Genomic DNA, 121,896 nt, shown 5'->3' with positions numbered 1-121,896 from the left:
AAGTTCCTCCATGGCTAATGATAGAGTCAGAGAGACATGTCAATCATGGATGCATTAAGAGAGGAGGAAGCAGGGGATCCTGCTTGGGTAGTGGGGGAGCATTTGCAGAGAGTTTGGGGTGGATATCTACAGGTGTTTACTGATGGGTCGAGGCCGGAGCCTGAGAGTGGGAGGTCAGGGTTTGGGATGAATATTCTCCAGCTTGGGATCAGTCAGAGCAGACGGCTGACAAACAGGGAGTGTAAATGTCTGTGCCCTACAGCCACTTTGAGTATGGGAGTTTAATCCGGGAGTATTTGAATGGTAAATGGCAGAGGGAATGGGGGGAGAAGAATATGAGTATTAGGTAGTATTTTGGAATTCAGCCTAGTATTAAAAGGAAGTGGAAAGTGAACCTGAGCAGGAGGGATGAGGTTAAAATGACTAGGTTGGGCTGGGTCATTGTGAATTGGGGAGTAGTATGGCACTCATTAAAAAACACAAGGATGTTAAATGTATGTATGAAGAGGAGAGAAGGACCTTATTTAAGAAGCCTGCTGATGTGGGTGTACATAAATTCAGTTTAAGGACCATACTGGGAGAAAGAGATCAACAGAGTGTCGTGGAAAGAAAAGTTATCCAGTTCCTGACGACAACGGCTTTAAATCCCAGGGTATAGTACTGGATAGCGCTAAGGAGGAGGGCTCCTCCAAACCGGTTGGAGGCAGCAATGCGCTGACCGCGCTTAATATACTCAACTAAAAGAAGAACAAGATGTTCTAAACACATCGTTGCAGTTGGTGGTGGCTAGCTACCTACCAGCAGCAGGTCAGGATGCGTGCAGCATGGGAGCTCAGTTTTTGGAATCGGGGGGAATTAAGCTCTTCCGAATACTAATAATATGAAATCTACAATTTACAAGGCAGGGACAGTCTCCTCTTGGATTAAATAAAGAAAGGTAAGTTAGTTAGCTATTTACTTGTTATTTACGTTAACATTAGCCGTTGCGTTTGAGAGATGCTTGGGCCATGATAGATAGCTACTTAGCTAATTCTGTAGCAATCAGCACGTTTGTAATGGTAATTTATCTAGATATTGCCAGTTAATTGCTGGCTGTGGGACTTGATGAACACCCCGCCCCTATATATATATATATATATGCACAAAATAATATTATTTTGAATTTGATTTACCTGGCGTTAGCTACCGATGTCGTTAGCTGATGCTGGATACACTGCGGTTTTCTGATCAAGTTGATTGCATAATCGGCATTCATTTTTTTTTTTTTTTCATTTTTATAGTTAACTGCCTCAGTTATTAATATCGCGTAGAACGTCTCTTTACAGGCAAAATAGCTTCCCATTTCAGCTAAGTTCGGCGGCTAACGTTAGCTATAATCGCTTGAATAACTTAGCTAGCTGTTGTGGCCGTTAACCCTAACATTATAAATATCTCATGTTTAAACTTTATGGCTGGTTGTAAGTTACAGTCCGTAAGTTGCGCCACGTAGGATACAAATAAATATTAGAAAAATGTTAATTACGTTATTTATTTTTAGCTAAGCACGTTGGTAAATTATGTAACGATTCTTCAACACACATGCTATAACGAACATATTATTTTGACTAATTAGTGATGTCAATTTCTAGGTGTAAATTAGCGCGTGGATGCAGACTGATAAACTGGTAACACAATAACACAAGAGAATTAGGTACACCGCGTTTGTGGTAAAGGGACAAACACCAATCGGGTCAAGCAAAAGCAGATATTGTGCAAAAAGTTATTACACTGGCAGATTATTCGTATTTATCCCGTTAGTTGATGTTCATGCATTAAGATAAATTATTAAATTCCAAGCAACTGCAAGTTGTTTTCCGTCCGGGAACTATCGCGATGTGTGTTGATAAATTAGTATGTCACGATGTGTACAGACATGGCCTCTATAAGCCTTTTCTGTATTATTTGCTTCAGCTATGGCCGTTTTGTTGTTGTAGCCAGTAGTTCTTGGGGGATGGGAAGGGGTAGAGGGCGGAAATCTCTGGGAAGAGTTTACGGGCGAGAAACCACGGGAGAAGAATATTGCAAGGTCATGCGGAGGGGAACGTGACACGCTGAAACATTGACAAGTCTATGGAAACTACAAATTGCAAATCGGCAATTACCATTTATGTACCATTATTTCGTTTTCATTCCATGTGCGTTTAAACCATGTCATAATTAATACGAAAATGCAAAAGCCTACTTCAAGTTAATTACGCACTTGCAAATGCAAGTGCAAAGTAATTTCATATTCAGTTTTTTATTTTTATTTATCGACATCTACAAAAAACTCTGAAAATGAAGACCCACATTTTAAACAACAGTTTCTAATAGTAACCGTATTATCCATGACCAAAATCTAATAATTCAATTGGCCCTTTATCATTTAATTTTCGTATGTTTACAGCACAGGAGTAACATACATAAAATTATGTTGTTTCCCTTTACATTATCATTTTTATCCAGTCACGCAAAACCCCTGCCATAAGTCGAATTGATAACGCAAACCCTGTTTACATTTTCATTTTCAAAGTCAAGAGACCTGTCAATCAAACTGTGTCGGCAGGGGCTCTCTGGCGTTACTTTAACTCGCCGTGTTCCGAACGCCAAGTCACCTCACTATGTTCCTTCCAGTGCAACTTTCATGAAGAATAAATAATGCTAATGAGAGACTGCGAACCTGGCAGGCTTATGCTGCTCAGGCAAAAGCGTTCCTTGTAAAGACACACGTACACACACGTTTTATGTAGACTATATCAGTTTTTAATTAATGTTAAGATTAGCCAGATATTATAGAGATGTGCCTGTATAACAGAGTGCAAAACTGTAGTAGTTGTGCTTCAGGTGCTGTTCGGAACATGAGAACATGAGCTAAAACGGTCTTCCAAACACAAGGAAGTTGTGTAGTTATTTGTCATTGTCTATAATTATTGGTTCAATTCACATGAATCCAAGTGTTTTGCTATCTGGGATAGGCAATAAGCAACAGAGCGGCCGCTTTCCTGTGTTCTGTTCGGAACAGTGAGTCTACATTAGCTTTCCACTATGCTTAAGGCTCATCATTTTCGTTTATTTTTTTTATGAGAAAATCCAGCATTCTTCAACCTACTGGGCCTTGAAACGCCAAAGTCAAATATGACTGGGCCCCAGCACAAAAAAGTTTGAGAGAGGCTGATCTAGTGCGCAATGACTGAGTCACATTCGAAATCTAAATAACTAAATAAATATGTTTACTCAACAAATTTGAATTTCAATGTTTCCATGTCCAAGTCCAACATTTACTATCACCCTAATAATCACGTAGCCTAATGAACAAGTAGCCATGTGCGCACTGCGTAGCGCACAGACGAACACAAATACAAGCTTCTGCAAATAATAATTGTGCAGCCCCTCCATCGGATAATCTCGTTAATATTTTTCAGCATGTAGCGACAGTCAAAGATAAATTGTATGTGGTGAAAAACAATGTTATAGTAACTTGTGGGTGTTATGTTATTTAAGAGAATAAAGTAGCTATAATAAGTCAATACATTAAAGGCAGTAAGACATCGTACTTTAAAAACATGTCAATACCCATGTTAATACATGTAAATCACCCAGCTTAACGATTTAGGAGTCCTTTGGCATGTGCTTCCTTTATTGCAGCGAAGAAAATTACATTAACTCCCTTGTACTACCGTCTTTTTCCCACCATGCTCTCTTTCAAAACGCACACACAACAGGCGCAAAACTCCACTCACTCTCTCACCATTCCCAGCAGCCTCACATACACACACGGACCAATCACCAGATTCCCACTGCATACCCTCATTTACCAACAACAGCGATGGTTCATAATAAATGATAATTCCAAGAACATTTAAAAGGTGGAGAAACATCAATAAGAAAATTTTAAATCTTATTTAATCAAACAATTCATACGTGGTCAAACTGCGGACTCAGAGCTTTCATTAAAGGGTATTTTTATACATTTTAATGCAGTAATGTAGCATGTAGTAATGACAGCACTCATAAATGAATCATGTTTTGTGTTTGGTTGCATATCCTTTGCATACCATGACTTCCTGGTGTCTGTGATCAATCTACATCATCAGAGTCTATATCTTATTTTCAGGTTGTCCTGTGATACTATGGAATGAGAACCATTTTGTTTTTCTTTGGTAGGCTGCTGTGTGAACATTCCATTTAGCTGTGTGTATATCATGGATATTGGCAAGGCTGGAACGCAAACTGACCAATAGAGACAATGGACCGGACCTATCTGTTGTATAATCAGCTGTAAATGATGCTGATACAATATGGAACACATTTGTTTGCTAAGGGGTGTTAAGTTGTCAATGAGACTTTGCAGTGGATATGAAAATAATTGTTTCTCCTAAATATTTTTTTCACTTCAACAGGGAAATTCGTCAGGAGATTTGTTGTAGTTTCTACTGCATATATCTGGCAGCAGCATTATGGTCTGATGCTTATTTGATACCTTGGACCCTTGATGACTTAACGCCATTAGGCCAACAAAAAATGTTGTCATTGAAATGTTAATTTAGTTTGAAAATGCAATAAGTATTGTCAGTAGGCTACATTTTCCCCATAAATAAGATGTGGCCCCTAACGGTCATGAGCAGTTTCGTTAACAGACGGTTAACCCTTACCAAATTGGGTGGTAAATGTTTACAAACACTGATGATTTGTCACATTCCTATTATCAATGATATTGGACATCTTTCAGTCCAAACCCGGACTTATTCTGCCACCAAGTCCAACATGGATCTAGGTGAACTGGTTTTCATCATAGAATTAAGTTAGAATTTAAAAAATGTTTCCCATCCACCAGTCCAGCCTGTCTGAAATAGTGTTGAGTCATGGTTTCAAATGGTATGATGGGTGTCCGCATGTCACGATTCCCCTTTCCCCTGGAATGCTCCCTGCTGATAAGTTATCAGTGTCTTGTCCACTAGTGCAGTGCTACACCCTTCTACAAGGCAATGCTATTTTTCAGTTATGCCATTTTGTCGGTGATAGTTCAGTTGATGTTGATTCTTAAACAGACTTAACATGTGAATTGACGTCTTAAAATGATTAAAGTAGACTATCGCACTCAAATGTATTTTTTTTGCACCATTCTCTGCAAACTCTAGAGACTGTTGTGCAGGGGATCAGCAGTTTCTGAGATGCTCAAAATGCCCTGTCTGACACCAACAAAGTCCTTTTGATCACATTTGTTCCCCATTCTGACGTTTTGTCTGAAAAACAGCTGAACCTCTTGACCATGCCTGCAAGCTTGTATGTATTTAGTTGCTGATTAAATATTATCATTAACAAGCTGGTGTGCAGGTCTACCTAATGAAGTGCTCACTGAATGTATATCTCCCCCCACCCCCAGCTTCCCTGCATGTACAGTTAGGGTTAATGGATGTGTGTGTGTATATGACTAAATAAATGTGCAAATATATTGATGTTACTGTACAATATGTCTACAAGTGCATGTTTGCCCGCCTAGATATAATTCCTTTTTCCTTGAAGGGTTTCGGGATGAGGGAACGGGCCCCTGTCACCCCCTCCGGGGGCATCACTCCAATGCAGCAAATGCTTGCCTCTGGGACTGGAGCCCTCCTCACATCCCTGTTTGGTGAGAAATTATGTCTGTTCATTGTAGTCTGAGAAAGCATGAATGCACTGTACCTGTATTGGTAATAGAATATTCATATATAACAAGGATTTCAATAGTTCCTAAGCAGGGGTGTCCAGTCATAACCAAAAAGGGCTGTTGTGGGTGCAGGTTTTTATTTTGGCCCCAAAATACTAAACAAACCTGCTCCAAAAATGGCCTTTTCAGGTAGGATTGGACACACTTGGTCTACAATATCAACAAAATGTAACTCCCAATTTACAATACAGACAAGACATTGGCAATATTACAAATTACTGTTACTGTTTGATATTATTAAATCTTTACATACTATGTGAACGCAAAGCCCCATTTTCAGCAGCCATTACTAACGTTACACTAGTGCATGAGATGAGTATTCCTGTGGAGAAATGTCAAGGAGGATATCAAACTGAGCTGAGCAGAATGGGAGAAAACGGGAATTGGAGGAATAAAATGGCAAATAAAAATGAAACAATTTTTAATCAATTCTTTGTCTTCTTTAGTCACACCACTGGACGTAGTGAAGATAAGACTGCAAGCCCAAGGATCACCATTCTATCAAGGTATTGATAAATATCCATCTTCTGAGAAGAAACTGCTGCACTCTGCCAACTTCTTAAATTGCTTGTCTGAGCATGAATCTGATACTCTGCGCTGTGCTGGACCCTGTAAATTTCATACCTCAGGATGGAATATTTAAAATGGAAGTCATCTTGCTGCACTGGATTTCACAGGATTTCACAGGATTTCTGATTTCACCATTTCCGCTAATTTCTTATGTTTGAGCCACTGTTTCATATGTATATTTCTTCCCCTGTGTTTGACTTCCTGAAACCCAGTTGCAATTAAGTGATATTACCACAGGTTGTGAAATACTTCCCCTATGTGCTACATACAGTATATTTTATATTTTTTATGCCTGTTTTTGCTTATTTTTTATTGCTAACATTTTGAGTGTTTTTGGAACCATTTCTAACTGCAGTAATGGAACAAGCAATATTTTTTATTCTTTTTATAATTGTTTTACATACGATGGTCTCCAAAATTGATAATTATGCACAAAGAATACTGTAAACTAAAAGATAATACCATTATGCGCATCATTTTCCAACATGTGTAAAGTTTAGTGGCTACAATGTAATCTGGCAAGCGTGAGTCCATGTGCATTTATTATCTTGAAAATGGTCCGTTGAATGCTTCAGCTAATGTCAGAGGAAAAATTAAAGCTATTTTTTGTTCATTCTTCTTTGTTCTTTGTTCTTTTTTCTTTTTTTTCTTTTTTCTCAATCTGCCCACTTTGCTTTTTGTCGGTTTTCAGCTTTGGCTGTTGATTCTGTGCCCTGGAGCAATGTTATACGTCCATCTAAGTGTGAGTATATGTTGCTTTGCAAATATTTTTAGGAAAATAACTTTTCTTGCTGTCACTAACATGGCAGGCACATAGTTGCAGTTGGATATGCACGGTTATGCATGGCAGGTGGCTGCCTCAAGCCCACGTTGAGGCATGGTACTTTGCAACAAGGTGTGCATCGGAAAATCTGGTGTGTTTTTTGATCACTCACTCTAACCGAATACTACAAACGGCAAAGCATTAAAAAATGTTTTACTGACGGTTTAGCATGCACAACAGGTGTTCATGTATTTGTGTTTTTTGTGTGAAAAAAACTCTTAGTATTTTTTTTGCGAAAACACTGGGTATTTGTTTTGCCACTTTACTCTGTAAAACATCTTTGTCTTCAGCGCTATACAAAAAGAAATTGAATAGAATAGTAATATATTAAAGATAAAAATGCATTCCAAAATGTGAGATGGGAACTGGAGGGCCTTTACCACCTGACCTATTTTCCCTCCTGTTATTATTATTAGTAGACGTGTGTACTCATTGTTATCCCTCTCTCTCTCAGTACAAAGGACAACACAATCTCCTCAGATTCACCATGAACCTGAACTGTTATATAAGAACTCTGGCACAATAATTATTTGAAAAATAAACCCAAGCACCATTCCTAAACACATGTGCGGTGTAATGAATCTGTGTCCCAACAAAGCTCAGTGGTTGAATATTAACTGAAACTTGGAAGCTGCATTTAAGTTTATCCACTGAAATTGAATATATATAGATGTCATTGAATTCAGCAAAGTGTCATAGTCACAGTCTACTGGCACAACTGGTAAAAATAACACCTTGTCATTTCAGTGTGTTTTGGTTTGAATGGGCTGAATAAAGCTCATGCTTCATTTGAGTCACCGTTTGTGTTTTTATTTATTAACCCTTTTAGTCCCAAGAGGGCCATAGGGCACGCTCGACTTTATACTGTTTCAGCCAATCAAAGTTACTGCTATACTATTGTTTTGAGCCCCTATTAAAACCCTACTAAATTTTCTCAAACAAAGCCAAAACCCCTTGGGATATGGGTGGAGCCACTTCATATTTGGATTGGGGCTGAATTTATTAAAAGGGAACAGACATTCCACCCTGTTCACATGAGTTGGTGTTGTGAGTTACAGATAGAGATCGCAGGGTGGAAAGTGTCATAGCATTGAATCAAGCCTCTGCCTGCCTTCAGAGCTGATATACGTAGATGTGTCTATTTGGCCCAGGCCTAGTCTCAGTGAGCTGCTGTAATGATTCACTGTTTTGTGGTGAGGTATTTACTTGTCTGCCCTATATATCAGTGTACTAAGGTATTCTTTTCGGTGGTGCTTACCTGTACTGTTTTTTCTTTTTTCAGGGAAATGCTTTGTGTACTGTAATGGGCTCATGGACCACCTCTATGTTTGCCAGAATGGCGCAAGCTGCACCAGCTGGTACAAGACTTCCACACATTTCAGCGGAACCCTAGTAAGATCCTGGCCGGCTCCTCCCCACTATGTTCTGCTCTTCTGTTCCATGTTTTATCTGTAGTCCGCCAGTTCCTTTTTGCTATTCCGTGAGCGCTAGGTATTTTGGGGATGTATAATAATTTGGTACATTATCAGTTTGGAGTAAAACAAATCAAAAGTTACATTGGAAAACGTTTTTTTATTTACTATTTTCCAATATTTTCTGAACTGTATATACAGTATAGTCATTGCATATAGGTACGTAAGTCAGGCAAGGGACCCCCCTACAGTACCTAGAAAAAAAAAAGAAATAAAAAAGTCTATTGATCTTATTTCTATTACTTTTTTGCTAAATGAGACAAAAAACAGCCATTAATGTCTATTTGACTTGTCGACCAAAAAATTACTTTCAATTAGCTTTAAAAAAAAGCTTTCTACTTGAGAGGGAAAAAGATCCTAAGTCTTATTACATGACAGTTGTTTATTTTTATTTATTTAATTATTATTTAATTACTTATTTATTTTTTGCAGTACAGGGGTCTGCGGACCCCCTGTTGAAAACCCCGGGGTGTTTTAGGTGTGAGCTAATTGGCAGTAAAAGTGAAATCAGAAAGACCTGATGGATTTGCCTGTTTCTCACCATGTTTCTTCAGGATGCGTTTGTCAAGATCACGCGCAATGAAGGAGTGAGGTCTCTGTGGAGTGGGCTGCCTCCAACGCTGTAAGTGCACCACGGTGACCGTTTGCCTCGCAGTGAAATCCTGCCATTGCACAACGGATGGGATCTTTTAGCAAGTTGGAAATGTGTTCTATTCGGTCCCCAATCTGAAGCCAGGCTGAAGAGTTGGCCATGGTACACTCGATAATCCTATTAAAATACAGGCCTATATACACTCATAACAGACCTACTGGCTTATCTGACATTTTAATGTCAGTTTCTGGTTGAGATTGACAGACCAGTAAAATCCTAACTGTTATGTAAGTGCAGCATATTTACAGTGTGTGCATCCTTGCACTCTAAGACTGTTGGACCTTGAACACTGCATGTGTTCGATTGTCCGTGTTCACGTTGCTGTAAAAACTGGGACTATCAAAAGGCTTTAAAAACAACTGAGATAAAAAGTTATAATTTATTTTACCAACCCAGAAATGAACATCTGCCTTTACCATCTCCTTTTCAAACTGATAGACACTTAAATGGCATAGACGAATAGTTGCGGCTGTGTTCCATTTTAAACACCAACTCCTGGCTCAAATAAATCAATCAACCAATTAAATTCTATTAATTGACCAACTCTGGTGGCTGGTGAAGGGCCATTCCTTCACAATCATAGCCTGAGTAAAAGGGCTATTAGGAAACCGAGTCCATCTCGTTTCCAGAAATGTTCTGGAATAATTTGGCCTGAGGGCCTGACGCTGCGGGTTGAGAGTGCCATGCTGTGAGGACTTATTTGAGGCTCTCAGTGTATGACGTCATTAAAAATGTAACTGCCTATCAGCAATAACTGAAGACTCTTTGCTTTTGCATAATGTCAGTGTTGTGCTTTGTTAGAATTCACAACACTAACAGCAACACATTTTCTTGAGACAAGCTACGGGAACATGTTGTATTACAACAGCAATTTCAAAAGGTAATGACTTCTAGCAGGCTGGGAATGATGCGCCGATTAGTGATGGAGAGAACCTCGGGGTGTTCAAGACCAGGTTTTACACAATGCTAGATGCTCTGTACAGCATAAAGTCTGTCCTATAGATGGCCTGTCCTCAAACGTTCTTGTGTTCTTCTGTGGTGTTGACTGGTCGTGTTTATGCAAATGTCTGCCCTCCTGTTTGCTCAGAGTGATGGCGGTACCAGCCACTGTGATCTACTTCACATGCTACGACCAGCTGAGGGACTTCCTGTGCTTCGGGATGGGCTACCAGGGGATTCAGGTCCCCCTAGTGGCAGGAGGCCTCGCCAGATGTGAGTGCGTTGTCCAGGGCAAGGCGGAAGAGAAAATGCTTACTGCACTCTCCACCGACTACATGTTGTGCTTGAGTTATGAGTCATTATGAAAGCTCCACTCTTGTTAACTCAGTATTGCAGTTCATTCTTTATCATTCACATTCCAGACCCATCCTGTGCTTACACTGTAGGCAGTGGCTAATTATGCAAAGCTCTAAGGTGCTTGGGCACAACAGAAACAAGGCTTAAGAGATTTCCTTTCAATCTTATTAAAAGGGTTGATGATAATTATGGCTGGTCCAAATCTGGGAGCAAGGACTAATGAACGAAAGTGCTGGTTTGTAAGGCCACGTAAAGGTTGTGCATCTTACCTGCCCTTGTACATATTTGCTCCTGCTAGCAGCGTGGATTTCACCATGAAGCCAACCATAATGCATGTGAAAAGGAGTGAGTCGGGTGGCTTAACGTGGAGTCAGCAGGACCACCACAGCTTTGCTGCGGCCATTTTTCCATGAGGAAAAGGCAAATGATGTAGCTACTTGGAAAAAGTGAGCAGTGTCTTTCTGTTTGGCAGTGGGTGCGGTGACTGTCATCAGCCCCCTGGAGCTGGTGCGCACCAAGATGCAGTCTCGGCAGCTGACCTACAGCGAGCTGCGGGTGTGCATCCGGTCCTCCGTGGCCCAGGAAGGCTGGCTGTCCCTGTGGAGGGGCTGGGGACCCACTGTCCTGCGGGATGTGCCCTTCTCAGGTGACTCTCCTTTCCGTTGTGTCCAGGACCGCTTTGTGCAAAAGCATTGCTGTCCCCAAACTAAACTTCTTGTGTAAATTCATTAGAACCACAGTTTGTTAAATCCACATGAAAGGAATGGTGCTAGATAAAGGAATTAGACCAGATAGCTTTACTGTATACTCACAGTACTACATTACTGCTGAAAAAACCCCACAAAAAAACCGCTGAAGCTCGGTTTTGAGATAGCTGGTTGACCAGTTCAGACTAACTCCATACTCAACATGGTTTGGCCAGCTTAAGCTATCATTTGGAACTGATGGTAGCTGGTCATTTCAAAGCTGGAGTTTTATACCGGGGTTCAGTTATAGTTTTACTTATGTAACATTTCCCAGGGCAGTATAATTCTCTGATGTTCTGTCTCAGTGAAAGACAGCACCCTGCTATGTTTGGCTACAGAGATCTGTCAAATGAAGGCTGACATAATGAACACCTCACAATGCTTTTGGCTCTCTGATCCCCAGCCCTGTACTGGTTTAACTACGAGCTGGTGAAGGCCAAACTGTGTGCTGGCTACAGCTTATCGGAGGCCTCCTTCATGATGAGTTTTGTCGCCGGGGCAATCTCCGGGGCGGTGAGTAGTACTGCATCTGTAACGCCTGGTCTTGATAACACAGTACAGGCTTCTCCACAGAAGAGCGGAGTGGTGCTTAGAACCTCCTGTAGGTTAAGCTTTTTCACCTCAAGTAATTTACTACATTCTGGTGCATTAAAACCACCCAAAAATGCCTTCAAACAATAAAGGCTAGTTATCAAATTAATCTTAAATTTAATTTTCTCTGAATAAACAATAAAAAGGGCAACAAAAATACATATGTATGAAGACACTAAAAAAGAAAAAAAATCTGTATTAGAAGTGAAGTTTAAAGATTAATCTCCAAGTTTTATGACTTAAATAGGTGAGATTTCTGTTAAAACATTGTTACAAGACCATTATAAATCCCTTTCTATCTAAAGGCTCACTGACATGTTGACTTACCCTCTGCCTGTGTTTATAGTCCTTAAATTCTGGTTTCAAATATACAGTTGACAGGCTGTTACTCTGTACCAAAACATTACACAGCTGTACAATAATTCAAGCTCATTGGTTGAAAAATGGTTCTAATTGCCACAGCCAATGGCGTGGGGGCTTATTCAGATTGTTCGCATGTTGCTGCCCAAATTGTACTCCAGACAAGCTATCGCTGAAGCTCTGTATACTATTGCTTATTATTCTAGCAAAGACTACATATCTACTTATAAAACAATACCAGTTCGCTATTGGTAGCAACAAGCAAATTAGCCATAGTTATCCTGATGAATTTACAGATATCCACCTGAGGCAATACGAACATAGTAGCGAGCATTGTTGCACATGCGTTAGCCAAATAAGTTGCTTGCTCATAATATAGTTGGTTAGCTAAAGTGAAAACTTAAAAAAGACAAAAACTATAAATAGTGTTGTGCAGCACACTAATCAACATTTCATTAAGTCACTTTTGGCGAACATTTTCTTACTAGAACACTACGGCTTAATGGGTAACCAGTCGGGTTTCAACGGTACACAAACAGTTGTGGTGCAAGTGAGGGCACAGTAGGCAGTGCCTCTGTTACATTCTTTGGGTAGAACCCTGCAGTATCCAAAATGTCACCAAACGCAACAATGAGAAGAAAAGAGAGATCATTCTGCATCATGATAGTGTGTGAGGCAATGGTAGTTTATTTCGTTTATGTAGTGTGAAGCTGTACTGACAGTTTAGGTGCATTTGTTCATGGTGCTTACGACTGGTGAGGAGTGGTTCACAGGTGTGTGTGACCAATGTTTCCTGTGGGAGTTATAAATGGAACATTTTTCTTTGCTGCAGTGTGCTATTCTATTGGATATGGGCTTCATATTTACATTTGCGTAGTTACAGTGGGAGCAATAATTATTTGATCCTTTGCTGATTTTGTAGGTTTGCCCTCTTACAAAGAATGGAACTGTGTAGAATTTTAATCATAGGTACATTTTAACATTGAGAGACAGAATATCACAAAATAATCCACAATAACAACATCATATGTTTTATAAATTTATTATCGTATTTTTGCATGAAATAAGTATTTGATCCCCTACCAATCAGCAATAATTCTGGCTCCCATAGACCAGTTAGTTTTCCATTACGAAGCACTCCTAATCTCAACTCATTACCCAAAACACCTGTGTCAACTCGTTACATCGTTATGTAGCTGTATAAAAGACACCTGTCCACACAATCAATCAGATTCCAACGTTTCCACCATGGGCAAGACAAAGGAGCTGTCTAAGGACATCAGGGACTAAATTGTAGACCTGCACAAGGCTGGGATGGGCTACAAGAAAATAAGCAAGCAGCTTGGTGAGAAGTTAACTGCAATTATTAGAAAATGGAAGAAACACAAAGTCAGTGCCAATCTCCCTCGGTTTGGGGCTCCACGCAAGATCTCGCCTCGTGGGATATCAATGATCATGAGAAAGGTCCGGGATCAGCCCAGTACTACACAGGAGGAGCTTGTTAATGACCTGAATGCAGTTGGGACCACAGTCACGAAGAGAACCATCAGTAACACACTACACCGTGAAGGATTAAAATCCTGCTGCGCATGCAAGGTTTCTCTGCTGAAGAAGGCACATGTACAGGCCCGTCTGAAGTTGGCCAAAAAACACCTGGATGGTCCAGAGGTGGCTTCGGAGAAGGTGATGTGGTCAGATGAGACCAAAATAGAGCTATTTGGCATCAACTCGACTCGTCGTGTTTGGAGGAAGAGAAATGCTGAGTACAACCCCAAGAACACCATCCCCACTGTGAAGCATGGAGGTGGAAACCTTATGCTTTGGGGGTGTTTCTCAGCTAAGGGGACAGGACGACTTCACCGTATCGAGGGGAGGATGAATGGGGCCTTGTACAAGGATATTTTGGGCGACAAACCTCCTTCCCTCAGTGAGAGCACTGAAAATGGGTAGTGGATGGGTCTTCCAACATGACAATGACCCAAAACATACAGCTAAGGCAACAAAGGAGTGGCTCAGAAAGAAGCATATTAAGATCCTGGAGTGGCCTAGCCAGTCTCCAGACCTAAATCCCATCGAAAATCTGTGGAGGGAGCTGAAGCTTCGAGTTGCCAAGCGGCAGCCTCAGAACCTTAATTAAGGATTTGGAGAGGATCTGCAAAGAGGAGTGGACCAAAATCCCTTCCAAGATCTGTGCAAACCTGGTGAAAAACTACAACAAACGTCTGACCTCTGTGCTTGCCAACAAAGGTTTCTCCACAAAGTATTAAGTCCTATTGTTCTATGGATCAAATACTTATTTCATGTGAAAATTTATAAAATTTATATGATGTTGTTATTGTGGATTATTTTGTGATATTCTGTCTCTCAATGTTAAAATGTACCTATGATTAAAATTCTGCACAGTTCCACTCTTTGTAAGTGGGCAAACCTACAAAATCAGCGAGAGATCAAATAATTATTGCTCCCACTGTATGTAATGTAGAACATATATTATTCCCCTTTGTTCATGGTGTAGATTGTTAATTTAAGGATACTAAACTTTAATACTTTTACTGTCCCTAATAAGGAGAGTTGCAGTGACATTTTCAATGTCACATGAACCTGTACGTATATGTTATATTGTTGAACAAATATAGGTTGGGTGAGCTATTGTGAAGAGGTGATGCTGTGGGAAAGTGGCCCTGTATTGTGAAATGACCACTAACCTAACATAGCCACCTAATCTATGCCTGGGATGATATTGGATTTTGACACCCTTACATGGCAGTCGCTGAAAAGATACGCCCATCGACCCAGGATGCCCTGTTTGACAAGGGCTTTTCTCTTATCTAATCTCACCAATGTCAACGTGCGTACCATAGCTGGCAACAGACAAGGCGGGCTGCCATATGGTATATTGTATCCAATGATCAGTTTTGTAATGTAATAATGTATTATTTACCTGATTCTTTCATCCTATGCAACTTGCAGTTGACTAAACTATGTAGGAGACAATCCCCTATGGAGCAATGCAGGGTTAAGGGTTACATTTTCTTGAACAATAATTCCTTGCTACAGAAAATAACTGTAGTACCACTAGCCTTGGCACCAAACAAATCAACTTCAAAACAGTCCTTTTTTTTTTTTTTTGGATCCTAGTATGTAGATCTGTAGCACTAGTATCTTGAGGACCCAGAAGCCAGGCTGTTGAGTGTTGTGCTGGTCTCTGTGTGACAGGTAGCAGCAGTGATGACCCTGCCCTTTGACGTGGTGAAGACGCAGAGGCAGATTCAGTTGGGGGAGATGGAGATGCTGGCAGGTAGGACGGGGAAGGGCCTATGGCCGAGGAGGGGGGTAGCAACGGGCCTGGCTCCCATCTGGGTTGTGGTCACTCCCACTCTCAGTTTGACCGTGTCACTAAAGTTGACCCTCTCCCGGTCTCTCTCCCCTCTCTGACAGGCTATGGTGTCGGTGGCGTGGTGGACTGAGGGGGGCGGGTCTATATTCAGCGTGTTGTTTGCACCCCCTCCTCCCACAGAGACAGGTGATCCACAGGGCCTCGCAGGGAAGATGGCCGCCGGGGTGGGCTCGACTTGGCTTAGAGCGCAGGGCCGTGCCACTCCTTTGTGGCGGAAGCCACTGGAAGACTTGGACACACTTTTTCCCTTGACTTGTTTTTATTTTATTTTTGTCCTTTTTTTAAAAAACATTTCAGAATACATTTGGTGCCCAACATGGCAATGTACACTCAGTGTGCACTTTATTAGGTACTTATTAGAATGATTTTTTAGACTTCTTGTTCTTCTGCTGCTGTAACCCATCCACTTTGAGGTTTAACACATTGTCTGTTCCGAGATGCTCTTCCGCATACCACTGTTGTAATGCGTGTTTATTTGCATTACTGTCACCGTACTGTTAGCTTCGACCAGTCTGGTCCTTCTCCTCTCACCTCTCTCATTAACAACATTAGCAAGTTTTTGCCCGCAGAACTGCTGCTCACTGGATGTTTTTCTTTTTTTTCTTTTTTTTCATCATTCTATGCAAACTCTAGAGACTGCTGTGTGTGGAAAAACCCAGGAGTTCAGCAATTCTGAGATACTCAAACCACCCTGTTTGCCACCACGGTCCACTGACTAAGTCACTTGGATCACATTTCTTCCCCATTCGTGTGAAAAACGGCTGAACCTCTTAACCATGTCTACATGCTTTTATGCATTTAGTTACTGCCTCATGATTGGCTGATTAAATATGTAGCATTAACAAGCTGCTGTGCAGGGCTACCTAATGAAGTGCTCATTGAGTGTATATATGAAATTACTGCTCTAATTATTAATGTCCAATTACCTGCAACAATCACCCCGTTCCTGACCGTACCCCACTTCCGATTTGAGTGTTGACATCCATGGTTCTCCTCTGAGACGCATGTTGCTGCCACCACTCTAAGCTTGTATTGAGTGGAGTTGAAGGAGGACCTTTGATATTTGGATATAACATGCAGTGTATGGGTGCCTGATCCACCAGCGGGGTTTGGTATATAGCGATAAAACTTGGACCTCTAAACAGAACCCTCCCATACCCTGGGCAATGTAATCGCTAATTGCTTGTTGCCCTATGGAGTAGGGTAGTCTATTTTGTGAATCAAAATTTTGGACCATCTTAAATAGTTTTTTTACATTGACTTTACATTGACACTTCTTGTGTTTTTTACCAGCTTGAAAGGTCATTCTAGTTTCCCTAGCTGCGCTGTCGCGGTCTTTCGACAAGGCAGTTGGGTCCTAACCCTACTTCCATGTGGTATCAGACTTTCCCACCATCATCGTCTTCATGCCTTATTATGTTAGATAACATAGCAACGTAATATAAACCCCAGGAAATCGGGATTCTAGATGCTTCATGAATTGGCTGTGATCTGGCCTACTCACTCTAGCCAATGTGGTTGAACAAAATGCTCTGGGAACCTTAAGAAATGTCTTCCAATGAAGCCATAAGTGAACCACAGCTAGAGATTTAAAACAGTCATTTTTTTGTAAACTTTGTTTCGGTTAACCGTGTAACCATTCACACTGTGGAGCAACATTTGGCACTGGCACGGTCTTATTTGATCTGAGACCATGCGGCTCATCCATGCACCTTTGGCGAATGAGCGTAGCAGCCTTCCTTGTTTCGTTCCTTGTTTCAATCTTTTCTTGCTTTTTTTTGGGGGGCTAGAGAATCATGTCTTTCAATCAGGATTGTGGACACATGGGGCAGGGCGAAAGGGGTGGGTTAAGTTAAGCAGGTATGTGCTAACTTTGTCATTCCTGGCCTGTACCCTTACAGAGTCTGCAAAGAGGAACAGTTTTGGAAGAAGAAAGGAGAGAAGATGGCGTCCCTCACGGCTTTCTGGTCACTCGTCTTGGAGATGTCCGTTTAGTGACTAACTCTGCCTCTTCTTCTCCCCGACACAGCTCCAGCTAAGAAGCCCTCATCCACCTGGCAGATCATGAGTAGGATCCTGGCTGATTCGGGCTATAGGGGACTCTTTGCAGGTGAGAATTGGCAGTAGTTTCAATTTATTGGGGCTTTTGTCAAACATAAAGATCAGGTTTTATCTGAGAACTGGGGTTTTGCCATTTGGTTATTTGAGTTCTCATTGATTTTAGAAAGTTTTGCGAGCAGTAGTCATAATGAATCAAGCCCCAATGCAAAATTACCTGAATTGAAATGAATAAAACAATCCATCAATACAAACAAAAGAACATGTACTAAGAGGTTTGTATGTGCTGCTGGGTGCCGCAGGGCAACAGGCCGATGTGTTCAGAAAGAAAGGGGACTGCTGAATCAGGTCAAATGCATATTGTAATTGTTTTGGATTCAAATACTTTTCTATGCTTGACTGAGCTTGTGCAAACCCCACCTTCTGGTCCTCTTGGTTGGCTCATTTGTCAAGATTAATCAAGCACAGGAAAAATATTTGAATCAAATACAATGATGTATTTGACCCAGGTCTGCACTGAATGGCTTTTCTGCCCTGCAGGCTTCCTGCCCAGAGTGGTGAAGGTGGCCCCGGCCTGTGCGGTCATGATCAGCACTTACGAGTTTGGGAAGACCTTCTTCCAGAAGCTGAACCGGGAGCGCGCTTTGCGGGCTCTTTGAGAGCCACTGCCCCAGTCCACTGCAGGGTGACTCCGGAAAACACGTTCCCATCCATCCAAACAGTTTAAAACAAGCACATTCAGCCTCTAAGATATGATGGGGGCTTAATTTATTAGCACTTAACGGCAAAGTCACGTTGTCTGAAATATGTTATTGAGTGTCGCAAAGAAAATGATCAATACATTTTAAGAGAATCCATGAAAAAGGGTATTTTATGGCTGAAGATTTAAGTCATTATGTGTCCAAACTCAGTCTAGCTTCTAGTCCAGGGGTCGGCAACCCTGGTCCTGGAGAGCCGCAGGGTGTGCTGGCTTTCATTGTTACTTGGCATTAATTGATCAATGAAAGCCGTTGATTACACAGTCAACTCACCTTACCTGGTTTCTTGGGTCTGAATTGGTTGCTTATTTTAAGGTGGAGACGAAAGCCAGCACACCCTGCGGCTCTCCAGGACCAGGGTTGCCGACCCCTGTTCTAGTCCCTTGTGCAGTTGTTGGGCTATCTACCCACAAACATTAGTTTGATGTAGACATCAAAGTAATTGCACCATAAGGCTTACATACAAGAGATTACACATAGTATACTACTATGCAATCGTATACAACACCATCTGGCTCACCACCACTCTGTGGCCTTAGCCCCACTCAGTGGCATTTTAAACTGTTTGGATTGTGTATTTCTGACCTGAAGGGGGTAGTAACCCAAACCGCAATGTTGGAAACATTTCGAACTGAGAAACCTGAGATTTCATTTGCTGTAAAAGCGTGCCTTTTCCCCTTGACTCTTGGCACATTGTTACTAAGGATCCAACGTTTCTGCTCAGAGGCACCACCGGCTGACCCAGCCTGGGAACAGTTCTCAGGTGTGGCCGTGCGTGGAGAGGAATGGGCAGTTGGAAGGTATGCTTGGCTGGCTGAGCTGGTCCGTTCTGCTGCCTGGCTGTGCATGATATGGAGACATGGCAACAAGACAAACGGACGAGACCTCTGGCAGCGCCTATTGTGGACTGATACATGCATGAGAAACACACCCGTCAGCTGCATCTCCAACTTCATAAGCTTTTGTTCCGTTAGTTATGTCCGTCTTATTTTGCGTTAGATATTTTTTTTCTTTGTAAGCGAATGTGTGAATATCGGGGCTATGATATTGGCTCAACTGCACTCTGCCCATCACAGTTCCTTCTAGGAGAGCTTGGTGATGGTCCTAAAAGGCATTTGAATTGGTCGGCTTGCAGAATTGAGGAAGGTCTGGCATTTCCTCACCCTCTGAATGTCGACATTTGAACCAGACTCCTATAGCATGTGTGGACATTCAAGAGACTGCCGAGGCCTTGGGATGGAATCCCTGCTAGCTCCTTGGTCGAACTGTGACTTCCAGGTCAACCAATGATCTCCCCACTGGCATTCAATAACCAACCCACTGTGAAACCACCTCCGGGACGCGGACCGCTTGAGTCTTGTCGCAGACAAAGCCAGGATGAACCACTCGATAGTGAGACAAGATCGAGTTGTCAGGCAAGAATATTTCCATAGTTCAATACGTAGCAATATTGACTTATTGATGACAGCAGTTGTGCTTTACCTTTTGTTTGGTAAGTGTCTTACATGTTCATTTCTGCCTACTGCATCCTTCAGCAGGATAATTGCCTCAGACACTTCTGCTGTTATTTTCTGGTTTGATCAACCTCTTTGTTCTAATTTTAGACAGTGATAGGACATTGATGAAGGGATCAATTAAGGCAGACCACTATTCTAAAGTAATCAACCTCAGGAAACTGAAGGGATATTTAATATTCTCTCCCACTGGGTAGATTGGAGACTGACAACCAACTATTGATCAATGGAGATTGGGCCATGTTGATCTGCTGCGATGTATTTCCAGTGATTACTTTTTTTTTTTTTTTTAATGTTCTCATGAACTTTGGTCATACTCAAATGTAAGCTTGAAAGGATAATAAAGCTTGTATTTGATAATCTGCTTTTTTTTCTGCTGTATTGCCACAAGCACACCATGGAATTTAAATTTAAATGCGTATAGTTGAATGTATCAGATCCACCATGCAGGAAAGGACTCAAACATGTTAAATGCTTTAATCTTTGTATATTAACATTATTAATAAGAACAAGCGTAAAGATTGCACTGAAAATGAAAGTAAAAAGACAAGGAGTGACTTTTCACCACTCAGCAAGAGTTTCACACATTCTAACAAAGTTTGAAATAAAAACGCTTAACAGTCATTCACAACTATTTTCAAAATTCCATTCTGCCGTTACATGGAAAAGCCTGTTCAGTTTCTGCTTGATGGTACAACCTAGTAGAGAAATACTGTGCGGACTGTTTTATGAGCTTTTATTTTAAGGTTTGTCATGGCTTAGGAGCAATTTTTAAATGTTTCTTAAATAAATGTAAAAAATGTTCTGGTGCTGTGCAAAGGCCCAAATACTTCCGTGTTGGTTCAGGTTTAATTTGACAGTATTCAAGTATTGTGTGGACTTTATATCGGAGTTATTTACACTACAGCACATTTTTCTGTAGAGTGATTTTTTTTTACCAAGCTGTATAAGGCGATCTTGCTGAAAACCAATCCAGTTTTTGAAGGCTAATTTGGGAGGAGGCAGCGGCATGATCTAAGGCACCGGAAGAGACGCGGATACCAGTGAGGCAGTGTTCAACACTATTATATACACTCAGTGAGCTATTTATCAGACCTGTACACCAGCGTGTTAATGCAAATATTTACCATGGAATAATTGTTAGTGCCAGACAGGGTGGTTTGAGTATCTCAGAAACTGCTGATCTCCTGTGATTTTCATGCACAACATTTTCTACAGAGAATTGTTAATGAGAGAGGTCAGTGGAGAAGGGCCAGACTGGTTGAAGCTGATAGGAAGGTGACAGTAACGCAAATAACCACGCATTACAAGAGTGGTATGCAGAAGAGCATCTCTGAGCATACAGCGTATCACACCTCTGAAGTGGATAGGCTACAGCAGCAGAAGTCAAATATCTAAAAGTGCTCACTGAGTGTACGTCTGCATGTACAACACTTGCTTGGTATGACAAAATTAAGGTAGAAAATCCACCCTAATCCTAAAATAAGTTGCAAAATGGATACTGTCAAAAATTATACCAATATCAATTTCTCATGTTAAACAAAATCACAATTTCTTTACACTGAAAGGGGAAAAGGTCCCCTCGGCCAAGTTCCAATGAGTTTCCCTCACCATTTATGCCCTGGACACAAACATATGACCTAGACAGGATGTTCAACTGTACAGTCAACATACAGAACTGAGTTACATTTTAATATTCTATTCTGAATTAAATTGCCCTTTTCTTGACATGACATTTATACCCCGTTGAAGCATTATCTTGGACAAGGATCACCTACTGTTTAAAATGCAGAGCGCACCACAGACAATGTATTTTATTGGGCATTTTTTAGGACCTTAAGGTACAATTTTCTCACTGTCTTCCAGTAGATACTACTACAGTGTAGATTGATGTCAGAAAGTATTCAGACCCCTTTTGTTTTGCGCACTTTGTGTTGTAGATTTAATTTTAAATGGATAAAAATCTTTGCCCATAAATCTGCACTCAATAACCCATAATGAAGTGAAAATGTATTACAAATTAAAAACTGAAATCTCATTGAGGTAAGTAGTCCGACCCTTTGCTGTCACTCTAAATTCACTCAGTGTGGCAATGACCCAAAGTATACAGCTAAGACAACACTGAAGTGTCCAGGTGTGCAGTGCTTGTAGAGACCCTGTAATTACGGCCAAAGGGGCTTCTATGAAGTACTGAATTAAGGGTCTGAATACTTCCTATATAAATGAAAAATTTCAGTGTTTGATGTAATTAATGAGTTAAATTTCTAGGAATATGTTTTAACTTTTTGGGTTAAATTATGGGTCATTATGGGTTCTTCACTAGATTGATGGGCAAAAATGGCAATCTTATCCATTGAAATTTAAATTTACAACAAGCAAAAAGTGAATGGGTCTGAATACTTTCTGAAGCCACTGTACAAGAGAACCTGGCTATGTTTACATTAGTCTGTGAGGGTGAAAAGTTCAGTTTCAGTTTTTCCACATTTTCAAGATTTAAATGTGGTCATTATGCTAACAACGAATTCCTACTATACTCTAATTTTCAAATAATGGATCTCATCTCATTGGAACACAACAGTTCTAGTTAGTTATACACATAAGAGTAGCATAGTTGGACCAGGTTTAGCAAACCACAGATAAGACAACTTCAGATATTAAGCGACATTGAGAAAAAGGCTCAGTGACAGCATTTTAGAAAAAGGACAAACGTTAGCAGGCAATAAATAAAAAGGGACTTGGGTTTTATCTCAATAAAGAGAATGGCTTGAAGTTTCACCAATAATATTACAAAACAGGAATATTTTACGAAAAATCTGCCCTCAAGCTTTGAATACATGTTTTGTCAGTGTTTGGCTACTTAGTAAACCAGAACATTTTTGCTTTCCTTTGATTAAATTAACAGCATTGTCTTGTATGTTGTAACCTGATTAGGAATCACTCATGAATGCTTAATTGGACTGAGGTATCTTCAATTAGTGGTTTCTGAAGCCTTTGTGCTTGCTAGAGGTCAGATATGGTCCCCTGCAAATCGATTTCCCTTTTTAAATGGAATTCATAATTGGCACAATGTCTCTGGTTGCAGAGATTTTAAAGCTGGAGTAGGCAAAAATTAGGTAATATTCTCTTAACATTCCGACAGGTAGCAATAAACCAACTGCTCTTGGAAAGAAATCTAGATATCTGTGACTGTCCCAGGATTCATTTTCAGGTTTTTCATCGCTCCCTGTAGCTAAAATACAGTGAGGGCAGCTCTCAGCCATCAGCCTACCTGCCTATCAGAATTGTGGCTCGCAGCCCCGAGAGGCTGACTGGCCACAGCAACGTCGAACCCGTGTGGGTGACGAAGAGGAGGGGGTGGGTTTCTCTGTATACGTTCAAAATCTTTCTTCTTCTGCCCAGATTCTGCTCACGGCCACAGATCACCTACCCCAGGTTTAATAACTGTCCTTGAAGACACAAGTCTGTTTCTACCACAAGTTATGCCAGATTAAGTGCCATGTCCAATTGGATTTACTTTCCCAGGTGGATGCAAGGCTGCATAATTTTTTTACAAGCAATGAAAATCCATAGTTCAACATGGACAGGCTAATGTTCTTCAGAAATGAAGTTCACAGTTGTTTTCATAGGCAGTGTTGTTGCTGACTGTGCAATAAGGGTGTTTTGGCTGCTAAGTCTATTGTAAATGCCTGAAAGAGTGACTGGGGAATGCTCAAGGTGTGACAAAAAGCAGTAGTCACCTACCTTTAGATGGACATTTGGCATGTGAATCAAATGACCTTCGGCCATTTTGTAATGCACGTGAACGAATCCTATTGTTTCCACGTTTTGCTTTTTCTTTTTCTCAATTTGTAAATTATCGATCATATTCCTGGTTTCCAGATTAGCAGGCACATCCCATAAAACACTGCTAGCCAGCTGCTGCTCCTTTTCATTTAACAAGTTCACTGTCAGAGTTGCACATTCAATACACCAGAGGACTTATACTATACACTGTTGAAACAGTCAGCAAACATGGATAAGGGTCAGATAGTCGCTCCTGTTCCATGAAGTAGCCAACTGAAGCCTAGACTGTGGGAATATCTGAATCTTCATACAATAATCTACTACACATGCATGTTTCTAAACTATATCTCATACCATTTGCACTCATGAAAAATATATCCCTTCCCCCCCAAAACTTGGCTGAAATGCTGGTAAACTAGAGAATGTTATCGAGTAAGAATATGAAATGATTTGCGGTGCTAGCAGTGAATGGGTCTTTGTAATCATTACGTTGCCACAAACTTACATGCTTGCCATCGTCAAAATGAACTTGTTTTGCTTGCATGTACAACACTCCTTTTGTCAGCAGCTGAAAAGGCCTTCAGTGCTAGCCACAAAAATCTATGCAAGAGAAGGCACTTGACGGAGATAATGCGGTATGGTTCATATGATGGGTAATGAACTATTTGTGTGCATTTCTGACACTAATTTGCACATCAGTAAGTGTGGCGAGTAGACCCTCACCTTCATGCTAAAGGGCGTCTTCCTTCCTCTCTCTCCAGGCCATTTCCACTGAGGCCTTCTTTCCTTGCTGGAAAGGACTTCACATGAACATACACAATACACATTCTCCGTCTCATGGGAGGGTGTGCCAGGACAAGAGGACTAACTACATTGGTTAACTGAACAGTTTTCTGTACTTCAAATAGAAAACTGAGTGATTGTTGCACATTCAAAGTGAACAGAAGATAATATGAATTTGGGTTTGTTATGAGCTGGAACAGGGAGGCTCCAGCGTGACCCAAAGTCACAATATTTATGTTGTCAAGGGCACTATGGGATTGTTGGTCTAGCAGCCTCGTTTTTGGATGGCCGTTTAGCAATGTCTCTCAAATATTTCACAATATACAACAAATTCTTACAAAATTCATGATAAACAAGTGCTTATATTATGTATGTCTAAGTAGTGAATTTGTACTTTAGTGAACTTTTACTTTAGACCTCTGTGTGGTATAGTAAATTCTTCCTCCTGATGTCTTCAGATGTTTTACCTATTTCCAATAGTTTGACCCTATGAAATGCTTCAATGATTGTTTTTGCAGTAAATAAGACCCGATTCCCTCCCAGGCCTACAGAAATATGATTGGGTCCATATAGGATCCCAGTACCACAGCAGGGATCTGCAGGATTCCCCTTGTTAATCCGATCTCTTAACCATCACAAATGGTAACTGCCCTCTGAATAAAACCAAAAATACACAGGAATTGTATCAGTCCACTACACATCTTTCATTAAAGTATGTCTTGTGCTTTAACCTAATAAGAATGCATACAAAATAATTTGGGATGCACATTATTCATTATGTATAACACAGCAGGAAATGTGACGCTATGCAGTTTAGTGATTAGTGATAAGGGCTGGTAACAGTGACCCAATTCCGATTTTCAGCTCACATGTGGCAGATGTACTATGTGAACAGGAAAAAAGCATGTGGAATCAGATATTTCCAGATCTGTTTTGGGCCACATAACTGGAAATATATCTGTAAGGAATACATCACATGTCCTTGAAGATACGTTATTCCTATATTTGTTCCTTGTCTGAACCTGTAACATGTGGAACCACTCTCTGTGGTGTAACTGCAAAGACTGCGACCACTGTGAATTCTGTGACACCTTATTTCTGGTTCCAGTGTCATGGTGATGTAACAACCCTAGACCTGGGTTCAAATAACATTTCTTTACATTCAAATACAGTGAATTGGAACAAATTAAATTATCCCAAAAGTATAAACCCTGCCCATCTGCTCCTCCTTGCTGGTGCAAATGGACCAGGCAATATCAGTAGAGCACAGAAAATTATTTGAATCCAAAACAAATACTATTTGAATGAATTTCAGGCACACGTGTGAAGCATTCTGCCCAGGAAACATGCTTTGTATGTATCAGACTGGCGCACAGGGCTGGGCTGCAGTATATGTGAGATCTAGGCAAGCTGCGCTTCTCTCCCTAATGCAGATGCATTTAAGGGTGGATCATGCAAATAAAGGGCGAAGATATTATAAGTGTGGCTGATTATGTATTCCGTTGAATTTACTAAAGTTCACGTAATTAACAAGGTTTGAATTGTGCATTACATTTCTCTGGCTCAAGAGACACAGGCTCTGAATCTTGAAATAACTTTAAATAATCTTTGCAACAAAAATCACACTAGTTCAACTCTAGTTCAAATCTAAAGATTATTCATATTAGATATTAATGATTCCAGTCAAGCAATAATTAAGGCTGGGTGTTTGTCACAGAAAATATTTAGAAAATAATTTAAGAAATTAACCAATATCTCATGCTAAGCTGTGGGACATGACTGAAATAACGTGCTCAACCATAGCGACAGTAACAAATGTTTGAAGTCACAGACTGCAACCGCACCAACATACCCTTGTCAGGCCGCATCTTGCGTTGCGAGTAAGTACGTGATTCTGGCCCTGTGCTTTTTAATTTTTGGGGATGTACTGTATGCAACATCTACGTGGACGTAGTCTGCACCATTAACAAATAAATGATAAATGTCTGCATTTATATAGCGCCTTTATCCAAATTGATGCTTCTCATTCACCCATTCACACACCAATGGCAATTGGCTGCCATGCAAGGCACCAACCAGCTCATCAGGAGCAATTGAGGGTTAGGTGTCTTGCTCAGGGACACTTCCGACACACCTAGGGCAGGATCAAACCAGCAACCCTCCCCTCTTACCTCCTGAGCCAATGTCACCTAAAATATGCAGCATATGCCACACAACACCTATGTGTTATGTGTATTCTGCAGAAGTAGGCTACGAAACAGCCCTTAGTTCTGCGCTTGCATATGTATGTGTGGCAAGGATGCGGTTTGCGGGAAGGTAGCAGGGAAATCTGAGGACCACACCTACTGGTTAAGTCGGCACACACCTGGACTACGTTACGAATCGGTCCAGGCTTTTCAAATGTGTGCTTCTGTCCACAGAGGAGAGAAGAGATGCAAACTGCACGCAATTTGGGTTATCGTCGTTGCTTTTATTAATTTAGTTAATTGTTCTTTGTCCGAATCCTGCGAGGGTGAACACTGAAGACTTTGATCTATTTTTCCCGTTTGTTGGCATCCTCTCTCTCCTTCTCCCCCCACTCTTATTGTGAATAAAGGCCCGGCAATGTCTCCCTGTGTCCAGCTGGTCTGTCCTCTCAAGGGTGTGTCATGGTGTGACAGTATAGTTGCAATTAGATTGGTCAACTCAATAGTCTTGCTGGCCAACTAGTAGTAGCTAAGATAACTAGCTAGCCAGCATTTATAAATTATAATAAGTAGCTAACTAGGTGGATACACTTACAAACCTAGACAGCAAGCCAGCTCGATGACACCGGAACCAGAAATAGGGTGAACTTGGGCTGAAGAGTCAGTCCAGGTCTAAATACAGGGGATGTTCATTGCAGACCTCTAAAGATGCTTCGGAAAGCAATAACTTTTCATTATTATGTCGGTCTCATTTGCATCCATTGCAGGTCTCCCTTGTGTCTGTGTGGAAGTTTACTTCTAGATTGGTAACCAAACCCTCATGTACACCTGCGGGCTGTAAACTGTTAACACAGGTATCGGATATGGGGTATGACAAACAGGAAGTCAAAATATGTTTTGATATAGGCAGAAAATCTGAACTGGGCATCAAGACCTCCGGTGTAAACATAACCTATATTTTAGCAGCTCTTCTGATCCCAATTGTATTTCTGTCAATAAAATTTTGCCATGTTGATTGGATTAACTTGACACTGAAGGTCCCTGAAAGAGTAACACAGATTCACAGAGGGCAATCATTCAGATTCAATTGAATAAATCCATTCACTTGAATAAAAGCAACAATGGCTAACATTAAACACTACAAAGTCCTTTCATAAATCCACAGGTTAAAGAACCAGATGTCCAAACAAAAATGTAGCATTCTTTTTTTCATAGTAACATCTTCCAGGCTTTCGGGACCTGTGGTTGTCTATAGGTGATTCCCAGGGACAATTATAAGAACGCAAATCGGGATTTGATGGGATATCCAAGGCAGGACACTGAAGTGAATTCTCATATGATCCAAACACAATCAAAAAATGATGATCAAAAAAAAATATGATCAAAAAACAATCCACATCATAGCAGGTTTCCAAGCCATGTCCATTTACAGCACTGTACTTCTCCTCTTGACCACAACAACACATTTAAAAAAAAGGTCTTGTTGACAGTTCCACAGAAAACACTGGCTGTTTCATTCTAATCTGTCTAGCTGTTGAGCTTAAATGAACCAAATACCAATGAAACCAAAACACAAAAACAAAGAGGTATCCAATGTCAACATTGCCAGAACTTTCTTTTCCGCCAGAAGGGACAGTTAAGAAACATTTCCATTGGAACAAAGCAGTTATATTTGGTCTGCTGGCTATTCCCAAAAAATGGCTGAACATCATTGTTTCTGGAAACAGCTCATTCAACAAAAATATGATTAAGATTTACAACATACTCTATGGAAATGATTTTAAAAAAGAAATCAGCTTGGGAAAGAAACTCTGCATTCACTTTACTGTCATTGACCATCAGTGTCCACTCAGTTTCTGCTTTATCCAACACAGGAAGAATTCAACTTCTGATGACAGCTTGATACATGCTGGGATAGTCCCTACGGAGACGACAAACCATGCTCCTCCAAAATAAGTCTGGGATTTAGGGAACGAACAAGATGTTTGACTCAATCACATCAAAACAATGAGGATGATTTTTTTTGTAGCAATGTACTTCCAACACATCTGGGTCTTCAAGTGATCCATGTCATAGTTGTGCTTTCCAGTGGGTTGCATTGGATTAGATGGTCATGTTTTTGTTGGTATTTTTACCCAAAGATCACTTTCAGGGAAGGATCTATAAGCACACCATCAATGGAGCCTGAATCCTGTGCCCCCTCAGAAACAGTATGAGGGGTCCCTGGGCACCCAGACCTACTTTTTGACATTGAAGACCATGAGAGGTCTCTCCTCGTGCTTCTGCCAGGGGCTCTTCTTGTTCTCGCCCTTGTCATCCTTGTCGTCCGGGTCATTGTCATCCTCGGGGCTGGTCATGGAGTCCCGGCGCGTCTCGCTGTTGCTGCTGCGGGAGCTGTTGACCCGGCTGCGGCCCCGCCGGGGGATGGAGGTCCCGCGAGGCTCCGGGGCCTCGTCGAGCAGCGGGGTGAGGGAGTTGTCCTCTGGTGAGCACATGGCCGTACGGCTCTCGCTGCTACTCGGCTCTGTGTCGTCCAGGTAGGTGAGCTTGGAGTAGGCCTTGCCACCCTGGTCTTTGCGGTCGGCGCCTGCGCGCTCTTCCTTACTTTTGCCCTTTCCCTTGCGGTGCATGGCAGGTATCGTCTTGCACTCCTTTACTTCTGGCCCAGAATCCAGGTTTGGGTCGTTGTTAATCCGGCGCTCGTTGCCCAGGTCGATATACGAGTGCCTCACGTGGGAGTTGGCGCGTCCGTCCAGTGATATGAACCAGGCCCGCGGGTGCTGCTTCACCCCCAGCTCCAGCAGCTTCTTCTCCGTTAGAGCCTGCAGCTCCCCGTTCATCTGGGCCATGGTGGAGTCGTTGAAGAGGACGGGTATGCGGACGGGGCCCGAGGACGGGTTGGGGCCCCAGCTGCGACCCTCGGGGTCCTCCCCCGGGGCACCGGCCTGCTGCTGGCCCTGCTGCTGCTGCTGCTGGGGGGTCATGCCCCCCTGGATGGCATCCATGTCGTGTTGCTGCTGTGGCTGCTCTGCCGCCTGGTCCACCCCGGAGAAGTCAGAGGACAGCCGCATGTAGTGGGCCGGGATGACCAGCGTGGGCACCATGCTCCTGTACATGTTCTCCTTCATCTGATCAATGGAGCCGCAGAAGATCAGCTGCCCAGGCTGGGTGTTCAAGGAGGTGGGCCGAGCAAGGTGGTCCGAGGACTGGGTCATGGAGTACTCCGGGGGCTTTCCATCAGGCTTGGGGCCCTGGTAGTGCTCCGAAAAGGGTGGGGGCATTCCGGGAGGGGAAGGAGGGTCGGAAGAGTAACCCTGGTTGTCGTTGGCGTTGTGGCGCCGGCTGTCGGCGCCCTTGTCGTCCATGGAGCTGTAGCTCCTGGCGTAGTCGTCCTGCAGCAGCGGGGGGTCCAGGCTGTTGGTGTCGGTGGAGCGCGTCACCTTCATGGGGAAGCTCTCGCCTCGGCGGGTGCCTCCGTCTCCCTTGGCGTGCCGCAGCTTGTGGGCGGGGACGTGCCTGAAGAACTCCTCCCGTGAGCTCTGGAAGTCGCGCGAGGAAGAGAGGTCCGACTTGACGCCATCCATGTCGCCGTTGGAGGAGGCCGTCTCCATGTGGCCTCCGCTGATGAGATTGAGGCGAGACGTGGAGGTTCCCTGGTCCTTCTTGGAGCTGTCCAGTGTGGTGGAGGCGTGCATTTTCCGGTGCTGCTGCCTTGGCTTCAGACACCGTCTCCTAGGATGCCAAACAGACAGATGAAAATTTACTGAACATGCATTGCTGCAAAACATGGAAAGCATCCAGCTCATTTTCAAGACCTTCATAAACACAGTACTGTAGTGTATCCAGTATAAAGGCTCACATGTCTTCCTTTTGGATAAAAAGCAATCACTCTAAACTTTAGAATGATTACTTTTTAAATGAACCTGGATTCCCACATTCCCCACAATGCATGCTGGGCCCTTCTTCTAGCTCAGCCATACCTGCAGTAGTAGAGCAGCAGACAGAGCAGAATAAGCAGCAGCAGGGCAATGGAGCCAAGGATGGTGAGCAGAAAGATGGTGTGATAGGTGGTGATGTCCCTCAACCCTGTGGGGTTCAAGCTCGTCCCTGCAATAAGAGAGGATTTCCCATGAGTGAGCAAGGCTGGGGTGCTGCCATGCATCTCTGTTCCATCACATCCATGCAGTGGAATCAGGACCATGTCTACCAAATCCATGGGGCAGTTACATGCTAATGAACTTAGCTTGCTTCTCAAAATTGGCTTGCTTTCCAAAATTATTCACACCATTGATGAAGATGACCAGAGAAGGCTATATCAAATAAACAAAACAAAAAAAGAGCTCCATATTTTGTATACTCAAAAATTATACTTTATATACAGTCAGTGAGCACTTTATTCGGTATTTATTAGACTTATTTCTTATTAGACTTCTAGTGCTGTAGCCTATCCACTTACAGTTATGATACGTTGCGTGTTCAGAGATGCTCTTCTGCAATGTTTGTAATGTTTGCTCTTCTACACTCTAGTAATGTGTGGTTATTTGCATTACTGCCACCTTCCTGTCAGCTATGAGCAGTCTGGCCATTCTCCTCTGACATCTCTCATTAACAATGCGTTTCTGTCTGCAGAATTGCTGCTCACTGAATTTTTTAAATTTTTTACACCATCTTTGCAAAATCTAGAAACTAGTGTGCATGAAAATCCTAGGAGATCAGCAGTTTCTGAGATACTCAAACCACCATGTCTGCCACCATCAATCATTCCATGGTCAAAGTCACTTAGATCAAATTTTTCCCCAATCTGATGGTTGATGTGAACATTAACTGAAGCTCCTGTATCTACATGATTGTATGCATTGCACTGCAATGATTAGATAATTGTATGATTATGTAGGTGTAATATTACGTCAAGAAGATATAGAGGATGCAAGTGCATCTTGCCCCAGTGAGGCTGATGGTTTGGGAGGCAAAGAAAATTCAAGGGCAACAGCTGTAGATATATTCAACCCAATAACTATGTTTTAAAGAAGAGATAATGATTGGCAAAAGCACCAAGAACATTATCTTAACCTACGCACTGTCAAGGCTTCCAAACCACTATTCATAAAAACCTACTATGGGTACTGTAACTATGGTGGTCCACTTCAAACAACATGTACCACTGGGCAGGCTGCTGAGGATTCAATCACATATTGTCTTTGAATCAACAATCAAATAGATTATTTTCAGAGGAACGCAGGAGTTGATACATTTCTAGAAATAATTTAGCCAAGTATTTCTTTGCTATATGTACTAAAAATGTACCAATTATGTGTCTTGTTACTTTCTAGTAATTAATGCTCTGTAAAAGAAACTAAAAGAGGTCATTCAGAATGCAATTTATCAGCTTTTGCCAAACATTATCTTTTCATTAAAACATAGTTTTTGGGGTGAATTTCCTGACTTTGTTTTACCGGAATATAATGTAATCATAAAGAGCGGCCCTGACCAATGATATCTTGTGTTTTCAGAAAGTAAACCATTTCAAAATCTGAATTTTACAATATTCCACTTGCATTCTGAATAAACTCAGCTAATTTTGCCATAACAACTTGAACTATTAGCGACTAATACTATTGCAAAACAAAATAAACCTACATATTACATTGATCATCATTAGCTCCTGTTTGATATAATTGGTTAATCACACCCCTGACTATATGCCAACAAAATCCCTGACTTTGTGCAAGTGTACCTAGAAGAATTGATGCTGGTTTGAAGGCAAAGGGTGGTCATACCAAATATTGATTTGATTTAGATTTTTCTTCTGTTCACTCACTTTGCATTTTGTTAATTGGTAAAAATAAACTATTAACTATTAATAGGGCGGCATGGATGGTGCAGTGGGTAGCACTGCCGCCTCACAGCAAGGAGGTCCTGGGTTCGAATCCCAGTCGGAGTTTGCATGTTCTCCCTGTGTTTGTGTGGGTTTCCTCCCACAGTCCAAAGACATGCAGGTTAGGCTGATTGGAAAGTCTAAATTGCCCGTGGGTATGAGTGTGTGTGTGTGTGTGTGTGTGTGTGTGTGTGTGCCCTGCGATGGACTGGCGACCTGTCCAGGGTGTATTCTGCCTTTCGCCCAATGTATGCAGGGATAGGCTCCAGCAACCCTGTACAGGATAAGCGGGTTAAGATAATGGAAGGATGGAAACTATTAACAATTCTATTTTTTGAAAGCATTATTACTTTCCGGCATTTTTTCACACCTGCCTAAAACTTCAGCACAGTACTGTATATTAATTCGAATAGCGTGTTTGCCTTGACCAATTTTTCATGTATATTGGTCCCAGAACGGCAAAAGACGAAGCTGGCGATTTTCGTGTTTTGAATGCAAGTGTGGTTCGGACATTACCTCACAACCGTGCCTCTGTTCATAAACCTTGATTGTATCTTGGAGATACAAAGTCGGCAAACTATCAGATGCCGCCTCCATGCCAAAAGGCTTTTTTGAATGGTTGCCCAAAAAATATCTGTATTGAGGGCAATAGATGAAAAACAAGTACATGGGTATAATTCAAGGGACTTGTATATTACAAAGTAATTTGCTGATTCCACTGAATAAGTAAAATATTTTAATATATGTCAGTATTTGTACTTATCTAAGTCTTTTTCTTAATTGTTATCAGGGGTGTGAATAATTTTGGAATGAACTGTATTTATTTAGATTTTTTTTTAATTCTGCCCACTTCTCATGTGTTCTGTATTCTGTAGTAATTATTATTATTATTTTTGTTCCATCCCTTGGTCAAACACTCATCACACCGTAGTACTGTGACAACTGGTGTTCAGGAAACACCACTTTACCTGCGGAAGAAGGCATGGCTGCAACCCAATATCCCAACTGTGGGGCCACAAAACTCCAGGTCAGCTGCATTCCCTCCTTTTTAATGTACCCTGTCCTGTTCCTCACCCACAGACCTGTAAAGGGAGAAGGCACAGTCAGCCAACAAACAGAGTGGAGAATCAATGTGTAGACCCCAGTCTACAAACAGCGTTAAAGCCCATGACCTAAAAGTACGTTTTTTTGTCTCCCATGTTAAGTGACAAAAAAGCAGCACTTGTTGTCAGCAGATGGCTTCACAAGCCGAGGTAATGATGGAAAAGAGAATGCAGCCTCTGGTTTAATTCAACTGGGGAGTTAAATATAAATATAACCCTTGTAACACCATATACCCATTTACCCCAAAAACTAGACACAGCCGAATTGAGTTCTTATCAAGCCATGATGCACATCCTGTTTTTGCTGAACAACACTGCTCACAGGTAACACAAGTTACTTCAAGATCTTCTGTGACTCCAACAGTTTCTTTCCTGGTGTCTATTCTTCAAATGCAGCTCATGTTTGAACTTCCAGCCAAGCCATTACCAGACATGGACCGCACCATATAATAGTAATACTAATAAAATTGACCTCACATATATAGTTATTTTCTTCTCATGTTCTTCTCACCTCAACCACAATGAGGTGATGACGCCGGGGAGCCATTTTGTAGTTGAATGCACACCACATCATAGCTGAGGTGGAGAGGGAGGGGTTATCCACAGACACGGGTGAGAAATCTACCTGCCCCCCACTTCTAGCAGTACCTTTGTTTTCCCAGTTTTATGACAATGACTTATTTTAATTACACAAAGGGTTTCCAGAAGAATTATATATGTTTGCTCCAAAAGGAATTGCCTTTAGGCAGCTGTATTATCTGGATTATACAGGACCACTGCATTTGCTACTTTCATTTTTCAAATAGCGATCCAGGATCAATGTCAATAAATGTAGACAATTTTCAGATTTTTCTTTAAAATATTTTCTTTGGGTCTAGTTTATATTATTAAATTACAGATAATTACAGAGTCACAGATTATATTTCGAACTCCATGAAATACACCTTTTCTTCTCCTCTCAGTCATTAAGTCATTGTGCTCAAATGTAAACACAATGACATCCTTCTACTCTCACTGTTAAATCTCACCCTGGGGTGAACCACCAGCTCTGCTCCAGTCCTTTTATGGGATTTCATTCACTTGTGTCACTGCAGAGTGTGAGGAGATTTATGGGGTTTATATTACTGCTTCCAGGCATCAGCACATTCAAGGCTATGCAACTACGCCCGAGAGCAGGAGGAGGAGGAGGTGACTGCGTTCATTGGCCGTTCATTTATTAATGAGCACGGCTGAGAATGCCTCTCTGGGGACCCAGTCTGGTCTCTCCCCACCCGGCAGACTGACATTTAATGTCATAACCTGCATTGCATGCTGGGAAAGTGATGCAGTCCCTACCTCCAGAAAAAAGCTCCCTTAGGCTTTAGCCACTGTTATCCACCTCCAAGGCAAAGAATGAATTCTACCCAAACAATCCCACTAGGTGAAGAAGCATCTCCCAAAGAGAATGCCCCAGTCGTCCAGTTTTCCAGACATTTTAAATCACATTTAAAATCAAATCACAACCTTTCTGTGATAGTGAGCCTTCTCTTCTGTTTGACACCAAAACATGGCACCTTCCAGTTCAAACAAAGTGCCGCCCTTCTGGCACTGGCCTTCTTACGGCTCAACATCATTGACATCATTCGGCTAGCAACCAAGAATCACGCAGGGATGTCCATCACTGTTAAAATGCGTGCAGCAGGGCCGCCACTGCTCCAGTTGTGTCCTCCCACTTACACAGAGACGCTGAACTTGTGACAAAAACCAGGACAAGAATGGATCCGGCTGCCTTGCCGAGCAGTACTTAAAATCGTTGTAATTATCCCCGAAGCTGCTGACAAGCAAATAGGTTGGGCTGTAAAAGCCCTGCCAATTATAAGCCTTTAAACTGAAGAGAGCAGGCCACAGATAACTGGTATCTGGCACACGCTATAATTTTCACTTTGGGCTTGGTGACGAGAGAAAAAGAGAGGAATTGCCTGTGTGAAATACAGTGTTTTCCTCTGGCTGTGGAGTCCACGGAGGCTACTGCTCTGCCCACAGAACGAACGACGAAACTGAATCGATGCGGTGGATACGCTAGCTGTGCGATTAAAAGCACGGGGTATGCTGCCTTTGTCACTGCAGCGGCTGCAGAACTTGAAACAACATAGTGGCAGATCCATTAGTCATGCCTGACAGGTTCACCCCCCTTTCGAACACTGCTATTTATGGCCATTCTCAGATCTGCAATTCGCCACCAGAAGCAAAGTCAGGCTTCCATTTCCAGTCCCTGCTATATTTGAAAAAGGCTTTGTAATGCTCCTTGCATTGTGGTTAAGAGGCAACTGTGGAGGGGATCAAAATAGTGCACTCCCATCCACCCTAATCCTTAACGCTACTCTAAAGCATGATGGAAAGTGTGATCATCAAGGCTAATGCCTAAAAACATGTTTGTAGAAAATACATTGTCAGCTAACACCGCAAGGGGGCGCTGTGGGCATGGCTGTACAGTGAGGAGCTATCTACAGCCAAAACAAGGGGCTTTCCCACAGTAAACCCTATCTTCCTCCACCTGGTCTTTCTGTACACACAGTCCTTCACCACAATTAAGGGGTTCAAAAGCCCTCTTGGATTTAGGAAAAACAGCAGGGTTAGCCGCAGACATCCTGGTGTTTTTGGCTCGGGGTACTTCCCTTCCTCTTAGCCTCTTAGGGTGGGTGAGATAAAGGGTCTGCAGTACAAACATATCTCCTGAGGACAGCTCAGGCCTCCTCCAGCAGAGATACTGGGAGGGACTGTTCTCTCTGTTTGTATGGGAGACTAAAATATGGAGTTTACCTTTAAATATTGTACCCCTTTTCTCTTGAACCCCATAAGTATCACCCCTTTTCTTGAAAATTACATACCCAAAGTAAAATGGTTACTACTCTTGAACCCTTTTGACTACAGGCATAATCCTGCTCTCTTTTGAAAGGTAAACCTTTGGAGGTTTTGGAGAATTACTACAAAATATTACTCCAAATATAACAAAAACAAAGTTACAGAATCTGAAACACAGTGAAAGTGGAAGCTCACTGAAAATATTTTCTGTTTTTGAGTGGATACAGATTATTGACTATGAATATTTTATCACAATATCTGCAAAAATAGCATTCTGCATTGTTTTCCAAAAAGGACATTTGGAGACTCCAAAAAGACCCATGGACATTGATATTATGGGTCTTATGACGTGTAAAATACAGTATTTTGCTTACTAAATTATACAACACTTTGTATCCTGAAAAAAGTGTTTGCACTTCCCTCTCTCAGTCTCAACCTCCCTCTCTTTGCACTCTCCTCACAACAACAGGTTGAGAAGATCATAAAACATAAGTACAATAATGACATCTTATATAATAAGATAGTCATTGAGGGCCATTGAGGGGAAGTTTTTGTCAAATACCAAACCCCCATAAACAAGTCAAATACATTCCACAATTTCACATGCTATTTATTATGCAGAAGCAGACTGGCTCCTTATTTATAAGCACACTGAATAATAATACAATATTTTGAGAATGTATTTAGATGCTCACCGACGTGATGCTCACGTCACTGAAAATTCTCTCTATTGTGGAGTCAAATGTGTTTTCAGTTTTCCTCAGAAATATTCACTCAGACAAGAGATTCCTTGGAAGTCCTCCAAAGGAATCCCTCTATTTAGATGTAGGCTCCACAGAATACATTTTTAAACCATTTCAAAATGTCAACCATTTTTGGCATAAAATCTCAAGAACTGTTTTTGTCTGTGTGCGTATTGAAAATGGTACAGTTCTGTTATGCAGGCAAAAAAAATGCAGTTTTGTTTTATTCAAGCCGAACAAACTATTTATCATTGGAAATGTAATGTCATTAACTACAATTATTTTCAGTCATCACTTCAATAATATGCACGTAGTTGGTTCTTTGCTGGATAGCATTTACACTGTACTGTAGTTGATTGCACGCAGATGGGGAGAACGCCTATACTTAACAACTGCATTATGGTTACTGGTCAGAGAAGCTCAGGGTGTTCCAGAGCACCTATACAAAACATAGATAATAACATTCCTATATACAAGTACCTTCTTACCAGTATTCTACTGTGAAATGGACAACAATAATAATTCCTCCAGAGAAAAAGTAAGCAATGGACATGCTATTGACGTTCCTGCAAGTCTTTGGAATTAGAAACTATTTGTAATGTTTCTGTACTTGTTCTGTATGTTTTCATGTTTATTCTTGTTTATGATTCATTTCCCATAGTACCTGGTTTATGTTTTCCCATTACAGTTCTCTTTTTTCCTCCCCTGTTATGTCTACGTCTGAATGTTTATCAGTCCAGTCACTCCCCTGTCTGCGTGCCCCACTATTCGGGTGGTTACGGTAGTTTTTCGGAGTTCAACATTTTTTCTAAAACTCTCGATTCTTACTTCCTGCTTTTTCTTGATAGTTAAATGTTGTAAAGCACGATTCTTACTAACTACTACTAATCTAGGTTTTGTACAGTACTAATCCGATTAATACACTTACTGTCTGTCTAACTAACTAACAATCACTTTTATTGGGTAGTTTAGAAATATTCACGAAACTAACTCACTAACGCTATCTCTTAGTATTTCTCCACTGTTCTATAACTCCGCCTCCCTATGCTATCCCTGATTACTCGTTTAGTTTCAGCGAAGTGTTCGCACCTGTCTCTAACTATCACTACGCCTTCTAACTATGCAAATGTCTACTCCCTAATCCGGAGCCGTATGTTTTACATGTTTTGTTTTGTGCATCCAGTCCGCGTTTTCGTCTCCCTCCTGTTATTATGTTATTACCCTATTGTGTTTCCCCACCTGTTGTCCATTTGTTTAGCCCACCTTTTTCTCTGCCCCGCCTAGATTGTCACCTTCCCTCTTGTATTTAATCCTCAGTCTCAGTATGCTTCGTTGTCAGAACGTTGATCTTGATAAGTGCCGATTGTTTGTAAGCCTTGTTATAGAGATTCTTGAAAGACACCCCTTTGCCTTGACTTCGACTTTGCTTTTGCCCTTCTGTACCTTCGCCCTGTGATTTTCTGGATTTGGACCTCTCGCTTGTTTTTTCGACTATTCTTTTGCTTTTCGTTTTTGGCTGTGTTTTGGATCTCTTGGCTTGTGACTTCTGGACATTAAAACTACTCTTTTGGATTATCCTGTGGTCTGCGTCTGGGTTCTCTGGACCGTACATAACACTATTATACATTTGGTTCGCTAGACCCTTGCTGTGAAAAGGACACTGACATTACCATATTTCTTGTAGTATGTGGATATGTGGAAGTACAGAGAAGGAGATCTCCCCACGCTTCTTTTGCCACCCGCATGTTAAAAAATAAGGTACTGTTGTCGCTAAAGCAATGGTATCTTAAAATAGGTTACACAGATGGAACTGTGAGTTTTAATGCTTTCAAATAGTATATCCTGTTACCATATTGATTCAAAATTGCACTGTGAAAAAAGGAATAAATGAAAAAAAGACGTAAGGGGTTAATTCTCTTTCAGCACATTTCAGTATTTTGGTATGTAGTGAAACATACATTACACCACAGAAAAAACTAAAATGTATATATATATGGATAATAAGAAGCTATTATCTGCTACCAAAGTCTATTGTACTACCTTGTTTTTAGGGATATAAATAGCAGCATATTTTACATATTCATTAATTCATTATCCTAACCCGCTTGTCCTGAACAGGGTCGCAGGGGGGCTGGAGCCTATCCCAGCATACATTGGGCGAAAGGCAGGAATACACCATGGACAGGTCGCCAGTCCATCGCAGGGCACACACACCATTCACTCACACACTCATACCTACGGGCAATTTTAGACTCTCCATTCAGCCTAACCTGCATGTCTTTGGACTGTGGGAGGAAACCGGAGGAAACCCACGCAAACATGGGGAGAACATGCAAACTCCGCACAGAGAGGCCCTAGATTTCCTAGGGATTCAAACCTAGGACCTCCTTGCTGTGAGGTGGCAGTGCTACCCACTGCACCATCCGTGCCGCCTATTTTACATATTGAAAAAACATAATTATAGGCTTTTCTAGTAGACTGGGAAAGCTCACACTGGAGGTTTACAGGGACACACATCCTAGTAACACACACACACACACACCTGGAAACCTTTCTGCTAATTAGATGCCATGTCTGTGGTTTACTCTTATCTCCAGCCAAGCCACCCACTCTGTTCAAATTGGTCACACACATAATTTTAATTTCCATTATAAAAAGTCCTTATGACAGAAGAGGTAGACATTTGATGTAGACACAATCCTGATTGGCAGAGGGTTGCCTGGCAATTAGCGCACAGAAATGTTCTGCTTTGACAAAGGAGCCAAAGTGTGACAAACTGCACCAAAACCAATAGGTCTGAGACATGATGGAATTAATGCATAACCTATGCATTTTAGGGTATTGATGCTCTTCCCAACCCTCGTGTTATAGGTGAGGGCTTGTACTGTGTCCTTCGTCCAAAGATGTCGAAGTTAATTACAGTCAGGGATCAGTATCTGGCCCCTACGAATGTGCAGCACCAACCGGAGGAGTGCAGTTGGACAATCTGCACAAGATAAATAGACATAATGTCAGGTGGAAAGCCAAGAGGCGCACGGCCAGTTATACTGAGGAGGTGATTACGTGTCAAGACTGAAAGATGCAGACAAGCGGGAGTCGGAACAGTTTATTTTCTCAAAGAGAAGAATGGGATTTTTAATGGCTGTAGGGACTTATTACCTTGAGTAAGGATCTTATTAGAAAGGTTTCACTGCCTCCACCGATTTCCCTGTCACTATAAAAATAGGTCCACGGGGGCAGAAGAAAACGGACTCCTACAGTGCGGCCATGTAGTATAATGGGTATGGAACTGGTCTTGTAACCCCCTGGTCGCAAACCCCCTTTGATTCCCAAGATGTCCAGCTGTATAAATAGACTCAATAAATAAAAAGGTTACTCCAATCTAGGTGGTGACCAGCTCATTCCTGGGATTTGGTAGTCTTTGTTTCAGTATGTGGTAGTAGCCATTGTGTGTGTGCTGAGCACAGGGTGTTGTGATGCGTCTAGTGCAGCAGTGCAGTAGTTAGAGGGAAAGGTGCATGTCTACTTCCCACCTGCTTGCAACCTTCTTGCCCCTGTGTTGAACTGGGAAGCAGCCTTGTGCGTAAGTCTTCCCCTGCCAGTACACGGCCTCTACTTCACCAAGACTCCTGCCAGTCGTCCTCGTGGTCACACATGGTAACTGGGTGACTTGCAGCCCTAGGCAAACTTGGCAAGGGATCTCAGAGCTGCGGTGGTCCCCAGAGCTGTGGACACACCCTGGCATCCACCAACCACAGCCCCGCTGCCTTGTGGGTAAGTCTGGGAAGACAAAGGCTAGGGGAGCATCCCAAAAGAAAAGCAATGTGATGGGGGGCGCATGTAAGTGGACCATGACAGAGTGGGGCTTCAGCTGCCTCCTGCAGCTGTGAAGAGGCGTCGGTTGTCCTGGGTGTCTCCTGTCCCACTGGATTACATCTCATCGTGGCGAAGACGCTGGGACCTACCTACCCACCCGCTTTGTCATTTGCAGTGAAAAACAATATGCACAAGTTATATAACGCTGTGAATACCATCCATGGCCACACAAACTACTCTCTCTAACCTGTGAAGTCAGTTGAAGGGACCAAAAGCAAGTTGTGGATAGATGGGCTGAACACTTCCAGACCCTCTTGGACCAACCTGCCACTCCTGATCTGGCAGTCCTGGGGGAGCTGCCCAGCTATTCAACCATAGAAGAGCTATCTCCCACCAATCTTCTCTGAAGTCCTGGCTTCTCTGAAGATGGCATCCCTGCAGAGATCCTAAAACAGGGAAAATATCTGTGCACCAGAGCAATCTTTTACTGCATCGCTGTTGTATGGAAGCATGAAGCAGTCCCCCAACAATGGCAGGACACAAATATCGTTACTATCTACACAAGCAAGGGTGAGAAGTCTGCCTGTGGCGACACCAGCGGAATATCCCTTCTGTCCGTTGCTGGCAAAGTCCTCGCCAAAGTGATGCTAAGCAGACAGCAAATCAGGAAACCTACTGCCCGAGTCTCAATGTGGCTTCAGAAAAAAATGCAGCACTGCCGACATGATCTTCACAACTCGCCAACTACAAGAGAAGTGTGGGGAGCAACATCAAGGCCTATTCATGGCCTTCGAGGACCTGTCAAAAGCCTTTGATACAGTCAATAGCTCTAGGCTGTCCTTCTCTTAGTCCGGGCTGTCCTTCTCTTCTCTTAGAAGTCTGTCAATAAATTTCCGATGAGGGGATTATAGCGCGGGTGACCGCAGGAGGACAGGAGTCAAGGCCTTTCAGAGTATGCACAGGTGTCAGGCAGGGTTGTGGACTACAGGCTGGATGGAAACCTGTTTAATATCAGGAGGATCCAGGGTGCCACTAAGGTCAAATCTGTAAACGTCGTAGAGCTATAGTATGCAGATGACTGTGCCTTTGTGGCACATACACCAGAGGCTCTGCAAGCAACCTTAACAGCTGCTGTGAAGGCCTACAGCAAGCTGGCTTCAGCATTGGCAGAAAGCCTTTAGCAGTAGTGCCAGATTTCAAATTTCTTGGATGCATCCTGTCTGAAGACAACGACATTCAAAACCGGATAAAGTATACCTCAGTCTAGGCTGCTTAAGAGAGTGTTCCTGAACAAAAATCTGAATATCCACACTAAGACAGCAGTCTCTCAGGCCATTTGTGTCTCCACACTACTCAATGGCTGTGAAGCCTGGACCCGGTATCGTCACTACATCTGACAGCTGGAGTCAAAACTCACCAAATGAAATGCAAGTAGAAGTCATCCTCAGACACACTGGGCTACCATAACTTAATGTAACGGTAGCAGCCATTATGTTCCCTGCTGAAAAAAAAGGTTTTGAAACAGCTGGTAGCTGGTCATTTCAAGCTGGTCATAGCTGGATTTTACAGCAAGGTTCATTTCTGTAGGGATACCCCTTCAGAGAAAAGTGATGGTGAGTTGGGTCCATAGCCCCTACAGGCCAGCTCTCTCATCCACAGGCTATATTTTTATATAGGTATATTTGAAGAAAATAATACTGATACAACATTGACACTTCCCTTGGGATTCAATCCAAGAACTCACACGTAAGCAGGTATGTAAGGGAGGTAAACAACCAAGATTCCTTCCTGAAAAATTAACAGATTTCCACTGAAGATAAAAAAAAACCCTCAAGAGAATGTCCTGCCTCAGAGTCTGAATTTAGGAGCACATCTGCGTTGGCAATGTTGTTCAATTTCTGTTTGTGTTTCCATGGCATTCTCTAACCCCCCCCTTCCCTTTGTGTTAATGTATACCCTCACTTCCCCTTCCATCTCCACCTCATATTCCTGTTGGCTGGCATGTCCAGAGGCCACATCCGCTTTCCTCTATTAAATTCCATGGTCGGTGGAATTCACACTCCAAACTGTCGAGACTAACACCAAACAAGGGTTAAGATAAAGGCTGTGTGCAAACCAGGCAGGGAGAACCCACAGCATGCTGTGGGGGCAATAGTGGACATGCCTGAACCAGACCGCTTTATGTGGTTCTACTTGAAGCCTGAAGCCAACAAGATGAATGCAGATCATTGTGGTACAGGTAGAGAGCAAAGATTCATGGGTAATATGGTAAATGGACTGCATTTATTTAGCTCTTTTATCCAAAGTACTTTACAATTAATGCCTCTCATTCACCCATTTACACACACACCAATTAATACAGGCTGCTATGCAAGGTACCAACCAGCAATTGGGGGTAAGATGCCTTGCTCAGGGACACTTCCATGGCAACCTTCCGACTGCAAGAAGACCGCATTTACCTCCGGAGCTAATGTTGCCGATGAATGCCATGGATAATAAGGAAAGAGTTGATGGAGCACAGAGACTTAGAAAGTGGAGACCTGAAGGCGGGTGAAGCAGTGGAAGGGGCCGCCCACCGGGCCCAAATGTATGGGAGTGAACGTCAGGGCCTGGTGCTCTAATGAGAAACCTGGGTACAGTCCCTGTGAGTTTGCCCTATATTAGCACCACTGCTAATTAATGCTTGTGAAATGTGGGTTAGCAGTGGAGGAGCAGACCAGAGGGGAGAGCATATCACACTGCCTCTTCATCTCCCTCAATCCATCTCAGCTCGCCCCTCTCTTTCTCTCTCTCTCTCTCTCTCGCTTTCTCTCTATCGCGGTCTCCCTGCATGTTACCGTGGCAACACAGGCCCGGCTAAAGGAGCCTGGGAGGGAGGAATCACTCCCGTCTGTATTCTGACACCTTTCCTTAACCATGTCACGAGGCAGTCAGATCGAAGAAGCTGGCACCAGCGTGCCGTTTCATGGACGGCTTTGGGTGCCACGTCAACAGAGCTCTCATGTGCTGCCCATATGGAGTGTTACACATTGCAGGTGTGGCCAAATCTACTGCCAGGCACCTGGAAACAACATAAAAGAAGAGATTTTAAAGGTGCTTTCCACATTATTAATGATATCATCTGGCCTTGACGTCTGCCTGTCTCTTTCCATCCATGCCATCTTGTTAAACAGCGGTCACAGGCCTAATTACCAGTGCCTAAAATGTTCAGGGTTTTGCTAATAAAATATGGACCTTCTTCAAAACCTAATGCAGACACAGCCTTTATTTTAATGAGATACACCCCCCCTCCACACCCTGCAGAACATGAAGCTTGAGCTTCTCCATAAAAGATACAATGAGTCAAGTACAGCTACTCCTGTGCAGATGAAATGAAAGACTCAAAGCTTCTTCTCTGCAGATAAAATGAATGAGACTAGGTTCTGCCTCTAAAACCTTATTTCTATGAGAAGATGAAGGAGAGGAGAGCCACAACAATCCGCAGGGAAAACTGTGACCAGGCACTTTGAAAGCCTGCTTGCTGTTGCATAACTGTGCTCAGACATGCAAATGCTATAGGCTCCTGAAGATTAACCATTCACCACCAAATAGGGAAAGAGATGGGGAAACATCCCAAATTCTCACCACAGAGTTTAACGAAGATTACTTCAATTGGTGACTATAATTTCCCTTCGAATCATAGGCCCAGTTGTATCTCAGGTTCTTTAGGAGTGCCTTAAACGCTCAAAATGGTTAACAGAAACAGAACCAGATACTCAACAATGCCAGTGGAGTAGGAATCGGGTACTGACAAACACTAATATTCATGACAAATAAAACCACTCCAACATTAGCCTTGGTCCCAGTTTTCTGCACCGCTTCAGTCAAATTTGACTTAATATACCACCCTTAAACGGTTTCACTTCTCATGACATCTTTTATATTGACTTGAAACAGTTCCACCTTACAACTGACAGAAAAATAACCATGTCTTGAGCGACACTACTGAAACCTGATGTATATTTTTAAAGAGTTACCTGAATGCACAACAATGCTATTGTTTATGGAATGATGTATAGAACATCTTGGCATGACAGGACAAAAATAGAGAGGTAAAAAACGGAAAATCTACTGCAGACCACCTAATTGCATTTCAGTGTTCAGTTCAGTCCAGTTGCTGAAGTAAGAGCTAATCAGCATCCTACCAATAAATGTTACATTCCTTTGTTTTCTGTGCGAATGCCAAAATCCAAAATGACTCACAAAAATTACATTTGGCACATTCTCCAGACTTGAGACCAGACTGTGGGGCCTACCCACACACTCTAATAACGGAGTATTTACATAAACATCTCAGTTTAAGTAATTTTTTCAAGGACACATTGATAACACCAAACGCGTTGGACTCAAACCTACAGTCTGTTGGTTTGGTTTCCTCACAGTCCAGTCAGTCAAGAGCAGTGATCTTCATTCCTGGAGAGACGCATGAACAGCTTGCATCGAGCAGACAGGAGTGTCACCAGACGGGAGCAGATATTCTCTCACCTGTCCGGGCCTCGAACCTCCACACGGGGATGCTGGTGGCGGCCTTCACTGGGGTGTCGGAGGGCAGGGGGATGGAGATGTGCACAGGCTCCGACACCTGCACGGCGCTCCCATCGCGAGTAAAGAGGTGAGTGCTGACTGCTGCCACTGCAGTCAGGTCCAGCCAGCCGCCATTATCGCCTGTACACACGGAACATCACATGCGTCACCTCACTGTGATGATCCTTTCCACTGGCTATGCTTAAAGACATTACCTAGGTAGAGCTAGATCCAGCACAAAGTGTGCTCACTCACTTGTAAACAAAACAACCAGAGGAAGATGGAAGGATACATATGTGTTCAGCGTTTATAGTTCCAAATAGATCCTACTGTTCCAGATTCACCACCAAAAAACGTGTGTGTGTAAGTTAGTATTAAGGCTCATCTACGTACATATTGCTTTGCTTCTCTGGCACTTCCCCAGTGGGTTTTCCTGTAGGCTACATCAATATTACTTATTTATACCTACACTCAGTGAGCACTTTATTAGGTATTAGACTTATTTTTTTAGACTTATTGGTCTTCCGCCGCTGTAGCCTATCTATTTAGAGGTTTGACACATTGTGTGTTCAGAGATGCTCTTCTGCATACCACTGTTATAATGCATGGTTATTTGCGTTACTGTCACCTTCTTGTCAGCTTAGATCACTCTGGCCCTTCTCCTCTAACCTCTCTCAATTAACAATGTGTTTTGCTGGATGTTTTTTGTTTTTCACACCATTCTCAAACATGGTAGAGTTCCCTGACCGAATCTGCTCTGTGCAATCCATGTGAGTTGCTCATACCATGTAAGATACTCATTTGTTCATCTTTTGCAGTGTATCGCTTTTTTTTCCCTTATTTTCTCACCATTTTTCTCATTTCATTTTGCAGGGTGGCAGTTGGCCTATTTATAGAGGTGCCCCACTCTCCCAGGTTAGCTTTCTTGTTCTTTGAAAATCATCAATCCTCTCCATAATGTCTTGCCTTTTGATAGATTTCTGTAGCCCTCATCTCAAAATTGTTAGACTATCGCTTCAGATATTACTAGATGTGAATACATGGATCGATTTAATAAAACATTCAACATTCAAGAAAATATCGAACAGACACAGACTGCAAAGCAGTGGAGCCGCTGGTCTGCAGGAAGCCATGTTGGGTCTGTGCCATGTTCGCTTGTGGAATACTTTCACTGCCATTACTTCACTGACAGATGTAGAACTCCACTATGCAAATGGTGTTTTCAGCCTTAATTTCTAATCAGCCAACATTATTATTGCGCCTATTCAGATATTTAATCTCAAACTTCAAAAATTAATTTCAATAGGTGATTTTAAACGTGTACAGTGCCATGAACAAGTATTTACCCAGATTTCCTCTATTATTGCATATAGTGCAGTGGAGGCTGGTGACTTCCAGAATTGAGGAGGCCATTTTTTTCCGCTTGCTCACTTCACTCGCGATGGAATGTTCCCTGTTCTCTTATCTGTCTTTGTGCTGGCCAAAGGCATACTATTTGGAGTGTAAGCTACAGTCAGAAAGTTCTGGCTGATGAAATTCATTGTGCAGAGCTTAGCCTTGTGCCTTCCTGAAGAAATGACATTGCTGTAAGTCTATGAGCCTGCCTGATAATTAAGCTGAGAAATGACATTTGGATGTAATATAAATGCCAAGTGAACACGTGTAAAAGGCAGGAATTTTAATTATGTAGTTAAAAACAATTTTGTTTAGCTTACATTTTTCATTCTTCTACAGCTTCAACAGGTAATCACCAATTTAATCAAGTTTAGCATATAAAAAAGATAAGATAACACTTTCTTTATCATATGTAGTTTTATTCAATATATTTAATATAAAATATGTAAAAATATGGTTCCAGTTGGCTTTATCTAACGTTAACGTTATCCACTAGAGGGCAGCACTCTATTCGTATTTAGAGTGAATTTCCTCACAGAGCAACAATTCGGTAATTTGATATGGAAGATTATTAAATTGACTTGTAATAAAACGAAATGGACTACATTAAAAATAAAACTGTTCAATAAATCCCAAATGGTGTCTAACATGACCTATTGAATGTCATTCTCACTCCCTAGTATCTGGAATCTGCATATCTCCAGCCCAAGAGCTCAAATTGCGCTAGAATCTCGCCGACTTCCGAGGTAGTTTTAAGCAAAAATGAGCTATAAACTCCAGGGATGATAGCCAGGGGTGTTCGCTAAATTCCCTGAAAAGCACAAGTTGATAGGACACTCGTAGCCACTATGGCGAGTGTTTGTTTGACTGAAGTGACTAGCGAATTCTCAAAATGGCTTCTGTGTTGAATAGGAAAGGACAGGATAGTTGATTCCAAATGAACCAGTAGCATGTGATTGGACGAACAAAATGTCAATCTTTCAGCCCTGGACACAATGCATGGTGAGGCCAGGCCTCCGTTGCCCACCCATTTTCAGCGATCTGGCCAATCACATATTGGCATGAAAAAAAATGCATTACATTGACTTCTATGAGAATCTCATTTCCTAGGGGAGGCCTGGCCTGGCCTGGCCTTAATACAAACTGATAGGGAAATCTGGCCTGTTGCTTTACAATTGCAATATTGGGTTTTAGCCATGGGAAAATTTAGATTTATGAACAAAACTAAAATAATATGAATATAAAAAATAAAAAATATGTTTTTTGTTAAAATAAATAAATAAAATAAATATATTTATTGTTTTTTTTAAATCTCTCTCTTCTCTCAAATTATTGGGGAGGCCAGGCCTCCTCCACCTCTATGGAGGAGCCTCCACTGATATAGTGGCTTCAGAAAATATTCAGACCCCTTCACTTTTTGCACACTTTTTTGTGTTGTAGATTTAATTTTAGCCCATCAATTTACACTCAATAACCCATAATGACAATGTGAAAACATGTTTTAGAAATTTTAGCTAAAAACTGAAATCTCTTGTTTACATTCAGACCCTTTGCACTTGTGGTCAGGTGCATCCTGTTTGCTTTAATTATCATTGAGTTGTATCTAGAACTTGATTGGAGTCCACCTTTGGCAAATCGAAGTGATTGGACATAGTTTAGAAAGCTCTGTGTATATAAGCTCCCACAATTCACTGTCATGACTAAAACCAAGCCATGAAGTCCTAGGAACTCTCTGTAGACCTCCACGATAGAATTGTGGTGAGGCATACATCAGGGCAAGGGTATACAACCACTGCTAAAACTCTGAGTGTTCCCAGGACACAATAATCACAATAATTGTGAAATGTAAGAAGTTTGGAACCACCAGGACTCTACCTAGAGTCGACCATCACAGCAGCACTCCAGCAATCAGGCCTTTATGGTAGAGTGGCCACTCTTGAGTAAAAGGCATAAGACAACCCGCTTGGAGTTTGCTAAATGGCATTTAAAGAATGAGGGAAAAGATTATCTGATCTGATGTGACAAAAATGTAACTCTTTGGGCAGAAATCCAAGCACTATGTCTGGTGAACACCATGCACTACTCATCACTGGCCTAATACCATCCCTACAGTGAAGCATGGTGGTGGCAGCATCATGCTATGGGGGTGCTTCTCAGCAGGAAGAACAGGGAGACTGGTAAGAATTGGGGGAAAGCCAACTACAGAGGTCCTTGAAGAAAACCTGCTCCAGTGTGCACATGACCTCAGACTGGGGCGATGGTTCACCTTTCAGCACAACAATGACCCGAAGCATACAGACAAGATAATGCTGGAATGGCTTCAGGACAAGTCTCTGACTGTCCTTGAGTGGCCCAGACTTAACCATAGAACATCTGTGGAGAGACCTGAAGATGGCAGTTCACAGATGCTTCCAATCCAATCTGACAGAGCTTGAGAGGATCTGCCAGGAAGAATGTGATTAACTGCCCAAATCCAGGTGTGCAAAGCTTATAGAGACTTACCCAAGAAGACTCAAAGCTGTAATTGCTGCCAAAAGGGTTTTATATAAATTTTTTATAAATAAAATCTTATATAAATAAGTTTTAGATTTGTCATTATGGGTTATTGAGTGTAGATTGATAGGCAAAAATTGCATTTAAAATGAAATCTACAACACAAAAAAGGTCAAAAAGTGACAGGTTCTGACTTTCTGACTGTATTTGTCACGCAGAATGGTTTCAGAGATTTAGACAAAATGTAATGTTAGACAAAGAGACCCTGGGGAAAAAATTCACTATTGAAAAATTAATTTGATAACCTTTTTCAATAGACATTTTAAAAATGGTTTTGTGTTTACTCGGGTTCCCTTTGTAAAATATTACATTTTGTCTAAATATCTGAAACCATTCAGTGTTAAAAATATGCAATAATAGCTGAAATCAGGAAGGGGGCAAATTCATTTTCACGGCACTGTGATTTATGTGAATTAAGTATACTCATGCTTTTAACCTCTGCTTTGCTCTTTCATTTCAGTTATACAAATGTCTCATTCCCTATTTTATGTTTGACTGTCAACTGTCATGTTGCATAAATGTTTTGTGTCTGGTCCCCCTTGAAAAAGAGTGGGGAATTCCTGGTTAAATAAAAGTAAAAGAAATAATAATCACTTGCTCAAAGTTAATGGTAGGGGGCAGCCTGTAGACATAAGGTACATGACTGGGACCCGGAAGGTCGGTGGTTCAAGCCCTGGTGCAGCCATGATCAGACCTGCACAGCTGTTGGGCCCTTGAGCAAGGCCCTTAACCCCAAATTGCTCCTGCTCACATCTGCTTAGTCTAATCAACTGTATGTTGCTTTGGATAAAAGTGCCAACTAAACCATTATTATTAATGGCAGAGCATGCTGTGCTTAGACTGAATTTGGGCCTATGACTTAAGACGACACACATGTGTGCAACCTGCCCGGACTCACCTGTGGCATTGATCTCTTGGCCCAGCAGGTACGGGAAGCCGCCGATCTCATACTGGGTCTTAGCAGCGGTCAGCACGGCTGACAGCTCAGGGTAGGAGGAGTTCTCTGGCAGGTGGACAGCCTTCCTCTGGAACTGCACCAACGGCTGGTTCCTTGCACCTGAAAGAGGGGGGAACACAAAGGCACACGATGAGAATGGCACCCCACACCCCAGATTCTCCTGATGTCACAGCACCAGTGTTACCACTCAGGGCTATGCCATCAATCTTAGCCTAAGATACACTAAGACACTGGTAGCCATTCATACATGTGCAGATGATGAAAAATACCAGTATAATACAATTGTATATGATATAATCTCCTGACAAGACATGGGGATAATTAAAAAATACCCAGGGGTACAGTCTCAAATAACATAGTGTTAATACAGTAGATAATGTGGAGTTATAGTAAGATGAGTTGTTGGCAGAACCATGTAAATATAAACAAAAATTTAAAAATGTTTTACTGCTGAAAAGTCTGTAGACTCAAAAATATTGAGACTAAATGTGAAAACTGATACAAATACGTGACCAGATGGCATGCTGGTCTGGCACACCAACAGGTCCTAAACAATCTAGACCCCTCTCCCCTGACCCTATAGCAGAATCTGGGTCGACCATCTGCAACCAGCCTTCAAACACACGGCCAATAAGAGAGCCACCTCGCCGCAAAAACTTTTCTGAATGATGTTCCAAAGTTTATTTTGATAAGCCAATTGTTCGGCCTATATCTCTGACTTCTTTTTTCGTATTTCTCAAGCCTCATAATGGCTTCTTTGACTGTCATTGGCATGCTGACAAACAGCAATAAGAGACCCCAGAGGCAATCAAAAACCTAGAATCAAAACAAGACACTGAAAGCTTTCTTATACCCACATTCAGGAAGCAATTGAATACACTCGACTAATCAGAAACAGCTGAGAAGCCAACTGTCTAATTACCATTGGTCCCCTAAAATGGGGGGACTATGTATTTTTCAAAATGGTAGCCAGAAAAAAAAAACTTCCAAATGGGGAGAAATGTCAAAAGTCCCTTTAAGAGCATCCCACCAACACAACTCATGGCACAACAATCTCAAAAGCAAGTGACATACACTGGAACACATGAACAGTAGGACTGAATGTTCTTTTGGGAGTTGAATTCAGTGATAATGAATTTTAGTTACATTCATGTTGGCCTTTGCGAGCCCAATGGCAGGCCCCAGTGGGAGGACTGGCAAAGCTGCATGTCCGCTGCAGAGCACGAGACTGGGGGGGAAACAGCCATTTGGAGAACAGGAGCACATTGGGATGAAAGAGAGCATCACAGTACACCATGACTCAGCCGGCTATTAAACGTTCAACTGTACTTCAGTTTACGAGACCGTAAAACTATGAACGGGAACTCATTAGAGGGGAAAAGCCACATGAAAAAATAAGGCCCACCAAGACAAAGACAGACAAAAGAGAGACAATGTTTAAACCTCCCGGCTGCAAATTCTTGATTCATCCTCAAAGGTTAACACACAGTGCCCTCCATAATGTTTGGGACAAAGGCCCATCATTTATTTATTTGCCTCTGTACTCCACAATTTGAGATTTGTAATTTTTTTATTTTAATCAAGTAAATGCTATAATTTCTACATGGTGAAACCAAAATGTGTAAAAACACCCTTTATTAAAATCTGAGAATGTGCACCTTAACCACATGTTAATTGTATGATTCCAAATCTAAAACTGTGGCAAATCACAGGCAAATCAAGACATAATGGGTATTTGTCCCAAACATTGTGGAAGGCACTTTAAGAGGAGATGCACAGTTGAATTTTTCTGGTAGAGGAAAGAGAGACGCAAATATTTAGAAGAAAATTCAGTGGGATGTTAGCTGTTTGTGACCTTCAGGCGTTTCCTGCCAGACGTTCTCGTGGGGAGGTGAACCCTGCTGGTCTCGTGCCTTTTGTAACCGTGATAGTGAGGTATTCTGCTGGCACAAAGCCTCAGCCACAGGTCACCGGTTGATGGATACGCACCATCAGTCATCAGGACAGGCCGGCAGAGACGCAAACAGACCTCGTGCCGATGTTATCAGCGTCCGCAGTGTTACAACTGTGACCGCAGCCGGACGATGACATCACTCCACAGTCCCCACAATCCCAAACAGTTGTTACAGAACCTACATCAGGGCGCACCTGCGCACAGGCGTCGTCCAACGACGACGGCTACTTTCCATCCCCCCCCCCCACTGTTATCTTTCCCCCGTAAACCTTCCGCCGCATTCTCTGATAATTCCTCCGCGCTCTCGTGTGGGCTCAGCAGATGCCACGAGATGCCTTGCGCTCGTTCCTCCGACAACCTTTCCAACGGGAATCTGTTAACCCGAGAGGGGCGATTGATTCTCCGAGCCGTCTCTGTGCTCATTGATTGGGATCAAGGGGCCTGAGGCCAGGCACACCTACAGTACTCAATTTTACCCTTGTGACATTCTCGCTGGGAGCCGAGGAGAACGTGCGCAGCGCCGGACCACAACAAAGGCCCCACGCTGCAGAGCGAGTGGCACTGGCGGGGAGCACTCGAGCCGGGCGCTAATAAAAATACGTCTTCATTAGCGGCGCTGACGCCAGACCGAGGCTCTCTGGGAGCGGGCGCTGTGGGGGAGGAGGGCAACAAAGGAGCTACAGGGAGACGCCGCATTTCCATAAATGCTGCTGGGGCTCGTGAAAGGTGAAAAACGGACTGAGGGTTGTCGTCTGGTTCTTTCGGAGACTGCTTCACAACGGCGGGGCAAGATGGCCGACAGCCCCGGGTAATGAATGTGACGCGTGTCGTGAAGGAAAGGGCGGGTGTCTGCACAGCCCTCACATAAAGGAAATGATAAATCTGTGCACAACGAAAAAAGGAAAAATCATTTGGGTCTGATGTTATACAGTAAATGTGCCTTGTATTTGAAAACACAGCAGACTGAGCATGCTTATCACACCAGATCCAAGGAAAGAGAAAAGCAATTACCTGGCTGTTTGCCTGCAATGGGAAGACTGCTGAACTCAAGATCACCCTGTGACCAGAGGCTTGGAGGCATATTTGTATTCTTCACAGAAGGGCATAATGGTTGTGTGTGCGATGTGTGTTACTGAACACTTTGTTCTGTAACCACAAAATACTGCAGGGTAATACAATAAACAATTTATTGACAAACTGTACATTTTGAAAATGTGAAAGCAGCTCATTGCTCCAATAATGCAAGAAGCTCTTTCAGAAATATGCTCAAGTTTATCAACATGTTCCAATCTCTGCAGTGTTCAAAATGGCCATATGGCGCAGGCAAGGAGGGGCGTAGCTGCCTGTACACTTGTCGACTGTGCAGAAAGCTCTTCTCACATGGGGGATCTCTAGTGCTTTCACTGGTGCGCTCAAACAACACGTTTCCTGCCACAGTTACCATGGCAACTGCTGCAGTACCATAAACTGTACTTCATCTACAGATTCCTTCACCTGTCCCTTCAACATTACTTCCCATTTAAGGAATATCTGAGATATGGAGGCAGGTCTCCTGAGAAACCAATCAAATTTTATAATATGTATAACAATATTAATAAAAACATTAATAACACAATAAGGCGCCTTCCTGAGGTAAATACAATTTCACCCTTGTGATATAATGGCTCGAATGACTATGCTTACCTTTTTACCTTTGATCCTTGTAAGTACTATCTACATGCAACTAGTCAGCTCATATCGATAGATGAAAAAGTTAATGCACAAATGATTTATATGCATGGTAAATTACTTTATGCTGCTAGCTAGCAGGTTAGGACCAAAACTATACTGGTAATAAACAAGATTGTATGCAAATAATTAAAGAAAACATTTTACTTTAAACATTTTTGGTTGAACAATGTACAGTGTATTAAGAGTGGCAATAAAGACATATGGGAACATATTAGGGCAAGCCTAGGGGTATCATCCAAACTCACTTTCCTCCAAACATTTACTGTATGCAGGCTTGGCAGGGGTTATACCACACATATTAAAAGAAGCAATAGTGTTATTCACAACCCTAATGCAGAAATGTAAAACCTTGTTCCCAACAGCTTGCTGTGACTTAATGTAATGGTTTGCACTGGTTTTTGCTGAACAAGTGAATTACCTATACTGTGACATTAGCTCAGGAGGTAAGAGGAGAGTGGTCGTCTGGCAGAGGGAAGGTTGCCAGTTCGATCTCCCGCCGTGGGTGTGTAGACGAAGTGTCCCTGGGCAAGACACCTCACGCCCAATCTCTCTCAACAAGCTGGTTGGTGCCTTGCATAGCAGCCAGTTTCCGTTGGTGAGCGAGTGTGAATGGTTGAATGAGAGGTATCGATTGGAAAGCGATTTGGATAAAAGCGCTATATACTGTAAATGCAGTCCATTTACCATGATTGTTTGGTTTTCCCTGTATAGGCCAAATAAAGCAGGTGCCTTGGCTCAGATTAAAAGTGTAAACAGAAATGGGCTCAAGCTTTTCACACGCCCCACCATGGGGCTACTGTTCCTCCACAGAGTCAGGTCTTCAGCCTCAGCCTGGGAGCCACCAATGACTACACACCTAGTAAAGGTCTGGGTAACATCCAAACCAATCACACAGCTTCTGATTGAGCAATAGATGGGAAACTTGGCAGGAAACCCTCTGGAAGTAAGAAAGCAACCCCACGTACTATAATATGAGGGTGAGTCATTGCAGCTTTCCAGTACTCATAGGTAAATCAATCTTGGAGGCCCAATACAGAAACATACCCACAGACACATAGGAGGCCAACATCCCACTTGGCTGTTCACACTGGTTGCCATGACAACAGCACCGCTATTGAAAGTGCTGTCGACGCGTTCGGGTCACATGGGTGCGCTTGGTATGAAAGCCTTTAGGAGAAAAATAGCACAAGGCTGCATGCTGAGAAAAATAATTCCATGTGCGTACATCCGAACACTGCTCCCTTTGAGGGTGCTAATGTAAGTCAAGACAACACAGCTAAAGAGCGGGAGAGTGTACCAAATTACCCACCGTCTGCACAGCCGGCCAAAGACACTGGGACTATTGAGGAGATAAGAGCTGTGTGTCTGTGAAACTTGTGTTTGACTGCCTTTCCACTGAAGGAAGAGTGCTCCATTTTACCACTGCGAATTAAGTCACTGTGTAGCTCACCAAGGTTAATTATAGCCGTACAGTAGTTTAGAGAGATGATAATGAAGAGTGACCCTCATTCAATTGATCCTTACAATCGTATTGCAGGATGGAATTTACTATTGCGGATGTGTTGCCTTTTGCAACCAAAACAAGTTTGAGGTAACACACCCCACAGTCATTTTGCATCACGGCGATTATGAACCACTTCTATCATAATGCAATGACTAAATGCCCAATCAATCCATATCAAGCCCTGAAATCAGCATGAAACCTTAAAAGAGAGCCAACGTGTCTTTCCTGTTCACGAAGAAGTACGTTGTTGCAGGCCATTGGCACAAATGACCATTTACAGCACATTTTCTCACAATGGCTTGAAGATACCGCTGTGTTATCTGGAGCAAATTAATTGCAAGCCTTTAGTGGTGTTAGCATCTTGATACAAACAAAGCTCTTTACACTTTTTTATTTATTTATTTAGCCTTTCTCTCAACAGGAAGTGTCATGGTGGGACGTTATTCCCACTGTGACCACCAGAGGGCCTGAGATCATTGGCTCCACCTGTTCCTCGTTGAGCCAGGGGAATTACCTCCCTTAAGGGTATTTAAGACCGGCACTGACTATCCTTCAGTGCTTTGGTGTTCAACCGTTCGCGATTGCACTAAGCCGGTAACGCACAGGTAGACTCTGCCACTGAGAGTCAGGTATCGTGCTAGTGTATGGTCTCTAGTGTCTATAACTAGAGAGTAATTTAGAGAAGGTAAGGAAGGTGTTCAGCTGGCGTTTCTTTCGCTGACATCTTCCTCAAGGGTTTTGTTTCTTTTGGGCTCGTGTGAGCCGGTGGTTGGAGGACGTTGTCCTCCGGTATGTATTTTGGTTCGTGTTTTGGTCCCGAGCTGCGTCTCGAGGTTTTATTTTCTTGCCTAGTTTATCGCTAGGTTGTATTTTTATTTTCTCTCCTCGGTCTGTGACCGTCGGTGCATATTGTTTGGCACTGCTTTTGGTTGGGTCATTCGCCCTGTTTTTTAAAGGGTAGTTTTATTTTCGCTTAGCCGTTTTTGGCTTCTTTTCTGTTTCCTTAAAAAATAATCAACAAGGAGAAAATCCTTCTAGTGTCTGCATATCCCTCATATTTAGTGACGAGCACGCCCGCGTGTTCGTTTAGGAGGGTTTCACCCTCGGTCGCTTCTGGCTCTCCGCCCAGCCCCTCCGTCACAGGAAGTCCCACTAGGATTCAAAATCTCTTTTCCAGGGGAAACCTTGCCAAAATGACAGCCAGTGAACACATACACTCAGTGAACACTTTATTAGGTGTTTATTAGACTTATTAAGACGTATTAAGTCTTCTACTATTGTAGCCTATCCACTTAGAGGTTTGACGCATTGTGTGTTCAGAGATGCTCTTCTGCATGCCACTGTTGTAATGTGTGGTTATTTGCGTCACTGTCACCTTCCTGTCAGCTTTGACCAGTCTGGCCCTTCTCCTCTGACCTCTCTCGTTAACAACACGTTTTGCTGGATATTTTTTGTTTTTGACACCATTCTCTGCAAACCCTAGAGACTGCTGTGTGTGAAATTCCCAGGATACCAGCAGGTTCTGAGATACTCAAACCACCCCTTCTGGCATCAACAATCACTCCACCATCAAAATCATGCAGCAAGGCTTTTCACACATTAAGAATGCTTTCCCACCTGCGGAACTGCTGCTCACTGGATGTTTTTTTTTTCAAACCAAACTGAAATCCCAGGACATCAGCAGTTTCTGAGATACTCAAACTGTCCTGTCTGGCACCAACAAAGATAGCACAATCAAAGTCACTTTGACCACATTTCTTCCCCATTCTGACATTTGGTCTTCGGTTTGAACTGGGCAACCAGTGGTTACAAAACCTAGCTAGAGCCGTTTTATTCAGAAGGGATCCCCTCCCCGTTCTGACCCTGGCCTTCCTCGTTATGACCTTACCGTGTCTAATGGAGAGAAGCCCACTGTGGATTACCATGATACAGTACCAGCTCTCACCCAGTCTGGACTCGGGCTGTGGTTGACCACCTAGAGGCATCGGCAGTGTAGCACTATCAGCAGTGCACAATTGCCATGGGAAAAAACGGTTCCATTTCTCAAGCTTCCTACTGAGTCAAACCTTACTTCAAAACCACAGGGATAGACCACAGATACTTTGGTTAGAGATATGTATGATGCTAGCATTAGCTGTAACTCTTGTAGAAGTGAATGGCAGTGACAGTTTGGTAGCAAACATTCCATTATTGTGATGAATGGGCAATTCTGCTGCGAAGGAGTAAATGGCAAAATAAATAAATGGACGTCAATTGGGATATTCATTAAGGGTGCTACTTAAACACTGATAACAATGATTATAAATCCTTTTCTCCCATTTGTTCTTCTTCATACATGGAAAAATGCCTCAATATATGGTGAATAATGAGGTGTGACGACTAATTTATTTAGCTAAAAAAAGTGTTTTTTACGTGATGTTTCACTTTTGCTGCTGAAACATTTTACAACATTTAAATAACAAAACAATGCACTCCCCACCCCCCTCCCAATGAGCTTACAAGATTTCCTTTTTCATTTAAAAATAAACTAAATAGTGTAAATAGTAAATAGTACACATATCATGATGAAATATTAAGTGTTTAAGACAGGTTTATACAGTTTAAAGCATTTTAATCATGAAATAAATGGTTCAAGCAGGTGGGTTTTAATGTTGTGGCTGATACATCACATGGCAGCTCCCATTGTGGACCAGTTCACAGAAAGAAGGGTTGGAGCACTCAGAAAAGCAAAAAGACAAGCAGAGATGTTCAGGCTTTAGCCCATTGCAGGACTGACGTTACGACGTCACATGACGTCTTCCTCAAGGTGATCAGAGGCCATCTCTGAATACACTTTATCTGCATTTCTTGGTTGAGTTAGCTCAGAACAGTTTGAGTTGCAGGCACTCACCTGGCGACCCTAGCAGAACCTGGACCACGTCGTCGTACAGGATGAGGGTGGCTGGACGCTGGGGGAGCAGGTAGAGGCTGACCGATGCATACACTGAAAATGAGAAGAGAGCACAATGTACGTCAGCCCATGACACAAGCCCCTCTGAACCCGTGCAATCAAATCACAAGACACACAAAAATTAAGATTTGCTCAAAGGATGACAATAACCACGTTTAGAAGCAGAGTATTGCTTTACCGCAATGCAAACCCAAGGTATTATTTCATTATACTCCTTCCACGATTTTTAGCTCTTTTATTGTTTGCAAAAGAAAAAGCAGGTCCAGGTCCACAGACCAATTGTAGTTTGTACCTTCCAACATGTTTTTTGATTTCCCCGACTGGGCCAAAACTTGTTGGTGTCAGTTACCCTGTGAACAAATATGTGCAGAAAGAATATGTATCTCATCCAAAGAAAGTAGTCGGTTTACGTGTTTACATGGCATAAATTCTCTTGTCAAACGGACTATCGAAACCGAATAAAAAAAAGTTCAGTTTCAGCTGTAATTAATTCCCAATTAATCATGGAAAAAACATGGCTATTGTTTAATCCTCCAGCTATCACTAATATCTGTGGCCACCGGAGGCAGTGCACATGAAACAAAAGACTATAATCCAAGTCCACTAAAATGATGAAGGTACAGAAAGTAAACTATAAGATAGTGAAGTGAACCTATAGCTGCCTTCTGATTGGGCAACAGCCAGGAATGGATGCAGAACACAGCTGAAACACGCCTCTTATCTGACCCCTCTATTTTGGCTCCGCCTCCATCAGCACTGATTGCGTGAGTAATCTGTTTCATCAATGCTATTCGAAATTGAAAAAGCAGAGGTCAATTTTCTTGGCTCTCTTACGATAAACTAGATGCAGTTATTATCCTAGCCACCAGTTGATGTGCGGCTTCCCAAAATAATATCATGCAGAGCTGATCTGCAAGGCTGTCTCTGGGCATCACTGAGCCCATCGCTGAATGTTTGTCTATTGTGTCCCTGAACAATAAGCACATTCTGGAGCCCTTCCCCACACTCTGGGCTTTGAGTGTACCCCCGGGCATCATTGCTCCTTCCCAGCTGGGTGCAGACATCAGCATGCAGTGCCGCTGGTCTGATTTTCGTCCACCGTAAAGCAGGCCGCCAATTCCCAAGGCGCAGCCTGTCCATGCCCCGGCGAAAGAAGAGCGCTCTGGGTCACGGAGACAAAGCTCATCTTCCAGGCACTCAGAGCATTCTGTCAAAAATTGCCTTTAGAAAAAAAAAAGGCAATAATTGCTTAGGATTCCCAGTATGTTTCCCTGGAACTCAAAGTTCTGAAAGTATGGGATATCCTGCAAACGCTTGAAGAAGACAACAGGGGCCAGAGGATCGATGTCTGAGAAATCACAACAACAGCGAGGCTGAGTTGGCTAGATATGTCGTGGAGGACTGCCGCCTGAGAGAGGAATTCATACCGACATTTACACTGCACAATTCATGCTAACGCAAAGCTCTATTCTTAGTGTAAGCAAATGCAGCTAATGCTGCCCCTGCAGCTAATGTAGCTAATGCCGCCAAGCCCTTCTCAGACACAGTTCACAGCATCACATTGCTAGCACTAAGGACATTTTGTCCATACTCAAAACAATTTCCGTCAAGTACCTTCACCACAAGAGTATGACGGTGGTGCATTGCTGGAAAAACAAAGCCACGGCCATGACCTTGTTGTGAACCCATATCCTTAACCACATAAAAACACCACCACCAGTTGGCTCATAACATGGCCTGTGTGATTCGACAACGTGGGTGGGAGGTCCAGGGCTTTGCCTTCCCGAAACTTCCTGCTGGTGCTTCTGGCAGACTTACTTGCGCTCAAAGAGACACAGCGTGTTGCGCCGGCTGTGAGAATTAGGACAGAGGCGTTGGTACAAAGTGAAACAGGTGCTGGGAGCAGAGAGCAGGCAGCCCTGTTTTTAATATTGGGATCTGCAGGGAAGATGCATTTTTGCAATAGTGAGAAAATGACAGATTGTTGAGCCCTGAGGCATGGGGAGGGGGGGGCAGAGAAATGTAGAGCCTGATTTCCTAATAGAGGAGAAGCAAGAAGACACTGTTAAGAAATATTACGTATTCAGCAAAAAATGAAATGTCGGCAACCAGAAATTCAAGGGGACATTCAACACAGTTCAAATACAGGCCTTTCATCAAGGCCAAGAGCCAAAAGCCAAAGCCAATGAGACTGAACAGGCAAGGAAATTCTAAGCGGTACATTTTCAACTCATTTAAAAATGAGTGACATTTCTTTCATGACATTTTCAAGAAATACTTCCATCCCCTTTAAGTGAAAGCTTAAAAGGTCTCTACTGAAGACACATAAGTCTCTGAAATTCTTTACGCCTATGTTTATGCCTAACTAATTGATGCTATTGATTGGACAGGGAATTGAATCAGCCTATTATTCAAGGTTTCCATCAGTTGTTGGCTGACACCCTTAAAATAAATGTAATGGTGAAAGTCCACTCTACTAAAACACTGTAATGCCCATTAACCCGAGAGCCGCGTTTAAAGAACATTAAGTGGCAATACAGAGTCCACTACCAGTTTGTTTTCCTTATACTGCAGCAAAAGCAATCATCATTCAAGGACACATCCATTAAGTTATTCATTAGTTTAGGCCCTTTTTCCATAGTGATAACTTGCTGCTGGATATTAGCAGTAATTTAGATTACACAATGTCAAGGGCTCCTAATTCGCAATTTAGGAAACGTCAAAGGCCCAGCCCAAAGAGCAGATAGGAAACAGAGCAGGAAATGGGGGGTCAGCCATTTGAGGGGTAAATATGTGTGTATATGCTGGTGTGGGTGCGAGTGTGTGGGTGAGTGCATGTTTGTAGCTGTCTCAATAGGGGTGGCCTAGCAAACCTCATGCTGGCACAACTCGTACTATTAAGATTCCAGATCGTAATTTTAGTTAAATCACCAACAGGCACTTTATTTTGCAAGCAGAGTGTCACTGCCGTCTTCAGAAAATGGTTTAATCATTGGCGGATCTAGTCCACACACTCACAAACATTTCAGAAATTGCCCAACCTGTCAATCCCATAAATATCTCAAAGCCCTTAATATTCAATATCACTGTGAGAGGGTTCATTTCCCGTTAACATAAAACATACGTGTTGTAGATTGACGAGAATCAATATATAAAAAGAAAGATATCAATTCTCATCGGATCCCCTCCCAATCATTAATTAAGTACAGCCAGGGAAAGAGCGGATGTCCCACCCCCTGATTGTTTATCAGTTATAAATGAATTTTTGGGCGACTTCATTTATAACTGATATCTTGGATAATAATGATTTAATTTAATATAATACATGTTGTTTTACATGTTGGTTAACCCCTTAACCTGTATTTGGGCCAGAATGGGATTTTTTGCATTCATTACTTTTTTCACAGAGCAATTTTAAATCAATATGGTCACCGTTAGAACTCACAGTTCTATCTGTATAAAGTATTTTACAATGCCACTGCTATAGCGACAACATTTCCTTATTTTGTAACATGTGGTGTAGAAAAACAAGTTAGGGTAATGTCAGCGTTGTTTTCATGATGAGGATCCAGTGAACCAAATCCATAATAGTTTATAATTCCAAAAACATGCTAACTCAGAGAAACATTGATAGAATGCCCATTGCGTACTTAGAATTTCTCTGGAGGAATGATCATTTTTGTCCATTTCACCATTGCATACTGTACGGGTACAAAAGTATTTGTGCATAGGAATGCTATTATCTACGCTTTGTATTGGCTCTCTGGAACACAAACTACTCAAGGTATTCTGACCAGTCCCAGTAATACAATCGCACAATGCACAGTATAGACAACGCCCCTCTCCATGAGCAATCACCAACAGTATACATTTTGCTCATAATACAGTCAATTAGGAGTACAGTTTTAGAGTAATGACTGAGTAGCATTTTAGCTGATGAAATGAGGTTTTCAATGGTGTAATTATTTTCCTTTCATTTTCAGTATGCACGCTGGAAAAACTTCATGCGTAAAAAGGTAGATGTTTTACAACAAGAAATTTGTGATCACTAAGTCTAAATGGAAGACTCTACATTTGGAGGCTTTGAAATAAATTGCTCATCTGATTGAATAGTTCTGAGGAGGACAGAGAAAATACATTTGATTCCATACTCCAGGGCTTTTCCAGTGACGTGGCTCCATTTTACATCGGTGAACTAAATACATTCTCAAAATGGTTTATTATTATTCTGTACACTTGGAAATATTGAGCAGACCTACATTTGGATAATAAATGCCATGTGAAGTTGTAGGGATGTCTTTGACTTCTTGGGGGTTGGGTATTTGATCTTCAATCAATGGACCTCAATCAATATTAGAATATTAGTTATCAATATTGTAATTATTCGACTTATTTTTTTACAATCTTCTGGACCTGCTGCCGCCAGATGGTAAGAGGGATGTTGAGAGGGAGAGGTAGGGGAAGGGTGACTGGCAGGGGGATGTGAGAACACATTTTTTCATCTTATCATTTAGTATGCAATCTATAGTATCTCACACCTCATACACAACCCATAATATTATTTAGTTTACATGTGTCCTTTTGGTGTCTCCAAATGCACTTTTTGGAAACCAGCCTAGCCATAGCTTAGAAAAAGCATTGCAGAATGCAAATTTTAGTGATATTCTAAAATATACATATATATTGCTTCATAGAAATCTGATTCCCATAATGTTCAAAAACCATGGATCTCCTGAATTTTGTCTGGGGATGGTCCAGCACAGAGGTTCTTCCTCTGGTCAACAAGTGTAGAGTAAACACTGACCCTGAGTCTTGAACAAAGTGCCAGAGATGCATTAGCTACCACTCTTTAGTTGCCCTGTTTAAGTGGATTACAAATGCTATGTTTCAGGGCTGACAGAATGGCAAAACCTCATCATCACTATTCCATTCTGAAGGCGACACATACTGCTTGTGTCAGGAATGACGCCCTCCATTACACATTTTTGCTCACAGGAAGTTTGTGCTGGATACGAGCAGCCCCTGAGGAATACCGGTCATGCTTTATCGAGTAGAGCTCTTAGTGGATTGGAGCCAAGAGAGAGTAGCTATCTACAAGAGGAAGAAACAATAGAGCGCATCAGGGAGGTGTTGTAGCTTTTCAGTGAGGCTTAGCAGGCCAATAAAGACTAATGAGGAAGAGACAGGAGCATTCTGTCACTGTGGTGCAGCTTCCCCCACCTGAATAGCCATAAAAACCTTTGAGGATCCCTTAAAATGGCGGAGATAAAATGTGCTTCCTAACAATACTCTCGCACTTTGAAGGCACGGTTCAAAAGAACATTGATTCAAACTCTAACAATATGAGTTGCGACCATCGAGTGTGGACACTCATCCATGGTCATGTCACACCTTCCAGTTCCAAATCGATGCCTTCTGTCAGCAGAGAAACGCGAAACACAATTCAGAGAAGCAACGCAATGCTGCACAGCACAGCAGAAAATCATCTTTTAAATTTTGCCTGACTGGAGACGGGACCGCTGCTTTGACGAAGCATATGAAGGCTCTGCACGTAATTTGTTCTGTGTGACCACAATATCAGTCCTGTCAATGTCGCTCAAAGGAATTGCATTCTCCTGGGTCTCAAAGCGTCTACTGCTAAATATGGCAAACACACAGTTAAGTGGCTTCCAGCTGTTCTCACCAACAGCCAAATCACCAGTGTGGGGAATCTTCAGAGGCAAAAAATAAATGCAACAGCAACTGGTGGAGATTGCAGCAGAGAGTGTAGACTGTGGAGACAGGGTCAGCACTGGACGTGCCTGCTCGTGGAGACTGACAGTACTGCAGTGGTGAAAGGTGGAGAGCTGGAACGAGAAGGGGCATCTGCTGTTTGATCAAACCGGCAGCTGCTCATGACACAGGCTGCAGGCAGGCCCACGGCTCGGGGCTCAATGCAGCTCCCCGTTCCACTGGCCTACTGATGCTCAGATATACTCTAAACCAGAGACGCTTTACCGCTATATATAGCCACTAGCCTTTGTCCTCTGGGTGCCTGCCATGATGACAACACGTCCATTATCCATTGGTCCATTCATGTCCATTATCACAAACAAAAATGGTTTAACTCTGCGATTATAAAATAAACAAACTTCACATGGTTCAAACTCGTTATAAGGAAAGTATGTTTAAGAGGGGCTGTGGTGGCGCAGAGTGATAACAGATCTTGATGCAGGCATCAGTTCGTTACAGTTGCACGCCGAGGACCAGGGTTTGATTCCCGGTCCTGTCAAAGCTGAGTTTGGCCGGCTCTCATGGAGCGGCATAATTGGCTCGCTGCTCCGAGGGAGGGACTCAGCAGGGACTTGTAGGATTGCCGCGTACAACAGCACCCCAGTCGCCTCGGAATCACAGTCACGGGCTATGAGACGAGACGGCTTGAAGAAGGCGTGTTGTTCTCAGGATGGGGTCGTAACCGGTGTATCCCAGCTAACACTAATTGGATAAGATGTGTACAATTGGCTACTAAAAGGGGGAAAAATGTTAAAATAAAACTGTTAAAAAATGAAAAAATGACTTCAGAAAGCACACACAATAAAAAAACACAGATCAAAACAAAAATACTACCAGCCCTCCTGCTTTTCTCACTGTCCCCAGAAACACGGGTTTGAGGTGCTTTGCTTACAGGGCATGCGGCTGGCGTGCCAGGGGGCTGAGTTGGTGACGTATCCCTGCTTGGATGCTGTGACGATGACCCACGTCCCTGGGTGGTACTGGAAGGCGACCGTGACGACCCCATCGCTGCCCGCCCGGCTGGACGCCAAGGTGGACTGGTTCCCGTAAACCTCGACAGCAGCGTCGGGCAAAGGGGACAGGTCACTGTTGTCAAAAACCCGAACTCTGATCAGCACATCTGAGGAGAAAAAGGAGACTTTACATTACATTACATTAATGGCATTTGGCAGACACTCTTATCCAGAGCAACGTACAGTTGATTAGACTAAGCAGGAGACAATCCTCCCCTGGAGCAATGCAGGGTTAAGGGCTACACCAGGATTTCGAACCACCGACCTTGCATGTCCCAGTCATTTACCTTAACCACTACGCTACAGGCCGGAGACAGGACCATGAGCAACACAATCACACCCCTTTTCGGCATTTACAGAAAGGGATAATCTTACTGACATATCCCTCTTGTTCCAGTGAGCGACGTGGTAGGCTTTAAATGGTATTTCGAATGATGTCACTGCTTCGCACAGAGAGTGAGTGATGCCTTTTATCAGTCTGCTTTGGCAACACTTCCAATTCAGTTTGCTAGCTTGAATCAAATGAGTCATGACAGGTATTTTTGTAGCAAGATTACAGATTTAGATTCTGGTTAAATCTAGGATTCTAGCACTATGTGGAAGTGACTCAGACATTGCAGCCAAAACACAGTGAAAACGTTCTCTTCATCCATTCCAAAGCAATGACCCGGTTTAGTCCAAAGTCCAAAGTGAGGGCAGACACCCATGGACATGCCTGCAACTTTTCACAGGGCTAATCTGGCCAGACAATATTATGTGGAACTTCCTTTTATGTACCGACTTGCCTTTACCGCCCCTTTCAGTGACTGTAGACTAGACACTATACAAAAAAGGTTATGGAAGAATAATGCTCCAAACAGCAGTAAGCCCTTGAACCTGTTAATGAAACAATTACATTTCCTGTCTCAATTCACATGCGCCACTACCCTCGAGATCCTCTTGTTGTTGATGCTAAATGGGTCACATGCGTTGCCATGGATACCAGCAGAGCCTCTCAGCAAACTGTAACCCTTGTGTGGTTACATGGCAGAGAGACAGGTAACTGGCTCCATCTGGCCTTAAATTCAGATCTCTTCATGATTTACATGTGTGAAGCTCCTTTTATCCCCGTCCACGCCAGTCAGCACAACACCTGGGTCAAATACATAATTGTTTTGGATTCAAATACCTGTACTTTTCTGTGCTTGATTGATCTTGCCTGGTGCAATTGAGATAACCAAGAAGACCATACACCAAACAAGCACAGTAAGGTGTAGAAAAGCATTTCATTCCAAAACAATGACATTATTTGCCCCAGGTCTGGTGAGCACAGAGTCTCAGTCATGTCTGAACAAAGTCTGTAAAGGTGACTTAATGCTCCTCTTTCATGGAAGCGCGATGCACCAAAATAAACACATCCCCTGTAACAAATCAATACCCTTGAAACCTTCTTCCAAGCATCCAGTCTTGCCGACCAATGGTAGCCATGTGCCACAGTGCGGAATGAGCAGGCATGTTTACACATGGGGATGAAACGGCCGCCGTCCTGCTCAGCATCATTGCTCATTTATCTGTCAAGCCTCACTATAAGAGAAATGTAGACTTTCCCCCTCATAGTAATCTCTTTTAAGTTAAGGCCAGACCACAACCCAAATGGATGATCACATGAACTATATAGTATGTGAGGATGCAGGTTGCAACACCATAGAAGATCCCTATCTCTGCCTCCCTTCATGTATTTGTGGTGCTGAAACCAAGTATTGTGAGCATCAATGCTTTTATAACCATATTCACTGCAATAGACTGTGTCCGTGTGATTGAATAGAAGAGATTCAGATAGTTTTTTTAATCTTGTAGAGTAGAACTCAACATGACAGAAAACAAGTCAAGCCAGGCAAACATACACTGGGGTGAACAGTGTGTGATGATACTAGCAGCAAGTTTTCTTAAACCCAGGGAGAGTGCCCGTTGGCCTGCAAGCGGTCAGACAATGACAGGAAATGTTCTGAGGAACGCACTCCTATTAGAGGCTTTGGAGAGCATTGAGCCGGAGGCCACGGTGCTGAACATTAACCACAGAGTTGACACAGCAACCCAACCCAACCCAATGACTACATTGTGCTTACCCTGAAGATGTCTCACTATTTATTTATAGAAAATAATTATGTCTCACTATTTATTTAAATAAAATAATTAAACTTGTAAGGTAATATTAATGCTATTTAGTTATATTATCACTTTTCACATGCTATGTGTGCCAAATGTCAGAAAGCATTTCAGAGATGTTCGGAGTCCAGGCCCCTGAAAGGCAGCACGGTTCTCAAATTTGATAAACCCCCGCCAATTTAAAAAAAATTAAAATAATGACAGTAGCAGATTGCAATGATGACATAAATCGCGTGACCAACCCTGGATTCAGCAGAGTCAATCTGAACCCTAATATGAGAATGCCAAGGGCAACAGTGGGAAGATATAATAGAAGTTCAATAAGCACACACGCAGGCACCCAACCCACCAGCTCTGGAGATAGACAAGACCGTAGTCCTGACCCTCTCAAACCCTCATATCCCTGGTGACCCTAGACTGTGGCAGGCATGCATAGTCCAGATTCTATAACAGACCACGGGGCTCACCACGCCTTAACTGGATGAGCCACCTAGCAGCCACTCTCTTCTTCTACTTCAACACTTTGTTCAACAAGCTCGAGTTAAGTCTCCAGTAAGTGCTGAAGGGAAGGAGAGCTCTAATGCAATGACAAAACAAGGCGAGGCGACTAATCCAAGATTAAGGTCACTAGTACAAATGATTCCAGTGGGTTCTGTGGGGCATACCAGGGATAATAGTGTTACTGTGCCTAGCTTCATGACATGAGTTCAGCATATTTCCTTCCTGCAGTTGAAGGGGACTGATCCAACCTATTTTACATTTTAATTATCTCAGCTGGCCTATTTCAGACTTTAATTAAAAGCAACAACAGTAATCAGAAGACAGCTTCTCTCACTGCTTGAAGAACACAGTCTCACCATTTTGCAAGAGCAGGCAAACAACGGCTTGCTTACATTTCAGAATTCTCCAGAACCATGAGCACAAGAGTGACGCATTGCCAAGTAACGTCACATCATCCGCTGCTGATGAAATCCAGCGATTCAATCTCTAAGTCATACAATGACAAGGTGGCGATTCATGGACTGGATTATTTCAGACATTGGACTAGTAACTGGGCTGGGCTTGGTTTCGTGGAGTGGCTGTACATACAGTTAGAAGACTAGCTCTTTTCCTGGAAGTTTCGTAGTAATGGCCCGACAGACCAAGCACAGCCTGGGCCTGCATGTAGTCCCATTAACAGTGAGAGATTTCAGAGTCTTGCTTTCAGCCCCGATTTCTCAAGCTGTGTCTGCACTGTTCCCAAGGGCATGAGGGTCCAAAGGAGTCTGCCTAGTGGCTAAGTTGCTTGACTTTGACCAAGAAGGTTCGTGGTTCAAGCCACAGTGTAGCCACAGCTGGGTCCTTGAGCAAGGCCCTTAACCCCACATTGTTTCAGGGGGGATTGACCCCTGCTTATACCCCTTTCTCATAAAAACCAAGGATATACACAGGATATTGAACCCGGGATCAACCCGCGTTTGACCACCAGACAATGGTCCCAGGGAATGTCCCGGGTGTTCGATGTCGATAAACGATGAAATATCAATCGCTCAAAAGGTTTGATGCTACCAGCACGCTGATACTTACACTCATGTTCAGCATATAAACAAACAAATATATACTACTACTTGTGAAAATGTTGCGTGGTGTTCTTTATTATAACACAAACAGACCTTGTCAAGTTTGATCGAGCCTTCTAGTTGGCTGGAGAGATATGAAATTTGCCTATATTTAAAAATTACTTGATACATAGCTCCAAGTTGCTCTTACATTTCCCAACCCTGCATTAACCATTGTAGCCTACAATACAATGTGAAACTGAACAAAATATTTGTGGACCTTTCCTCCCAGTTCAAGTGGTGCGACATGTGTTTTCACTCTTCCTGTGAGCTGGACTTCATCTTACGTCGGACAACTAGCGCTGTTTGGACAAAAGGCACGTTGGCACATGGGGGCAACTTGGAGCTGTGTGTGACTAAAGCAAATTCAGCAGGATCTCCCTGTGGAGGATGGTTACCAGACCCTCACAGAATGACCAGACCTGCCATTGAAAAGGTTACAATGCATAATACTCCACCTGTGCTCTTACACAGTAACAAATGTGCAATGTTCATCTCCAGCTGATAGACCCAGAGTAAATGGCTTGCCCGGTAGAAAGAGCCTGTCCCTCCATACCAACCACAGGGATGGTTAACCATTTCATACCTTTTCTTTTTTGAAATTGGTTTCCAATTTCAGCATTATTTCACACTTTTGAAGTAGGTCGATCTGTGAGAAAGTTAATCTGAAGTCAGGCTTCACACTGTGATTAGCAGCTTCTTGAACAGTAGGTGAACGGAGCCTCAAATAACTTGGTGTCAAGACAATTAATTTGGAGCATGATCGGCTGCTCGAGTTCCCGTTTCTCCTGATTTATTTCCCTCAGTTGCTGTCACCTCAGTCACAAGCTTGTGATGTGACAAATGCAAATTGAATCCTTCCTGAAGGGAGGCTAGCACTTAGTACCTGCCTTGAAGAATGGTTCTAAAATTCCAAAAGGATTGCACCCATTCCATACACGGCACTTGTCATCAAAGGTGGACTAAAATACATAAAAATGTTATTTGATACAAAAAAACTACAAAAACTTGTAACAAAAAATGTGTCACAATGTTTTTGGAGGGAGACCTGGTATTATGATAGAAAGTATTATAAAGTATTATGATTCAAGTTTGTCCTAGATCATAAAATACACATGACAAAACATTAAAAAATTAAACACGTATTTCAAATACATGTAATTCAACTACTACCCATCATTGCTTGTTAGACCATCTATCCCCACACACTTCAGAGAAGCACTATGCTAGAAATACTAGAATAATACAAAATTCTGTGTAGGTGGGATTCCAATTCCAGGCAGCCATTCAAAGTTGAAACACTCTCTGGTGGTGCTTCAGTTAATGATGCACACATTAGCCACACTGTCAGCTTCATAATAACTATCCAGCGACCGTACCATCACTCGAAAACCTGGTAGGATTTTGTTAGCTAAGAATAAAAAATGTTAGCAATTTAATTAAATGAGACTTGCCACTAAACACCTCTGTTAAAGCTGGCAAAAGCCTGTCGGCAACACCTATCGCAATGTTTCATGAGGCTCAAACGTCTTATGAAACATTTGAAACCATCAAAGTAAAAACATATGAATCTACTATATGCAGCTGATAAACCCTTTCCCTTTAAACATTTCACTAGTTCCTCCATAGCAGAAGATAAAGAACAGCCAAAATGAGAGCATTCTCTGGGTACTGTTGGATAATTATTTGATAAAAAACTGCATGCCTTAAGCCAGGCTTAATACATCAAACTTTTCCCATATCCCACCAGTAGGTTGGGAGTTGGGACAGTTTTCAATGAAAGATGCTTCAGTTAAGGATGCAATGCATATTGTTAACTGTTGCCACCGTAAAAATGAAAAAATCTTCTAAAATCCCCAAATTGCGGGGGCACGGATGGTGCAGTGGGTAGCACTACCGCCTCACAGCAAGGAGGTCCTGGGTTCGAATCCCCATCAGCCGGGGCCTCTCTGTGCGGAGTTTGCATGTTCTCCCCGTGTTTGCGTGGGTTTCCTCCCACAGTCCAAAAACATGCAGGTTAGGCTGATTGGAGAGTCTAGTGAGTCTAGTGAGTCTAGTGAGTGAGTGAGTGAGTGAGTGAGTGAGTATTCCTGCCTTTCGCCCAATGTATGCTGGGATAGCCCCCCTGCGACCCTGCTCAGGATAAGCAGGCTAGGATAATGAATGAATGAAAATCCCCAAATTAGCAGAGCGCAAGGTTATTATCAGCCAAGCATAATAGCTGTGTCAGTGGGAAAGAGCAATACAGTCCCCTAAACTATAGGGGAGGTAGATGAGCTAAATGGGATGCCATCCTAGCCAGTCAAATGCAATGTAAGAAATCTGCTGCCACAAACTTGCTGTCTGCTGATGACAGTCAAATAACCCAGTAAAACAGCTGTCAGAATTAAATTACCCGGCAAACTGCCAGTGTTGCTGGAGCAGTATCGTCCTGTATGGTGTGTTGAATCCAGGGTGGGGGGGAAGACAAGGTGCTTTGGCCTGAGTCCAGCTGGGGATTCAACCTCTATCCCCATTCACACATTAACCTCTTTATATAGACACTAATCCAGATGATTCCAGCAAACCCCATTAGGTCCTGTGGTAACAAGGCGAGTCTCTTTACAAGCTATCAAGCAACTTCCTGCAGGAAAATAGGGAGCTGCTAGATTTGAAGTTAATTTGCATTTCAAGTAGATACAGAACTGCAGACAGAGAGCTGTACTGCTGCTCCCTGATCCTGCACTGAGACAGGTGAGCAGGGTGATCCCTGGCTAAACTCTCCCTGCTGTATGCAGACCTAGCGTGAAGCAGCCAGCTGCCCGGTGGCTGATCTCTGAGAAGAGGTTCACATACAGACCCTGCATGCCCAAGTCGCCTAAATGCACCTGGCCAAACACAACCGGACTGCGAGTTAGCTCAAGTGTGGTCAGTCACAAGCAAGCACGACTTGCACCACATCAACTTGGACTCAACTGGCAGCAGTTCACAGCTATGGAGAGCAGCAATTTCTTATATCTCTGCAGAAGACTCAATGGTAGAAGGGTCATTAAACAAATTAAATGCATTAATTAACAAATGGAAGATACAAACACAACGGGAAGAGACACAGCTCATGTAAAACGTACTTTTGCCAGCCAGAATTTATTAAACTTAATAGGTACTTGCATCTGCCATGCTTGTTGCAGTGGCTACTGTGAGGTGTCAGGGTCCATGTGCTTAAGAAGGCTGATATGACACAATAGCAAAACATTTATTTATTGATTAATTTATTTCATTTAGAAAGGTCATTACTCACAATTTAATTTAGCTTGTTAGATGGCTATTGCTGGATAGGAATTTTCAATTCCAAGCCTGGACAATGTTCAATTTGTTCACATTAACCTACTGTATGCAGTGCTACCTTAAAATCTTGCTTTGAACAAAATGGAAATAGCAGCAAGAAAATACTCCTAGGTAGGGTAAAAAGAGGTGAAAATAGTAACAGGCTAAAGCCAAACCCATCTGTATTCCACAACGACATACGGAGTGGAACAGACATACAGTCAAACCTTTGCACCTTTATAGAATTTCAAACTGAATGTAAAACAATAGGCCGCTACTGGTCACCTCTTCAAAGGAAGATCCATGCAAATAAGGTAACATTGGAAACATCAGATCATAATCCTTAAATTGAAATATTCATAGTTTGCTAAGATCTTTCACATGCCTAAAAAGACATTTTGCAGGCAAATCAAGAGCTTTACACATATGCAGAATGAACTGTGTACTGTGTATTAATAACAACTGCAGGCTATTAATAGAATTGGACAGACTAAAAATGAACAAGATTTTTGTAAGTTGGTTTCTGATAAAAAACAATTCCTCATAATACGGAATACTGCAATTATAATAGCTATTCCTCTCCATTGAATCCTCCTATTGTGCACATCCGGCAGTCAGAGAAACACAAACATACTGTTCATGCTGTGAACTTCCTTTTTTAAAGAAAGCAATCCCTTGATTCTGCTAAAATGGTCAAACAAATTATTTACAAGCATTTCATAATTACTAATGGGGTTGAAAGCATGTACTGCCATAAGGAAACACTCTGGGGAGTGCACTCCATTTGCTCTATCTGAAGGAAAAGCAAGCTTATTGTTCTCTTCTTCCCTCACAAAATATTAATTTCCATAAAAGGGCATTCAATTATTAGTTGCTGATTGAAATAGTTATCACTGCTGTCTATAGTGCCAGTCTAAATTACCATAAACTAGTGTTGTTTTTTTGTCAAACCCAGTTTCAATCAATCTCTCAGGTCTCTCCAATCTATTATCCGGTTTCACTGAAGTACACCTTTTGCTTCAAAGCAACCCCTCTTCAATAACAAAGGGGCATCTTTTTGAAATTGGGGTCAGAAACTATGTGATAAAAGCACCCAACAGGACTATAGAGATGAACAGTCTCAAGACTTCAATTTAGTGGAAACTGATGGAAGTCAGAGTTTGGTTTTGAAGTTTCATTCTTGAAAAACAGCTTTGTTTTGATTGGGAACCCACTAGGACCTTCAAAGAGGTTTTCTGTCATTCTATCCATTTTTATTTTCATAATACTTATTATATTAATTTAAAAATATAATCGTTAATTCCATGAAAACCATTGTGGAAAGTACAGCAGTTCATGGTGGGCTAGGGGATATGAGCTTGTGGACAGACTGCTGGCTCACATTCCAAAAGCACCATTGGTGTACTCCTGGGTAAATTCCTTGACCTACACCGAGAGTTGTGTCAGGACTGCAGATAAAACATACCTTCTACTTTACTAGTAGACAAATTAAATCTGAAATACTCAATTGCATTAATTAACAAATGAACATGATTCCAATCTGCAGTAAATTGGTATGACAATGCAGAGATGTATGAAATGAAAAGCTGAACTGTGCAGAAATTTATGATGCACAAAAACAAAAGCATTGTAAAATGAAAGAATGATAAATAGGGGTGTATATTTTTTTCAAATATTTAATGTGTTCTGGATATGAGGAAGGACATTGTGCCAACAATCTCTTGGTTTTGGGCAGCTAAAATGGTTCTTGGTATGAAATGTAAAGGTTACAAGGAAATACCTTATCATACCTCATCCTTACAGGCAAAAGGAGACTAAGGGGGAATTGATTTTGGCTTTAATGTAATGTAATGTAATGTAACATAACATAAGGTAATGTAACATAACATAACATAAACATACCATAATGACAAGAACAGGCCATTCAGCCCAACTATACTCAAAATTTCCTTCTAAAGTGCACCTAAAGTATAGTTCATCTAAAAACTAGATGTTATCTAGCACCATATCAAGCCTGGTCTTGAAAGCCCCCAGTGAGTCAGCCTCCACAGAATGACCTGGCAAGCTATTCCACACGGTGACCACTTGCTGTGTGAAAAAATACCTAATATCAGTGCAGAATTTATCTTCTGCTAATTTCCATGTATGCCCCCTCATTCGGCTGATAGGGCTCAACCAGAAGAATCTCCTGTAGTTCACTTTGTTAATCCCTTTCATGAATTTAAAAGCCTCAATCGAATGGTCCCAACCTGTGCCAGTCTTTTGTACTGGGAACCAATTTGGTTGCCCTTCTTTGAGCCTTGGCTTTAAATTCATGATTTTATTCATATATATTTGGCCTCCTTGCATGTACGGCATGTTTGAGATCTCTCCACAGATTTTCAATAATATTAAAGTCTGCGGTGGCCATTCCAAAACCTTTATCCGTACTTTGTGGTTGATTTCGAGGTATGCTTTGGTCTTGCTGGAATTCAAGGTATGCTTTGGTCTTGCTGGAATACCCAACCTCTCCTCAACTTCAATGTCTGGATTGACCTTTAAACATTAGCCTCTAGAATTTCTTGATATTTACTGGAATCCATTCTTCCTTCCAGTTGCACAATATTTTCCTCAGTGCCCCCAGCTGCCACACAACCCCAAAGCATAATGGATCCACCTCCATGCTTCACAGTTGGCAAGGTGTTCCTTCTTTACAAAGGCTTCACCCTTTTTTCTCCAAAGATACCTTCTTTGGTGGTGGCCAAAAAGTTCTATTTTGGATTTCCGTCAGTCCAAAGCACATTGTTCCAAGGCTTCAGGCTACTCAATGTTTTCTTTTGCATACTTCACACGCTTAATCTTTTGTTGAGGTTGTTCTTTCTCTGCCATGTAGGTCTTTACAAAGTATGTTGTATTGTTGGCCAGTGAACAGCTAAAGCTGTGTTTACTACTAATTATTGTTCTGAGCATTTCTCACCATGCCTCAGGCCATTCTATTTTAAATCATTCTTCGTCTTCCAGAACTTCCAGAACCTACTAGTGCGACTGGTCCTGTGTGGATTTCTAAATAACCACCAGCCTTACCTGCCAACCATTTCCAGAACAATACACCTCCAATACACCAATCATCCATCCCACCAATGCACTGAACAACAATACTGCCAAATAGTAGTACACACCATCCAAAGGGTGCCAGTACTACACAGACCTCCCTGGTGACTAAGGTTGTAATAAACCCACTGGCACCATTAATGGATGCTCAGTGCCACCAGTCCCATATGGATTTTCATATAATCACTAGCTGTACCTGCTAGCCATCAGTTAGTTTAAGATGCACACCAACTAGCTTGCCCTGTCCTTATCCACAACCACTGACTGGCACATTCAGCTGCTTTGGATAACTCTTTAAGTGCTTTGCTAAGCGATCAGCCAGCACCAACATTGAACATCACATTCGAAAAGGAGCGCCAATTTCTAAAGGTCCTAATTTTAGTTTCTTCTTCTCAAACGCTTCCTCAATAGCATCCGTGCACGGCACTGTTAACTCAATAAAGTAAGCTATCCTCTGCCTCTCTGATTACAAATCCAAATCAGGTCTCAAGGATGTTGAAATGATAATCTGCAGAACCTGGACTTTCCGACCAATGTCGGTTACTAATTTCCATTCCCTAGTCCTATTCCATCTAAAACATATTTTGAAACATATTTTGTTGTTTGCATTGTTTTAAACTCGCCTCCCATACAAAAAGACTTGGATCTCAGGTATGTTTTTGTGAATTTTTTTGTTGCATCTGAAAGAACATGGGTGAGCATTTGATTGGCTGGAACTGGGGTGGAAGAAGTATACTATTCATAACTCAGAAATGGTAATTAAACTGCATGTCATAAATAACTATATTTATGACAGGTAAAGCTTACCTGGTTTGGGCGAGCTCAGATGAGAGAAAAATAAACCAGCCAGCAAAAAGATCTATTGCACTTTAATTTCAAATTTTATTTTAATGGGTACAGAAGGCAGCCAGTTGAGGGAGCTAGTGAAGTTTACGATTTGATACTCTTGTCAAAGGTACTCATGAACAAGTCTCTTGTATCTCATTATTTTCTCATTACATCTCATTAAATTGCTGTAAAAAATATCTTGCATTTAGAAATAACAAATGGAGGGTGTGTGCAGTCTATTGACTAAAGAGCTGAGATAATAAGAGAAAAAGGTGGGGATTGCTCTAATCATCCACAATGATTAATAGGCTAAATGATTAATAGGCTAAATACTAAAGGCCAGGTAGTCTGGATTACATCACTGCAGGAGGAAGACCATGTAGCTACTCATACCTGAGTGAACATTACATAAATATCTATGTGATGCCCAGTGCATCCATGTGCACACGTCAGATAAACATGAAGGAATAATGAGAGGCATTAACTAATTTAATTTTGCACAGCTAGGTTTAATGAAACTAACTATTTTGTGCTGCCAATTCAAAAGTGGAACTGGGAACATAAGAGATTAATTGCCCGGGTAAAAGTGACACATCCATGTTCGAAAGCGAGGGAATGTCAAAGATCAAATTCCCCAAATGTACCCTGCAAGTACAGAAAAGTAATGTTCTCTTTGGGTATAATGATTATGTTTTCCAAGCATAAGGTGCAAATTAATTATATATTGCTGACTAGGGGTACAATTTTATGTACCTACTGTATATAGTACCATCTGAGTGACAAATATTTGTACCTTTTGGGGCACTTTTCGTACCTTTTCTTCTGAGAGTGTAATATCTGATAAAACATCTCATGTCTGAATGCCTCAAAGACAACCTACATTACATATCTCAGCACTCACAAATAAATACAATCCTGTGCTGTGACTGAGTTAGAAAACTTGCTGAGCAGAGCCAGAAAGTAATCTACAACATCCAGGAAATCAGTGGCAACCGAAACTGGCGTGTGGGTCATATCATGGTAACTGGATCAGGCTCACAGACAGGCCATCTCAGATTTTGAAATCTTCACGTATGGTTTCAATTCTCCAATGAGTTGTGCATCTTGATACAGGGCGCAAAAAAAGTGCTGTATCTTTACACGTGTCGAGTAGACTACAGTAGTTCTGTAGGCTAATAAATTATTTCTAAAGTATACATTAAAAGTAATTGGGGTACGTTATATAGCTATCATAAATAATGTTGGTAGTTATAATGACTAGTTCAAAGAATACCTTAGTAAACAGACAATGGAGAAACCCTAAATTCAGTTGAAGCGAGGAGGACAGAACACACGAACATGCAATGACAACATTTAGCACATGTAGAAAATCGCAGCAGCCCACTATCCTCGACACAAAGCACTGTTCCAAATGGAAATGATCACAATGATTAAGTAGTCATTACTACCCGCGCCGTCAAATAATAATTATAAAAATATCTCAATATATATTTTACAGGGGTACACCATCGTGTCGGAAACGAAGTGTCACAAGGCTAACGTGAGCTACATATGAATAATTCCTAACACGTATCGTCCTTGTCAGTCTTTCATCGCCAAAATGCAATGGGCTAAGCCTTTCTCATTGGTAAGCAGGCGAATAGATAACAACAATTCATTCATATATAAATATGTATAGGTTATTAAAATTGCCACCATTGTCCTCCATGTGTAACCTCACACAAGGCTCCAGTGGGAGTTTCTCATTCAAAAATCCTTTGTTTCTACACTGTACACTGAAGAAATGGCAATCTATGGAGAATGACCAGGGAATATGTTAATTGAAACATGCATTCGGGCGTCATTTATTGGGTGATATATGGTTACATAATTAACCCATCAAGGGCATCCCTTCTTGTTGAGGACCTGTATGTTCAAATATTAACGTGCAAATCTGTTCCATATTAAACCATGTTGTTAGCACTCCCACTTCACACACCAATGCTTAGCTAAAGATAAATCTCAACTCACCAAGTGTTCCCTGATCCGGAATTGATTTAGCTCGACTCTTCCAAACGCTGCAGAAGAAAATAAAGAATAAAATAAAACGAGAGATGTACAGAGATGGCATTCTTGTAGCTACATCACCATTGCCAACAAGGTAGCCATTCATCCATGTTGTTTTCGGGTACTGACTACTACTCAGATCTCGCAGTCTTCAGATGCCCACTCCCCTGCACGATTCCTCTTCGTTTGCCTCACAGCTCCATTGTCTTACATGGGAGGGGATGCTAAATGTGGTGTGCACGTTCGCCCTCTATTGGTAAAACGTGGTATGGCGTGTCGGAGAATCGGCATAATGTAAGTGTCATCCTGACATTAGCATTAGTTTTCCATGTTGTTTTGCCAAAAAAAATTTTTTTTCATGTAAAAACCCAATAAAATTTTACCACAACTTTAAGACAATGTATTTATAGGATACATTTAAATGTTGTATTCTTACGAAATTCTTACACAATGGCAGGATGCTGATTCAGTGTTTATGTTATCTATTATCTTACCCAGCTGCTGAAGGAAGGCAGTTCGCATACGTGCCATAAAATAAACCCAGGATTTCCTCTTTTTGCATAAATACCATGTCTTCTGACCTTCAAAGAACTCCTGTTTCCATTTTGGTGGGACAATGTTTAACAAACTGTTATTTAGTTATTCCCCTACAGTGTACTACTATGTAACAGTGCAGTTTAAATACATTAAACTAGAAACCTGGTATTTTTACATTTTTTTAATCAGACCACTGACATAGACCCAACATTATGTATTTAACAAATAGTAAACACAGCTTTGCTACTTTGCAAAATAACTAAAGGGACACATGCTTGGATAACTTGTATGCTGGCAAAATACATTGTTTTCATTTGGCTTTCCCTCATGCATTACTTTATCAGTAATATATGAGTCAGATAGCAAGAAGATCCAAACCACAGCATTACATTTGCAAGACATCATTTTAAAACTAACCATTTGTCATAATTGCCCTATGAGGGGTTATAAAGCTGTATTGTATTGCAAATTACAGTAAGATGATTTTTTGGTAACATTCTGATAATAAATAATACATTACATTACATTATTGGCATTTGGCAGACGCTCTTATCCAGAGCGACGTACAACAAAGTGCATACCCATAACCAGGGATAAGTTCGCTGAAAGACCCTAGAGGGAATTACAATTTCAACTGCTACCTGTACAACAAAGATAAGGACAAGGGCCTTTTTTTTTTTTTTTTTTTTTGAGAACAAATAAACAAACAAACAGAGCAAAAGTGACCAAAGTGAACTATCCATACACTGCTTACTTAGCCAACTAAAAATACCGATACACAAAGCACATCACAGAGACAACAATTAAGGTTCACAGGGAGGTAGGATTTAATCTAATCATGCAAACCATTATACAATGATTCAGTCCCCTACATGCTTAGATCATGTTCTTGTGAACATATACACATTGCATGAGTTAACCTGGAAGCTTGTGGTTGCTAGGCCATGTTGGCCCCAGCAACAGCGCTCTCCTCCTCTGTTCCTCACTGGCCCACAAGTGACTGAACGCCCCCCAGTGACTGAATGCTGTCAGGATAACCATTTGAGCTTCAAGCTGTAAAAGAGTGCAGCAATATAAGCAGTAATAATGAAGAAGCAAACGGTAAGGTAAATGACAGGGACACACAAGGTCGGTGATCCCCGGTGTAGTCACAATAAGATCCGCACAGCCGTTGGGCCCCTGAGCAAGGCCCTTAACCCTGCATTGCTCCAGGGGAGGATTGTCTCCTGCTTAGTCTAATCAGCTGTATGTTGCTCTGGATAAGAGCGTCTGCCAAATGCCAATAATATAATGTAATAATGTGACAAAATCTATAAAAACAATATTCTCTCTCTTTACACATTTTCCCATTACCTTTCTTTCATAGTAGCTGACAATGATGGCAGCACATAAATATTTTTAGAATAAATATTTGGACACAACTTGCTGTTTGGCTACACAAATACATTAAGCTACATCACATAATGGTGTGCAAAATAAGTCCTAGAGTGATCACATAGATACAAATTTGAACCCTTGTCAAATAATCAGATAACTATCCAAGTAGAAATACCACACTTGTCTGCTAGAACACCACAAATACTAAAATGATTAAACACAAGTGCAATTATTGCCTATAGGATACATGGCTAATTAAAACAGTGAGGTAGGGAGGGAAAGGTGCAGCCTAAAGAGGAGAGTTTTCAGTCTGCGCTTAAAAGTGGTCAAAGACTCTGCTGTTCTGAAATCCACAGGAAGGTCATTCCACCATCGTATGACCAGAACAGACATCAGTCGTGACTGTGAAGTGAAGGTGCGACGAAGGGGAGGCGCCAGGCGTCTGGCAGGTGTATAGGGTCTGATGGGTCTGATTAGCTTTTGGATGTATGCTGAGGCTAATCCCTAACTGCTTGGTATGCAAGCACCATTGTTTTAAATTTGATGCGAGCCATAACAGGCAGCCAGTGGAGGTCAATGAGCAAGGGGGTGACGTGAGAGTGGGGACATTGAATACCAGCCGCAGCGTTCTGGATCAGAGTTCATTTGTCCAGGCGGGACAAGACTATTGCTTGGACAAGGAGCTGAGTTGAGTAGGTGGTGAGGAAGGGACGGATTTGGCTAGATGTTGTACAGGAAGAACCTGCCTGCCCAGGTCACCGCGTGATGGACAGCCTGTGGTCCATCACCACTCCAAGCTTCCTTGCACTGGGGGATGAGGTCACTGTGGTGTCCCTGAGTGAAATGGAACAATCAGAGAAGGGAAAGGTTAGAGCAGGGATGAAGATTAGCTCCGTTTTACCTGGCTTGAGCTTTAGATGGTCGTTGTCCAGCTCTGGGTGTCTCTCAGGCAAGTGGATATATGGGTAGAGACCTATGTGTCAGGTCAGGGAAAGGAGAGAGAGTTGGGTGTCATCAGCATAACCGTGGTATGACATACCATGAGCAGAGATAACAGGGCCAAGGGATCGAGTGTAGATTGAGAAGGGAAGTGTAATGACGAGGATGGGCGGAGAGTCAGACGCGACTAAAGGTAACCCCTATCCACAAAATCCTGGAAGCGAAAGGAACTGGGATGTACAAAATGCTAATACAAATGGGGAATACTCCCGGAACAGAGGGAGGAACAGAAAATAACAAGGAAGAAAACTCCATATGAATAAGACGATAAAGCCACAAAAAAAACGGCTAAGAGATAATAAAACGACCCTTAAAAAACAGGGTCGACAAACCAAACTAAGTGCGCAATTCGAGCACTGAAATCCCCGAACCGGGGATAAAATAAATGTACACCCTAGCAAAAGACTAGGTACGAAAATAAAACCTTGAGTCGCAGCTCAGGAGAAAAACACAAACCAAAATACATATACTGGGGACACCGTCCCTCTACCACCGGCTCATACGAGCACGAAAAATAAAAGAGAACGAAAACTAAGAACCTATAGGAAGGTGTCAGCCATGAACACACACGAACAAACTGAACACCTTCCTTACCTTTTCTTTTCTTTTTTAAGATTGTCCGAAACACAAACCAGCACATTACCTGACTCAACCAGCTCTGAGTCTACCTTGTGCATACCAGCTTTGTACCAGAGCGAACAGTGGACACCAAAGCGTCAATCAAATGTCAGCACTGCCCTTAAATACTCTCAGGGGGAACGCTTCCCTGGCACTAATGAGGACCAGGTGAATGCAATGAGCCCCCCTGCCCGCTGGTGGCCCCAATCGGTCACTACCCCATGACAGGAAGGGGACCAGGGACTGAGCCCTGGGGAACTCCTGTAACAAGGGGACAAGGGGTTGATACTTTACCAGCCCAGGTAACCTGGGAGGAGCAACCAGTGAGGTAGGACTCAATCCAGACTAGTGGTTGACTGTGTCAAAGGCTGCAGAGAGATTTGGAAAGATCAAGACAGAGGAGAGGGAGGCTGCTTGTGCAGCCGGAATGGATTAATTGATGGAGAGGAGTGCAGTCTCTGTCGAGTGGCCAGGTCTGAGTCCAGCAGGTCATTCTGTGAAACAAAAGTAGTGAGCTGGTTAGAGGCAACTCGTTTGAGTGATTTGAGTAGGAAAGGAAGAACAGATACCTGACATTAATTCTGTATAATGGAGGGGCCCAGAGTGGACCTCTTCAGGAGTGGGGTGATGTGGGCCCTCTTGAAGGATGAGGGGAAACATCCAGAAGACAAGGAGGAGTTCACAAGGGAGGTGACAAATGAGAGGATGTCTGGTGCGATTACATGGAGAGATGAGCGGATAGGGTGGTAGGTAGATGGGTGTGCAAGAGTTGAGAACCATCAGTGTCCGTGAGGGGAGAGAAAGTACAGAAACAGGGATTTCCCCCAGTTCCTCTCAGCTGCACATCTGCTGGCCTGGAGGTACCTAAAGTGTCAGACATCCATGGACTGGGAGGGGAAGATCGAGCAGGCCTAGAGACAAGAGGACAGAGAGAGTCAAGTGGTAAGGAGAGAGAGGAAAGCAGAGTGGAAGATGTGTAATCAGCGGTGAGTTTGGAGAAGAATTCAAGAGGAGGGAGAGAAACAGTGACTCTGGGAGCAGGAAGCGGAGGGTGAAGGAAGAGAGGAGGTCACGGTGGCCTGTCATAGTTGGGGTGGGAGGAGGGGAGGGATCCTGGGGAGCAAGAGGGACGGGGAAGGAAATTAAGTGGTGATCAGACATGTGCAGAGGGGCAACAGTGAGGTCTGAAGAGGAGCAGTTCCTCACAAACATCAGGTCAAGGAGGTTGCCAGCCTTGTGGGTTTGAGTATAGTGCTGCAGCAAGTGGTCAAAGGAGTGGAATAGTGGTAGGAAGGCAGAAGTATGGGAGGCTTCAAGTTTGATGTTGAAGTCTCCCACGAGGTTCAGCGGGGTGCTGTCCTCAGGAAATGAGCTGAGTATGGTGCCAAGCGCATCGAGGAAACTTCCCAGGGTCCCTGGAGGACGATAAACGACAACAATATAGAGGTTAATGGGGTGGGTGATTGAGATAGAGAGAATTCCCAGGAGGGGGAGATCAACAAACCAGTACCAACAGCACAGCCGGATGGCCAGGGGGTGTGAGAGAAGGAGAAGGAGGATGAGAGGACTGTGATCCAGGTCTCAGTAAAGGCGAGGGACTGTTGGAACAGGAGGGAGGCATGAGCCGTAATGAACTCAGTGTTTCCACAAGGCAGACAGTTCTGTAGTAAATGTAGCAGAGTAACTGCATTTGTTGACGAGTGCATATATGAGAACCAAAGACTGTTCCTATGTCTCTATATGAAATATTATACTGTGATCTAATCTGTGAGTGAGCCAGCATTGGTGTATGCAGCCAATAAGTGCATTTAGCCAGGGTAAAAAAACAGGCATACACACTGGCCCTCCAGGACTGTAATTGCCAACCCCTGGCCCTGGGTTAGATAATGAACCAGATGTTCATATATCAAGAGATGGCTTCCAAACAAATCCATAAAAATAAAGAAACAGACAACGGTGCCATGTCCCACTATTAATTAGATCAATAATTTGGTTTGAAACGAATGGAACAGTTGTAAAATTGCCTGAAAGGGGACACAAATGTATCTTGCCCTGCGCAAAATAAGGCAGATGGTTTAGGGGGCAAAGAAAAAAAAAACCAAGCAATTTATCCCACTCCTATCCCATACGTAGCGTAGTGGGCAAGGTAAATGACTGGGACCCGCAAGGTTGGTGGTTTGATCCCCGGTGTAGCCACAATAAGCTCCGCACAGCCGTTGGGCCCTTAAGCAAGGCCCTTAACCTTGCATTGCTTCAGGCAAGGATTGTCTCCTGCTTAGTCTAATCAACTGTATGTCGCTCTGGATAAGAGCGTCTGCCAAATGCCATTAATGTAATGTAATGTAACTTCAAAACGGACAAAGACTACTAACAAAATGATTGTTTTGCAATGGCTATGTCAGTCTCAAAGAAGTCGAAAATTTGTGGTTTTGAATCAGAACAGAGGGATCTAAAAGATCCTATTCATTTACTATTTATTGGGGAAATACATTTGCAATGTGGGTGTTATTACTGTTAAATATCTTATTTTTAATATAGGGGGAGACATGGCTCAGGCAGTAAGAGCAGTCGTCTGGCAGTCGGAGGGTTGCCGGTTCGATCCCCACCCAGGCTGTGTCGAAGTGTCCCTGACCTAACCCCCAAATGCTCCTGACGTGCTGGTCGGTGCCTTGCATGGCAGCCAATCGCCGTTGGTGTGTGAGTGTGTGTATCAATGGGTGAATGAGAAGCATCAATTGTACAGCGCTTTGGATAAAGGCGCTATATAAATGACAACCATTTACCATTTAATATCTCTCAAACATATGAAGTACATTTAAGTGTTACTTTGGTTGATCCTACTGAATTATTATTAAATTATTTTCCACATTTAAGAATTAAAATATATCTCAGTACTTGTATTATTTATTTTAACCTATTTATGTTATTTATTTATTTATTTTTCTATGTTTTTATTTTATTTTTATGTTTTTAAGGCATTAATACGTCTGGAACTTTATATACTGCACGTTCAGTAACTCTGTTGAGGCTAAGGCCCACTCCACATTCTTCTCTCTGAGGCCATAGTAGTATGGAACCAGGCCACAAGGTGGCAAACAAGACCTTTCGCAACATTCACAGTTACAGTACTTGTTGAAATTCTATTTTCATGGATGGATTTGGTTTATATAATTGTGAATATGCAATAGAACCGCAGGATCTGCTATAGCATGTTTATTTATCAGTTATTTACCCAGGGAGTCCCTTAGAGACCCAAATAATTTTTCCAAAGAGCCTTGATTGCAAAAGTTCAAAGGACAAGAAAATATACAGTGTAATATACTGTAGAATGATTTACCCCATTGGTGGTGGTACCCAATTCTCTGTAAACTCTAGAGACTGTTGTGTTCCGTAGTTTCTGAAATACCCTGTCTGGCACCTACAATCATTCCACGGTCAAAGTCACTTAGATCACATTTCTTTCCCATTCTAATATTTGGTCTGAACAACAGCTGAACCTCTTGATGTTTTGCATGCTTTTATGCATTCAGTTGTTGCCACATGATTGGCTGATTAAATATTTGCATTAACAAGCTGGTGTACAGTTCTACCTAATACATTGCTCACTGAGCATGTAAGATCCATAAGTATCCTAAAACATAAAAAATAATCTGTCAGGATTCAGAACAGACTGGATGCAGGACCATCTTTGTTTTACTTCTGGTTTGCCACAGATCTCCGCTACCAGTTAGTTTCTTTGAAAAGGGTGCCCTTTTTCACCTGTTCGCCCCAGTGCCTTTGCTTGACCCTGTTCACCCACCCTGACTGAGCCTTTGATTTGCTCCTCTGCTTGCTGTGAAGTGGCTCCGGTAAATGTAGCTCTGGAGTGTTTCCAGCTATTTGTTATTTTGCTTTGTTATTTTGCCTTTGTTATTTTTGAAAGTGACCCTGGGAGGAGACCTGATCTCCATTCGGGTTTTGCTACACGCCACTTCGAGCCAGGTAAACTTTCGAAGACTAGCTGAGGTTTATTTAGGTTTGTTTAGGCAGACAGTACCAGAGTTATTCATCAGTCTGCAGTGTTCATTTCATTCCCACTTCGCATTCTACACTCAATCTCCCTTTCCTTTACCCTGTCACAGGTCATACATAACAAGCCTCAATAACCATCAGCAGAATCAGTCCATTCTTTTCCTTTCTGTGACTGAGGTATGGATTTAATCAGTGCTTTTGCAGGAAGCAATTCCAGAAATCTGGCTCTGTTCTTATCACAGCCACCAGCATGAAGTCATCAGTCTCACACTTAAGGTGATCTGCTCCAAAGGTTACTAAAGGTTGTTTATGCAACTCAGATACAGCACTGGCACAAATTATAGAAAGACTGCATTTTTAAACAGAGTTTGATGATTAATGCACTATTCTGAAACAATTTCTGTGTTTGGTATCATATACTGTATGTAATATGTAATAATATCAGCATAAAACAAAACCGATGATGATAATCCTGACAGCCAACCAATTTTAAGAGCAGGCTACTAAACGTTTTCTTAAAGCACAGTGTCTCCATAATTTTTCCAAATTGGCGTGTTATATGTAAAACAAGTGCTGTATATCATACATTTCAGCTTCTGCCATCACAAGTTGATATTTATTTTTAAGGATCAATAGTAACCAGTGTATTACCATTTAGAATGGTGATCAGGCTAGATTATTTGACTGCCATAGGTGTGCAGTTGTCCCTTCTTGACTCAATCGAGATAGCCAATACCTGGATATACTGTATACTAGCCCATCTAATAACCCACAAAACAGCGATGTATCATAATATGATGTATATCTGAAGACTGTGGCATTCACCCATTATCAATTAATCCAAAAATACTTTGCCAAAATAAAAAATACTTGCATGGTGTGAAAACACAGATTTGTTAATAACTCTTGATGAAGTTTTAAAATTGTCCTGCCACATACATGAAATACATAAAGTGAGAAGAAACACATAATTCTTGCTCAAATGCAACAACACAACATGCTCCCTGTTTGTTTGTGCCCAAGTCTCCCCGACTTCATATTCCCTGCATTCATGAGGGCCAATTTTAGGTTGCATTAAAAGCAGTCTGCAACTGCAGTCCATGTTTAGTCAGGCACATGAATAAAACACAGTGTCTCCAGTCAATATGATTAGAATCCTGTGTAGGATTCCTCTTGTCCACCCTAGTTCCCTCTCCATGTGTTGCCTTCCCATTCCTGTCCTCTCTCCTCTCCCCAGGTCCCAGTCTGGTAGGAGGTTTGCTGCCCGCCAACTTGGCCGGAATATCTCTAACCTCATCTTCCCTCCCTGTTGATCTCTGTGTGGCTGGTGGCCTCTGGGACGGCCAGTCCGCCATCCAGAAAGCAGACTTCATATCAGCCAATGCCTCCCACCTCAACCTTGACTTTCTTGCCTTAACAGAAACGTGGCTCTCACCAGAGAACACAGCCACCCCGGCTGCCCTTTCCGCTGCCTCCTCTTTTTCCCACACACCCAGAACCTCTGGCAGAGGAGGTGGCACAGGTCTCCTAATCTCATCCTCATGGAGATCTAATGTCTTCTCATCCTTCTCCTTCTCTGCTTTTGAATTTCATGCGGTTTCTGTTACTTTCCCATGCAGACTCTTTATAATTGTTGTTTATCGCCCCCCGGGTCCTCTGGGGAGCTTCTTGGATGAGATGGACATCCTCCTTAGCTCCTCACCAGACAATGGCACTCCCCTGATCCTCCTGGGTGACTTCAACCTGAACTCGGAGTCCACCCAGTCTACCTTTCTCTCCCTCCTTTCTTCTTTTGACCTTACCCTCACAATTTACCCTCCCACCCACAAAGCAGGCAATCTTCTTTACCTGGTCTTCACAAGGAGCTGCACAACAACCAACCTCTCTGTAACACCACTCCATATATCCGACCACTCCTTCATCTCTTTTTCTCTTCCACTCTCCTCTAACACCCATCCATCTCTCCCACCATCCACTGTCACCTGTCGGCGTAACCTACGCCACCTGTCTACCTCCACCCTCTCATCTACAATCGTCTCCTCCCTACCATCCGCAGAGTCTTTCTCTCGAATGTCTCCCGACGATGCTGCTACAACCCTCATGTCCTCCCTCTCATATTCATTTGACTCTCTGTGTCCCCTCACCACCAAATTAGCCTGGGCCCCCGCCCCCCAGCCCTTGGCTTTCTGATGCTCTACGAGCTGTCCGAACCAAACTGCGGGCAGCAGAGAGAAAATGGAAAAGGTCCTGTCTCCCCAGTGATATAGCTTCCTTCCATGCCTAAAATTAATGCGGCCGCCTCTAATCCCCGCAAACCGTTTTCAACCTTCTCCTCTCTTCTCGCCCCCCTTCCCCCCCACCTCCCTCATCACTCACACCTGATGACTTTGTCTCCTTCTTTGAAAAGAAGGTAGATGCCATTCGCAATTCCTTCTCCCAACCCTCTCCCCCTACTGACCCTCCTACCTTCCCCAACTCCCTATCCTCCTTTTCTCCCCTCTCTGACTCTGACACTTTGAAACTCCTCTCATCCCACCGCCTAACCACCTGTCCTCTTGACCCCATCCCCTCTCCCCTTCTTCTATCTATCTCTACTGACATTCTCCCTTTTCTCTCCTCTCTAATCAACACCTCCCTCTCTTCCGGCACCATGTCCTCTTCCCTGAAAAAAAGGCTAGGGAGCATAACGATTGGACTCTGGAGCAATGGAAAAGGGTCATATGGTCTGAGATTTACCCTATTCCAGAGTGATGGGCGTGTCAGGGTAAAAAGGGAAGCTCATGATCGATGTGCCCACCATGCATAGGGCCCGCTGTACAAGCCTCTGGAGGCAGTGCTATGATCTGGGGGCTTCAGTTGGTCAGGTCCAGGCTCAGCAACGTTATGTGGCAATAAAATCAAGTCAGCTGAATGTACTGAATGACCAGGTTATCCCATCATTTTTTTCTTCCCTGATGGCACGGGCATATTCCAGGACAACAAGGCCAGGATTCATCAGGCTCAAATTGTGAATGAGTGGTTCAGGGAGCATGAAGAATCATTTTCACACATGAATTGGCCACCTCAGAGTCCTGACCTTAACCCCATTGAAAGTCTTTGGGATCTGCTGGAGAAGACATTATGGCATGGTTCGACTCTCCCTTTGTCAATACAAGATCTTGGGCACAAATGTATGCAACTCTGGACAGAAATAAATGTGACATTGCAAGGTCCACATCTTCACAGCTTCAGCTTCCTCCAGAGATTCTGTTTCAGCGGTAAAGCCCTCGTCTGCTATAGCTGAGGTCACTGGGAGGTTAATGTCAGACGCTGTCCCTGGAGCAGGGAAGCTAGAGCTTCAGAGATCTAGACCTTGATCTTATGTTTCCAGCAGTTTTCACTAGAACCACATGTTTGGTGGAGGAGTTATCTTGAATGGCAGCCTCTAATTGGAGCCCTGCCCAAAGAAGGTTTGTCGGAAGCAAAAACAACATACAGGATTGGGTGGATTTGGGGGAAAGCTTTTCTACATGCAGCAGTGCCGTCACTTACAACTACCGCAGGTTTCATTGGCTTTGACTCGCACATCTTTGTACATCACACTGAGAAACAATTTTGGCTCACGACGCAAGATCGATTTCTGAATTTTGTCTGCGACTGCAGAATTTAAGGGATTTTGGTATATACCTGAGCGAAACAGGGATTCACTCTGGTATAAGCAAGGCCAGGTTCAGCTCAAACATACCAGCTCAGAAATTGCTTGTTCATCTGACTCCAAACAAGTACAATAGCTAATTTCAGAATTCTATCAGCCAAGAGAGGAATTGCAGCAACAGACAACCTCGAACCACAACACTGTTGATTCCTCCCCCTTCTCCGTGAACGTGCAGAAGTTGAACCAAAATCTGTTGTGAACATTGGCAAAAAAAAGTTTTAGAAATTGTCAGTAACTTGCAAGAAACATTATGCTATATAACAGATGAATGTATTTTGGATAGTTATCCAGGTCTGCAAGTTAATAAGTTTGTCATCTGGGTGAGATTGCAGTTTCATAGACTATTGATAGAGGAAGTGGGATTATTCCAGATTTTTATTTTAAAAAAGAAAACATATGCACATCCAATTTCATCCATTATAAGAGCCTTTCTCTTGAAAATATTTGCCACATCACTGGTACAGGCATAAAAAATACAGATGGAAATACACTCAGTGAGCACTTTATCAGGTATGTATTAGACTTATTAAGTCTTCTGCTGCTCTAGCCTATCCACATATAGGTTTGATGCGTTGTATGTTCAGAAATGCTCTTCTGCATACCACTGTTGTACTGTGTGGTTATTTGCGTTACTGTGCACCATTCTCCACAAACTCCAGAGTCTGTTGTCTGTTAAAATCCCAGGAAATCAGCAGATTTCAGAATAAGTAGGTGTTCAGGTGTTCATAATAAAGTGCTCAGTGAGTGTATGTGTTGGCATGGAGGTAGCATCTATTTGTAGCTTTGGAGACTCTGTGATCCCAAGGTGACTTCTGCAATTGTCCAACTGCGGTTTTTTTGGCCGGTTTTTTTTTTAGATACGAGTATTTTCACGCATTTACATTACATTACATTACATTATTGGCATTTGGCAGATGCTCTTATCCAGAGCAACGTACAACAAAGTGAATACCCATAACCAGGGATAAGTTCGCTGAAAGACCCTAGAGGGAAGTACAATTTCAATTGCTACCTGTACAGCAAAGATAAGGACGAGGGCCCATTTTTCTTTTTTTTCTTTTTTTTTGAGAACAAAGAAACAAAGAAACAGAGCAAAAGTGACCAAAGTTAACTATCCAGCATTTAGCTACGTTTTTATAGTCAGTGCCTAATTTATGAAGGAATTGAAAAATATGAATAGGAGCCATAGACTGTATAAAAAACAATAGGATCTGTCACAACAAATTCTATCCCCCTTGCAAAACCTATCCCCTCCAGGGTCATGTTTCCGGTTCCGTTCCCCTCATGCGTAAGTTAGCGTAAAGTAACGTCAAGTCGCCAGCGTGGTTGCCAAGCTTTTTTTACCTTAACCACTACGCTGCAGGCCACCCTATAATATTATAATATAATATTATATTACTATTATATATTACATTATATGCTATTGTTATAATGTAATATTACTGACTGATTGATTTATTCATTGATTTATTCCCTGATTTCCTGATTTCTATAACTGACTGATTGACCGATAAGTTAGCTAATTGATTTGACAGATAGTTATTACATATTTTATATCATTTTCATAACTGACTGACTTTGTTGTGTCACTTCATGACATTTTCCTCTATCTCTCACAGGGGACCTACGGAAAAGAGCTTTCCAGAAATATCAAGCAGAGTATCCGGACGGCCTCCGCAAAATTCTTACGAACTTACTAACAAATCTCTGCACTCGTCTCAACACCAACACTAGTCTTTCATTGAAATGCTGTGTGTCCTGTTGTTTAGGTGAGGGTCATGCTGACGGAGGAGGAGAAAGTGGCCCACCTGACTGAGACGCATGCAGGCCATTTCAGACCGAGGAGGATGCAGGAGAAGACCACTCACATGTTTTTTTTGGCGAGGCATCACACAGGACAACTTGGATTGGGTAAGTGAACTACTGGGAATACAGGGAGCATCATGTTTGGACAGCAAAGTGTTCTTATTTTTGCCTCTATACTCTAAATAAAATCTGAATAGGAGCCAGTGTTTTCCGTAACCACGTCAAGGTTGGAATATAAAAATAATTTGTATAATTATTAATAATTTGATAAACTGAATTAAATTGTTTTATTTATATGATTTATATGATGTGCTCTAGTTAGCTGTCATCACCGCGCCAACGTTCTAGCTAACGTTAGCTAGCCAACATAATAGCTAGATATAACCAGTGAAAACTAGCTAACTAGCGCTATTGGAAACCGTATTACTGTAAAACTAGTTAGCTAGCTAACCAGTTTTACTAACTACACTCACTGAGCACTCAATTAGTTTTTTTAGTTTTTTTATTACTTTATTTCACCGACTTATTCATGCGATTATCTAATCAGCCAGTTGTGTGGCAGCAGTGCAATGCATACAGTCATGTTGATACGGGTCAGGAGCTTCAGTTAATGTTCACATCAATCATCAGAATGGGGAAAAAATGTGATCTAAGTGACTTTGACCGTGGAATGATTGTTGGCGGCAGACAGGGTGGTTTAATTATCTCAGAAACTGCTGATCTCCTGGGATTTTCACACACACTAGTCTCTAGAGTTTGCAAAGAATGGTGCAAAAAAATTAAATAAATAATAATAATCCAATGAGCAGCAGTTCTGCAGACAGAAACACCTTTTTAATGAGAGACTCAGAGAACGGCCAGACTGGTCAAAGCTGACAGTCACGCAAATAACCACACATTACAGTGCAGTGGTATGCTGAAAAGCATCTCTGAACACATTATAACTCTAAGTGGATAGGCTACAGGAAAACAAATCTAAAATACCTAATAAATTGCTAAACTGTGTCAAAATAAAATCAATAAATCAGGGTCCATGCAGTAATGCAAGGTACATTTTTATAAGCTACGTTCAGTTTCCAGGTTTGTACATAATTTGCGTGTCAACAACTACACCCCGGTATATCGCGTCGTGCTGGTCATTGGAAAAGCAGATCGCAAGCCAAAAAAGTGTGGGCACCCCTGCTCTAAATTTTAAATTCCTATTTTAAACATTCACTAAAAATAATCATAACATTGTATACTTCAATTGGCCATTCTGTTTAATGCCTGGCGATTTTTTTTTAATTCCATAAAAATGGAATTATGGAACACTGCCTTTACCGTTGTCGGTTGAATTCCTATCAATTCCATTTTATTTGTTTAATGTCTGGAATTACCCAATGCGTCATACTTAATTGCGTCACAAAGTAGATTGACCACCGCTTTTGCAGATGCTCTTTCTCTTGCGTCACAAAAGTATGGCATTGAAGCGCAATTAAATATTCATGTCACACGAATACCACGTCAGTCTTCGCGAAGATTAACGGGAAATAACATTTTTTTTCGATTTTACATTACAGCAATATAGCAAGAGGTAAGTGAAGCAACTACAGTATGCATACAAAAAAATACTACTGATACACCATCTCATTTGGCCATGCAGCCGCCTTTGGTATGAATGATTGCTGTGGTCTTTATACGTGTCTTGATTAGAAGCACATTGTTTAATAGCGTAATACTTTCCATTCCCCGAGTGTAGCAGCATGTCTTCAGCCGACTTTGTCCTCGGAGTGGAGACTGGAGCGTCTTACCGACTTTTCCTTTCTGGCAGCAACTTCAACGGTGAGCGAGAATTTCAACATTTAATTCTAGGTATTGATACTAATAAGCCCGTTATTGCAACGAAATCCTGAAACAAAAAGTAAGACCGATCCTTGAATTGAGCTGCTATATGGGGGAAAATACCAACCACTCCCTACCTGATTAACTATTATGGGGGAGTAACGTGTTTCTTATCCGGTCATTGGTTCTATTTATATTAAAAAGTCAATGACATGTGAAAATGTTACGGTGCAAATGATTCAGCGTGGCCCCTGTGAAATGTTCTATTCATGTGTGAATTATAGTGAGCGTGGTCTTAATTTGAATAATGTGCAAATCTTTAAATTCACATGTAAATCACATGTGTGGAGGGAAGTTCATTACCAGTGCGTTCTCCCAGCATCCCAGAGGAGCCCGCGCATGATGCTGGCCATGGCCGTCAGCGCTGACGGACGCGACCAGGCTGTGTTGGTGCTGCGGGAGAGGGACATCATCCCCGTGTACAACCTGCAGGAGAAGAACCAGAGCCTGCGCGCCCTGAGAGGGGAGGACGCCTCCGTGTTCTCGCGTGACTGCAAATACCTCCTCGGCCAATCAGGAGCGCCGGACTGGACACTGTTCTGCTCCCACCCCATGAATCAGGTAAGTGTCAATCACAGGGCACAGGGAGAAGCCTCACGCTATAGTTGTAGTTTTATCATGTGTGTTAAAGAGGACTCCCCCAGCAGGGCGACCCACTCAGAACGTGTTGCTCTGGAAACAGTATAATTCATGAACAATGCGAGATTCTTGTCCAGTGTCGCAGTTTGGATTTGAGTTGGGCTCGTGAAATAAAATGGAAAGGGGTTTTTAGCTGAGGCCTGCGATCGTACACGTAGACACAGTCTGTGAGAGCCCTCTCTCTGAAGGACAACACAAAGATCTGCGTGTCTGGAAACGGCCAGAATGGCTTAAACCAAAATGGCTTATTTTATTGATACGTTGTGGTGAAGAACATGCACCCTCAGAAAAAAAATGGAATCACAGGGTTCCTTTTGGAACCATCTTTTTCCTTAGAGTGTAGATCAATGCCATAAAGCAGCATCATACATTTTATACTAATGGCAAAGGTATCGTCTGTACCACAGAAATTCATGTTTGGTTATTAATATATGCCTTTGTGTATATATTTCTCAGATCCCCTCAGACACCTACAGGCACGATCCCACTCAGGTTGTGGCCATGTATGATAATCTGTCAGAGGCCACCTCATCCACCTGCACCGACCAAGGCCAGCTCTACAGCGCCGACCTGACCGATATAGAAGTGAGTATAGACTGAAGTATAAGAATAACGTATTGCAAGTTTGGTTGATGCAGAATGGTCTGCTTATGAAGAAGTTTAATGTTGTAATGATCTAGCTTTAAACTGTGACGGGTTCTTTCTACTGGTGATTGAAAGCAGCAAAATAAAAATATCCTCACCATTGGGTCAATAAAGAGCCTGCAGCTCTGCAGAACCAGTCCTCATTGACTTTAAATGAGTTATTTAGCTGATGCTTTCATCCAGGCCCCAGTGGAACACCTTAGCCCCGATGAGACCATCTCCACCGTGTGGACAGACTGCGCTCTCACAGAGATCCCAGACAGCCAGGTGAGTGAAAGACCTCCTTTCTTTGCTTTCATTGAGAGATTCTGTCTGTTGGGACAGATCTCGCTCCAAAACATGGTAACTTGTTATTTATTTTATCCAGAGCAACTTATAGTTGATTAGACTATAAGGGCCTTGCTCAAGGGTCCAACAGTGCACAGATCTTATCATGGCTACACCGGGGCTTGAACCACCAACCTTCCGGGTCCCGGTCATGTACTTTAGCCACAAATATATGGTTAAATAGGTTGAATAAATAGTTTTAACCACAATTTCATTTACAGTGATGCATAATTCCATTGTGGTTTTGAAATAAATTATCACGTTAATTGTACCTGATGTGGACTAAAACTACAGACTGTGGAAGTCACAAACCTTCACATGGAGTGTTTTGATGTCTAATCTTAAAGCCTTCCAGTATTTTAAATGCACTGAATAGATGAATTGCATCTTTCACTTTTTTATTTTTTTATTTTGTGAGGGTTTGACAGTGCCATTTTAAAAGGCGAGATTTGAGAAACGGCTTTACAGTCAGTGTGCCTGCGTGTTTGTGAAGCAAAGTCACGCTGCTGCTGTTGTTGTGCTTGACAGATCATCACAGAAGTGCCAGCCAACCCAGGGACCCACAACACCAAGTATGACCTGGAGGAGACCCTTATTACCCACTGTAACCTGGAGGACACCTACACCACCAAGGCTGACCTGCAGGAGACCTACACCACCAAGGCTGATCTGCAGGAGACCTACACCACCAAGGCTGATCTGCAGGAGACCTACACCACCAAGGCTGATCTACAGGAGACCTACACCACCAAGACTGGTCTGCAGGAGACCTTCACCACCAAGGCTGATCTGCAGGAGACCTACACCACCAAGGCTGATCTGCAGGAGACCTACACCACCAAGGCTGATCTGCAGGAGACCTACACCACCAAGGCTGATCTGCAGGAGACCTTCACCACCAAGGCTGATCTGCAGGAGACCTACACCACCAAGGCTGATCTGCAGGAGACCTACACCACCAAGGCTGATCGGCAGGAGACCTATACCACCGAGGCTGATCTGCAGGAGACCTGCACCACCAAGGCTGATCTGCAGGAGACCTGTACCACCATGGCTGACCTGGAGGAGACCACCTCCACCAAGACTGATCTGGAGGAGACCCATATCACCCAGTCTGACCTGGTACATATGTTCACTCTTGTCTAAACCACTGGGGGAAAAAAATGTTTTTCAATGTCTGCCTGCTTGTATGCATTTAGTTGCTGCCACATGATTGGCTGATTTAAATATTTGCATCAATAAACTGGTGTACAGGTCTAACAGTGTATTCACAAATATGACGAAACTAAGCCCTATATCTGTGCTCTTTCAGAGCTCAATCATGATGGAACTGAAAGAAAAGATGCGAACGCTGCAGACAGAGAAGTTAGCGCTACAGCTGAGGGACATGCAGCATGACTGCAATGTGAAAGAGATGAAGGAGGAGTTCACTCAGGAGACCAAGGCTATGCGGCAACAGATCATGGTGAGCCGAAAGGATGAGACGTTAGCTAACGTTCGCCAACATTTTAAAACTTCTTTTCTGTTCTCCACAAAACGTTAGCTAACTATTTTTAAAATTAGTGCGCTGCCGTGAACAGAAATGGCTGCCAACGGAGAGAACAAAAGTCAACGATTATTTGGCGGTTATAATGCACTTTGATCAATGTTAATATTTGTTCTTACCTTAAAAAAGACATCACAGATAAGCAACTAATCAGCTAGCTGACATTGTTAAATCTAAGCTGCATCCATTTTTGTTCAAAATGCGTTGGTGACGAACTAAATGGAATGTTAATTTCAAATAGTTCAACAGTAACTGTTGTCTGCGAACGTAGTTCCCCCTGGAACGTTCGCTGTCCTAAACGCACGTCTGATCGCTGCGTCAAGCCTCACAGCACCATTATACAATACCGTCCCTATTGATGCCACTGCCGTAAACACAAAGTCTTTTTTATTGTTGCTGACCTGATCGTCTCGCTTTAATCTCCCTGTAGGATCTTGAGGCAGAAAAGGAGGAGTTGGTGTCGGAACACGACAAGACTTTGAAAGCAGTGAGGGAGGAGCACACACAAGTGGTGGAGGATTTAAGTAAGAACTGTTTATCAGTAATTAAATAAAGCCACCAACACCCATAGGTTCTTCTCAATGGTACGCTATTCAGGGCAATTACTTTTGTGAAAACTTACCGGGCCTCCTCGACCAGGGCTGCCTGAAGGACTGAAATGGACATAAACCCTAGCCGCTCTTGTCCTCTAAGGTGCAATAGGTAATTTCTGACTTCTAAAGGTCAAGAGAGGAATAGTAGCGACAAACATATTCAAACCACAACAGTTTGTACCTCCCCCTTCTCTGTGAACCGCGCTGATGTTAAAATGCCATTGGCTGTGGCAATTCGAACCAATTTTCAGCCAATGAGCTTGGATTACTGTACAGCTGTACGATGTTTAGGTTCAGAGTGCCGGCCTGTATATTTTGAAACTCGAATTTAAGGACTGTAGTCACCATGTCAGTGAGCCTTTTTCAATGATAGGAAGGGATTTTAACAATGTTTTAACCCAAAATCTTACCTATTGTGCCTTTAAGAGTGATGTTGCATGTGGTAAAATTTCACACATTCAAAATATGAATTTGCCTGTATGGATTTCATACATAATGGATGTTGTGCACTTGTTTTTGTATGGTTTAATGTCACTCGACTTTGGCAGCTCTGTGACCATCCCTCCTTTGCAGACTTGAGCATGCACGGGAAGCTGAGGCAGGAGTATGAAGCATCGCATTTGCTGCAGCAGGAGCTGGAGGAGTGCAGGCAGCAGCTGCAGAGCGCAGAGACCGGCCATAAGCGAGCGATTGAGCAGCTCACCAACTCCTACGAGGAGGAGCACCGGTTCCAACTTCAGCAGGTGGGATCTGCTCCGCTGCCCCAGGCCGTTAGCCTAGCTTGCCAGGCTGCTAATGGAGAGGAGCATAAGGGTGATGAACCCAACCCCTTTCAGGATGCAACCAGTATTTAAAAATTGGTCACATTCCAAACAGTGTAGACGGGTTCCAGGGGAACGCAACCATATTTTAAAAACGGTCACATTCCACACAGTGTAGATAGTCACATCGAGGATGTGAATAGTCACATGTCAATTCAGTCAGTCCAGGAGCTAGCTCAGGAAGCACTCTTCTAAATTACACATTCAACAAGCATTCATATTTGTGTAAACATTCGATTTCTGTGTAAAATATTAACATTTAATTTTGAATGTAGCCATTTGATGTGATGGTAAAAGCACAATTGGGTGGAGATTAGTTCTGGTGCCAGACCAGATGAAGGTCTTTCTGACCTGAACCTACGCCCTGCTTGTCTCATTCCGGCCCCAGTGCAAGGACAAGGCGCAGTGGCAGAAGATGGAGTACGAGCTCATACTGAAGACGATGGCGGAGGAGATCTTTGCCTTACGATGCAAGTACAAGGCCAAGTCAAAAACCATGAGGGACATGAGTGCCCAGTACAAGGATGAAGCCAGGATCATGAAGAAACGGGTATGGCAACCAAGCAAACTGCCTTTGCTTTGAGTGTTTATGAAAAGCTATGGAACTTTAAAGGTTATGGAAGGTTGCTATCGTTTTATATGTTCTGTAGATACAGATGGGTTATGGGTGTTTGTGAAGCAAATTAGTATGTCTGTTTGGCTGCATCCTAGTTATGAGGTAATACCTGACTAGTGTGGCCAACTGACACAGAGATGAGGTGCGTTCAAGACAGCGAACGCGCACGGCAAACTAAGTTTGCAGCAAACCCTGGCTGTTGAACGATTTTAAATGAACATTCCATTTAGTTCGACACCATTTTGAATACAGATGGAGGCGACTTGGATTTAACAATGCTAGCCAGCATATTCGTTGCTTAGGCTACCTGTGATTTATTTTTTAAGGCAAGAACAAATATTACATTGATTAGAGTGTATTATAGCAGCCAAATAATTGTCAACTTTTGTTCTCTCCGCGTCTTTCCCGTCGGTGCACTACCTTTTCAAATAGATAGCTAACGTTTGCGGAGAACAGAAAAAAGTTTGAATATGTTTGTGAACATATGCTAATGTTTGCGATCATGAACACACCTCAGGTAATACTTGACTAGTGTGGCCAAGTGACGCAGAGCTGTTTAAGACTTATGTTGCGTTCCAGGTGAACTCGGAAACTCATGCTGTAGGTCCAACTTGGGAGGTAGGAGCGTTCCCATGGTTACTTCGTAGCAACCATTAATAACATGAAGGTTGGCCAGAAACTGTCACTTGCGCTGGTGCTTTCTGAACACTACAACCATTAGACTTTTTAACATACACTGTTCCTTGGGATCAGAAAAATTATGTAGGAGTTGACTTTTTTTTCACTGTCATTGTGTAGCTATACTGTCAATCGAGCCGTTTTAAATGATGTCAGTGTCCTGTTACTTGGCAACAGAGCTGAAAAACGATACCCGACTATCCAACAGTTCTGAATTAACAGGCTGTTCCAGTAATCTTTCCGGTTGGAAGGTCATGAATTCTGTGTTTCCGAGATATCTGGAAGGCAGCATAATAATCAACATTTGTTCTTGTGAATGTTATTTCTCAGTAAAGCACCTTATAAATGTGGAGTGACTTTTGTCCCTGTAGTTTGAGTGCCTGGGGGAAATCAAGAGTAAAAGGATTGAGAAACTTGAAGCAGAGGTGAAGAAGAACCTGAATATCATTAGCAATCTGGAAAATGACGTCTTGGGCCTGAAACAACAGATTATGTTGAGGAATGAAAACATTCAGGAAAAAGTGAGTTTATTTTCAGAGGACATTCCTCAAACTCCCATTCCATCTTCAAACAGAATCCAATAGCATACAATCAAACATATCTGAAAAGGTTTGTGTAGCAGAACAGCCCCCTTCTTGACCATGTCTGCATGCTTATATGCATTTTGTTGCTGCCACATGATTGGCTGATTTAAATATTTGCATCAAATATTTAAACTGGTGTACAGGTCTACCAGTGAGTGTATTCACAAATATGACTAAACTAAGGCCTATATCTGTGCTCTTTCAGAACTCAATCATGATGGAACTGAAAGAAAAGATGCAAACGCTGCAGACAGAGAAGTTAGCACTACAGCTGAGGGACATGCAGCATGACTGCAATGTGAAAGAGATGAAGGAGGAGTTCACTCAGGAGACCAAGGCTATGCGGCAACAGATCATGGTGAGCCGAAAGGATGAGACGTTAGCTAACGTTCGCCAACATTTTAAAACTTCTTTTCTGTTCGCCACAAAACGTTAGCTAACTATTTTTTTAATTAGTGCGCTGCCGTGAACGGAAATGGCTGCCAAAGGACAGAACAAAAGTCAACGATTATTTGGCGGTTATAATGCACTTTAATCAATGTTAATATTTGTTCTTACCTTAAAAAAGACATCACAGATAAGCAACTAATCAGCTAGCTGACATTGTTAAATCTAAGCTGCATCCATTTTTGTTCAAAATGCGTTGGTGACGAACTAAATGGAATGTTAATTTCAAATAGTTCAACAGTAACTGTTGTCTGCAAACGTAGTTCCCCCTGGAACGTTCGCTGTCCTAAACGCACGTCTGATCGCTGCGTCAAGCCTCACAGCACCATTATACAAGACCGTCCCTATTGATGCCACTGCCGTAAACACAAAGTCTTTTTTATTGTTGCTGACCTGATCGTCTCGCTTTAATCTCCCTGTAGGATCTTGAGGCAGAAAAGGAGGAGTTGGTGTCGGAACACGACAAGACTTTGGAAGCAGTGGGGCAAATGGTGGAGGATTTAAGTAAGAACTGGTTATCAGTAATTAAATAAAGCCACCAACACCTTTTCAATGGTACTCTATTCAGGGCAATTACTTTTGTGAAAACTTTTTTTTATATTTTGAAACCCGAATTTAAGGACTGTCAACACAGGGTGAGTCACCATGTCAGTGAGCCTTTTTCAATGATAGGAAGGGATTTTAACAATGTTTTAACCCAAAAATCTTACCTATTGTACCTTTAAGAGTGATGTTGCATGTGGTCATATTTCGTATGTGTGAATTTGCCTGTATGGATTTCATACATAATGGATGTTGTGCACTTGTTTTTTTGTACGGTTTAATGTTGCTCGACTTTGGTAGTCAGATATATTTTGCTGGCCATCTCTGAGTGTGCAGCTCTGTGACCATCCCTCCTTTGCAGACTCGACCATGCACGAGAAGCTATGGCAGGGGAATGTAGCCTCACATTTGCTGCAGGAGGAGCTGGAGGAGTACAGGCAGCAGCTGCAGGGTGCGGAGACCGGCCATAAGCGAGAGATAGAGCAGCTCACCAGCTCCTACGAGTCCAGACTGGAGCAGCTCACCAGCTCCTACGAGTTCAGACTGGAGGAGCACCGGCACCAGCTTCAGCAGGTGGGGTTAGCCTAGCTTGCCAGGCTGCTAATGGAGAGGAGTGTAAGGGTGATGAACCCAACCCCTTTCAGGATGCAACAAGTATTTTCAAATCGGTCACATTCCATACAGTGTAGACGGGGCCCAGGGGAACACACCGTATTTTAAAAACGGTCGCATTCCACACAGTGTAGATAGTCACATCGAGGATGTGAATAGTCACATGTCAATTCAGTCAGTCCAGGAGCTAGCTCAGGTAGCACTCTTCTACATTACACATTCAACAAGCATTCATATTTTTGTAAACATTTGATTTCTGTGTAAAATATTAACATTTAATTTCAAATGTAGCCATTTGATGTGAAGGTAAAAGGCACAATTGGGTGGAGATAGCATAATAATCAACATTTATTCTTGTGAATGTTATTTCTCAGTAAAGCACCTTATAAATGTGGAGTGAATTTTGTCCCTGTAGTTTGAGTGCCTGGGGGAAATCAAGAGTGAAAAGATTGAGAAACTTGAGGCAGAGGTGAAGAAGAACCTGAATATCATTAGCAATCTGGAAAATGACGTCTTGGGCCTGAAACAACAGATTATGTTGAGGAATGAAAACATTCAGGAAAAAGTGAGTTTATTTTCAGAGGACATCCATCAAACTCCCATTCCATCTTCAAACAGAATCCAATAGCATACAATCAAACATATCTGAAAAGGTTTGTGGAGCAGAACAGCTCCCTTTTACATTGCGTGTCGAGGAATATAAAGGCCTTTCTCTCATTCAGATTTCAGAAATGAGGGAGAGGAACACTGACCTGCAAAGCATGAAATTCATTCTGGACAACCGTGTTAAAGAACTGACAACGCAGATCAAAGAGCTGAAGGTAGGTTAGGGGTTATAACCTTAGCGAATGGAGAATGGGGTGGCCTGTAGTGTAGTGGTTAAGGTAAATGACTGGGACACACAAGGTCGGTGGTTCTAATCCCGGTGTAGCCACAGTAAGATCTGCACAGCCGTTGGGCCCTTGAGCTAGGCCCTAAACCCCGCATTGCTCCAGGGGAGGATTGTCTCCTGCTTAGTCTAATCAACCATACGTCGCTCTGGATAAGAGCGTCTGCCAAATGCCAATAATGTAATGTGAGAATGTATAGCTTGTTATTGTATAGCCTACAGTCAATGATAAAACACATCTATAGTTATGCTCGAATTTTCCTACAGCAAAGCACTTAACTGTTTCCCTTACCCTTACCTTTATGCAACTGGGCAAAAGACCTAATCTGTGCTTGTCTCAGAGAGAGGATGCTCTTGTTGCCTATGGATGTATACTTTCGAGATCCACGTTTAAATGGCCTTTGCAAACTTTAGATGATTAAACGTGTTTGATTTGTAGATGGAGGAGGAACTGATCCAGTCCAGCGCGCAAAAATCCCGGCAGGAGAGAAGCATCACAGACCTCAAACTGAAGCTGAATGCCAAAGACAAGGATATGCGGAAAAAAATGGAGAGGGTGCGTACCAGACCTGGAGCCTAATATATCACACAGAGCAGTGGTCTACTGCAGGGGGATAGACCCTGTGTATCACACTGACCAGGAGCCTACTGTAAGGGCATAACCCCAGTGTGTCACTGATCTGGGGCCTACCATAATGGTTGGTTGGCATTTTTAAAATATTGTGCCTTCATCTAAAGCGCTGTACAATTGTTCTCATTCACCCATTTATACACACGCTCACACACCAACGGCGATTAGCTGCCATTCAAGGCACCAACCTGCTCGTCAGGAGCTTTTGGGGGTGAGGTGTCTTGCTCAGGGACACTTCAACACACCCAGAGTGGAATCGAACCGGCAACCCTCCCACTGCCTCATGACTGCTCTTACTGCCTGAGCCAATGTCGCCCCATAGCCGTAATAATTACTGTATATTAATCTGGCCCAGGGGTTGCTAATATGGGAAAGTCATGCAAATCACACTAACCACAGACCCACTAATACTGAATAAGAGGGCCTACTACAAGGGGATAATCCCTGTATTTTACTCTGATAAACCACTGGTCTGACCTGTTTTCGACAGGTACCCTCATTCATTACCCTCGTTCTCTTTGCAGGCATGCGATACAAGTACTGTGGTGAAAAGATTCAAGGCTGACCTCCTTAGCTGTGTGGGCTTCATACAGGATCCCAAGAGGCTGAAAGAAAGTGTGCTTCAGATGCATGCGCGGTACATACGGCAGTCTGATGTGAGTATTACATTACAGGCATTTGGCAGATGCACTTATCCAGAGCGACATGCAATGATAAGAGTAAGAGTAAGATGCATGTAGCTGTAAGTGACACCTACTTAACCTCATATGTAAATGGGAAATGGTCGGCATATAACGCCTTTATCCAAAGCACTGCGCAATTGATGCTTCTCATTCACCCATTCATATACACATTCACACACCAACAGCGATTGGCTGCCATGCAAGGCACCAACCAGCTCATCAGGAGAATTTGGGGGTTAGGTATCTTGCTCAGGGACACTTCGACACCCCCAGGGCAGGATTGAACCAGCAACCCTCCAAATGCCAGATGACTGCTCTTACTGCCTGAGCCAATGTCTCCCCCTCATCCCTCATAGGCATTTCTAAGCAAACATTTTTATATTTATAATATTTTTCCAAATGTGATGCACAAGAAAATATGAACATGTTCAGGTGCATTTATATCAATAAGAGAAGGAACACAAATCTTCAGTGTTGAGGTGATTTGAGGTCTCAAACTATTGTTAACTCGAAAATGGCGTTTATGACAGAAAGCACCTACTTGTCTCTTCAATCAGTGCCAGCTCTCCTTTAGCACTGTGTGGTCTGTGGGGTGTATAATCTGTGCTAGCTCTCCTTTAGCACTGTGTGGTCTGTAGGGTGTATAATCTCTGCTAGCTCTCCTTTAGCACTGTGTGGCCTGTAGAGTGTATAATCTGTGCTAGCTCTCCTTTAGCACTGTGTGGTCTGTGGGGTGTATAATCTGTGCTAGCTCTCCTTTAGCACTGTGTGGTCTGTGGGGTGTATAATCTGTGCTAGCTCTCCTTTAGCACTGTGTGGCCTGCAGCGTAGGGAATGCTCAGAGACTCATTGTTTTTCAGGAAGATCTCCTGCGGCAGGACCTGGGCAAGCTGAGAGACGGCCGCGAGGAGGTCGATGTTGCCAGGAACATGGTGAAGTCTCTCCAGAGGAAACTGTCCAAAGAGACTGAGTTCCACAGCACTCAAAGATTCAAACTGATACAAGTAAGGGTCATTTTATGACATACTGTTAACCAGGGATGGAAATGGCTCTCCTATTGCTTAGGATAAAAGCATATGCTAATTAAAGTATTATGTTCTGTAATGTAACGTATAGCAGCCGGGTCTACCGACAGGGGAAAGAGGTTAATACACTGAATGGAATCCACCAAGAGGAGGCTTTCTCCCAGGATGGAATGATTCACGTGCCTGTTATCTTAGCTCTCTGCATTCATTGGCACTTTTGGCATTTTTAAGATGTGTTTTATGATTTAAATGATGACGCTTTCAGAATGACAGCTGATCGACTCAACTATGTGTTTAAAGTGGTTAATCAACCAGCAGTTAAAACCCTGATACTCTGACACCTTGTCCTTTAGGTCATGGAATACACTGAATGCAAGTGAACCTGGCCTCCTTTGGGAGTTATGAAAGCAAGATCGGTGTTGACAGAATTTGAACGTGTGGTACAGTCAATATTGTGCTTGGTTGTTGTCTTCGTGCAGGAAAATTCCACCTTGATCAAAGAGCTCAACGATTTCAAAAGAGCGCTAAAGGACTCTCAAGATAAGGTCCACGATTATGAGAACCAGTTGTCAGTTTACAGGAGGAAGAAGCCATCCAATTCCTCTGGCACCAAAGGTATGTCTTCCTTTTGCACTCATCACCTTCCTTTTGATGGTTTGAAGAACAAACTCCCACACTGTAAAACACTTCAAACCAGATCCAATTATGAGGGTCTTTATTTCTGCAGAAAGAGTACAAAAAGGCATTATGTACAGCCATCCTCCCAGCCATGGCCTATGATATATTGGTATCTGAGACAAATGGTTACTCAGTCAGCCTGGATTGGATGGGAAATGACAAGCACTTTCAATTAGGACAGAGTACATCTTTTAATATAACCTGTAAAATGAAACGCAACAATATGCATTGAAGCATGCTAATCCATAGGTGCAATTTACAGAGAGAAAGGGGGGGAGGCGTGTCCACTGCACTGTTACAGACAGCAGTAATGTACACTTAACATAAAGTTCCTCATCTGCACTGAAGGTACCCATGCACCCCCTGCCCCCCCGCGCATTTGAAACTGAAATGATGTGTTCACCATTCACCCATTCTGGATGATGCACAGCCGCCATTTTGTATGATGCCCAGAGCAGCCATTTTGTATGATGACCAGGGCAGCCATTTTGTATGATGCCCAGAGCAGCCATTTTGTATGATGACCAGGGCAGCCATTTTGTATGATGCACAGCAGCCATTTTGTAGACATTTTGCAGCTGTGGTGCAGACAGGAACTCGCTGTATATGCCTGAAACAAGCTGTTCTTTCCCTAGGGCCAGGGTCTACTTCATCCCCGCGTACGCCACACAGTCTGGCGACTAATCTCACCCGTAAGGAGGTAGCGCAGAGGTTGATTCCCTGGCAGCGTGCTTAGATCGAACGGCTCCAACAGATCCTCAACCCAACAGGGAAGTATTCACCAATAACTATCCACAACACCCTCTCACCTACTAAAATACCCTCTTTTAGCCCACCAATACCTACCCACAACACCCTCTCACCTACTAAAATACCCTCTTTTAGCCCACCAATACCTACCCACAACACCCTCTCACCTACTAAAATACCCTCTTTTAGCCTATTGTAAAACCTCACGCTAACCCAATGACAGAATTTAGCGAGGGCCGTAGGGGGTTTTGTGTGCTTGTCCTTCTGCTGTTACTGGAAGAATATTAGTAGGGCTTAATAGTAATGACCGCTATGCGGAGAGTCTAGATCAGCTAATGAATAAACCACGTTACAAAGACAGTAGTACCACTCTGCCTTCCACTCTTTACTTGTCTGGGCTGACCAAGAATCTCCACAGTAGGGTCAACACATCTACCTTCGTTAGCTGACTCCATTTAAGATATAATTTAGAAATTTGGGTTTGAAACATACGCAACCTCGGGAGTGATTTCACTCGACTCGTACCTGCGCCACCATTACTCAATATATGCTCCCGGGATTAGCATTTATTGCTGAAATCTCAGTTTGGTGGAGAACTCAGAGGCTGAGGGTCTAGCCAACACAATACATGCACTATACTGACATGACAGTTGCGAGCCGAGGTCGGCGTACATTAAATGGGCTCCTTAGAGCGAATCTGACAGGAACCAGCGTCGTAACGCCCATGGGTTCCCTTCGCACCAAATTACAAGAGCCATGCACCACCAATCCTTTTATGGGTCAAACTTGACGGCCTCTCAGCTTAGAACTACCACGAATAATACAAAGCCACTGATCAGTCGGTCTCTGGTCTATATCATTCCCCTGAGTATTCAGTTGTAATTTAGGCTGAAAAAGGTACAAGATGAATTAGAGTCATGGAGATCACGCTAATTACAAACAAAATAGTTTATTCGCAGACCGGTAGGTTATTAGCTTTAGAATTCCAATAGGCAATTACAGATACACAAATTAAGAATAGAGATAGAGTAAATCATCATACCTAGCCTGCGTTGGCTACACACAAACACATAGTAGAACATGCAGAGTATGGGAAGCCGATTACGATCTTCCACTGCTACACATACATACATACATACACAAGACATGTTGTGTAGGAAGTCGAATACGATCTCCCTGATACTTACATATACATACAATATGCTGTGTGGGAAGTCGAATACGATCTTCCCACACAACATGTCTTGTGTATGTATGTATGTATGTATGTATGTGTAGCAGCGGAAGATCGTAATCGGCTTCCCACACCCTGCATGTTCTACTCTTTGTTTGTGTGTAGCCAACGCAGGCTAGGTATGATGATTTACTCTATCTCTATTCGTAATTTGTGTATTCTGTAATTGACTATTGGAATTCTAAAGCTAATAACCTACCTGTCTGCGAATAAACTATTTTGTTTGGAGCTTGCTTGATCTCCATGACTCTAATTCATCTTGTACCTTTTCAGCCTAAATTACAACTGAATACTCAGGGGGAAATGGTGGCTAAAGACCAACTGATCAGCGGCTTGGTAGAATTTGTGGTAGTTCTAAGCAGAGAGGCCGTCAAGTTCGACCCATAAAAGGATTGGTGGTGCATGGCTCTTGTAATTTGGTGCGAAGGGAACCCTCTGGGCGTTACGACGCTGGTTCCTGTCAAGTTAACTCTAAGGAGCCCATTTAATGTACACCGACCTGGGCTCGCAACTGTCATGGCAGTGTTTTGCATGTATTGTGTTGGCTAGACCCTCAGCCTCTGAGTTCTCTGCCGAACTGAGATTTCAGCAATAATGCTAATCCCGGGAGCATATATTGAGTAATGGTGGCGCAGGTAAGAGTCGAGTGTAATCACTCCCGAGGTTCGCGTATGTTTCAAACCCAAATTTCTAAATTATATCTTAAATGGAGTCAGATAACGAAGGTAAATGTATTGACCCTACTGTGGAGATTCTTGGTCAGCCCAGACCAGTAAAGTGCGGAAGGCAGAGTGGTACTACGGGGTTTATTCATTAGCTGATCTAGACTAGACTCTCCGCATTACTATTTAATCCTACTAATATTCTTCCAGCAACACCAGAAGAACAAGCACGCAAAACCCCCTTCGGCCTTCGCTAAATTCTGTCATTGGGTTAGCGTGGGGTTTTACACCACCAATACCTACCCACAGCACCCTCTCACCTACTAATAGACCTTCTTTTGTCCTGTAAGGTGGCTTTGGAGCCTTGATTCAGAAGTTTACATACACCTTAGCCAAATCCATTTAAATTGAGTTAATGGACTGTAAAGCCTGATGCAAGAAAGCGCGCTTTGCTTTTCCATTGTTTGGGTGTGTAGGGCCAGAATGTTTCTATACAATGACTGTTGCAGATGCTACTAACGACACGGCTTTACAGTCCATTCATATTTTATTTTTACACCGAATGTGAATGTCATAGCTGAATGTTATCGGACGCAGCCAGCGCCCAGGTGAAACTACAGATCAGTGTTTTGCCGTTTTAAAAGAGCTAGTTACAACGTGTCAGTCTGGGGCTATGGGAGAGGAGATGATTCGGGACCAACTAGTTGAGAAGACGAATTGAGCGTGCATAAGGGAGCGATCACTACTGGAGGCGCAATTGACCCTACTGAAAGCTGTGATGATAGCTCGCCAGATTGAAACTGTGTTGCACTAACGTTGCACATTACTTTAGCCTCTGCCTCTATCGTCTCAGTTTCAATCTGGTTATCCTGAGCTGCACTTTGTTTCAATGTCCAATTAATACTATATTTATTAATGTTTTTTTGTTTTGTTTTTTTCTTCTCTGATTTTTCCCCTTTTTCTCCCAATTTGGAAGCCAATTATATCCTATCTAATCCAATTTGTATCAGGTAAACTATCATCAAGACTTCAATCAGGTAAAATATCATCACGGCTTCAATCTGGTAAGCTATCGCCACAATAGGGGCGACATGGCTCAGGCAGTAAGAGTAGTCGTCTGGCAATCGGAGGGTTGTCGGTTCGGTCCCCCGCCCAGGGTGTGTCGAAGACACCTAACCACCAAATGCTCCTGACAAGCTGGTCGGCGCCTTGCATGGCAGCCAATCGCCGTTGGTGTGTGAGTGTGTGTATGAATGGGTGAATGAGAAGCATCAATTATACAGTGCTTTGGATAAATGCGCTATATGAATGCCAACCATTTTTACAATTTAAATCTGGTGAGCTGTCATCACAGCTTTCAGTAGGGTCAATTGCACCTCCAGTAGTGATCGCTCCATTATGTGCGCTGAATTCGTCTTCTCAACTAGTTGGACCCAAATCATCTCCTCTCCCATAGCCCCAGACTGATACGTTGTAACTAGCTCTTTTAAAACAGCAACAAACTGACCTGTAGTTTCACCTGGGTGCTGGATGCGTTGTTTGAAACGATAGCGTTCAGTTACGACGTTCGTTTTCGGTGTGAAAATTAAATACTAATGGACTGTAAAGCCGTGTCATAAGTATCATCTGCAACAGTCATTGTACAGAAACATTCTGGCCCTTACATCACAGAAATCCGTTTCAGAAATCGGCACTAAACCGTTTCCAAACGCGTTCATGCCTTCAATGGTAGCGGCAGTTCTCAGAAATTTTGTAGATTTAGCTAAGGTGTATGTGAACTTCCGACTTGAGTCAGGTAAGTAGTACTTTAAGATTATACGCATTTCCCCTTTCAACAGCTGTTACCACTGTTACCTGCAGGCTCTTGGGGAGTTGGGAGGCTTCTTGGTTTGCTCATGCCTGTTTTTCTGTTTCTCTGTTTTTCTGTTTCTAGTTATGCTGCAGCTGGAAACTCCTGGAGGGGTTTGATGCTCCCCACTCCCACCGATGGGGCAACGATGCGCAGAGCAGCCATTTTGTATGATGACCAGGGCAGCCATTTTGTATGATGCCCAGAGCAGCCATTTTGTAGCAAAATGCTGTCAGCTGTGGTGCAGGGGGCAACTTGCTGTATATGCCTGAAACAAGCTGTTCTTTCCCTAGTGCCAGAGTCTACTTCGTCCCCACGTAGGCCACGCAGTCCGGCGACCACACTCACCCCCGAGAAGGAAGCACAGAGTATGATTCACCGGCAGCGCGCTGAGATCGAGCTCCTTCGCCAACAGATCCTCGACCAAACAGGGAATCTGTTATGCCGGGGGGAACAGAAGAACCAAAACCGGCCGGGGTGCAGAAAAAATGGCAGGTTTAATTGCAAACGCAGGGGCAGACAGAGCAGAGTCAAGAAACAGGCCAGAGTTTAATACACTGAATGGAATCCACCAAGAGGAGGCTTTCTCCCAGGATGGAATGATTCACATGCCTGTTATCTTAGCTCTCTGCATTCATTGGCACTTTTGGCATTTTCACGAGATGTTTTTTCATTGAAATGATGACGCTTTCAGAATGACAGCTGATCGACTCAGCTATGTGTTTAAAGTAGTTAATCAACCAGCGGTTAAAACCCTGAGACTCGGACACCTTGTACACTCCTTTTGGTCATGGAATACACTGAATGCAAGTGAACCTGGCCTCCTTAGGGAGTTATGAAAGCAAGATCGGTGTTGACAGATTTGGAATGTGTCGTACAGTCAATATTGTGCTTGTTGTTGCCTTCGTGCAGGAAAATTCCACCTTGATCAAAGAGCTCAACGATTTCAAAAGAGCGCTGAAGGACTCTCAAGATAAAGTCCACGATTATGAGAACCAGTTGTCAGTTTACAGGAGGAAGAAGCCATCCAATTCCTCTGGCACCAAAGGTATGTCTTCCTTTTGTACTCATCACCTTCCTTTTGTTGGTTTGAAGAACAAATTCCCACACTGTAAAACACTTCAGACAAGATCCAATTATGAGGGTCTTTATTTCTGCAGAAAGAGTACAAAAAGGCATTATGTACAGCCATCCTCCCAGCCATGGCCTACAATATATTGGTATCTGAGACAAATGGTTACTCAGTCAGCCTGGATTGGATGGGAAATGACAAGCACTTTCAATTAGGACAGAGTACATCTTTTAATATAATCTGTAAAATGAAACGCAACAATATGCATTCCAGCATGCTAATCTATAGGTGCAATTTACAGAGGGAAAGGGGGGGGGGCGTGTCCACTGCACTGTTACAGACAGCGGTAATGTACACTTAACATAAAGTTCCTCATCTGCACTGAAGGTACCCATGCACCCCCTGCCCCCCCGCACGTTTGAAATTGAAATGTTCACCATTCACCCATTCTGGATGATGCACAGTCGCCATTTTGTATGATGCCCAGAGCAGCCATTTTGTATGATGCCCAGAGCAGCCATTTTGTATGATGACCAGGGCAGCCATTTTGTATGATGACCAGGGCAGCCATTTTGTATGATGCCCAGAGCAGCCATTTTGTAGCAAAATGCTGTCAGCTGTGGTGCAGGGGGCAACTTGCTGTATATGCCTGAAACAAGCTGTTCTTTCCCTAGTGCCAGAGTCTACTTCGTCCCCACGTAGGCCACGCAGTCCGGCGACCACACTCACCCCCGAGAAGGAAGCACAGAGTATGATTCACCGGCAGCGCGCTGAGATCGAGCTCCTTCGCCAACAGATCCTCGACCAAACAGGGAATCTGTTATGCCGGGGGGAACAGAAGAACCAAAAGCAGACAGGGGTGCAGAAAAAATGGCAGGTTTAATTGCAAACTCAGGGGCAGACAGAGCAGAGTCAAGAAACAGGCCAGAGTTTAATACACTGAATGGAATCCACCAAGAGGAGGCTTTCTCCCAGGATGGAATGATTCACATGCCTGTTATCTTAGCTCTCTGCATTCATTGGCACTTTTGGCATTTTCAAGAGATGTTTTATGATTGAAATGATGAAGCTTTCAGAATGACAGCTGATCGACTCAGCTATGTGTTTAAAGTAGTTAATCAACCAGCGGTTAAAACCCTGAGACTCGGACACCTTGTACACTCCTTTTGGTCATGGAATACACTGAATGTAAATGAACCTGGCCTCCTTCGGGAGTTATGAAAGCAAGATCGGTGTTGACAGATTTTGAATGTGTCGTACAGTCAATATTGTGCTTGTTGTTGCCTTCGTGCAGGAAAATTCCACCTTGATCAAAGAGCTCAACGATTTCAAAAGAGCGCTGAAGGACTCTCAAGATAAAGTCCACGATTATGAGAACCAGTTGTCAGTTTACAGGAGGAAGAAGCCATCCAATTCCTCTGGCACCAAAGGTATGTCTTCCTTTTGTACTCATCACCTTCCTTTTGTTGGTTTGAAGAACAAATTCCCACACTGTAAAACACTTCAGACAAGATCCAATTATGAGGGTCTTTATTTCTGCAGAAAGAGTACAAAAAGGCATTATGTACAGCCATCCTCCCAGCCATGGCCTATGATATATTGGTATCTGAGACAAATGGTTACTCAGCCAGCCTGGATTGGATGGGAAATGACAAGCACTTTCAATTAGGACAGAGTACATCTTTTAATATAACCTGTAAAATAAACGCAACAATATGCATTAAAGCATGCTAATCCATAGGTGCAATTTACAGAGGGAAGGGGGGGGGGGCGTGTCCACTGCACTGTTACAGACAGCGGTAATGTACACTTAACATAAAGTTCCTCATCTGCACTGAAGGTACCCATGCACCCCCTGCCCCCCCGCACGTTTGAAATTGAAATGTTCACCATTCACCCATTCTGGATGATGCACAGCCGCCATTTTGTATGATGCCCAGAGCAGCCATTTTGTATGATGCCCAGAGCAGCCATTTTGTATGATGACCAGGGCAGCCATTTTGTATGATGCCCAGAGCAGCCATTTTGTAGCAAAATGCTGTCAGCTGTGGTGCAGGGGGAAACTCGCTGTATATGCCTGAAACAAGCTGTTCTTTTCCTAGTGCCAGAGTCTACTTCATCCCTGCGTAGGCCACGCAGTCCGGCGACCACACTCACCCCCGAGAAGGAAGCACAGTGGATGATTCACCGGCAGCACGCTGAGATCAAGCTCCTTCGCCAACAGATCCTCGACCACATACTGAAAGAACCGCCTTTGTCCTGTAAGGTGGCTTTGGAGTCAGATTGATTCATAAATATGTATACAACAAACTACGGCTTACATTCTTTCTGTTGCTTCCACTCTACATGGGTACTCTTCTGGAACGTGTTAGGGAACTATAGCTATACTTGAGTTTAACTTTTGTATTAATTTGCAAAGAAATAACAGAAAGTGAGAGAGCTTACCGGCTCTCTGATTTGAATCAGACATAGTAAGACTCTTATACACACTTTTCCACAAGGGCAGAGACAAAAACCAGGAAGACATGACGCTGACAACCTAGGATTATTATCATTTAGTCTCCAGATAAATTTCAACCTTGCTCTTGCTGTAAGACCGGAATGTGCTTGCTTCAAGGAGAAGCACAGACATTAATCTCACAGACTGTCTGTCTGCTGGGGTGTGAGAGACAGAAAGACTCATAGTAAACACATAATTTAGAAAGTGGTCTAATTTTAATAAAGATTAAAAAATTGGGAAACTGGAACTGCTTGGCCAGTCTGTTCAATTAGAACAATCCCCAGAGCTGTGTAAAAAAGTTCAAGCTATGACCAGCTTGAAATGACCAGCTACCCATCTGTTTTAAAACCTAGCTTGAGCTGGTCAACCCATGTTGAGTATGGAGCTGGTCTGAACTGGTCAACCAGCTACCAGCTGTTTCAAAACCTAGCTTGAGCGGTTTTTTCAACAGGGTCTTGCAATACATTCTGGATGTAACTGACAGTTTTTCTTTGAGCACAACATGAGGCAATATGAAGCAAAGTGACTAAAACACAATCAAACCCTTTCATACACTGCCTGGCCAAAAAGATAGTTGCTGTTTGGATTGAAATAAGCAAATACTTCACTGTGATCACTTAAATGCTTGGTGGAATCGTAAAAAATCAACAGAAGAACTCAGGGCTATGTTTAATAATGAAAGTAAGAGCATTTCCACATGCACAATGCGACAAGAACTCAAAGGATTGGGACTAAACAGCTGTGTGACCACAAGAAAACCACTTGGTAGTGAGGCACTCCCCTGCACTTGAGTCACTCCCCTGCTCAAAAAACCTACTCTTGACCCCTCTGCTCTGAACAGCTTGTCTATCTTCTTCCCTTTCTCGCTAAAACTCTGGAACGGGCGGTCTGCTCCCAACTCTCCACTTATCTTCTCCAGATCATTCTCCATAATCCCAACCAATCCGGCTTCAAGAGTGGCCACTCCACTGAGACCGCCCTGCTCACGGTCACTGAGGCACTCCACTCTACCAAAGCCAAATCCCTCTCCTCTGTCCTCATCTTCCTCGACCTGTCGGCCACCTTCGATACAGTCAACCATGAGATTCTGCTCTCATCGCTGACTGGGATGGGTGTCACAGGATCTGCACTGGCATGGTTTTCCTCCTACCTCTCTGGCTGTTCCTACCAGATGACTTGGAGGGGCTCAGTCTCTGACCCCCACCCCCTACAAACTGGAGTCCCGCAGGGCTCAGTTCTTGGTCCTTTCCTCTTCTCTCTATACACCATGTCTCTTGGTTCTGTTATCTCTTCCCATGGCTTTTCCTATCATTCTTATGCCGATGACACCCAACTCTTTCTTTCCTCCCCCCCCAATACCCAGGTCACCACACAGATCTCTGCCTGCTTGGCTGATATCTCTGCATGGATGACTTCCCACCACCTGAAGCTTAACCTTGCCAAAACTGAGCTTCTCTATATCCCAGCTAAATCCTCTCCGACAATTGACCTCTCACTGATTGTTGAGGACTTTGTAGTATCCTCCTCCCATACAGCCAAGAATCTGGGGTGACTCTTGATAACTGCCTCACCCTGGCTCCACATGTATCCTCCACTGCTAGAACCTGCAGGTTCTTCCTCTACAATATTTGCCGTATCCGTCATCTCCTGACGGAGAAAACCACCCAGCTCCTAGTCCAGGCACTCATCATTTCCCTCCTGGATTACTGCAACTCCCTCCTAGCCCGTCTCCCAGCTTGTGCCATCAAGCCCCTCCATCTGGTCCAGAATGCTGCGGCCCACCTGATGACCAGTCAGCCCAGGTCGGCTCATGTCACCTCACTCCTCATTGGCCTCCACTGGCTTCCTATTGCCGCACGCATCCGATTCAAGGCCCTAGTGTTGGCATTTCAGGCTGCTAAGGGGACTGCCCCACCTTACGTCCAATCCTTTGATTCACAAGTTTTGTTATGCAGTCATTAGAAAACTTGCCTCTAATTCATTCTTCAAACGCAGGAGGAATTGATACGCTAACGCTTGTCAGGCCAGACTGGTGGTAAAAACGCAACACTGGCAGATTTTTGAGTGCTTAAAAAATGGATTCTGTAAGAACGTTTGATTGTATGGAGATGCGGGATGTAATTCCGGGGGAGTAAATGAATGGATTCACAAAGAGAAGAATAAGCACATTCCTCTGAAGAGGAATCGCATTTGTTATGAGTTCTATAATATATCTATAATCTGCCCTCTTTACACTGCGAAAGTTGTAAAAGTTTAAATGTTGCAGTTCTGGAAGGACGGATCTCCATCTTGCACTCCATTAAAGACAACAAGCTGTTCCTCGATTCATTTATGGAACCCCGTGGAACTGATGCTGCTGTTTCGCTGCTTCGCCCCGAGGCCGAGCTCCCTGTGGCGGGGGCGGCCAAAGAGCTGCAGCACTCCAGCTTCCACAGCTAATGCTGCTTGGATTACTGTCCCAACGGGCAGCCGACAAGGAAGGCGCACCTCCTTACCCCCAGTCCCAGAAGAGTTGCGGCTGACGAACACCTTCCAAGTGTTGGACGGACTCACTCAGCCCTGGGAAGACCCCCAAGAAAACAATACTTCGGACCTACATGTTGCTCGCGGTTTGAGCGAGCCTGGCTCCGCTCGAGTGACACTCCCCTCCACTCAGAAACCAGACCGGCGGTCTTCACACCGGGCAGCGACCTCTGCTTCCCGACGAAGGATCCTCAGGGAGGCGGTGATCAGCCGCTCTGGTGGTTCTCCTGACCCTGGTCCAATGCGGAGTCCTCCCAGGTCTGATGTTGCGGCCCTGCTGCAGCCTCTGCCTGCCCAGACACGCTCCCCGGGGTCGCCGACGCGATCGCGTAGATCCCTCGCCCCTTCATCTCGTCATCTAGAGATGATCTCTACTTCACATTGCAGGCCTATAAAGGAGCCTGTCCCTTCTCAACCTCGTCCCCTTTTCTCTCCAACAACCCTTATAGTGGGTGATTCGATTACCCGGAAACTTTGGTTTTGCGAATGCAGCTACACACTGCTTTCCTGGAGCAACGGTCCACGTTGGGACAAATGACACCGCTCGTCAACAGTCAGAGCTAACGAAAAAAGATTTCAAGGACCTTTTTAAGTTTTTAAATGACTGTGGAAAGTCCGTCTTTATATCTGGTCCTTTGCCTATGCTGGGGGGAGAGCAGAACGTTTCAGCCGAATCCTCGGTCTTAATACCTGGCTCCAGTCCACTTGCAGAACAAATAACAGGTTTTATCATCAATTTTAACCTATTTTGGAATCGGTTCTCCTTTTTTACGGCAGAAGGTATCCATCCAAACAAGCTGGGCTCACATGTGCTTGCTGCAAACATGCTACATGCTGTGCACTGTGCCAATGATTATGCCCCACGTGACTGACAACCAAATCGGGACAATCCTTTTCCTTCCAGGGTCAAAACACAGCCTATTGATGTGATCCCCCCCTTCTGTTCTAATGTGTTTACTGCAGGTATCCCTATTCCTGTTTGTGTGACCAATAGGCCTAGATTGTCTGACCCCTACCGTCGTGATAGTCAGGCTTGCCGTGGTATGCGAGTGCTCTGTCCAGTTGCACATATCTTAAATTCTCCCTCCCCCAGTGTCGATTTGGCTGTTACTCAACAGGTAAACCTTCGCATGGCTCTAATAAATGCAAGGTCAATAGTTAATAAAACATTTTTATTAAATTACTTTTTTATCTCCTGGGGATTGGATTTTATGTTCATTACGGAAACCTGGCTCCATGCTGACGAATATGCACCTTTCTCTGAACTCCTTCCCCCTGACTGTTCATTCCTCAGCTCCCCTCACACCACTGGTAACGGTGGAGGCATAGCCTCAGTGTTTAGATCTAATCTCATGTGCCGACTGTGTCATTCCACACCTAGTTACTCTTTTGAGTTGCAGCTCTTTGAAATGAACCTGTCCTCCCCGGTGCTCTGCGCTGTTGCTTATCGTCCGCCAAAATGTAACATGGACATCATTAATGATTTTGCTGACTTTTTGTCGGGGATCATGGTTAAATATGACCATATTTTAATTTTAGGTGATTTTAATGTCCATGTGTGCTGTGAATCAAGACCTTTAACCAGGGAATTTCTGCGCTTAATTGATTCTTTTAATCTCATCCAATCTGTATCTGGCCCGACACATGAAAAGGGACACACATTGGATCTTGTCTTATCGTTTGGTCTATCTGTTTCTGTAAATGAAATCTGTACAACAGCATGTATCTCAGACCGTTTACCTGTCCTGTTTACATCTTCTATCCCTTGCTCGGGAATTAAATCACGCGCCCCCGCACGCCATTTGCGCACGATCAACTAGTCGACCGCATCACAGTTCTCTGATATTTTCAGCGTCTCCTCAATTTGTGCGATTTGTGCGCACAACCAACCTCTCTGTAACACCACTCCATATATCCGACCACTCCTTCATCTCTTTTTCTCTTCCACTCTCCTCTAACACCCATCCATCTCTCCCACCATCCACTGTCACCTGTCGGCGTAACCTACGCCACCTGTCTACCTCCACCCTCTCATCTACAATTGTCTCCTCCCTACCATCCGCAGAGTCTTTCTCTCAAATGTCTCCCGACGATGCTGCTACAACCCTCATGTCCTCCCTCTCATATTCATTTGACTCTCTGTGTCCCCTCACCACCAAATTAGCCTGGGCCCCCGCCTCCCAGCCCTTGGCTTTCTGATGCTCTACGAGCTGTCCGAACCAAACTGCGGGCAGCAGAGAGAAAATGGAAAAGGTCCTGTCTCCCCAGTGATATAGCTTCCTTCCATGCCTAAAATTAACGCGGCCGCCTCTAATCCCCGCAAACCGTTTTCAACCTTCTCCTCTCTTCTCGCCCCCGTTCCCCCCCACCTCCCTCATCACTCACACCTGATGACTTTGTCTCCTTCTTTGAAAAGAAGGTAGATGCCATTCGCAATTCCTTCTCCCAACCCTCTCCCCCTACTGACCCTCCTACCTTCCCCAACTCCCTATCCTCCTTTTCTCCCCTCTCTGACTCTGACACTTTGAAACTCCTCTCATCCCACCGCCTAACCACCTGTCCTCTTGACCCCATCCCCTCTCCCCTTCTTCTATCTATCTCTACTGACATTCTCCCTTTTCTCTCCTCTCTAATCAACACCTCCCTCTCTTCCGGCACCATGTCCTCTTCCCTGAAAAAAAGGCTAGGGAGCATAACGATTGGACTCTGGAGCAATGGAAAAGGGTCATATGGTCTGAGATTTACCCTATTCCAGAGTGATGGGCGTGTCAGGGTAAAAAGGGAAGCACATGATCGATGTGCCCACCATGCATAGGGCCCGCTGTACAAGCCTCTGGAGGCAGTGCTATGATCTGGGGGCTTCAGTTGGTCAGGTCCAGGCTCAGCAACATTATGTGGCAATAAAATCAAGTCAGCTGAATGTACTGAATGACCAGGTTATCCCATCATTTTTTTCTTCCCTGATGGCACGGGCATATTCCAGGACGACAAGGCCAGGATTCATCGGGCTCAAATTGTGAATGAGTGGTTCAGGGAGCATGAAGAATCATTTTCACACATGAATTGGCCACCTCAGAGTCCTGACCTTAACCCCATTGAAAGTCTTTGGGATCTGCTGGAGAAGACATTATGGCATGGTTCGACTCTCCCTTTGTCAATACAAGATCTTGGGCACAAATGTATGCAACTCTGGACAGAAATAAATGTGACATTGCAAGGTCCACATCTTCACAGCTTCAGCTTCCTCCAGAGATTCTGTTTCAGCGGTAAAGCCCTCGTCTGCTGTAGCTGAGGTCACTGGGAGGTTAATGTCAGACGCTGTCCCTGGAGCAGGGAAGCTAGAGCTTCAGAGATCTAGACCTTGATCTTATGTTTCCAGCAGTTTTCACTAGAACCACATGCTTGGTGGAGGAGTTATCTTGAATGGCAGCCTCTAATTGGAGCCCTGCCCAAAGAAGGTTTGTCGGAAGCAAAAACAACATACAGGATTGGGTGGATTTGGGGGAAAGCTTTTCTACATGCAGCAGTGCCGTCACTTACAACTACCGCAGGTTTCATTGGCTTTGACTCGCACATCTTTGTACATCACACTGAGAAACAATTTTGGCTCACGACGCAAGATCGATTTCTGAATTTTGTCTGCGACTGCAGAATTTAAGGGATTTTGGTATATACCTGAGCGAAACAGGGATTCACTCTGGTATAAGCAAGGCCAGGTTCAGCTCAAACATACCAGCTCAGAAATTGCTTGTTCATCTGACTCCAAACAAGTACAATAGCTAATTTCAGAATTCTATAAGCCAAGAGAGGAATTGCAGCAACAGACAAGATCGAACCACAACACTGTTGATACTGTGCTGAAGTTGAACCAAAATCTGTTGTGAACATTGGCAAAAAAAAGTTTTAGAAATTGTCAGTAACTTGCAAGAAACATTATGCTATATAACAGATGAATGTATTTTGAATAGTTATCCAGGTCTGCAAGCTAATAAGTTTGTCATCTGGGTGAGATTGCAGTTTCATAGACTATTGATAGAGGAAGTGGGATTATTCCAGATTTTTATTTTAAAAAAGAAAACATATGCACATCCAATTTCATCCATTATAAGAGCCTTTCTCTTGAAAATATTTGCCACATCACTGGTACAGGCATAAAAAATACAGCTGGAAATACACTCAGTGAGCACTTTATCAGGTATGTATTAGACTTTTACATTACATTACATTATTGGCATTTGGCAGACGCTCTTATCCAGAGCGACGTACAACAAAGTGCATACCCATAACCAGGGATAAGTTCGCTGAAAGACCCTAGAGGTAAGTACAATTTCAACTGCTACCTGCACAACAAAGATAAGGACAAGGGCCATTTTTTTTTTTTTTTTTTTTTGAACAAACAAACAAACAGAGCAAAAGTCACCAAAGTTAACTATCCAAACACTGCTTACCTAGCCAACTAAAATACCGATACACAAAGCAAGTCACAGAGACAACAATTAAGGTTCACAGGGAGGTAGGGAGGGATGGGGAGAGGTGCTGCTTGAAGAGGTGTGTCTTCAGCTTGCGCTTGAAGGTGGGGAGAGATTCTATAGTTCTGACCTCAACGGGGAGTTCGTTCCACCACCGTGGAGCCAGAACAGACAGTAGTCGTGAGCGTGAGGTGGAGGTTCTGAGAGGGGGAGGTGCCAAGCGGCCTGTGGAGGCTGAACGAAGAGGTCTGGCAGGGGTGTAGGGTCTGATGATTTTTTGCAGATAAGCTGGGGAAGACCCTTTAACTGCTTGGAAGGCTAGCACCAATGTTTTGAATTTGATGCGAGCCATGACAGGCAGCCAGTGGAGGGAAGTAAGCAGGGGGGTGACGTGTGAGTATTTGGGAAGGTTGAAGACCAGACGAGCTGCTGCATTCTGGATGAGTTATTAAGTCTTCTGCTGCTCTAGCCTATCCACATATAGGTTTGATGCGTTGTATGTTCAGAAATGCTCTTCTGCATACCACTGTTGTACTGTGTGGTTATTTGCGTTACTGTGTACCATTCTCCACAAACTCCAGAGTCAAAAATCCCAGGAAATCAGCAGATTTCAGAATAAGTAGGTGTACAGGTGTTCATAATAAAGTGCTCAGTGAGTGTATGTGTTGGCATGGAGGTAGCATCTATTTGTAGCTTTGGAGACTCTGTGATCCCAAGGTGACTTCTGCAATTGTCCAACTGCGGTTTTTTTGGGCGTTTTTTTTTTTTTAGATAAGAGTATTTTCACGCATTTAGCTACGTTTTTATAGTCAGTGCCTAATTTATGAAGGAATTGAAAAATATGAATAGGAGCCATAGACTGTATAAAAAACAATAGGAGCTGTCTCAACAAATTCCTTGCAAAACCTATCCCCTCCAGGGTCATGTTTCCGGTTCCGTTCCCCTCATGCGTAAGTTAGCGTAAGGTAACGTCAAGTCGCCAGCGTGGTTGCCAAGCTTTCTCTGTTGGTTACTATGATGCAATCTATAGCTTTGTCAGATTCAGGAGATCAGAAAAGAGCTAAGCCCATTCTTTTATTTACTACATTATTACATTACATTACAATAATTACATTATTGGCATTTGGCAGACGCTCTTATCCAGAGCGACATACAGTTGATTAGACTAAGCAAGAGACAATCCTCCCCTGGAGTAATGTAAGGTCAAGGGCCCAACAGCTGTGCGGATCTTATTGTAGCTACACCAGGATTAGAACCACCGACCTTGTGTGTCCCAGTCATTTACCTTAACCACTACGCTGCAGGCCAATTGACTTGACAGATAGTTATTACATATTTTATATCATTTTCATAACTGACTGACTTTGTTGTGTCACTTCATGACATTTTCCTCTATCTCTCACAGGGGACCTACGGAAAAGAGCTTTCCAGAAATATCAAGCAGAGTATCCGGACGGCCTCC

General features: G+C 42.9%; 4 protein-coding genes across 8 annotated transcripts; 3 read left to right on the top strand and 1 right to left on the bottom strand.

Moving 5' to 3' along the window:
- The first annotated feature begins 761 nt into the window (after positions 1-761).
- slc25a39 (solute carrier family 25 member 39) lies at positions 762-20,322 on the top strand. 5 transcript variants are annotated; one of them, XM_061233036.1, is made up of 13 exons: positions 762-937; positions 5,542-5,647; positions 6,172-6,231; positions 6,987-7,037; positions 8,401-8,510; positions 9,145-9,212; positions 10,330-10,454; positions 11,011-11,184; positions 11,688-11,797; positions 15,452-15,533; positions 17,662-17,742; positions 18,231-18,612; positions 18,801-20,322. In XM_061233036.1, the coding sequence occupies exons 2-12, from the start codon at positions 5,551-5,553 to the stop codon at positions 18,347-18,349; spliced, it is 1,077 nt and encodes a 358-aa protein (XP_061089020.1). In that variant the 5' UTR covers positions 762-937; positions 5,542-5,550; the 3' UTR covers positions 18,350-18,612; positions 18,801-20,322. The 5 variants fall into 5 exon arrangements, with proteins under 5 accessions (XP_061089020.1, XP_061089023.1, XP_061089024.1 ...); XM_061233039.1 differs by lacking the exon at positions 18,801-20,322 and adding an exon at positions 15,674-15,758 and having other exon boundaries at positions 17,534-17,742; positions 18,231-18,299; XM_061233040.1 differs by lacking the exon at positions 18,801-20,322 and adding an exon at positions 15,674-15,758 and having other exon boundaries at positions 18,231-18,280.
- A 98-nt stretch (positions 20,323-20,420) lies between these two features.
- On the bottom strand, positions 20,421-88,139 carry LOC133121230 (protein FAM171A2-like). Its single transcript, XM_061230432.1, has 10 exons — positions 88,085-88,139; positions 83,057-83,441; positions 78,460-78,644; positions 65,365-65,592; positions 58,641-58,733; positions 50,502-50,660; positions 45,617-45,796; positions 33,558-33,671; positions 30,695-30,821; positions 20,421-30,446 (listed from the first exon to the last, which is right to left on the bottom strand). The coding sequence occupies exons 1-10, from the start codon at positions 88,137-88,139 to the stop codon at positions 28,952-28,954; spliced, it is 3,021 nt and encodes a 1,006-aa protein (XP_061086416.1). The 3' UTR covers positions 20,421-28,951.
- A 5,140-nt stretch (positions 88,140-93,279) lies between these two features.
- Positions 93,280-95,997, top strand: LOC133121229 (uncharacterized). Its single transcript, XM_061230430.1, has 6 exons — positions 93,280-93,358; positions 93,738-93,979; positions 94,514-94,642; positions 94,886-94,969; positions 95,558-95,786; positions 95,975-95,997. The coding sequence occupies exons 1-6, from the start codon at positions 93,280-93,282 to the stop codon at positions 95,995-95,997; spliced, it is 786 nt and encodes a 261-aa protein (XP_061086414.1).
- Positions 95,998-96,476: 479 nt separating this feature from the next.
- On the top strand, positions 96,477-106,316 carry LOC133121228 (cilia- and flagella-associated protein 57-like). Its single transcript, XM_061230429.1, has 13 exons — positions 96,477-96,494; positions 97,006-97,099; positions 97,742-97,911; positions 98,378-98,539; positions 100,737-100,818; positions 101,219-101,430; positions 101,885-102,034; positions 102,192-102,290; positions 102,798-102,914; positions 103,514-103,645; positions 104,533-104,676; positions 105,177-105,312; positions 106,011-106,316. Exons 1-13 carry the CDS (start codon positions 96,477-96,479, stop codon positions 106,109-106,111), a joined length of 1,617 nt encoding a protein of 538 aa, XP_061086413.1. The 3' UTR covers positions 106,112-106,316.
- Positions 106,317-121,896: the final 15,580 nt, after the last annotated feature.

This window comes from Conger conger, chromosome 2 (assembly GCF_963514075.1).
Source record: "Conger conger chromosome 2, fConCon1.1, whole genome shotgun sequence".
Lineage (NCBI taxonomy): Eukaryota > Metazoa > Chordata > Actinopteri > Anguilliformes > Congridae > Conger > Conger conger.
This window is presented reverse-complemented; position numbering and strand designations above follow the sequence as displayed.

Bases quoted from the DNA above. Each gene is read 5' to 3' on its own strand.
- slc25a39 (XM_061233036.1), top strand. From the start codon at position 5,551: ATGAGGGAACGGGCCCCTGTCACCCCCTCCGGGGGCATCACTCCAATG. The intron at 11,798-15,451 runs GTGAGTAGTACT...TCTGTGTGACAG, and splicing joins CCGGGGCAATCTCCGGGGCG to GTAGCAGCAGTGATGACCCT. The intron at 17,743-18,230 runs GTGAGAATTGGC...TCTGCCCTGCAG, and splicing joins CTATAGGGGACTCTTTGCAG to GCTTCCTGCCCAGAGTGGTG.
- LOC133121230 (XM_061230432.1), bottom strand. From the start codon at position 88,139: ATGAGGGTTGTAGCAGCATCGTCGGGAGACATTCGAGAGAAAGACTCT. The intron at 33,672-45,616 runs GTGAGAGAATAT...CTCCCTTTACAG, and splicing joins GAGGTTCGAGGCCCGGACAG to GTCTGTGGGTGAGGAACAGG. The intron at 30,822-33,557 runs GTAAAGTGGTGT...CTCTTATTGCAG, and splicing joins AGCCATGCCTTCTTCCGCAG to GGACGAGCTTGAACCCCACA.
- LOC133121229 (XM_061230430.1), top strand. From the start codon at position 93,280: ATGTCTTCAGCCGACTTTGTCCTCGGAGTGGAGACTGGAGCGTCTTAC. The intron at 93,359-93,737 runs GTGAGCGAGAAT...GCGTTCTCCCAG, and splicing joins TTCTGGCAGCAACTTCAACG to CATCCCAGAGGAGCCCGCGC. The intron at 95,787-95,974 runs GTCTGCAGGAGA...GCTGATCTGCAG, and splicing joins GACCTACACCACCAAGACTG to GAGACCTACACCACCAAGGC.
- LOC133121228 (XM_061230429.1), top strand. The intron at 97,912-98,377 runs GTGGGATCTGCT...TTCCGGCCCCAG, and splicing joins ACCGGTTCCAACTTCAGCAG to TGCAAGGACAAGGCGCAGTG. The intron at 102,035-102,191 runs GTGAGTTTATTT...TCTCTCATTCAG, and splicing joins ATGAAAACATTCAGGAAAAA to ATTTCAGAAATGAGGGAGAG.